Raw genomic sequence first — 144,179 nt, 5'->3', positions numbered from 1 at the left:
TCATCTTCCTGAACCAGTGCAGATCTTACACTGATGATAACAAATTCCACATTTTTCGCCAGCAAGGTCATAGAAATGGTGCACTACGGGTATAAGTCAGGCTGGCGTGTAACCCATAGCGATGATAGTGCTACCATAATATTGCCGTCAAACTGTTGGGGAATTCTGAAGGGGAAACCTTATTTCATTTAGTGATTCACCACACTTATGATCTCGGGGACAAATGGAACTGCAAATGCTGGTTTACCAGAAAATAAAAGACACTAAGTGCTGGAGTAACTCAGTAGGTCAGGCAGCATGTCTGTAGAACATGGCTGGGTGACGTTTCACGTCGAGCTCCTTTTTAATCACAGAGCCTGCCTGACTCGCTGAGTTACTCCAGCACTTTGTATCTTTTTTTTGCACTTAGTGAAATTTTTACACCATTTCACACTACTTTATTTTGCTTATCTGGCTTCTGTCAGATACAGAGGTAATATTGTGGTAAGAGGTGATTGTGGATGATCAGCCATGATCACATTGAATGGCGGTGCTGGCTCAAAGGGCCAAATGACCTACTCCTGCACCTATTGTCTGTTGCCTATTGTCTAATACTGGTAACACTCATACTGGATAACGTGCTTTAATTTTATATGCCACAACCTCCAAGCTTCTGCTTAAGGTCACCCAAACTTTGCACACATAACCTAACTCAAACCAAAGAAGGGTCTCGACCCGAAACATCACCTCTTCCTTCTCTCCAGAGATGCTACCTGTCCTGCTGAGTTGCTCCAGCATTTAGTGTCTATCTTCGGTGTAAACCAGCATCTGCAGTTCCTTCCTTCATACCAAATCCAATTTGTCTTTCACCCTGGGGGCACTGCTTCCAAGTCCAGCAGCCATGCCCCAGCTTTGAAATTGCTTCATAGCCTCTTGATGAATCAGCTAACAATGAGGTTGAAGCAAGAATCCTCACTTTAGCCTTCTTTTATCAAATGGTACAAGACAAGGGACTGATAACTGATCCAGGTGATGAAGAACTCAAGATGGAGTGGGATCATCTGTTCTGTGGGTTCAGCCGAGCACACAAGAGCACATGAGAGTATTCAAAGGTTCAAAGATTCAAAGGTTCAAAGGTCAGTTTATTGTCACATGTACCAATTAAGGTACAGTGAAACTCAAATTACCGTTCAGCTATACTAAAGAAAGCAACAAGACACACAACTACATAAAAATTAACTTAAACATTCACCACAGTGGACTGCCCACATTCCTCATCATGATGGAAGGCAATAAAGTACAATCTTCGAACACTTTTTATTCTCCTGCAGTCAGGGCAGTCGAACCATCTGCAGTCAGGGCGATCGAAACTCCCGCAGCCGGCGCTCGAAGCTCCTGCGTTGGGGCGATCGAAGCCTCCGCGTCGGGGCGATCGAAGCTCCAGAAGTCGGTCTCTAGCCAGGGACCGCGAGCTCCACGATGTTACAGTCCGCAAGCTCCCGTGGTTGAAGCTCCAAAGTCGATCCCCAGCAGGGATCGCGAGCTCCACGATGGTAAGTCCTGCAGGCTCCCGAAGTCGGTCTCCAGCAGAGGCCGCCAGTTCCCCGATGTTAGGCCGCAGTGCGGGCGGACATACGATACGGTAAAAAATCGCATCTCCATTGAGGTAAGAGATTTTAAAAAGTTTCCCCCCACCCCACCCCACATAAAACAAGCTGAAGAACACTACAACATATATTTAACACATACTAAAATAACAACAAAGTTGGAAGGGACAAGACAGACTGTTGGCGAGGCAACCATTGCTGGCGCCACCTGGTGGTTATAAAGAAGCATGGGGGATCAGGGGCAGTACAATACTCTCTTGGTCATTTCTACATCTTTTTGAGAAATCTTAGCAAACGGACGTTACGACGCGCAAAGTCACACTCTCTCAGCACTGTCCAACTCAGCAGTGTGTTCCAACTTTTGTGTTCAAGACTCAGGAGAGAAATTTGATCACATAACCATAACTCTGAGAAAAGAGAGGTGCCAACTGAGCCACAGTAGGCAACCGCTCTGATCCTCCGCAGATGATACTTGTGAACATTCCAGTTTGGGATCAAAGGGAAACAGGCCTCCCTTTCCATATTTCCATATTAACACAATGCAGAAACACCCAGGGGAACTATGCTGTAACAATAAATTCTCACCGGATACTTTAGTGTTAAAAGCAGCTGAAACCTTTGGCTTCCTTCCACATTCTGAGCAGGAAACTATCAGCCATCTGAAATAACGCCTCATATGTTTATTAATCGAGGCAGTCGCTGCCTATTTTAATGCTGTAGGTCAAATGAGAGCATTGATTTACACTATTGACAACATGCCAGAGAATCATAGATTCATGGAATGGAAGAGAGCCATTTGGCCCATCAAGTCTATGTTGACTCCCGGTACAGTAATCCCATCATTCACATTCCCCTGCTCTTTCTCCATGGTCCTACACATTCATCATTCTCAAGTAGGGTTGCTCAGTGGCGCATCAGTAGAATTGCTAGCTTACAGCACCAGAGACCTGGGTGCGATCCTGACTACGGGTGCTGTCTGTACTGAGTTTGCACGTTCTCCCCGTGACTGTGTCCGGTGCTCCAGTTTCCTCCCACACTCCAGAGACATACAGGTTTGCAGGTTAATTGGCTTTGCTAAAATTGTAAATTGACCCTAGTATGTACGATAGTGCTGGTGAACGAGGTGATCGCTGGTTGCGCCAAAGGGCTTGTTTCAGCACTGTATCTCTAGAGTCTGAGGTCTAAATGTGGCCTGAATTGGACCCCAGTACTCCAGTTGATGCTTCGTAAAAGTTCAATATAAAGGGCCTGTCACACCGCTGCGACCTAATCCGTGAGTTCAGAAGAGTTTGCCCTCGACTCAAACTCGCGGCATGGTCGACACGTGGTCCTAGGGGGTCCTATGAGGTCACTGGAACTCTCCTTCATGCTCGAGAGAAGTTCCCGCACGCTCGCGGCCTCAGCTAGGTCCCGGAAAAATTTTCAGCACGTTGAAAGATTTTCCGCGAGTAAAATTTGGTCGGCATGGTTCTTTTTAACTCGTAGTGCAGTGGAGTGGGGTCACTATTTAGTTACAGGCAGTCCAGGGCAGCCGTAGGCAATCTCCTTCGCCGACTGGGCATTTTGATTGGCTCATTGAAGTTTTCAGGACCAAGGAAAACCGACCGGTAGGTAAAATGTCCGCTAAACTTTATTATACTTCTTAAAAGAGTCTCCACTCCTACTCTCCCCCTTCTCTCCCCTTCTCTCCATTTCTCTCCCCTTCTCTCCCCTTCTCTCCCCTTCTCTCCCCTTCTCTCCCCTTCTCCCCCCCTCTCTTGCCCCCTCTCCCCTTCTCTCCTCCCCATGCCCCTCCGCGCTCTCTAAAGGACTTACCGTACACTGTGCAGCCGACTTTTACCTTCCTCTTCATCGCGGGTGTGAATTTCAGACAGCACTCCCCCGCTTTCCCTGTCCCCCACCTTTGCGATGTGTTTGTGTGTGTGTGTGTGTGTGTGTGTGCGGTCGGTCGATCCAGTTTGAGGTTTTCCAAGCGAGTGCCCTCGAGCTTGAGGTCCGAAGACACTCTTCTTAACTCGTGGATTAGGTCGCCACAGTGGGTAGCCCCTTTATTCTCCTGGTTTTACACTCTCAACCTCAAGCATGGACTTCAGTAAGGCGTTCGACAAGGATCCGCATGGTAGGCTGCTCTGGAAGGTTAGATCGTATTGGATCCAATGAGAGATAGCTGAATGGATAGCAAATTGGCTCCATGGAAGGAAGCAGACGGTGGAAGGTTGCTTCTCAGACTGGAGGCCTGTGACTAGTGGTGTGCCTCAGGGTTCAGTGCTGGGCCCATTGCTGTTTGCCATCTACATCAATGATTTGGATGAGAACATACAGGGCAAGATTGGCAAGTTTGCTGATGATACAAAAGTTAGTGGTTTTGCAGATAGTGAAGATGGTTATGAACGATTGCAGCAGGATGTTGATCGATTGGCCAGGTGGGCGGAGGAATGGTTGATGGAATTTAATACAGAAAAGTGTGAGATGTTGCATTTTGGGACATCGAACAAGGGCAGGACCTAAACAGTAAATGGTAGGCCTCTGTGTAGTGTTGTAGAGCAGAGGGATCTTGGGGAACAGTTGCATGGTTCCTTGAAGGTCGAGTCGCAGGTAGATAAGGTGATCAAAAAGGCCTTTTGCACTTTGGCCTTCATCAGTCAGTATTGAGTATAGAAGTTGGGAGGTCATGTTGCAGGTGTATAAGATGTTGGTGAGACCGTATTTGGAATATTGTGTTCAGTTCTGGGCACCATGTTATAGGAAAGATATTGTCAAGCTTGAAAGGGTTCAGAAAAGATTTACAAGGATGTTGCCAGGACTAGAGGGTGTGAGCTACAGGGAGAGGTTGAGTAGGTTGGGTCTCTATTCCATGGAGTGCAGGAGGATGAGGGGAGATATTATAGAAGTATACAAAATCATGAGAGGAATAGATTGGGTAGATGCACAGAACCTTTTGCCCAGAGTAGGGGAATCGAGGACCAGAGGACACACAGTAGGTTCAAGGTGAAGGAGAAAAGATTTAATAGGAATCCAAGGGCTAACTTTTTCACACAAAGGGTACAAGCTGCCAGAGGAGGTAGTTGAGGCTGGTACTATCCCATTGTTTAATTAGACAGGTACATGGATAGGACAGGTTTGGAGGGGTATGGACCAAGCGCAGGCAAGTTGGACTAGTGTAGCTGGGATATTGCTGACCGGTGTGGGTGAGTTGGGCCGAAGGGCCTGTTTCCACACTATATCACTCTATGACTCGTTTTCAACCAGAAACATCAACACTATTGATGCCATTTGATCTGTGAATGTTCCAGCATTCTCGGTTTTTCTTTCAGAATTCCAGTATTTCCAGCAGTTTTTTCTAATTCCATATTGGTTTCTAATTATAAACATACCTGTTATTATTGTTAGGATTTATGCACATTTACACTCAAGTCCCTTAGTTTCCACACACCTGACTATAACATTCATTTAATATTTCCTCTCCTCATCCAGCACTTCATGTTTTGACAAATAAATCAGCTCATAGAGCATAATAGTACAGTGCAGGAACGGGTCCTTTAGCCCACAATGTTTGTGCCAAACGAGATGCCAACGTGTCTGTTTTCAGTTTCAATTTCAGTTTCAGCTTAGTTTATTGTCACGTGTACCGAGGTACAGTGAAAAGCTTTTGTCTGTACATGATCCCTATACACCTGTCCCACTTAGGAGACCTAAACAGCAACCTCTGGTGACTTTGCCCCCGCCACCCAAGGTTTCCATGAGGTCACCGGAGGTTTTGGTCACTCTCCCTAATGATCGAAAGTGGTTTCCGCGTGGTCGAGGCTTCATCTAGGTTGTTGCTATTTTTTCATCATGATTAAAACCGGCCTCGACTAAAAATAGGTTGCCGTTTTAAAAAACGATCATTTTTTTGTCGCAGGTCTAGTCGAAGCCGGTTTTCTTCATAGTTGACGAAGGTTTTCAACATATGCGTGGGAGATGGTAGGAGGTTGCAGGTCACCTCGACCTTGATTTTTTTTTGGGTGGCGGGCAAGGTCACCAGAGGTTGTTGTTTAGGTCTCCTAAGTGGGACAGGGGCTTGACACTCTATTCCTTGCACTTCCATGCGCCCATTCAAAAGCTTCTTAATCACCACCATTGTATCTGCCTCCACCACCACCACCATCCCTTCAAGGCGTTTCAGGCCCCCGCCACTCTCTGTGTAAAAAACTTGCCCCGCACATCTCCATTATAGCCTCGTCTCTAGTGTTGGCCATTTTCAACCCTGGAAAAAAGGTTTTGACTGTCTACCCTATCTATGCCTCTCATCATTTTATATACTTCTATCAAGTCTCCCCTCAGCCTCCAACATTCCAGAGAAAACAATCCAAGTCTAAATGAGTACCAGCTCTTTATTTAGTACAAAGTCAGGGAACGCAAGATTAGTGCTTAAGAAGGAACTGCAGATGCTGGAAAATTGAAGGTACACAAAAATGCTGGAGAAACTCAGCGGGTGCAGCAGCATCTATGGAGAGAAGGATATAGGCAACGTTTCGGGCCGAAACCCTTCTTCAGACTGATGGGGGGTGGGAGGGGTGGGGGGGGGGGGGGGCGGGGAGAAGAAAGGAAAAAGGAGGAGGAGCCCGAGGGCAGAGGGAGAGATAGGAAGGGGAGGAGACAGCAAGGGCTAACAAAATTGGGAGAACTCAATGTTCATGCCCCCAAGATGCAGACTCCCCAAGCGGAATATGAGGTGCTGTTAATGGCTGGTTGTTTTGTGATAAATGTTTGCTTTTCAGACCATTTTCATTGTGTGTGGTATTTTCATGTTATCCATACTGCTTTGAAGTCTTCCTACTCGAAATGCAAGCACCAGATTTCACATCGGCAGGGGCCAAAGTAATCAAACTTTCTATACGAAGTGGCACAGGATAATGTAAACAGCCAAGTCACTTTTCAAAGGCAATCATTTTAAAATATTGTGGTTACCGTGGTTTTTTCTAAGGTGTAATTCAATTCAAGCCCCTAAGTTCAATGTACAATCGGTACTGATTTTAACTAGAGTGCTGGCTTCTGTACATCTAGGCAAAGAAGAGAAAATAATGCTCACAATTGAAACAACTTCACAGAGAATATTGAGTAATACTCTTAGTCATTCGAAGATGACCAATTCCCATAGAATGAAATGGCATTAACATTTTTTCTGCTTTTGATTGTAGACAAAATTGCTGGAGAAACTCAGCGGGTGAGGCAGCATCGATGGAGTGAAGGAATAGGCGATGAGGTCGAGACCCTTCGATTTTGTCTACCTACGATTTTTCCAGCATCTGCAGTTCTTTTTTAAACATTTCGTCAGAAGGGTCTCGATCCGAAAGGTCGGCTTTTTCCTTCGCTCCATAGATGCTGCCTCACTCGCTGAGTTTCTCCAGCAATATTGTCTACCTTTGATTTTTCCTGCATCTGCAGTTCTTTCTTAAACATTCTGCTTTCGATTATTCATTCCCAAGATGATATGATGGCATTTGAGCATGTTTAGTTTAGTTTAGAGATACAGCGCGGAAACAAGCCCATCGGCCCACTGACCAGCGATCCCCGCACACTAACACTATCCTACACACACTAGGGACATTTGTTTTACGTTTATACCAAGCCATTTAACCTACAGACCTGTACATCTTTGGATTGTGAGGAAACCGAGGATCTCGGAGAAAACCCACGCAGGTCATGGAGAGAACGTACAAACTCCGTACAGACAGCACCCATAATCAGGATCGAACCCAGATCTCTGACGCTGTAAGGCAGCATCTCTCCTGCTGAGTCACTCAAACGAAGAAATTTGCAAAAATTGGTGAACACTGCCCAGTCCATCACAGGTACCTCCACACACTTGAAGGTATCCACAGGAGTTTAGTTTAGAGATACAGCCCCTTCGGACCACCGAGTCTTTACCGACCAGCGACCCCCGCACATTATCATTATCCTACACACGCTAGGGACAATTTACACATACACCAAGCCAATTGACCTACATACCTGTACGTCTTTGGAGTGTGGGAGGAAACCAAAGATCTCGGAGAAAACCCGCGCGGTCTCGGGGAGAACGTACAAACTTCGTACAGACAGCACCCGTAGTCGTGATCAAACCCTACTGGCGTTGCGAGCACTGTAAGGCAGTAACTCTACCGCTGCACCACCGTGGCGGCCCTCATAAAGGCAGCCAGCATCATCAGAGACCCACACCGCACTAACCACGCTTTCATTTTGCCCCTGACATCAGGATGAAGGGATTGGAGCCTGAAAGATATAACATCCAGTTTAAGGAGCAGTTTCGTCCCTACAGCCATCAGGCTATTAAACCCTACAACCTCCAAATAAGCTCCATACTATATAAACTTGGGGGCATTGGTTTTGCCTTTGCACTGTTTGATTTTTATTATATGTACATACACATACACACACACACACACACACACACACACACACACACACACACACACACACACACACACATATATATATATATATGTCACCCATTCCTTCTCTCCAGAGTTGCTGCCTGTCCTGCTGAATTACTCCAGCTTTTTGTGTCTATCTTTGGTTTAAACCTTCCTACACACACACATACTCATATATATATATATGTCAGCACTTCAAGCCAGCTCCGCCATTTGATAAGGTCATGGCCGATCTGATTGTGTTTGGGATTGGGCAGAGAATGAGTTCACTGGTTATCGCAGAGTGCAGTTTAGTATATTCTCACGTGTACCGAGGTACAGTGAAAAACTTTTGTTGCGTGCCAACCAGTCAGCAGAAAGGCAATACATGATTACAATCGATCCATTTACAGTGTGTAGATACGGCATGATAAGGCGCATCATAAGAGCAGAGGCTTCCAAGTAATTTTTTTCTGCACCTTTATAATTCTGCATTCTAATTGTAAACACCGAATAAAACTATCATTTTTAGTACTTATGTAACTATTTCATCTGGGAGAGTCTCGGACCAGAGACCCCAGCCTCAGAATAAAAGGACGTACCTTTAGAAAGGAGGTGGGGAGGAATTTTTTGAGTCAGAGGGTGGTGAATCAATGGAATTTGTTGCCACAGATGGCTGTGGAGGCCAAGTCAGTGGATATTTTTAAGGTGGAGATTGATAGATTTTTGATTTTAGTACGGGTGTCAGGGGTTGTGGGGAGAAGGCAGGAAAATGGGGGTTGAAAGGGAAAGATAGATCAGCCATCATTGAAAGGCAGAGTAGACTTGATGGGCCGAATGACCTAATTTCTGCTCTTATAACTTATTACCTTTAACACATGCAGTTGTCCATTCTCCTCCTTTAATCGCCCACCGCAGTTTGAACAGGTTAGGATATAAAGGATTGTTCAAGATCTGCTACTTCAGCCCATCAGGCTAATTGACCACTTTTAATACCAAGTCCCTGGGCCCAGATTTTATACTTACTGCTAACGTAACTCTGTATTTGAACGTAACATTAAAGCCTTGCATTAAAATAATGTCCATCGATAAATCTAGACTCATAAGATATGAAGATAGACACAAAATGCTGTAGTAACTTAGTGGGTCAGGTAGCATCTCTGGAGAAAGGAGATGCTGCCTCACCCGCTGAGGTCCTCCAGCATTTTGTGCATATCTTCGGTGTAAACCAGCATCTGCAGTTCCTTCCACACATATGATGTGATGATTTGCTATTTCTTATGACTAATATCTTCCGATTGCATTATACTGTAAGTAGTGGAATTTATCTGCTCATCGCCAACAGTTAAAGGTTCCTTACTCTACACCAAGAGCTGTTTGCAAACAATTTCAAACACTTCAACTAAAGAAATGGTTCATCCTTTATACAGTAGTCTTGTTTCTGAGCTTTCTAACATCCAAACCTGAGACCTGCCACACAAAGATCAAACTTACAAACATAAAGTTAAAACAATTTTATGTTGCGGTGGATGTTTGAATAAATTTACTTCCTGCTTCATTCGCACGCTGGGATTTCCCTGGAGCGCTGCCATCTCAAATTGCTATTAGCACATCTGCTGCAACAAATGAATATAACAAGATTGTGCGTGATAGGATTTACAATTGTAACCGCAGCTGGTGAAAATACAGGAGATGGATGAATCCAGACCACATATTGCATCAGAGTCTCACGTAAGGGCTCATGTTCCCACAACTTTCCCCATCGTCTTAAGGAAGATGGGGCCCAAGCATACGCCCAAGACTATATGCATGCGAGCCACAGAAGCAGGTCTACAATCACATATTACAATCGCTCTACACTCTTAAATCTCTACTCCTACTGCAACATTTTTTACCGGACTTTGCTGGCTTTACCTTGCACGTTATTCCCTCATCATGCATCTGCACACTGTAAATGGCTCGCTTGTCGTCGTGGCTACCCCTCGAGGTCGAAGATGATGGTCTATGTTCTGTTGGTTTTATGGACTCTCAGGTGGCTTATGAGTCCAATCCTGGCTCTGAAAGTTCTTTGACATTCAGGACACGTAATTCCAGGTGGCAGATCGGGATTTGGTTGTTGCTGCCCCTCTTTCCGTTTTCTTCTCTTTTCTTCTAATTCTGCGCATCTCTTGGCTTCGAAGATCGCTGCTCCTCCTTGGATGATGGTTCGCCAGAGTTTCCTGTCCTTGGCGTTGGTTTCCCAATTGTCGATGTCGATTTCACATTTCTTCATGCTGGCTTTTAAGGCGTCTTTGAATCTCTTCTTTTGTCCCCCTCTTTCCCGTTTGCCTTCTTTAAGCTGGGAGTAGAAGGTTTGCTTTGGTAGACTCTCGTCTTCCATCCGAACAACATGACCGACCCATCTTGGTTGGATCTTGATGACGAAGACTTCGACGCTAGATGTTTTTTGTAATCATTGCAATCATGTTTTGTCTTTCCGCTGACTAGATAGCACGCAAACAAAAGCTTTTCACTGCACCTCGGTTCACGTGACAATAAACCAAACTGTAAAGTGTAAGGGAGGATTTTATAAGAATTCATATTCATATTCATTCAATTTCATAAAAGTTCAATGTCTCAATTGAAGCTCACCGATTAGGGACAATACCGAGGTGCAGTGGTAGAGTTGCTGCCTTCAAGCACCAGTGACCCGGGCGATTAACAGTGACCAATTTACATGGAATGTGGGAAGAAACCTTTATGGTCACAGCGAGAACATGCAAACTCCACATCGGAGGTCAGGATTGAACCCAGGTCAGCTGTGCCACTGTGCGCCCCCCGGATGTGACACTGTACGGGTTTATTATTGTCAAGTGTACTGGAATACATAGGGCAGTGGGCAGGTGCTATAGACCTGCACGGGAAGGTAGACGCTCCCGCCCCCATGAGTCTCGGGCACTTGGGGCTCGTCAGCCTAGGAAGGCAGTCCATCTAGGAGAGGGAAAACTCTGATTTAAAACCTCCACTGCCTTGTGGCCGTATCCAGTCATGGAAAAGGCTCCTGGAGTAAACCTCAAGAAAAGCCGGAGTTGGAGCCCCTAAGGCAGTTTGTTGTTGTCTACAACCTCGCTCTGGCAGCTCCTGCGATGGCGCTGGTGCCAAACTGTAACGTCCCTGCTGTTCCTTTGGATTGATCAGCGACGTGGAGATGGGGGATGTGCTGCATGGGCAACAGCCTGTCCTCCATATGACATCGCCCAGGCTTGCATCCGACCACACATCGCCTGCAAACTAGGATGCATCATCCATGGTCATTCATGACCGAGGGTGACCTACTACTGAAATACAGAGTAAGACTTTGTTTTGTGTGTTATTCAGGCAAATCATACCATACATGCTGTACAATCAAAGCAAACATGTGTACAACTGTTGTGCAAAAGGGAAAGAAAGCTGTGCAAATGTATGGTAGGAGAATCAGGGTGAATTGCTGAGCACATGGGAGAGTTACTGGGAAATGAAGGGGGAAAGTGGGATCAAGGAATGATTCTGAGAAGTAGCAGAAACCCAATGAGTTACATGGTCTCCTTCTATATCATGGGGAATTATGAGAAATATGGAACAGTTTGATTCAGATTGGAGTGTGTTCTAAAATTCTGCTCCTCAGCTCCTCAGCTCCTCAGCTCCTCAGCTCCTCAGCTCCTCAGCTCCGGTGTCACAGTTTTAGAGTTGCTGCCTTACAGTGCTGGAAAACCAGGTTTGATCCTGACTGTGGGTGCTATCTGTACGGAATGTGTATGTTCTCCCTGTGACAGCATGGGTTTCCTCTGGATGCTCCAGTTTCTTCCCACACTCCAAAGACGTACAGATTTGTTGTTAATTGGCTTGGTAAAATTGTAAATTGTCCCTATTGTGTGCCGGATAGTGTCAATATACGGGGTTCGCTGGTCACGACGGACTCAATGGGCCGAAGGTCCTGTTTCTGTCCTGTATCTCCAAACTAAAGTAAACTCTGCAGCGGGACAGTGTCTGTTCCTGCACCTTTTGCTGCATCTAGTGCTCTCAGCTATGTCTTGATATCATGTGGAGCGAATTCAATTGGCAAGAGCTTCTGGAGAAGGGTCTCGACCCGAGTCGTTGCCTATCCATGTTCTCCAGAGATGCTGCCTGAGTTACTTCAGCACTCAGAAACATAGAAACATAGAAAATAGGTGGAGCTTGGCTTCGATGATGATGGTGATCGCAGGAGGAAGCTGAGATGAATCACCAATTCGCCACTTTAGATGCGCCAAGTCATAAGGTTACAGATGGTGGTGATGTACAGTTGTGGCGCTACTGACAACCACACACGTCACATCTGCCCTTTCTGGCGAGCCACGTCTGCTCTCTCCCATTTAGTCAGTTTGTAAAGCGTGATTGCAGATCCACATCAGTGACCAGCACGCAAAGAGTCTCCTGGCTTGGACGCCATCTTGGATCATTTAGCACAATTGTGGTGCCACGCAACAAAAGGGTTTGTGCAGAAAGGAACTGCAGGTGCTGGTTCACTCTGAAGATAGACACAAAATGCTGGAGTAACTCAGCAGGCCAGGCTGCGTCTCTGGAGAAAAGGAACAGGTCACATTTCGGGTTGAGAAGAGAATCCTTGGTTTGAAGGTGATATTCTGTTTCGACAAGGACTGTGCGGTGATCATTTCTACCAATGCTTTCATCAACAGATGCATCTGCCAAAGGGAAATTGCTGAGAGAAATGCCAAATGCACTGTAGGTTACCCTGTGGATTTATATTAGTTTTTAGTTTAGAGATAGAAACATAGAAACATGGAAAATGGGTGCAGGAGGAGGCCATTCGGCCCTTCAAGCCAGCACCGCCATTCATTGTGATCATGGCTGATTGTCCCCTATCAATAACCCGTGCCTGCCTTCTCCCCATATCCCTTAGCCCCTAGAGCACTATCTAACTCTCTCTTAAATCCATCCAATGACTTGGCCTCCACTTCCCTCTGTGGCAGGGAATTCCATAAATTCACAACTCTCTGCGTGAAAAAGTTTTTTCTCATCTCAGTCTTAAATGACCTCCCCTTTATTCTAAGACTGTGGCCCCTGGTTCTGGACTCGCCCAACATTGGGAACATTTTTCCTGCATCTAGCTTGTCCAGTCCTTTTATAATTTTTTATATGTTTCTATAAGATCCCTCCTCATCCTTCTAAACTCCAGTGAATACAAGCCTAGTCTTTTCAATCTTTCCTCATACGACAGTCCCGCCATCCCAGGGATCAATTTCGTGAACCTACGCTGCACTGCCTCAATCACAAGGATGTCCTTCCTTAGATTAGGAGACCAGAACTGTACACAATACTCCAGATGTGGTCTCACCAGAGCCCTATACAACTGCAGAAGAAACAACAGGGAAACAGGCTGCTACCTCGGAGATACACAAAATTGCTGGGGAAACTCAGCGGGTGCAGCAGCATCTATGGAGCGAAGGAAATAGACGACGTTTCGCCCCGAAACGTCGCCTATTTCCTTCGCTCCATAGATGCTGCTGCACCCGCTGAGTTTCCCCAGCAATTTTGTGTACCTTCGATATTCCAGCATTTGCAGTTCCCTTTTGAACACTGCTACCTCGGAGAAGCAGTTTCCTGCAGATTCAGTGCCTTCTCTACCGACTGACATCGAGCCGACTGTGAGTTGCTTTGTGATTGAGTACAAGGACCAGGGTCAGGAGTAGATCATCGGAATCTCTCCAGCTTTCATTACCAGGCTTTAGACTTTTACACTTTAGAGATACAGCATGGAAGCTGGCCCTTTGACCCACCGAGTCCGCGCCGACCAGCGATGTACGCCTTTGGAGAGTGGAAGGAAACTGGAGCACTGGAGAAAGCCCAAGCAGGTCACGGGAAGAATGAATAGACTCCGTACAGACAGCACCCGTAGCCAAGATCGAACCCCAGGTCTTTGACGTTGTAAGGCAGCAACTCTACCGTTGCGCCAACATGCCACCCTGTTTCAATCACATCCTGCCACAGTCCCGGTGTGGCAATTATGCTCTTGTCACAGTCAGTGGTGGTCCTACAAAGCCGGTCTCGGCGATGGACCCTGAACCCCTTCCTTCCCAACCAGAGGGTGTTCTGTGTCCTTGCTGCACAAACGTAGGGCTTGGAGGGTCATGCTCGAAGTTTATAAAACTCAAATGGAAGTATAAAACACATAGGATGACGCTTGAGTACCGTGTTTAGTTTAGTTTAGTTTATTTATTGTCACAGGTACCAAGGTACAGTAAAAAGCTTTTGTTGCATGCTAACCAGTCAGCGGAAAGACAATACATGATTACAATCGAGCCATTCACAGTGTACAGGTACATGATAAAGGAATAACGTTTAGTGCAAGGTAAAGCCAGCAAAGTCCGATCAAGGATAGTCCGAGGTTCTCCAATGAGGTAGATAGTAGTTCAGGTCAGCTCTCCAGTTGTGGTAGGATGGTTCAGTTGCCCGATAACAGCTGGAAAGAAACTGTCCCTGAATCTGGAGGTGTGCGTTTTCACACTTCTATACCTTTTGCCCAACGAGAGAGGGGAGAAGAGGGAGTGGCCAGTGTGCGACACGTCTTTGATTATGCTGGTGGCCTTGCCGAGGCAGCGTGAGGTGTAAATGGGGTCAATTGGAGGGAGGTTGGTTCGTGTGATGTTCTTGGCTGCATCCACAATTCTCTGTAAAGTTCTAGCCACTATTTCTGGATGTGATACACCTCCTCTGACCACAGAAGCAGTATGAAGGTTTTTCAGAGGCTGAAAATGATAGGTTTGAGAAAAGACTGTCTAGACTGGAGGTTACGTTCCTTAGACCTGGAGGGAGATTTAACTAAGCTGTTTAATATCATGGGAGGGTTTTATCGGATGGATAGGAAAATCCTATTTCCTTACCAGAAAACTGAGACATTTAAGATGACTGTTTGTTTGGATCAGTGTGCTGAGGGTAATAAAAACTCTCCCGGAGAGATGAGAATCTGGAACTCAGCCTGAAAGAGCGATTGGAAAATGAAACCCTCATCATATTTTACAATTATTACAGTATTACTTCAAGAACTTGTGTCAAAAAATTACTGCAACAGGGTGGTGCAGCGGTAGAGTTGCTGCCTTACAGCGCCAGAGACCCGGGTTCAATCCTGACCACGCGCGCCGTCTGTAGGGAGTTTGTACGTTCTCCCTGTGACCGCGTGGGTTTTCTCCGGGTGCTCCGGTTTCCTCCCACATTCCAAATACGTGCAGGTTTGTAGGTTAATTGGCTTTTGTAAATTGTTCCTAGTGTGTAGGATAGATTTAATTTACGTGCGATCTCTGGTCGGCGTGGACTCAGAGGGCCGAAGGGCCTGTTTCCACACTGTATCTCTAAACTAATCTAAATCATAATAATAATAATAATAATAAATTTTATTTATGGGCGCCTTTCAAGAGTCTCAAGGACACCTTACAAAAATTGAGCATGTAGAGGAAAAACATGTAAGGGGAATGAAATAAATAGTAGAGACATGACTAGTACACAAAGTAAAGACAGAATTCAATACAAAACACAGTATGAGGCAATTAATGCACAGATGAAAAGGGACGGGGACGTGGGACTAAGGATAGGCAGTGGTGAAGAGATGGGTCTTGAGGCGGGACTGGAGGATGGTGAGGGACACGGAATTGCGGATCAGTTGGGGGAGGGAGTTCCAGAGCCTGGGAGCTGCCCTGGAGAAGGCTCTGTCCCCAAAACTGCAGAGGTTGGACATGGATGGAGAGGAGACCGGCTGATGTGGATCTGAGGGACCGTGAGGGTTGGTAGGGGGAGAGGAGGTCAGTGAGATATGGGGGGGCCAGATGGTGGAGGGCTTTGTAGGTGAGGACCAGGATCTACAACAACATGAATCGAAGGCAAGCAAGGGGGAACAATTCCACTTGGGCCAGCTTGGATACAGTGGACAGAATGACCTCTTTCTATACATTAATCTCTATGGTCTTCAAATCCAATGAATCATTTTGACGTGCTTAGTGAAACAAACTTATCCCCATGTAATTTTATGACTTGTTTTAACCATAAATAAATATTTCCAATGCACAGGTCATCAAACACATAATGTTTACTAAATTATTATCTACACAAAACTTTCTCAAAGTCAACTTCTATTTCTTGGACTTCGTGCCATCTGAAGGGCTGCCAGTTTCCATGAATCAGATAGCGACCTTTCTCACAGTTTATAATCATTTGTTGCTCTTGCTCCCTCTGTTCACAGTCAAGACCAATGTTGGTGATAAAAGACTGCACGTACTCTTTCCACCGATTTAGTTAAGACTCAAGGGCCTGTCCCACGAGCATGCGAATGCATGCGGCAAAGGCGACCTAACGTGGTCGCTTGAGCCGTACGGCCTCGCGGGGCCGGTCCCACTTCGATCGCCGGAGCCGTATGGAGTTGTGCGGAGCTGGTCCCGACATCATGCGGAGCTCTGGAAAACTGACCGTGTTCAAAAATTCCACGCGGCAACGGCCTGCCGGCCCGCAGCCGCATTGAGGCCGTACGCACCGCCTCGACGGGCATACGCAGCGTCTTGCCGTACGCAGCGTCTTGATGCCGTACGTCACGCGCGGACTTCCCGCGGACTTCGCTCGGACTTCACGTCACTCACTCGACCTCCGCGCTGCCCCCGCTTCTGGTTTGGTCGCGCTTGCCGCATGCAGTCGCATGCTCGTGGGACAGGCCCTTTAAGATCGACACAAAATGCTGAGGTAACCCAGCGGGTCAGGCATCATGTCTGGAGAAAAGGAATAGGTGACGTTTCGGGTCGAGACCCTTCATCAGACGAGGAGTCAGGGAGGGGGCCACTGGAGGTTTGGGAAGGTGCATAACAAATCTGAGCCTGCATCAATGAGCCTGCATCAATGATTCATAGCAAAAGGATTTGAGTATAGGAGCAGGGACGTTCTACTGCAGTTGTACAGGGTCTTGGTGAGACCACACCTGGAGTATTGCGTACAGTTTTGGTCTCCAAATCTGAGGAAGGACATTATTGCCATAGAGGGACTGCAGAGAAGGTTCACCAGACTGATTCCTGGGATGTCAGGACTGTCTTATGAAGAAAGACTGGATAGACTTGGTTTATACTCTCTAGAATTTAGGAGATTGAGAGGGGATCTTATAGAAACTTATAAAATTCTTAAGGGGTTGCAGGAAGATTGCTCCCGATGTTGGGGAAGTCCAGGACAAGGGGTCACAGCTTAAGGATAAGGGGGAAATCCTTTAAAACCGAGATGAGAAGAACTTTTTTCACACAGAGAGTGGTGAATCTCTGGCACTCTCTGCCACAGAGGGTAGTCGAGGCCAGATCATTGGCTATATTTAAGAGGGAGTTAGATGTGGCCCTTGTGGCTAAGGGGATCAGAGGGTATGGAGAGAAGGCAGGTACGGGATACTGAGTTGGATGATCAGCCATGATCATATTGAATGGTGGTGCAGGCTCGAAGGGCCGAATGGCCTACTCCTGCACCTAATTTCTATGTTTCTATGTTTCTATGTTTCTATCATCGATTAAGACTTATTTAATTTTATTTTTAATTCAGCTTGAATTGTGAGGATTTTCAATTTTGTTCCATGAGACACAGTGGGCTAGTTCTATAGATTACAAGGTTAATGGGCCATTTGCCTAACATCATTTCTGGGACTGATAAACATTCTGTGGTAACACAAATTAAATGTTGCTGAACTTTGGTAACGTCACAAAATGTTGAATGAGGTGTACTCCATAATATTCAAAATAACATAATCTCTTGTTTCTGCCCTCATGGAAAGGTATAGCCTTATCAAAGCTATCATTCCACAGCTTATGAAGTATGGGTGTCAACTGAAACTTTAGACTTTACTTTAGTTTAGAGATACAGCATGGAGACAGGCCCTTCGGCCCACCGAGTCTGCGCCGACCAGCGAACACCTCGTACACTAGCATTATCTTACACACTAAGGACAATTTACAATTTTTACCAAAGCCAATTAAACTACAAACCTGTACTTCTTTAGAGTGTGGGAGGAAACTGGAGCACCCGAGAAAACCCACATGGTCACAGGGAAAACTCCATACAGACAGCTCCCATAGTCAGGATCGAACCCGGGACTCTGGTGCTGCAAGGCAGCAACTCTAACACTGCGCCACCGTGCCGCCCCACATGTTCCATCATATTGAATTTGGCTGATTGTTAGTCAGGATGGCAGAGAGAAACATAAAAACATAGAAACATATGTGGTGGCCATTTGGCTTGTTTAGAGTGTCATTGGTGATGTCATGTGTCTTTACATTTTAGACTGCCCGTTATATTGTGGGTGGGTTTTATGATGTATTTTAGGGCGTGTTTGGAGTTAAATTCTTGTGCAGAAGCTTAGTTTTTTGACCAGTTTACCCTTCAACCATGCGAAGTGTAACGGAGATACGAGGAGTTTTCTAACGTTTAAAGCGATAAGCTGGAGTTCGATGAAGATTATAGTAACGAGTCGGAAGAAGTTTGGATGTATCTTATTGGTTTTCATCAACACTAAAGAATTTATTCATCAAAAGACTGTGTTTTGGAAGGTTTGTCTGCGAAGACGCTCTGAAGGTCTCTGACGGTCAGCTCGTCTGCGTATAAAGACATTCCCCTTAATCATGTAGTGGTTAGAGGGAGTAATCTCTTGAACGATATAAAAATCTGCCGCTGCAACAGCAAAAATAGATGCAGGAGTAGGCCATTCGGCCCTTCGAGCCAGCACGGCCATTCAATATGATCATGGCTGATCATCCAAAATCAGTACCCCATCCTGGCTTTTTCCTCATATCTCTTGATTCCCTTAGCCCTAAAAGCTAAATCTAATGCCCCTGTCCCACTTAGGAAACCTGAACGGAATCCTCTGGAGACTTTGCGCCCCACCCAAGGTTTCCGTGCGGTTCCCGGAGGTTGCAGGTGGTTGCCGGAGGTTGCAGGTAGTGGAAGCAGGTAGGGAGACTGACAAAAACCTCCGGGAATTGCACGGAAACCTTGGGTGGGGCACAAAGTCTCCAGAGGTTTCCGTTCAGGTTTCCTAAGTGGAACAGGGGCATAACTCTCTCTTGAAAACATCCAGCGAATTGGCCTCCAGTGCCTTCCTCCCACACTAGCCTTTGAAGTGTTGCTATGAGTTATTTTGAATCCACCATTGTGACTCAGTCTAACTCACCTGAATTACTCACCCAGCGGTATGAACGTTGAATTCTCTTATTTTAAGTAACTTCTGCAAACATTCCCCTTTCTCCCTCCTTGCCCCCCTTCCTCCACCCTGGTTGTTTAACCAGTTCCACAGTTCACAACCATGTATCCCTCTTGAGATCACACCTTCCCTAGCCACAAAATGGCCTATCAGGGAATTACCCTCAACGAGATCATCTGTCGTGTAGAAAGGAACTGCAGATGCATGTTTATACCGATGATAAGTACAAAGTGCTGGAGTAACTCAGCGGGGTCAGGTAGCATCACTGGAGAAAAAGGATGGGTGACATTTCGGATAGGGACCCTTCTTCTAACTGGAGCTCATCCGTTGCCGGCCTTGATATATTCTGATCTTTCCTTGCCTCCAGTTCTTCCCTACCTACCCTCTCCTCCCCCCCCCCCCACTTTAGTCTGAAGAAGGGCCCCGACCCAAAACATCACCTATCCATTTTCTCCAGAGATGCTGCTTGACCCGCTGAGTTACTCCAGCACTTTGTACTTATCTTCGGCATAAACCAGCAGCTGCAGTTCCTTTCTACACAACCTGATTGAAGAATTAGCCTTAAATGAAATAAACTGTAAAAAGTACCTCCAATGAAAACAATTGCCCTCTCACGCAGGCTCATCAAACAACGTTTGCATATCATAATATTAAATAAGCTTCGTTTTTCAAAGTACATCATCTGGAGGAAAGGTTTGGTATAACAACTGCTTAGGAAAATGGTGTTCTAAATGCTGGCAGTTTATACCGAAATTGGATGTGCTTTTATTTTATTAAGGTTGATGGTTAATCATTAAATATTTGCTGGGGTAGGTCAGATAGTGAATTCAACAGGTCGGCATTTAGGATTTGGCAACATTATTGTGTTAATAAGTCATGATAAAACTACCAGTCAATGAATGTGTTGTTCCCACTTGTGTTACTGCCCCAGCCCATTGTTGTTCGCCTTGGTTACCACCAACTTTGGGAAATTCCGGAAATAATGGAAGTCTCGCTCATGTTGCCAAGTATTCAACGTGACAGGTCTCAGCACGAAACCAGTCGCCAACAAGCCCGATTATCGAAATAGCTTGGTGCGCTTCAATGACTTTTGCTCTGCTTAGATCCAATTTAATCTGCTTTCCCTTGACATAATCATACTATAATTTGATCCTTCAAAGTGGACAGTCTGGCATCCGACGGGGTGTATTGTATTGGTGTATAAGACCTGGAAAAGATGATCCAATGTAGCATAACCTTCGTGGCAATACAGGAAGAGCTATAATAAGCTCTCTTGAATTAACCACTGAAGTGCTTTCAGGGTGCTTTTCCTGGGGAAGTCCCCACAGGGATAGAAGATGACCACGATGTGGTATTCATAGAAACATAGAAACATAGAAAGTAGGTGCAGGAGTAGACCATTCGGCCCTATAAGGCAGCACCACCATTCAATATGATCATGGCTAATCATCTAGAATCAGTACCCTGTTCCTGCTTTTCCCCCATAATCCCTTGATTCTGTTAAGCTCCGTAAAATCCATCTGAAATTTGGCCAAAAGTCTAGGAATTAAAACCTTAGATATTTCATCCAAATCTTACCTAGCTTGTGCAAGCTACTTAGTTTAATTTAGTTAAGTTTGGAGATACTGTGCGGAAACAGGCCCTTTGGCCCACCGAGTAAGTGCCGCCCAGCGATCCCTGCACACTAACACTATCCTACATACACTAAGAGTCTAGAGTGTTTTACCTGCTTCTTTTCTCTTCATTTTCTCTCTTTTCTCATTTTCTCTCTTTTCTCACTTTCTGATGTCACACACTTTTCTATATCTTTTCTATTCTTTTTCTGTCTTCTTTTTATTGTTAAAATAAAAATAATAAGAAGCTGTACATGAATTGTAACATGCCAATATATACTAGGTACCTATGGTACCATACTTCTAATAAAAATTAAAATTTTTAATTTAAAATTTAAATTTAAAAAAAGAGTGTTTTATTGTCATGTGTCCAAGATAGGACAATGACATTCTTGCTTGCTGCAGCAATTTACAATTTTACCAAGCCGATTAAGGTTCAAAGGTTCAAAGGTTGTATTTATTGTCACATACACCTAGGTGTAGTGAAATTCTTTTTGCCAATGCAGCACATAAAAAAGAATACAAACATAGCAATAATAAATAGCTTCAACATAAAAACATAAAAACATCCCCCCACAATGGTTCCCATTATGGGGGAAGGCACAAAGTCCAGTCCCATCCCCAATGTTCACCCATAGTCGGGCCTATTGAGGCCTCCACAGTTGCCTTCACGGAGGCCCGATGTTCCAGGCAGTCCTCGCCGGGTGATGATGTTCCGGCGTCGGGAGAGTCCTCTCAGCGGCTTGGGAACCCTGGAACGGCCGCCTCCCTACTCGAGACCGTGGCTTCCGGAGCCGACAAGGCCGCGCCGAATGGAGCTCAACTGGCGATCTCGTCGCGAGATCCCAGGCTCCCGATGGAAAGTTTCAGCGCCGCCGCCCGCAGCTCCGCGATGTTTTTAACGCCGGTCCCAGCTCACCGGAGTTCCAGCGCGGCGACTCAGGCAAGGCACTGCCCGCCCCACAATGGCGCTCCAGCGCTGCACCGCCATCCTCACACCCGCAGCTCTGCCGCCGCCGATGCCGGTGCCGCCGCCGCCGCCGCCGATGCCGGTGCCGCCGCCGCCGATGCCGAGGCTCAGGGCGGTCCCCTCGCTCCTCGGACCCGCAGCTCCGCAGCCGCCACCGATGCCCCGGGCGATCCCCTCAGGAAACGCCGCTCCAGGCCCGCTGGTAGGCCGCGAGGACAGGTCGAAAGTGCAGCCCGGAGAAAAGCTGCATCTCCGACCAGGTAGGGACCCTGAAAATTAGTTTCCCCCTTTCCCCCCCCCCCTCCCCCACACATAAAAAAGCTAGAACTCCTCAAAAACAAAACACTAAACTAACTAAAAATAAGAAAAAAGATGAAAAAACAAACAGCTGCAGGCTAGGCAGCCATACCCCCTACAGGTCGGCGCCTGGACGTCCTTGGAGTGTGGGAGGAAACCGGAGATCGTGGAGAAAACCCACACAGGTCGCGGGGAGAACGTACAAACTCCGTACAGACAGCACCCCTAGTCAGGATGAAACCCACGCCTCTGGAGCTGTAAGGCAGCTGTACTACAACTGCGGCACTGTGCCGCCCGTAGTTAATGCGTTATTCCCACTTAGTTTCTGAAAACTGAAAAGAGTAGATTTTCAATGATACTAGATTAGGCTAGCTATTATCATATACACCCATGTACATGAGGTGTCCATGTACCTGAGGGTGTACAGTGCCGACACAGTGGTGCAGAGGTAGAGGTAGAGGTCGAGTTGCTGCCTTACAGCGCCAGAGACCCGGATTTAATCCTGACTGCGGGCGCTGTCTGTACGGAGTTTGTACGTTCTCGCTGTGACCGAGTGGGTTTTCTCCGGGTGCTCCGGTTTCCTCCCACACTCCAAAGGCGTACAGGTTTGTAGGTTAATTAGCCTTGGTAAAGTTGTCCCTAATGTGTAGGATAGTGTTAGTGGACGGGTGATCATTGGTCAGTTTGGACCCGGTGGGCCGAAGGGCCTGTCTCCACCCTGTATCTCTAAAAGTCTAAAAGTTAAAAAAAAGAAGTCCAGATGCCAGTTGCAAGTGGAGACCCCAAGGCCACGGTGCAGGAGTTTAGGAATGTGCGTATTCCGTTGTATGGTGTTGAAGGCTAAGCTGCCGTCAATAAGTAGCATCCTAACACTGGTGATCTTATTATCAACTTGATCCAAGCACAATGTATTGCAAGAAAATGGCAACCTCCCATAGACCTATTAGTCCTGTGCCCAAATTTCAGGGGATTTCTGATAACTTTTCAAAGACTAGCCCAGATATGGGCCATTATCAATCTTTCAAAGTATTTCATTTTAGTCAGTTAGACTACTGACTACAGAGTGGTAGTGAGTGAGAGAGGTCACATGTTTTTTCTTGGGGATTGAAATGATGCAGACTTCCTTCAGACTCGGCTTGTACTCGCTAGAATTTAGAAGACTGAGGGGGGATCTTATAGAAACGTACAAAATTCTTAAGGGGTTGGACAGGCTAGATGCAGGAAGATTATTCCCGATGTTGGGGAAGTCCAGAACAAGGGGTCACAGTTTAAGGATAAGAGGGAAATCTTTTAGGACCGAGATGAGGAAATCATTTTTTACACAGAGTGTGGTGAATCTATGACTTCTCTGCCACAGAAGGTAGTTGAGGCCAGTTCATTGGCTATATTTAAGAGGGAGTTAGATGCGGCCCTTGTAACTAAAGGGATCAGGGGGTATGGAGAGAAGGCAGGTATGGTATATTGATTTGGATGATCAGCCATGATCATCACATTGAATGGCGGTGCAGGCTCGAAGGGCCGAATGGCCTACTCCTGCACCTATTTTCTATGTTTCTATGTTTCAACTGTTGAAGTGAAAGGCTGAAGATGTCAGTGAAAACTGTGCCCACATGATTTCAGAGCCCATCCAGATATTCCATCCGGGCTGGCTGCTCCCCAAGAGTTTTACCTCCGGGAAGCAGGTCCGACTTCTGCCCTGGGACCGAGCCAGTGGAGATGGAGGCGACAGGCCAAGGTGAAGCTTTGCCTGTTCAAAATGGGCATAAAAGGCATGAGCTGATCGGAGAGAGATGTATCACTGCCAGAGATCGCCCCTGATTCCAGCTTGTAGCTTTGATGGTATTCAGGCCCTGCCACGTTCACCTGGCATCCACTTGATAGAACTGAGCCTCCAGCTTGGCTTGGAAGTCTTTCTTGGCGTCTCTTGTTGACCATACTTGGCTTTCATGTACGCTGCGGGCTTGAAAGCTTCGGAAAATGCCTGAAAGATTTTCCTTCAGTTCCTGTCACTGCTTATTTCACCGCTCTGTAATGACCGTAAACAAACCGCTCGATATAACACGGCGGATTCCAACAGAATTTGAGACGGAATTTCCATAGGAATGTGGTCAGAACTAATTGCAACCTTCAACTGAGGTCCGGGGGACTCAATAGAACAGAGTAAGAGGCAGCATTACATTGCACTGAATATTTGTTATCACTTTGTGACTGTGGTTCCCAAATTGTCCTCATTAGCTACCCCAGAACCCACAAAATCAGAGTGGAAATAAGTCATCCTGATCTGACAGAAGTGTCTAAGAAGAGGAAGTGGAACAAATGCATTGTTATCTCTCTCAATAATGTTTTACATGTTAAAAAACCTCATTACGTATTAGAACATAGAACAGTATAGCACAGGAAGAGGCCCTTCGGCCCACAATGTCCATTGCCGAACATGTAGCCAAGTTAAGCTAATATTCCGTGTTTGCACATGATCCATATCCCTCCATTCCCTGCACATGCATGGGGCCTATCCAAAAGCCTGTTAAATGCCACTATCATATTAGTCTCCATTACCACCCCATTCCAAGCACCCACCACTCTCTGTGTAAAAGACCTGCCCCATACATCTCCCCCTAACCTTGCCCCTCTCATCTTAAAGCTACGCCGTGTAGTCTATGACATTTCCGTGGTGGGAAAAAGATTCTGGCCGTCTACACTGTCTATGCCTCTCATAATTGTATATACTTCTATCCCTACCCTCCACTGCTCCAAAGAAAATAATCAATGCTTGTCCAACTTTTCGTTATGGCTGGTATACTCTAATTCATTCAGAATTTTGGTAAACATCTTCTGTACCTTCTGCAAAGTCTCTATATTCTTCCTATAATGAGGCAACCAGAACTTCTTACAAATATGGCCTGGCCTAAGTCCCATACAACCGCAAGATGACTTCCTGACTAATGCTGAAAGCCATGATCAATGACAACAAGCAAACCATGTCCCTTCTTCACCACTCTATCTATTGGGAAATACTCCATACCATATGCCTTCTCTACCACTATCACTTTCATGGAGCTATGGACATAGACCCTAAGAACCCTCTGTACTAATGGTGCTAAGGGTGTTGCCATTAAGTATATACTCTCCCCTTACACTCAACCTCCCAAAGTGCAACATCTTACACGTGCTTGGGTTAAACTCTATTTGCCATTTCTCTGCCCATTTCTGTAACTGAACTACATCCCGCCATACACCTTGACAGCCTACCTCACTGTCCGCAATTCTGCCAATTCTGGTAAAGCCTGCTTAGTTACTAACCAATCTATCTGCATATATATCCCAATCAATTATATATCACCAACATCAGAAGTCACAACAGGTCCCTGCGGAACTCCAATAGCCACTGTGCTCCGTCCAGAATGCCACCCTTCCACCACAACCCTCTACCTTCTAAACGTAAGCCAGTTCTAAAACCTAACAACCAAGTCACCTAACAACCTGGATCTTCTGGATCACGACCATGATGAGGGTCATCAAATGCCTTATTCAAATCTATGTAGACATCTTCTAGTGCCCTACCCTCATCGATCACCTTCATCACCTCCTCTAAAAACTCAATCAAATTCGTAAAGGGCCTGTCTCACGAGCATGTGACTCCATGCGGCAAGCGCGACCTAACGTGGTCGCTTGAGCCGTACGGCCTCGCGGGGCCAGTCCCACTTCGATCGCCGGAGCCGTATGGAGTTGTGCGGAGCTGGTCCCGACATCTCGCGGGGCTCTGAAAAACTGACACTGTCCAAAAATTCCGCGCGGCAACGGCCTGACGGCCCGCAGCCGCATTGAGGCCGCACGCACCGCCTCAACGAGCGTGCGCAGCGTCTCGACGCCGTACGTCACGTGCGAACCTCCCGCGGACTTCGCTCGAACTTCACGTCCACTCGTACGGGATAACTCGGCCTCCGCGCGGCCCCCGCTTCCGGTTTGGTCGCGCTTGTCGCATGCAGTCGCATGCTCGTGGGACAGGCCCTTTAGACATGACCTGCCACAGACAAATATAAGTTGACTGTCCCTAATTAGCCCATTCTCTTCCAAATGATAGTAAATCCTATCCCCAAACGTCTGCTCCAATAACTTCCTAACCCCTGACGTGAGGCTCACCGGCATTCTTCCTGGATTATCTCTACTTCCTTACTTATACAAAGGAACAGCATTGACTACTCTAGTGTAGATGGTAAACAGTGACCATTCCAAGCATAAACCTTATGAAGGGAGACACAGTGCCAGAGACCCGGGCTCGAACCTGACTACGGGTGCTGTCTGTGCGGAGTTTTATGTTCTCCCTGTGACTGCGAGGAGTTGCTCCAGTTTTCTCCCACAGTCTAAAGGCATGTAGTTGGCTTCTCTAAATTGCCCCATATTGTGCAGCATTGTGGGATAACATAGAACTAGTGTACGGGTGATTGCTGGTCAGTGCGGATTCGGTCGGCCAAAAGGCCTGCTTCCACGCTGTATCTCTAAACTAAACTAAACTAAACTAAACTGTACATATTGCATTCCCTCTCTCTCTCCGTCCCTCCCCCACCCTAATTGTCTTGCAAGTTTTATTGTCCATATCCCTTCGTCATCACCTCTTTCACAGCCAACAATGCACCATTGTGGGCTCCACCTTTCCTTGGTCATCTCTGATTTGTACTGTACCTTTTTCATACCTCTAGCTTCCCTCTCCCCAGACTCTCAGTCTGAAGAAGGGTCTCCATCCGAAACGTCACCTATTCCTTTATCTCCAGAGATGCTGCCTGGCCCGCTGAGGTACTCCAGCATCTTGTGCCTGTACAAACAAGTACTTGGTTTTGCCTTTTGACCTTTACAATATTTATCATTGAACCACAATCCCTAAAATGGCATTAGAACAGCATTGTGTCACCCAACAAAGTATTTATTTGCAAGATTCCCAGACTTAGTTGTCGCATATTCTTGAGTAATGCATGCTGTTCAGACCTACTGAACCCAATTAATTTTTGCAAGATATCACAGTCGCTGGTATTTAGCCCTGCAGCTGTGACATTAGCAGACAGTCCTTGAAAAGAGAAACACATGATAGAAGCAGAACCCTTTAGGATACTGGCAGCACGGTGGCGCACAGTAGAGCCGCTGCCTTACAATGCCAGAGACCCCGGTTCGATCCTGACTACCGGTGCTGCCTGTACGGAGTTTGTACATTCTCCCCGTGACCTACGTGGGTTTTCTTCGGGTGCTCCGGTTTCCTCCCACACTCCAAAGACGTACAGATCTGTAGGCTAATTGGGTTTGTTAAAATTGTAAATTTTGCATAGTGTGTGTACGATCTGCGGGGATTGTTGGTCAGCGCAGTCTCGGTGGGCCGAAGGGCCTGTTTCCGCACTGCATCTGTAAACTAAACTTAACTAAACAAAAATAAAACTAAACTAAACTAACCTAAACTACTGAAGAACTTGGCTGCTTGAAGTGGACTGCGGTGATAGAGGGGGTGTATGAAGCGGGGGGAGGCAAACACTTGCTGGAAGAGCCCGGCTGCAGCCTCAAGGGGGGTCCGGGGTGGGCAGCAAGCATTGGTCTCTAAGGTCAGGGGATCCTGGAGAGGCTCGTTGCAGAAAAGTACCGACAGGAGAAATGTTCTTTGTGCTAGAAGGCCTCGGAGACCTTGCGGGCAACTGAAGTTAATACTACAAAAGTAAATTTCATGAACACTTGCTCTTTGGGGATGTCGGCAGATGCATTGTGCCCAATCTACTGGAATCTATGCAACTGATGCACTGTAATACTGAGAACTATATTCAGCACTTATATATCTTCCTACTTGAATTTGACTTGATTGTATTTATGTAAAGTATTATCTGATTATGGATAGCACGCAGAACAAAGCCTTTCACTTGTACCTCAGACAATAATAAATAATGCTAAAGCTAAAGCTAAACCTAAACCTATCTTGAGTCAAAGAAAAAGTGCTGGAGTGACTCAGCAGGTCAGGCAGCATCTGTGGAGGAAATGGATAGGTGATATTTTGGGCCGGGACCCTTCTTCAGACGATGTCGAGCTTTGAGCTCCAATTTATGCTGTAAAAGGCATGACGTGAATAATTATATCATCTTGAGCGGCCTGTCATCCAAAACCTGTCGCCTTATGACACATTTTTAGTTTAAAGTCTTCCTTTCATTATTTATTTATATTTACAACATTGGAGCATATTATGACCCGAATATAAAAATGAATGAATATTGCAAAATTGTCTGAATATTAAACTGCTTTGCAGTTTGTGTATCCTGTGTGTCTGTATTTCCTTGCAGATATGTTTAATGTTTTATGTGTCATTCCTAACTGTCATTGTATTGCCATGTTGTCACTTGCGTGCGGAGCACCAAGGCAAATTTCTTGTATGTGAATACTTGGCCAATAATTCATTCATTCATATGTAAGGATTGCTTGGGAATCTCATTGCATCTCAATGCAGGGCTCCAAATCTTCATTGATTGGCAATTGTACAATTTAGTTTAGTTTAGTTTAGAGATACAGCACGGAAACAGGCCCTTTGGCCGACCGAGTCTGCACCGACCAGCGATCCCCGCACATTAACACTACCCTACACACACTAAGGACAATTTACATGTAGCCAATTAACCTACAAACCGAAAATCTCGGAAAAAATCCCACACGCTCCTGGGGACTGTACAAACTCCTTGCAGCCGTAGTCGTGATCGATTCTGCCTACCTGGTGCTGAAAGCGCTGTAAGTTAGCAACTCTACCGCTGCACCATTGTGCCGCCCTTGTGATTATGGTTAACCTTCTTGCACACCCTCTGAATTAAATTTCTTCTTAATTTACTTTGTACCATCCAAGAATTGTTTAACGAGCGGCTGGTTCCTGAGTGCAGTGTGTGAAACTACTCAGATTTAACATTTCTGTGTGTAAGAACGAACTGCAGACGCTGGATAAAACCGAAGGTAGACGCAAAACGCTGGAGTAACTCAGCGGGTGGGACAGCATCTATGGAGAGAAGTAATGGGTGACGTTTCGGGTCGAGACCCTCCTGCAGACTGATCTCGACCCGAAACGTCACACATTGCTTCTCTCCATAGATGCTTCCTCACCCGCTGAGTTACTTCAGCATTTTGTGTCTACCTAACATTTCTGTGTGTCAGCCGAGGATTTCAATTCACATTTGAATAATGATGGCAAAGATAAACGTGTAATGACATGGTATCAGGGTTTGTTTCACTAAAATTCACAATCAAGAGCAATAAGGCGTGACTCTTGATCATCGGACAGGAAACCTGGTCTATTTTTACATATTTCCTGAATTCATTTCGGGTACTTGCAGCAGGCAGATAAGGAAAATTAGAAGTGAGTGTAAAAACATGTTACCAAAAGGAGCAGCACAGCGGCGCAGTGGTAGAGCTGCTGCCTTACAGCGCCAGAGATCCGGGTTCAATCCTGTATGGCGCCTCCACCTTCTCCCTGGGTTTTCTCCGAGTGCTCCTGCATTCCACAGACATACAGGTTTACAGGCAAAATTGGCTTGGATAAAATTGTAAATTGTCACTGATGTGTAGGATAATCATAAGGTCATAAGGTCACAGGTCTACTCCTCCATTCTGTCATGGCTGATCTATGTCTCCCATAGAAACATAGAAATTAGGTGCAGGAGTAGGCCATTCGGCCCTTCGAGCCTGCATCGCCATTCAATATGATCATGGCTCCCATCTAACCATATTCTCCTGCCTTCTCCCCACAACCTCTGACACCCGTACTAATCAAGGATCTATTTATCTCTGCCTTAAAAATATCCACTGACTTGGCCTCCACAGCCTTCTGTAGCAAAGAATTCCACAGATTCACCACCCTCTGACTAAAGACATTTCTCCCCATCTCCTTCCTAAAAGGACGTCCTTTAATTCTGAGGCTGTGACCTTTGGTCCTTGACACTTGCACTAGTGGAAACATCCTCTCCACATCCACATCCACATCCACTTTCACTATTCTGTATGTTTCAATGAGGTCCCCCCTCATTCTTCTAAATTCCTCGAGTGCAGGCCCAGTGCCGACAAACGCTCATCATAGGTTAATCTACTCATGCCTGGGATCATTCTTGTAAACCTTCTCTGGACCCTCTCTAGAACCAGCACAGCCTTCTTTAGACATGGTGCCCAAAATTGCTCACGATATTCCAAATGCGGCCTTATCAGCGTCTTATAGAGCCTCAACATAACATTCCTGTTTATGTATACAAGCCATCTTAAAATAAATGCTAGTGTTGAGTTTGCTTTCTTTACTACTGATTCGACTTGCAGATTCACTTTTTGGGAATCCTGCATCAGCACTCCCATATCCTTTTGCACCTCCGATATCTGGATGCTCTCCCCATTTAGAAAACAGTCTACGCCTTTATTCCTACTACTAAATTGCCTGACTCCACACTTTGTGGAGGCAGGTGGGACTGGTGTAGACGGGGCATGCTGGTCGGCATGGGCAATTTGGGCCGAAGGGTCTGTTTCCACACTGCATGACTCTATGAACAAATTGGGCAGAAGGGCTCTTTCTGTGCTGCATAGCTCTGTAACTCTATGACTCCATGACATCGAGCATCAACATTTCCCAATCTTCCAGACTGGAAAGTTACTGAATTGGTTTAGGGGTGTCTCCGGAAGATGCACAAAACACAATGTAAATCCCAACGTGCGTTTTATCCCTTTCTAAGAGAGTGGTAAAGTTGGGACACTGAGCCAGACAAGTCCCTGCGTTCTGCAGAGTAAACCTGGAAATGCTCATCATTAGACTGGGATCAAGTCAGACTATTTATGAGGAAAGATTACATGGAGCAAAATTGTTATTATCTTCCAGTTTTAAATAATTGTTGAGCTGGCATTCTGGCCAAGGACATACATGAATGAAATTCAAATGCTACTTGGATTTGATCAATTGAAGACACATAAGAATTTCCACAGTTTAGTGTAGTTTAGTTTAGTTTGCTATTATTGTCGTATGTACCGACATACAGTAAAAGCTTTTAGTTGCATGTTAGCCAGTCAGCGAAAATACTATACATGATTACAATCAAGCCGTCCACAGTACACAAATACAGGGTAAAGTGTATAACATTTAGTGCAAGAGAAAGTCCAGTAAAGTCCGATTAAAGACGGTTCGAAGGTCTCCAATGAGGTAGATGAGAGGTCAGGACCGCTCTTTAGTTGGCGAGAGGGCTGTTCAGTTGCCTGATTGCAGCTGGGAAGAAATTGTCCCTGAATCTGGATGAATGAATGAACAGACTGGTTATCTTTAATAACGGATAATCTGCGAGGAACTCAGCTGGTCGAGCAGCATCCGTGGGTGAAAATGGTTGTCTTTGATAAGTTCTCTTAACCATCGACCCAAAGTGTTGTGAATTCAGTAAAACTAGCTTGGAGTGCAGTTCAGCAGCATCATTAACATTGGCCTAAAATCCTATCGAACCTTTGATCTTTTTGGATCATTGCAGAGTTTCATAAAACTTGAACGACACATGAGGGAAAAAATATCCATCCGTTCATTTGGGCACAATCTTCTTCTTGCAATTTTTAAATTAACAGTGTTTATTTGTTCTTTGTCTGAATCTCATTCAGATTTAAATGCTGTGTGTTATAATGACAATAATATCATGGCTGGGACCTACAGTAATTACATAGATTACAGGAGCTGAACTCTGCTCCACTAGCTCCCAAAGAGACCTGAGGTTTTTAGTCCCCCAAGTCAGACTAAATGAAAACCACATTCTAAAGCCTCCAGACGTCGAATATCAGCTTGGCTGTGGGCCTGTTACTAATTATTAGATACAATCTACTTCAGAACTAACCTTCTGTGCAATAAAAAGGTATTGAATTCGCCCATGAAATGTGACAGTGTTGGCACTATTTGATTTTCACGGCAAAACTTGTCTCAGGAAGAGACTAACGGGCCTTGCAGCTAAAATATAATAATTATCCCTTGTGTAAAAAGTGGAAGAACAAAAGGAAAAAGGGAAAATGAGTAAAAAACGTTTTCATCCATAGTCATAATTTTTTTAATGTTATTAGTCATTAAATAGTGTGTTAGTGTTGCTGCACTTGTTGAATAGTTTGTCAACTTGGACTATTGCGCCACCTTGTGGAAGTACATAGATTTGCTGCTGTGTCTTTTGTCCACAGTTTGTTCCTTTACTATAATCGAGTCTGTGATAAAGTACACCATTGAGGCATGGAGAGTTAAATTCTCCCTCAAACACACTTGTACCTCGTCAGGCAGCCATTATTTATCCGTTCTACCCTTTCAGATGCATGTTTACCTTTCCAAAGGAAATGCTGTAAAAGACAAAGTAAAGGTTTGATCCTTACCACAGGTGCTGCTTGTGCGGAGTTTGCACGTTCTCCCTGTGACCGCGTGGGTTTTCTCTGGGTGCTCCCGTTTCCTCCCACGTCCCGAAGACGTGCAGGTTTGTAGGTTAATTGGCCTCTGTAAATTGCCCCTATTTGTGTACGACCGAAAGTGGGATAACATAGAACTAGTGTGCGGATGATCAATGATTGGCATGGACTTGATGGGCCGAAGGGCCTGTTTCCCCGCTGTTTCGTTAAACTAAACTAACAGCTAAAAACTTCAGTTTCATTATCATTCTCCTTGTTTTTAATGCGTGTGGGTTTTATTCTTGTCCCTAACCCCTGCTTCCTGAACTGAGAGAGGGTGCTGACAATGGAATCAATGCTTCACCATCAATAATAAGGGGCGGCACGGTGGCACAGCAGTAGAGTTGCCGCCTTACAGCGCTTACAGCGCCAGCGACCCAGGTTCGATCCCGACTACGGATGCTGCTTGCAAGGAGTTTGTACGTTCTCCCCGTGACCGCATGGGGTTTCTCCGAGATCTTCGGGTTTCCTCCCACCCTTCAAAGACGTACAGGTTTGTCGGTTAATTGGCTTGGTGTATGTGCAAATTGTCCCTAGTGTGCGTCGGATAGTGTTAATGTGCGGGGATCGCTGGTCGGCGCGGACTCAGTGGGCCAAAAGCGCCTGTTTCCGCGCTGTATCTATTCAATGAATTAAATTAAATAAACATTAGCTTTGAAAATACTAAAGGCATTTGGGCAATGACAGGGTTAACATTGAAATCTGCCTGATCAGCCTTCCATCTACAGGACAGGAATCAGATCTGGATCCTATTTTGTTGGCACAGATTTCTTTCTTCTCGCTGTTCACTACGCTAATAGAGCCAAGGGCAAAGGGAAACATTTACATCAGAAAGTGTACAAAACCTCAGAGGGTCAAGAGTCAGTGACTCCAGGAAACGTGGCCAAGAGCATTGTGCAGAGTTAGGGGAGTGAAGGGCAGAAGGTTTCTATTCCAGGCCACAGGAAGCAAGATATTAACAAGTGAGAATGGAACAATGTAAATCTTTGGTGAAACTAAACCTTCGTTCACCTTTGACCCGGACATAAATATTGCAGCTATCGCTTTTAAAAAATAACAGTTTAGTTATTGTTTAAAAGACCACCCATCACCAATGTATAAATACCATTGATTCCACTTCAATTAATGCAGTTTGAAAAGCGTTCACTGCGTTTAACCAAATAAATTTTGCTGTAAATTAAGGGAGTAGTTTTGTGGTTAGATTATGTATTGTACCCACTTTACAGCCCAGACTACACATGGTCGCCATCTGTACATGTTGTATAATCTCCATTAGCGTAACATAAGAAGTCAAAATAGAAGAAATCCCTTTTACCATTGCAAGCTCAGTGGTTTATTTAAGCCTCCTCTCCTGCCCCCCTGTGTGGCATCAGGCAATGCAGGTCAGAAAGGTCTCCAGTCCATGCTAAAGTTGGATGCATGGTCTGTACTGAGTTAGCTGAACTCATCTATATAATGACAGCTATAGACAGGCTTCAGTGGAGATCAGCACCCTGGGGCCAAATGGCTGATTGCCACTGAGTGAGCGTGGTTGGTAAAATCACACAAGCTGGCTCTGGGGGAGAAAGAGGATTAGATTGTGATCGCTCCTGTAGTCAAATAATGCCAATCTTCATTGTTCAGGGCCATGGTCCAGAATTGCCACTCGAGTAAACATTTGGAGGACACGTACAGTATCATCCAAGGACTGAGGAGTCAAGAGTGTTTAATTGTCATGTGTACCAAAACACAGAACAATGAGATTTTTACTTTCAGCGACACAACAGGTCTGTAATCATAGATAACGGTGGTGCAGCAGTACAGCGCCAGAGACCCGGGTTCGATCCTGACTATGGGTGCTTGTCTGTACGGAGTTTGTACGTTCTCTTTAAGAGAGAGTTAGATAGAGAGAGTTAGATAGAGCTCCAGGGGCTAGTGGAGTCAAGGGATATGGGGAGAAGGCAGGCACGGGTTATTGATAGGGGACGATCAGCCACGATCACAACGAATGGCGGTGCCGGCTCGAAGGGCCGAATGGCCTCCTCCTGCACCTATTTTCTATGTTTCGATGTTTCTATGTTCTCCCCGTGACCTGCATGGGTTTTCCTAGAGATCGGTTTCCTCCTACACTCCAAAGGCGTACAGGTTTGTAGGCTAATTGCCTTGGTATAAGTGTAAATTGTCCCTTGTGTCTGTAGGATAGTGCTAACGTGCGGGATCACTGGTCGGCGTGGGCTCGGTGGGCCGAAGGGCCTGTTTCCACGCTGTATCTCTAAACTAAACATAGTAAACAAAAAAAGTTAAATAAATTAAAAATAAATCCAATATTAGTGCACAAAATGCCCAAACAAGACAAGTCCGGAGTTTGGAGTTTAGTTGGTGTTCAAAAGCCCGCTGGTTGTCGTAACTTAAGTATTTTCAGGGGAGAAAAGGGAACAATGTCTATTTTGTGGGAAACGATGGCTGCACTTGGAGTGGCTGTGCTGCAAATAATTTGTACTCTGATGTTTCATCCTATTTTAATTCATCTTGTGGGACATTATTTCCTTAGATAGGACTGCAGCCCCATCTAGTGGCCAGCACTGAACTTTCCTGCTGGCCGTGATACTACGCCCTGGCTGGAACGCAGAAACAGAGAGCACAGCAAAACACCCTCCCATAAATGGCGGCACGGTGGCGCAGCGGAAGAGTTGCAGCACCGTAGACCCGGGTTCGATCCCGACTACGGGTTCTGTCTGTACGGAGTTTGTATGCTCTCCCTGTGACCGCGTGGGTTTTCTCTGAGATCATCGGTTTCCTCCCACACTCCACTGTGTCTGTGTAAATTGTCCCTGGTGTGCATAGGATAGTGTTAATATGCGGGGATTGCTGTTTGTGTGGACTCAGTGGGCCAGAGGGCCTGTTTCCGTGCTGTATCTCTAAACTAAGAAAAAATAAACTAAACTAAATCTTCTGTTGATCAGGCTCAAGACCTGCATATTAATTTCTGATTATTCTTCTGCTCTCTTGCAGCTCAGCAGCGAATGAATCCATCCCCAGACATCACTCTCATTAACCCTGATGGTCCAGTGGTCTGCCCGTATCTGTAACTGAAACCCTTCTTCAGACAGTTTCGGCCCGAAACGTTGCCTATTTCCTTCGCTCCATAGATGCTGCCGCACCCGCTGAGTTTCTCCAGCACTTTTGTCTACCTTCGATTTTCCAGCATCTGCAGTTCCTTCTTGAACATCTTGTAAATTGTCCATAGTGTGTATGATAGATAGTGCTAGTGTACGGGGATCGTTGGCCGCCGCGGACTTGGTGGGCCAAAGGGCCTGTTTCCATGCTATATCTCTAAACTAAATTATAAAATAAACAACTCCACCAATTCTTTGTCATCTGCAAATTTACTAATCACCCCATTTACAGTTGCGTCCAAATTATTTATATATACATACATCACAAAAAACAGCTGCCTCTGCATGCATTTCTTAAGAACATCAATGGTCACAAAGCTGTCAGAATAACACCCCTCCACCACCTCTCTGTCCAAGTCAATTTTGTATCAATCTACCAAGTCACTATAGATCCCATGTGCCTTAATGTTTTTGGATCAGCCTTCCACAAGGGACTTTTCATCACTTGTCCATGTGTACCACATCCACTGCCTTACCTTCATCAATCACCTTTGTCACCTCCTTAAAAAACTTGATCAGTTTCTAAGATGTGACCTCCCACACACAAAGCAATGCTAACCATCCCTAAAAAGTCTATGTTTTTTTTAGAAGCTAGTAGGATTTTAGAGAAACAGCGTGAAACAGGCCCTTCAGCCCACTGCACCAGCGATTTCTGCACATTGACACTATCCTACACACACTAGGGAAATTTACACTTATACCAAACCAATTAATCTACAAACCTGTACAACGTCTTTGAAGTGTGGGAGGAAACCGAAGATCTCGGAGAAAACCCACGCAGTCACGGGGAGAACGTACAAACTTCGTACAGACAGCAACCGTTGTCGGGATTGAACCCGGGTCTCTGACGCTGCAAGCGCTGTAAGGCAGCAACTCTACCGCTGCGCCATCGTGCCGCCCTCCAATAATCTTTTACCGCTGATGTAAGGCTCACTGGTTTGTTCCTCTTGCCCTTCCTGCTTTGTCCTATTGCCGGGTGTCAGGGGTTACGGGAAGAAGGCAGGAGAATGGGTTTAGGAGGGAGAGATAGATTAGCCATAATTGAATGGCGAAGTAGGCCTGATGGGCCGAATAGCCTAATTCTGCTACTATTACTTAATGTTCTTCAAGAGATCCAGCATCTCCTCCTTCCAGATATCAGCATTCCCTGGAATATCAGCTCAGCCCTTCCTGATCTCACCAGGCTCCATGTCCTTCTACTTGATGAATGTCAATGTAAGGTACGCGTTTAGTTCCTCACCAACTTCCATTGGATCCAGACATAAAATCGCACCTCTGCCCTTGAGTAGTTCTACCCTCTCCTTAGTTATCCTCTTTTATGTAGAAAATGACCTGCTGGACTGAGCACCATCATGTCCCACCTCATGAGTCAAAAACTTCAAATTCCTGGCCGTGCATATTTCCAAAGATCTTTCCTGGACCCAGCACAATGATGCAATTATAAAGCATATCAACGTCTCTACGTCCTGAGAAGATTACAGAGATTCAGTATGTCTGAGAGGATTCTCTTGGACTTCTTCAGGTGTACAGTAGAGAGCATACTGACTGGTTGCATCACGGCTTGGTTCAGCAACTTGAACACCCAGGAGCGGAAAAGACTGCAAAAAGTTGTGAACACTGCCCAGTCCATCACGGGTTCTGACCTCCCCACCATCGAAGGGATTTATTAGAGTTGCTGCCTCAAAAAAGGCAGCCAGCATCATCAGAGACCCACACCACCCTGGCCACACGTTCATTTCACCCCTGCCATTGGGAAGAAGATACAGGAGCCTGAAAACTGTAACGTAGGTTCAGGAACAGCTTCTTCCATACAGCCATCAGGCTATTAAACACTACAACCTCAAATAAGCTGCTGAACTTCAATAGACTATTATTATTATTATTATTATTACTATTATTACTATTATTACTATTCTACTATTGTGTGTGTGTGTGTGTGTGCGTGCGTGCGTGCATGCGTGCGTGCGTGTGTGTGTGCGTGCGTGTGCGTGTGCGTGCGTGCGTGTGTGTGTGTGTATGTGTGCCTGCGTGCGTGTGTGCGTGTGTGTATATCCTTGTGGGTATGTGTATATATGCACACTGAACTTTTATTTTCTCTCTCATTTATCACATTGTTTACAGTGTACTATGTTTACATATTCTGTTGTGCTGCAGCAAGTAAGAATGTCATTGTTCTATCTGGGACATAATGACAATAAAACACTCTTGACCTCCCACCAGCCCAGCATTGGGATTCTGCATTGGGATTCAACAGTACTCTGGACTGAAGGAAGGATGTGACCAGATGATACATTTTACAACCACTGACTGGAGACAGATGATGGGCAGAGAGAGGCTTGTGCTTAGCCATTTGGCTGATGGTCTTTTGTTTCTACTGTGCAAGCAGTACTAGTTAGTTTGGTTTAGTTGAGTTGAGTTTGTTGTCACGTGTACTGAGGTACAGTGAACAGCTTTTGTGGCGTGCTAACCAGTCGGCAGAAAGACAATACATGATGACAATCAAACCACCCACAGTACAGATACATGTTAAAGGGAATAACCTGAATAACATTTAGTCCAAGATAAAGTCCAGTAAAGACAGATTAAAGATAGTCCGAGAGTCTCTAATGAGGTAGATAATAGTTCATGAATGCTCTCTAGTTGTTGGTAGGATGGTTCAGTTGCCTGATAACAGCTGGGAAGGAACTGTCCCTGAATCTGGAGGTGTGCGTTTTCACACTTCTGTAGCTTTTACCTGATGGGAGAGGGGAGAAGAGGGAGTGCCCGGGGAGGGACTCATCCTTGATTATGCTGCTGGCCTTGCCGAGGCAGCGTGAGGTATAAATGGAGTCAATAGAAGGGAGGTTGGTTTGTGTGATGGTCTGGGCTGCGTCCACGATTCGCTGCAATTTCTTGACGATCTTGGATGGAGCTGTTCCCCAACCATGCCGTGATGCATCTGTTGTCTAACCAGACAAAAAGGCTATTGAAAGCTGCGGGAATAATGATGTTGGAGAGAATATGCCAACCGGTCTCCCGACCCTTCCATCAACTGGCACCACCAGGACTGGGGCCGGGGAGGGGGGGGGGGGCGCAATGGAGGGGCAGCAGGAGCCATCTATCAAAGGGTGGGTGTATCTGTGTTGGACCAAAGCATTGGCATTGTGTTGCAGGGATAGAACATTCCAGCGCACTGCAATTCTATATTTAGACGTTGCTTAAAAGCCCTGTCCCACGGTACAAGTTCATTCCAAGAGCTCTCACAAGTTAAAAAAAATCAAACTCGTGGTAAGCACGGAGAATGAACGTAGCGGGTACGTCGGAGCTCGGGGACGTCTCCTAGCGGCTCGTAACGCTAATGACAGGTACTCGGGAAGACTCGCTAACGGCAGGTAAGCACGGGAAGACTCGTGAAGATTTTTCAACATGTTGAAAAATGTCCACGAGAGCCCCGGGTACCGACGAGTGGCCATTACCGTAAATCTCCAAGTTCGAATCAGGGCAAACTCTTGGAATGAACTCGTACCGTGGGACAGGGCTTTAAGACTTTACTACATTTACATCTACAGAAGAATTTAGTGGTCTTAACCTTATTCACTCGGTACAATCGAGACCAAGATCAATAAATGCTTAGACGTTGAGGAAGGACTCATTTGGCAACAATTGTTTAAAATGTTTCCACCTGGGTAAGGCCCATGAGAAGCCGGGTTGTCGGCGCTGCAAGCGCTGTAAGCGCTGTAAGGCAGCAACTCTGCCGCTGCGCCACCGTGCCGCCCCCTTGTAGACCTTGGAGACCCGGGTTCTAACCCGACCGCGGGTGCTGTCTGTACGGAGTTTGTACCACGTGACCGCGTGGGTTTTCTCTGGGATCTTCGGTTTCCTCCCGCACTCCAAAGACGTACAGGTATGCAGGTAAATTGGCTTGGCATAAGTGTAAAATTGTCCCTAGTGTGTGTGTAGCATAACGATAACGTGCAAGGATCGGTGGTCTTTGCGGTCTCGGTGGGTCGAAGGTCCTGTTTCCGCACTGTATCTCTAAACTAAACTAAAGTGTCCAAATGTTGCTTAAACGTTGCAATAGTACCTGCCTAAATTACCTCCTCCGGCAGCTCATTCCATACACCCATGACCCTTTGTGTGAAAAGGTTACCCCTCAGGTTCCAAATAAAGATTTCCCCAATAGGGGAAGGGGGGTGGGGGGGATGTTGTGAGGGGTTACCCATATGATTAGCAAAACACAAGCCTCTCTCCTTCCATCAACATTCTCCAGTCACTGACAACACAAAAGGGCATCTCTGCAGAAACAGTTGGATTGAGTAAATAAACCTTCTGGATTTTCCAGAAAGCTGCGCAGGTTGCTCTCTCCCCCATCTGGCCTGCACATGCACTTGTTATTATTCCCCTTGGTAACTCAGCACTTCCACCCTGCTTCATATAAATCGTCTGTTATATTTCCTTTTGAACTGCAGCAGGCCTTTTGAACTCGGTAATATTTCAGAACAAGCTAAATCCAGTCTGAATGAATATCCTCAGACTTTTTCTGAAGTTTCAATTAAATTTTTTGGTGCAGTGGTCTCTCGATAGTCTGAAGGCCGCATTTTGAGACAAAAATGTAGCGTTCGGCTTTTTTAAGGTCTTTTGTTACTGATCCCTCAACATTTTTTCCGCCAGCACTACAGGAATGTGAAGTAGTCAGCCAGGATTCTCTGCCCTGTTTGCTCTACAATTGCCCCCGTTGAAAGTGGATCCAGTTACGGAGTTTATTCACCCATCGAACCTGTGACACTGGTCCTTTCCCAAGAGTCTTTCCTTTAGACTTTAGAGATACAGTGCGGAAACAAGCCCTTCGACCCACTGAGCCCGCGCCGACCAGCGATCACCCCCGTATGCCAGCACTATCTTACACACACTAGGGACAATTTACAATTTATTACAGAAGCTGATTCACCTACAAACCTGTATGCCTTTGGAGTGCGGGAGGAAACCGGAGCACCCGGCGAAAACCCACACTGTCACAGGGAGGTCGTACAAACTCTTTACAGACAGCACCCATCGTCAGGATTAAACCCGGGTCTCTGGTGCTGTAAGGCAGCAACTCTACCGCTGCGCCACTGTGCCAACCTGTGCCAACCTAGCCCTTCCCGCAAAGCACTGTTGTTATTTTTTTTCCTCATTTTCAAATACAACTTTTTTGTGTCATTATTAAATCTGCTTTCACGCAGTGCATTACAGGTCATGGATTCGTGCTAGTTCAGGCAAGAACATAGAACAGTACAGCACAACAACAGGCCCTTCAGCCCACAATGTCTGTGCGGCACATGATGCCAAGACTGAATCTTATCTGCCTGCACCTAATCCATATCCCTCCTTTCCCTGCATGTCTACATGCCTATCCAAATGTCACTATGGTATCTGCCACCACTACCAGTTCCAGCAGTGTATTCCAGGCACACACGGCGGGATGCTCCGCGGAGTCTCTATGTCCCCATGCGATCTCGTGAGTTTTCCCCAGGTCCCCAGTATCTCTAAACTCTAAAAACTCCAAAAGATTCACAAGGATGTTATCGGGACAGGAGGGCATGACTTATAAGTTGATGCTGGGGCTTTCTTCACTGGATCATGATACTGAATGACGACCTCATAGAGTCATACAAAATCATGAGGGGCACAGATAGAGTGAATGGGACATTGATTGGAAAGGTTTAGAGGAATATGGGACATTTGCCCTTGCAATCACACTGGTGCAATTATAAAGTAAGCACATCAGCGCCTCTACTTCCTGAGAAGATTACGGAGAGTCGGTATGTCGAGGAGGAACTCTCGAACTTCTACAGGTGCACAGTAGAGAGCATGCTGACCGGTTGCATCGTGGCTTCGTTCGGCAACTTGTGCGCCCAGGAGCGGAAAAGACTGCAAAAAGTTGTAAACACTTCCCAGTCCATCATCGGCTCTGACCTCCCTACCATCGAGGGGATCTACCACAGTTGCTGCCTAAAAAAGACTGGCAGCATCATCAAGGACCCACACCATCCTGACCCCACACTCATCTCTCCGCTGCCTTCATGTATAAGGTACAGGAGCCTGAAATCTGCAACATCCAGGTTCAGGAACAGCTACTTCCCCACAGCCCTCAGACTACTAAACTCAACTCAAACAAAAATCTGAACTATAATAGCCTTTTGCACTTTATATGCTTAGTTATGTGTGTATATATATATTCAATGGTAAATGGACACACTGATCCGATTCTGTATTTATTTATGCCTACAATATTCTGTTGTGCTGAAGCAAAGCAAGAATTTCATTGTCCTATCTGGGACACATGACAATAAACTCTCTTGAACTTGAACACAGATAAATGGGACAGGCTCAAGTGTGCAACATGGGCTGCATGGACAAGTTTAATTTAGAGATACAGCATGGAAACAGGCCCTTCGGCCCACCGAGTGTGTGCCAACCAACCAACCCGTACACTAGTTCTATCCAACACACTAGGGACAGATTTTCAGGGGCCAATTATCTACAAACTGAATAAGGGGGGTGGGGTGTCGAATGGGCTAGTGGAGGATGGAGTTAAAGGGAAAGGGTTTCTTAAATGTGTGAGCGTAGAGACAGAGGGGTGTAAAATGAGGGTAGAAGCAATAGGTAGCAAGGTGAAAAGTAAAAGTGGCAGGCCGGAAAATCCAGGGCAAAAATCAAAAAGGGCCACTTTTCAACAAAATTGTATAAGGGGTAAGAGTGTTGTAAAAACAAGCCTGAAGGCTTTGTGTCTCAATGCAAGGAGCATTCGTAATAAGGTGGATGAGTTGAATGTGCAGATAGCTATTAATGACTATGATATAGTTGGGATCACGGAGACATGGCTCCAGGGTGACCAAGGCTGGTAGCTGAACATCCAGGGATATTCAATATTCAGGAGGGATAGAGAGAAAGGAAAAGGAGGTGGGGTAGCGTTGCTGATTAGAGAGGAGATTAACGCAATGGAAAGGAAGGACATTAGTTTGCAGGATGTGGAATCGGTATGGGTAGAGCTGCGAAACACTAAGGGGCAGAAAACGCTGGTAGGTGTTGTGTACAGGCCACCTAACAGTAGTAGTGAAGTTGGAGATGGTATCAAACAGGAACTTAGAAATGCGTGCGACAAAGACAAAACCGTTATAATGGGTGACTTCAATCTACATATAGATTGGGTGAATCAAATTGGCAGGGGTGCTGAGGAAGAGGATTTTTTGGAATGTATGCGGGATAGTTATCTAAATCAACATGTAGAGGAACCAACGAGAGAGCAGGCTATTTTAGACTGGGTATTGAGTAATGAGGAAGGGTTAGTTAGCAGTCTTGTTGTACGTGCCCCCTTGGGCAAGAGTGACCATAATATGGTTGAGTTCTTCATTAGGATGGAGAGTGACATTGTTAATTCAGAAACAATGGTTCTGAACTTAAAGAAAGGTAACTTTGAGGGTATGAGACGTGAATTGGCCAAGATTGACTGGCAATTAATTCTAAAAGGGTTGACGGTGGATATGCAATGGAAGACATTTAAAGACTGCATGGATGAACTACAAAAATTGTTCATCCCAGTTTGGCAAAAGAATAAATCAGGGAAGGTAGTGCATCCGTGGATAACAAGGGAAATCAGGGATAGTATCAAAGCGAAGGATGATGCGTACAAATTAGCCAGAAAAAGCAGCATACCGGAGGACTGGGAGAAATTCAGAGACCAGCAGAGGAGGACAAAGGGCTTAATTAGGAAAGGAAAAATAGATTATGAAAGAAAACTGGCAGGGAACATAAAAACTGACTGCAAAAGTTTTTATAGATATGTGAAAAGAAAGAGATTAGTTAAAACAAATGTAGGTCCCTTGCAGTCAGAAACGGGTGAGTTGATCATGGGGAACAAGGATATGGCGGACCAATTGAATAACTACTTTGGTTCCGTCTTCACTAAGGAAAACATAAATAATCTGCCGGAAATAGCAGGGGACCGCGGGTCAAATGAGTTGGAGGAATTGAGTGAAATCCAGGTTAGCCGGGAAGTGGTGTTGGGTAAATTAAATGGATTAAAGGCCGATAAATCCCCAGGGCCAGATAGGCTGCATCCCAGAGTACTTAAGGAAGTAGCTCCAGAAATAGTGGATGCATTAGTAATAATCTTTCAAAACTCTTTAGATTCTGGAGTAGTTCCTGAGGATTGGCGGGTAGCAAACGTAACCCCACTTTTTAAGAAGGGAGGGAGAGAGAAAACGGGGAATTACAGACCAGTTAGTCTAACATCGGTAGTGGGGAAACTGCTAGTTATTAAAGATGGGATAGCAGCACATTTGGAAAGTGGTGAAATCATTGGACAAAGTCAGCATGGATTTACAAAAGGTAAATCATGTCTGACGAATCTTATAGAATTATTCGAGGATGTAACTAGTAGCGTGGATAGGGGAGAACCAGTGGATGTGGTGTATCTGGACTTCCAGAAGGCTTTCGACAAGGTCCCACATAAGAGATTAGTTTACAAACTTAAAGCACACGGCATTGGGGGTTCAGTATTGATGTGGATAGAGAACTGGCTGGCAAACAGGAAGCAAAGAGTAGGAGTAAACGGGTCCTTTTCACAATGGCAGGCAGTGACTAGTGGGGTACCGCAAGGCTCAGTGCAGGGACCCCAGCTATTTACAATATATATTAATGATCTGGATGAGGGAATTGAAGGCAATATCTCCAAGTTTGCGGATGACACTAAGCTGGGGGGCAGTGTTAGCTGTGAGGAGGATGCTAGGAGACTGCAAGGTGACTTGGATAGGCTGGGTGAGTGGGCAAATGTTTGGCAGATGCAGTATAATGTAGATAAATGTGAGGTTATCCATTTTGGTGGCAAAAACAGGAAAGCAGACTATTATCTAAATGGTGGCCGACTAGGAAAAGGGGAGATGCAGCGAGACCTGGGTGTCATGGTACACCAGTCATTGAAAGTGGGCATGCAGGTGCAGCAGGCAGTGAAGAAAGCGAATGGTATGTTAGCTTTCATAGCAAAAGGATTTGAGTATAGGAGCAGGGAGGTTCTACTGCAGTTGTTCAGGGTCTTGGTGAGACCACACCTGGAGTATTGCGTACAGTTTTGGTCTCCAAATCTGAGGAAGGACATTATTGCCATAGAGGGAGTGCAGAGAAGGTTCACCAGACTGATTCCTGGGATGTCAGGACTGTCTTATGAAGAAAGACTGGATAGACTTGGTTTATACTCTCTAGAATTTAGGAGATTGAGAGGGGATCTTATAGAAACTTACAAAATTCTTAAGGGGTTGGACAGGCTAGATGCAGGAAGATTACTCCCGATGTTGGGGAAGTCCAGGACAAGGGGTCACAGCTTAAGGATAAGGGGGAAATCCTTTAAAACCGAGATGAGAAGAACTTTTTTCACACAGAGAGTGGTGAATCTCTGGAACTCCCTGCCACAGAGGGTAGTCGAGGCCAGTTCATTGGTTATATTTAAGAGGGAGTTAGATGTGGCCCTTGTGGCTAAGGGGATCAGAGGGTATGGAGAGAAGGCAGGTACGGGATACTGAGTTGGATGATCAGCCATGATCATATTGAATGGCGGTGCAGGCTCGAAGGGCCGAATGGCCTACTCCTGCACCTAATTTCTATGTTTCTATGTTTCTATCCTTGGAATGTGGGAGGAAACTGAAGCACCCGGAGAAAACCCTTGCGGTTAAAACAGGGAGAACATAAAAGCTTTGTAGAGACAGCACCAGTGGTCAGGATTGAGCCCAGGTCTTAGATGCTGTAAGGCAGCAACTCTGCTGCTGCGCCACTGTGTCGACAAGTTGAGTCAAAGGGCATGTTCCTGTGCGGTGTAACTCTATGATAATCAACAAAGTGCTTTTTAACTGTTCACCGCACTCATTAGCAAACAGCAGGCTCACAAAACAGCAGTGAAATTGGTTAAGGCTGAAGGTGTCCCCTCCAAAAATAGTCCATCAGGTGCGTTCAAGTCTGTGGCTAGCACCAGGAGACCCTGCTGACTCAGAATGTGAAGTTCAACCCAGGAGATACGATTGGTACAACATTGATAGCAATGTTCAGACATCCCTGAGAAATTGTGTAGGAAGGAACTGCAGATGTTAGTTTACACCAAAAATAGACACAAAATGCTGGAGTAACTCAGTGGGTCGGGCAACATCTCTGATGCTGCTGCTGATGATGAGATGATGATGAGATGCTGCCTGACCCACTGAGTTACTCCAGCATTTTGTGTCTCCCCCCAGGGAAAATATTGCCATACACAAACTATCTGAGGACATGCATTCCCTCCTTCACTGAGTCTTCACAGAAGATTCACTGATAGCTTCCTCTCCTTTTGCTATCAATTTATTTCCAGTGATGCAATACTCCTTCCTCCCCACCTTTAGCACCAAAGGAATGTTTCATCAGTTTTTGGAATTAGGTTCCTGACTTAAAACCGCTTTTGCAGACAAAAGTGGGAGTGGGAGGATGAGATAATATTCTGTTCAGCCACTGGTAGTTTAAAGGCGAGGATGTGCTCTGCGGAAGCAATTCAAATACAGAGTATTTCCTCCCAAATACTTCAAACAGAAAGAATCCCAGATACTGTACTAAACATATCATTTATTGGTGCCACGCTGCACCAATAATCATTGTGTATCCACAATGATCTTAGTTTAGTTTAAATTACAGATACAGGCCCTTCGGCCCACCGAGTCCGCACCGACCAGCGATCCCCGCACATTAACACAATGCCTACACACACTAGGGAAAATTTACACTTATACCAAGTATACAAACCCAAGTCAATTAACTTACAAACCTGTACATCTTTGGAGTGTGGGAGGAAACCGAAGATCTCGGAGAAAACCCACGCGGTCACGGGGAGAACGTACAAACTCCGTACAGACAGCACCCGTAGTCGGGATCGAACCCGAGTCTCTGGCGCTGCAAGGGAGCAACTCTACCGCTGCTCCACCGTGCCGCATCAAACCTAAGCAAAGTGGAAATTCTCATACAGGTTTAATCATCAGTCCAGTGTTCATGCAGACATAGAATTATCTCTCTGTTGTTGCTGGATGCCTGCCCCGAAGCAGCTAGTTTTTAAATTCATTCTGATAAATGGCCAGTGCCCCAAGCATCTTTACCCTTTACAATCATCAAGGGAGCAGCAGTAAATTTTCAGTATTTTATTTCTAATATCCAGCCGTTTTATCTTTCATCTTCAAATAACTTGCGTGGGTACAGCTGTGTAATCATTTGATGGCGCACGGAAGATTTTTGGTTTAATCAACAGCAGATCCAAGGCTGAAAGTTAACAAGGTCAAATCTTTCAGCACTGTAAATGTCGGTGATTTTTTTCTTAATTTTTGGGATATGTGACAGTGGTCTGACCCTTTCTCTCACCACTCTTGAAAATAACAGGCAAATGACCTTTAAAAGGCACTATTTAAGAGAGAGTTAGATAGAGCTCTAGAGGCTAGTGGAGTCAAGGGCTGTGGGGAGAAGGCAGGCACGGGTTATTGATAGGGGACGATCAGCCATGATCACAATGAATGGCAGTGCTGGCTCGAAGGGCAGAGTGGCCTCCTCCTGCACCTAGTTTCTATGTTTCTATGGACAGGTACATGGAGCTTTGAGAGGGTGCACAGGAGTTTTACCAGAATGCTGCCTGAAGTCGAGGGTTTCAGCTACAAGGTTGGATAGACTTGGATTGTTTTATCTGGAACGTCAGAGTTTAAGGGGACTTTTAGGGAGTAACTAGACCAAGTGGGACCAGTTGGGCCCCATCCCCCAACGCTGGGGGGTGGGGGGTGCGGCGGCGACGTTCACCCCAGGGTACCCCCCCTCCCCGATCGGCCTCCCCACTCCCTGCCTTGTGGCCAATCACCAGGATCGTGGGGCAGCAACCTCATTACCGTTGGCAACGTCCCATTGGGATGTCATTGTGGCAGTCGGCAGCTTGAGAGCCCACTGTGATTGATGCAGTGTGAATGGCATTGTGACATCATCACTGGAAGCTCCTGGAAAAAGGGCCGTCTGTGAGAAAGGCGGTTGTGGCTACTTTAAAACTTTAATCATGAATAACTTTTGAAATATAGCATGAAATCTGAAGTGAACCTGATTACGACGTGGTGGGGAATTAGAAGTTGAGGAGCAGCAACCGCGTTACCATTGGCAACATCCCATTGTGATGTCATTTGTAAATGAGATCCATTGTGGTTGAACGTCTGTGAGATCACCACTGGAAGGTGCTGCAAAAGTCTGCCACTGGAAAGCAGATAATTTTTTTCAAATTTGGCTTTTTTTTAAACTTTATTCATGAATAACTTTTGAAATATAGCATGAAATCTTAAGTGAAGCTGAGTACAGTGCGGGACCAAAATGCAACCAGAACTTGAGGAGCAGCCCCTTCAGATATTGGTAGAGGGGCAGCAACCTCGTTACCGTTGGCAACGTCCCATTGTGATGTCATTTTGGCAGTAGGCAGCCAGCTTGAGAGCCCATTGTGATTGGTGCACTGTGTGAGGCATTGTGACATCATCACTTTGAGAAGGCTGGAAGCTGTCTGTGAGAAGGCGGTTTTGAAAATTTTAACGATGAATAACTTCGGAAATATAGGTGGGAAGATGTTTATCGCCACCACGGGAAAAAACGTGAGTAGGATGTGTGAAAATATGAAGGCTGTGGCCTAGCGTTTGGAAGAAGGTAGGAATTAACCATTGACAAAGAGACACATCGTGGGCACAAACCGAAGACTTTTAGTTATATAGAGATAATAGGTAGACAATCAGAACCTTTTTCCCCAGGGTGGAAATGTCCAACTGTACAAGGCATAGCTACTGTGTAAGTTGAGGGGGAAAATATAATTGGAGATGTGCAAGGTAAATCTTTTTACACAGAAGGTGGTGAGGGCCTAGAACGCATTGCCAGGAGTGGTAGTGGAGGCAGATACGATAGCGGCGTTTAGAAGATTTTAGATAAGACACATGGATTTGCAGGGAATGGAGGGGTATGTGCAAGCAGATGAGATCAGTTCAGCTGGGTATTATGTTCGACACATTGTGGGCCGATTGGCCTATTCCTGTGCTATACTGTTCTATATCCTATGAAAAGTGTAGAGGGATACGAACGAAATGAAGGCAAATGAAATCTTAGATGGGGCATCTTAGTCGGTATGGATGAGTTGGGCCGAAGGGCCTGTATCCGTGCTGTATGACTCCATGACCTGCAAGAGAAACTGAGGCACCTGTTTTGTTGCTTCTCTTAACAATTGCCCAACATAAAGAGCCAGTTAGCAAAATGATCAGTTTGGATTTTGGGGCTTAGAAATGATTACTGCTATGAAATAAAAATTTACAGAAAAAAATAAAAGTAATCAAGCTACAGTACTTGTCACGGTTTATTAAAATACTTCAAATCATTGTTGAACAAAACTGCTGTGATTTATTATTTCCACTGAATAAAACATCGCTAAATCTAGGTAACAACTCCTTCTGGAAACCACTCAGGCATTCATTTACAAACTAATTAGAAATTGTTCGGCTCATGTATACAGGTTGCTTTGGATTTTGTTTGCATCAACTAGCTGTTGTAATATTTCCGCACTTTGTATAGTCACCTGCAAAGAAACAAAGAAACTATTCAAAAATATTTCTAAGTGTCAATGGTTTCTAACCTCTAAGGATTCATGGGCTGGAAATTGTAGTGTAGAGTTGGGAAGGAGGGGGAACAGAGAGGGTGAAGGGAAGAGGAAATAGTCATCATTCCACACTGCTGTTCATTTAGCCTGGCTGTAAAATTACGGCTGTGTTATATCCCATAGGTTCCAATTTGCCAACATTCCTGGCCTCGCATTAAAACTGTAGATCAAACAGCATCCATAGCGAGAAGAAACAGAATTAATATTTCAGGTTGAAAACCGTTCAAGAACAGGAATGTGATAAAAAAAAGGTTAAGAGTGGCATATGTTTCAATTGGATTTAAGAGAGAGTTAGATAGAGCTCTAGGGCCTGGTGGAATCAAGGGATATGGGGAGGGGGCAGGCACGGGTTATTGATTGGAGACGATCAGCCATGATCACAATGAATAGTGGTGCTGGCTCGAATGGCCTCCTCCTGCACCTATTTTCTATGATTCTAGTTGGCATTCCCGGGAAGGTTAATTCCTGGGATGGCGGGACTGACATATGCTGAGAGAATGGAACAGCTGGGCATGTACACTCTCGAGTTTAGAAGGATGAGAGGATATCTCATTGAAACATATAAGATTGTTAAGGGCTTGGACACGCTAGAGGCAGGAAACATGTTCCCGATGTTGGGGGAGTCCAGAACCAGGGGCCATTTAAGAATAAGGAGTAAGCCATTTAGAACGGAGACGAGGAAACACTTTTTCTCAGAGAGTGGTGAGTCTGTAGAATTATCTGCCTCAGTGGTGGTGGCAGGTTCTCTGGATGCTTTCGAGAGCTAGATAGGGCTCTTAAAAATAGTGGAGTCAGGGAATATGGGGAGAAGGCAAGAACGGGGTATTGATTGTGGATGATCAGCCATGATCACATTGAATTGCAGTGCTAGCTCGAAGGGCCAAATGGCCTACTCCTGTGTCTATTGTCCATTGACATTCGGCATGCTTGCCTTCATCAGTCGGGGCATTGAATATAATTAGGACGTCATGTTGCAGCTTTATAAAACTATGTTTCTATGTTTACAGAAAGGATGTGGAGTCTTCGGAGAGGGTGCAGAAGAGGTTTACCAGATGTTGTGTAGATTAGAGGGTATTAGTCATGAGTAGGGGTTGAACAAACTTGAATTGTTTTCTCGGGAGCATCGGAGGCTGAGGGGAGACTTGATAGATGTTTATAAAATCATGGGGTACATAGACAAGGTAAACAGTCGGAATCTTTTTCCAAGGATGGAAGGACCAAAGACAAGAGGGCACAGCATTAAGGTCAGAGGGGGAAAGTTTAAAGGAGATGTGCGGGGCAGGTTTTTTGTTTTATACAGAGAATGGTGGGTGGTGAAAGCAAAAACGATAGTGGCGTTTAAGTGCCATGGATATGCAGCGAATGGAAAGATAATGATCACGTGCAGACAGAGGAGATTAGTTTAACGGCATCATGTTCAGCACAGACACTGTCAGCTGAAAGGCCTTTTGCTGTTATCTTCTATGTTACTTTATCAAGTAGTTCACTGCTTTAAATCTAATGCCAAGGTAGTTGGTTTTCAATTCATGTACAACTTGCAAACAAATGTTACCTTTCCTGACTCTTGCCTTTAATGTATACTTCAACAGCATAAAATATTGCAACCATATGTCCAGATACGATAGTGGCATTTATAAGACCTTTGGATAGGCACATGGATATCCAGGGATGGAGGGATATGGGTAATGTGCAGGTGGACGTGATGGTCTTGGCATCATGATCGGCATAGACATTGTGGGCCGAAGGGCCTGTTCCTGTACTGTTCTATGTTCTATAACTATGAAGGGTGAATTGTCCTTACCTTTACAAAAGATTTCAAGCTCCTACTTGCAAGCACTGGCTTGAAGGCTTCCACTGTCAAAGTGTCCAGTGCTGCAACGTCACTGTAGCAGTGGTAGAGCACGGCGGGTATCTGTTGAATCTGACAGTGGGTCAGGACTGGGAACAAAGAAGAAGAAAACACAACTTTCAGTTCTTGATCTTCCCCACACACCAACCCTCCAGAAACCTCAAAAAGCAACTGCGTGCGTCCGAATGGCAAACGAGCCATGTATAACAATTATACTCAGGTCTGAATTATTCTGGTTGATCCCTTTTAGTTAGTTAGTTTAGTTTAGTTAGTTTATTGTCATGTGTACCGAGGTACAGTAAAAAGCTTTTCTTGCGTGCTAACCAGTCAGTGGAAAGACAATACATGATTACAATCGAGCCATCCAGTGTACAGATCATAATTAAAGTAAGAAATGTTGCCATAGGACAAGGGTTCCTAACCTAGGGTAAATTTAGCCCCAAGGAGTATATTTCACCTACCCAGGGGGTAGATTTGTTGATTCAGGATTTGTATTTTTTTTTCCTCATTGACTGACTGTGTTCGGTTCTGATATACCGGTAGCTGTTCATCATTAGTCGTTCATAAATAAGTGAAATAACATTGTTACGTGCTATTAAAGTTGCCAGGGGTAAACGGGACGAAAAAGGTTGGGAACCCCTGCTGTAGGTGAAGAGATTTTAAAAGTGTGGAGCAATTGTAATGTGTGATGACAGATCAGCTTCTGTGACTAGCACACAAAGAGCCCCCTGGGTTCGGCAGTATGTTGGATTTAGGACGGCAGCAAGGATCTCATTATGGGCCTCAGTGCCATTCACGGCTGGGAACATCCATAAGAAATGGCCACTTGGCTGTGGGAATGAGAACTGCTCATGAGTCCAAATCCCACCAGTTACTGTGTAGGAAGGGGATGCAGATGCCGGTTTACACCGAAGATAGACGCAAAATGCCGTAGGGACTCAGCGGGTCAGGCAGCCTCTCTGAACATTCAGAGTCTGATGAAGGGTTTTGACCCGAAACGTCACCTGTTATTTTTCTCCAGAGATGCTGCACTGAGTTACTCCAGCATTTTGTTTATCATGAGTTACTGCTCTTCGTGTGAGAAGGCATGGGAAGGACAACACCAAAGCCAGGCCAAGGCATTGAACGCCGCCAGGACAATAAACCTTCATGACCAGGTCAAAATCCTTGCACTTACAACAATGGGACTTGAAAGTGGCACCAAACTGGGGACTCTGTATACTGTCTCAGCGCACTACTGATACACACTCGTACTGTTTCTGAGATGCTTATCTAATCTAAGTGTATATGCATAGTGTAGGAAGGAGCTACAAATGCAGGTTCAAACTGAAGATAGACACAAAATGCTGGTATAACTCAGCGGGTCAAGCACATCTCTGGAGGGAAGGAATGGAAACATTTCGGATCAAGACCCTTCTTCAGAGGGTCTGACGAAGGGTCTCGAACCGAAACGTCACCCGTTCCTTCTCTCCAGAGATGCTGCCTGTCCCGCTGAGTTACTCCAGTATTTTGTGTCTATCTTCTGCTTACTTGCACTGACCTCGGTACATGTGACAGATAAAGTACCATAGCACTTAAGGAAAGGTAACTTTGAGGGTATGAGACGTGAATTGGCCAAGATTGACTGGCAATTAATTCTAAAAGGGTTGACGGTGGATATGCAATGGAAGACATTTAAAGACTGCATGGATGAACTACAAAAATTGTTCATCCCAGTTTGGCAAAAGAATAAATCAGGGAAGGTAGTGCATCCGTGGATAACAAGGGAAATCAGGGATAGTATCAAAGCGAAGGATGATGCGTACAAATTAGCCAGAAAAGGCAGCATACCGGAGGACTGGGAGAAATTCAGAGACCAGCAGAGGAGGACAAAGGGCTTAATTAGGAAAGGAAAAATAGATTATGAAAGAAAACTGGCAGGGAACATAAAAACTGACTGCAAAAGTTTTTATAGATATGTGAAAAGAAAGAGATTAGTTCAAACAAATGTAGGTCCCTTGCAGTCAGAAACAGGTGAGTTGATCATGGGGAACAAGGATATGGCGGACCAATTGAATAACTACTTTGGTTCCGTCTTCACTAAGGAAGACATAAATAATCTGCCGGAAATAGCAGGGGACTGCGGGTCAAAGGAGTTGGAGGAATTGAGTGAAATCCAGGTTAGCCGGGAAGTGGTGTTGGGTAAATTAAATGGATTAAAGGCCGATAAATCCCCAGGGCCAGATAGGCTGCATCCCAGAGTACTTAAGGAAGTAGCTCCAGAAATAGTGGATGCATTAGTAATAATCTTTCAAAACTCTTTAGATTCTGGAGTAGTTCCTGAGGATTGGCGGGTAGCAAACGTAACCCCACTTTTTAAGAAGGGAGGGAGAGAGAAAACGGGGAATTACAGACCAGTTAGTCTAACATCGGTAGTGGGGAAACTGCTAGAGTCAGTTATTAAAGATGAGATAGCAGCACATTTGGAAAGTGGTGAAATCATTGGACAAAGTCAGCATGGATTTACAAAAGGTAAATCATGTCTGACGAATCTTATAGAATTTTTCGAGGATGTAACTAGTAGCGTGGATAGGGGAGAACCAGTGGATGTGGTGTATCTGGACTTCCAGAAGGCTTTCGACAAGGTCCCACATAAGAGATTAGTTTACAAACTTAAAGCACACGGCATTGGGGGTTCAGTATTGATGTGGATAGAGAACTGGCTGGCAAACAGGAAGCAAAGAGTAGGAGTAAACGGGTCCTTTTCACAATGGCAGGCAGTGACTAGTGGGGTACCGCAAGGCTCAGTGCTGGGACCCCAGCTATTTACAATATATATTAATGATCTGGATGAGGGAATTGAAGGCAATATCTCCAAGTTTGCGGATGACACTAAGCTGGGGGGCAGTGTTAGCTGTGAGGAGGATGCTAGGAGACTGCAAGGTGACTTGGATAGGCTGGGTGAGTGGGCAAATGTTTGGCAGATGCAGTATAATGTGGATAAATGTGAGGTTCTCCATTTTGGTGGCAAAAACAGGAAAGCAGACTATTATCTAAATGGTGGCCGACTAGGAAAAGGGGAGATGCAGCGAGACCTGGGTGTCATGGTACACCAGTCATTGAAAGTGGGCATGCAGGTGCAGCAGGCAGTGAAGAAAGCGAATGGTATGTTAGCTTTCATAGCAAAAGGATTTGAGTATAGGAGCAGGGAGGTTCTACTGCAGTTGTACAGGGTCTTGGTGAGACCACACCTGGAGTATTGCGTACAGTTTTGGTCTCCAAATCTGAGGAAGGACATTATTGCCATAGAGGGAGTGCAGAGAAGGTTCACCAGACTGATTCCTGGGATGTCAGGACTGTCTTATGAAGAAAGACTGGATAGACTTGGTTTATACTCTCTAGAATTTAGGAGATTGAGAGGGGATCTTATAGAAACTTACAAAATTCTTAAGGGGTTGGACAGGCTAGATGCAGGAAGATTGCTCCCGATGTTGGGGAAGTCCAGGACAAGGGGTCACAGCTTAAGGATAAGGGGGAAATCCTTTAAAACCGAGATGAGAAGAACTTTTTTCACACAGAGAGTGGTGAATCTCTGGAACTCCCTGCCACAGAGGGTAGTCGAGGCCAGTTCATTGGCTATATTTAAGAGGGAGTTAGATGTGGCCCTTGTGGCTAAGGGGATCAGAGGGTATGGAGAGAAGGCAGGTACGGGATACTGAGTTGGATGATCAGCCATGATCATATTGAATGGCCGAATGGCCTACTCTTGCACCTAATTTCTATGTTTCTATGTTTCTATGTTTCTATACCAGACTATAAAGTACCACACCATACCACCAAAATAGCAAGTTTAACTTACTACAAAAAAACCCAACCGCCTATATTTCACAGGGTCATATCCAATACCTGCATTTCACTTCAAAGTAGTTTGTCTGGTAAGCTTTTGAAGCACAACTTTCAGTATATTTTAACGCAAATTATTAGGCATGCTTACAGAAGTAATTGTCCAATTGAGTAAGATTATCATTATGCATGAGAATGCAGGTGTACTGTTTGAGAATCATTCTGAGAATGCAGAATTGTAGGATTTAGTCCACAATAGGAATGGTTGGGCCGACATGGACTTTATTGTTTGGAGCTCAGGAGACTGAGGTATGGTCTTCTATAAAATTATGAGGGGTGAATGTACACACAGTGTTTTTACTAGGATTTGGGAAATCCAGAAATAGAGGCAGAAGTTTTAAAGTGAGAGGTGAATGATTTACTGGGAACCTGAGGGACAACTTTTTCACACAGTATGGGTGTTCTAAATGAAACGAGTTGCCAGAGGAAGTGGTTGTAGCAAGTACAATAACATTAAAAATATACCTGGAAAGGTATATGGATAGGAAAGGTTTAGAGGGATATGAGTCAAGCATGGGAAAATGGGACTAGTGTATATGGGCATCTTAGTCTTTATGGGCAAGTTAAGCCAAAGTGCCTTTCTCTGTGCTGTATGACTCTGACCATGAGAAACTTCTTTAGCAAGAGGATGGTGATTTTGTGGAATTCATTGCCATGTCAATGGGAATTTTTAAAGCAGAAATCGATAGTCTTAATCAGTAAGGACGTCAAAGGTTATGGGGAGAAGGCAGGAAAATGGGGTTGAGAGGGAGAAATATGTGGAGTAGACTCGATGGGCTGAACGGCTTAATTCTGCTCCGATGTCTTATGGAGTATTTGGTTATTTATATAAACATCATGTCAAGAGAAGGAAAAGTAAAAGAAAATTAAAAAACGGGAAAATCTCTACTGGTTCAATGCAAGGAATACCAGTTTGCAAACTGGAAATTCAAACTTGCAAAGTGGGGGCAGCGGTAGAGTTGCTGCCTTACAGCGCCGGAGACCCAGGATCGATCCTGTCTACGGGTGCTTGTTTTGTACGGAGTTTGCACGTTCTCCCGTGGGTTTTCTCCGAGATCTTCGGTTTCCTCCCAAACTCCAAAGACGTGCAGGTTTACAGGTTGATTGACTTGGTATAAATGTAAATTGTCCCGTGTGTGTGTAGGATCGTGTTAGTGTGCGGAGATTGCTGGTTGGCACGCACTCAGCAGGCCGAAGGGCCCGTTTCTGCGCTGTATCTCTAAACTAAACTTAGTCCCTGCAGTCTCGCATGCCGCGATGGCATGATAAAGGGTTTCGTTATCACTGGAGCGATGAACCACCCTGACACAAAAATAGAAAGAAATCCTGTCAATAGTTCGGTCCTCTGCCCTGTACTACAGAACCCATACCTGCTGCAGGTAGTCCTGAGATGACGTTGGGCTGCTCCAGTAACTGGCATTGGGGAAGCTCCTGCAGTGTATTTGTCTTCAGTGCTCGAAGGAAAGGGACAGGGATGCTGGGAATAGACCGGGATGATTTATATTCAGTAACAGAAGAACTCGACAGGACTATGACACCTAGGTTCCTTTTCTGGATATTTTCAAAAACCTGCAACGCAAAGAAAAGTCATTAATATTGTCAAATGTGTCTTCCCCTTGGTTGCAGAATACAAGTGCATCCTCAGACACCAGTCGCTCACACTTGGTCCACTTTATTGTTGACTGGACCTGACAGGGAAGCAAGAGGTTGAAAAGCTGCACAGCCTGGACACTATTCCCACAATCTAGCGCTGGAGAGGCTCCGGTTTACAAGAATGATCCCAGGAATGATTGGGTTAGCGTATGATGAGTGTTTGAAGGCACTGGGCCTGTACTCGCTGGATCTTAGAAGGATGAGGGGGCACCTAATTTAAACTTACCGAATAGTGAAAAGACAGGATAGAATGAATGTGGAGAGGACGTTTCCACTCGTGGGAGTCTAGGACCAGTGGCCATTATCTCAGAATAAAATGATGTACCTTTAGAATGGAGATGAGGAGGAATTTTTTTAGTCCGAGGGTGGTGAATCTGTGGAATTCATTGCCACAGACGGCTGTGGAGTACAGGTCAATCGATATTTATATGGCGGAGATTGACAGATTCTTGATTAGTAAAGGTGTCAGAGGTTATGAAGAGAAGGCAGGAGAATGGGGTTGAGAGGGAAAGATAGATCAGCCATGATTGAATGGCGGAGTAGACTTGATGGGGCGAATGGCCTATTTCTGCTCCTGTCGCATATGAACTAAAAGTACGCACTTTCCTGCCTTTGTGTAATGAACCACAATCCTCATTATAGAGGTGTGGCAGTATTATGCTGTTAGTTTATGGTTGTGGGTATCCAGGAAATGCTGGTTTTTACTACCATCTGAATGCCTGGAGGATAGGAAAGTCTGACAACTGGGTGGAAGATACTGGGCATCGACAAGTACACAGAGGCTGAAAGCCAGGGAAGTGGCAGGGTTCCTCTCCCACCTACATCAGTGAAGACCAGTTGGGTTCGCAAAGCAATCCATTGTCTGTGTGATCATTCTACTAACATCATCTTTCTTTCTTTCTTTCAGATTCCTTTCAAGTGGTGCTCAAGTCCTCAGCTGCTCACAGCTGGATCTGAACACACCTTCTCCGGGTCTAAGATGGCGAATCCAGTATAGTAATCGCTGAAAGTCAACATCTTTACATCCATATGGACAGCACAGCTGGTAGAGCTGCTGCCTCACAGTGCCACAGACCCGGCTTTGAACCTGACCTCGGCTGCTGTCTGTGTGGAGTTTATACGTTCTCCCTGTGACCGGATAGGTATCCTCCGGGTACTATGGTTTCCTCCCGCATCCCAAAGACGTGAAGGTGTGTGGGTCAATTGGCCCTCTGTAAAATTGCCTCTGGTGGGTAGGGAGTGGATGGGAATAGACAATAGACACAGGAGTAGGCCATTTGGCCCTTCGAGCCAGCACCGCCATTCAATGTGATCATGGCTGATCATCCACAATCAGTACTCCGTTCCTGTCTTCTCCCCATATCCCGACTCCGCTATTTTTAAGAGCCCTATCTAGCTCTCTCTTGAAAGCATCCGGAGAACCTGCCTCCACCGCCCTCTGAGGCAGAGAATTCCACAGACTCACCACTCTCTGGGAGAAAAAGTGTTTACACGTCTCCGTTCTAAATGGCTTACTCCTTATTCTTAAACTGTGGCCCCTGGTTCTGGACTCGCCCAACATCGGGAACATGTTTCCTGCCTCTAGTGTGTCCAAGCCCTTAACAATTTTATATGTTTCAATGAGATCCCCTCTGATCCTTCTAAACTCCAGAGTGTACTCACCTCTCATCCTTCTAAACTCCAGAGTGTACAAGCCCAGCTGCTCCATTCTCTCAGCATATGACAGTCCCGCCATCCCGGGAATTAACCTTGTAAACCATGCTGTATCTCTAAACAAAACTAAATCTGGGCAAAGAGAATATTTTTTACATGAAATGATAACCACTGGCCCTTAGCCCACTAACGGCACTCAAGAGCTTCAAGGCAACACAGACTGAAGAGACTGATGGAAGACCACCTACCTTCTCAGCCCAGTGGAAGAGCTGATCCTCAGCTACGTGACAAGTGCAGTGGCAGCTCAGAATCTGCGGGCACACAAAGAGAGTGGATGAAGGCAAACCCAGCACATGTGGGGAAACAACGTCCATCAATACAGAGCATTTAACACATCAGAGGGTCCTGCACCAATTTGCTACTCATGAAGTATCTTTCATGGCATATTATTGCTGTAACTGTGTGAAAATCTACAACATGACCACAACACAGTGGCGCAGCTGGTAAAGCTGCTGCCTCACAACGCCAGAGATCTGGGTTCGATCCCGACTATGGGTGCTGTCTGTACGGAGTTTGTACGTTCTCCTTGTGACCCCTTGGGGTTTCTCCAGGTGCTCCAGCTTCCTCCCACACTCCAAAAACGTACGGGTTTGTAGGTTGATTGGCTTCTGAAAATTGTAAATCGTCTCAGTGTGTAGGATAGTGCGAGTGTACGGGGTGATTGCTGATCGGTGCGGACTCGGTGGGCCGAAGGGCCTGTTTCCACGTTGTATCCCTAAAGTCTAAAGCCTGGCAATGAAGAGATTCCAATGATCTACTCCTCACCCTGGTCCCTGTACTCAATCATAAAGCAACTCACAGTTGGGTCGGATGTCAGTCGGTAGAGAAGGCACGATGAATCTGCAGGAAACTGCTTCTCCGAGGTATGTTGTCTCTGGACTCGTTCATTGCCCAGTGTAACAGCTCCAACAACTTCCCAACTCCCACAGCATTGTACAAAGGATTTTAGAAACCCTGTTAAACAAACACAAAGGCTACACGATCAACAATGTCATTAATCCAGCAGGCTCAGATCAGAGATGGGGAAAAACTTCTTCACTCAGAGAGTTGTGAATCTGTGGAATTCTCTGCCTCAGAAGGCAGTGAAGTCTGATTCTCTGGATGCTTTCAAAGAGTTAGATAGAGCTCATAAAGATAGCGGAGACAAGGGATATGGGGAGAAGGCAGGAATGGGGCGCTGATTGTGGTTGGTCAGCCACGATTACATTCAATGGCGGTGCTGGCTCGAAGGGCCGAATGGCCTATTCCTGCACCTATTGTATATTGTCCTGGCTGAGGAGGTTTACGAGATCGATCCCAGGAACGATTGGGTTAACATATTAGGAGTATTGAGCAGTGTTGGGCCCCATATCTGAGGAAAGATCTTCTGGCCTTTGGAGAGGGTCCAGAGGAGGTTTATGAGAATAAGGAGTGTTTGACGGCACTGGGCCTTTAATCACTGGAGTTTAGAAAACTACCAAATAATGAAAGGCCTAGATAGAGTGGATGTGGAGAGGATGTTTCCAGTCATGGGAGAGTCTAGGACCAGAGAACACAGCCTCAGAATAAAAGATGTATCTACAAAAGGAGATAAGGAGCATCCATATCCCCCCAAACCTGTCCTATCCATGTCTAACCTCTTCTTAAATGTTGGGATAGTCCTGCCTCAACTACCTCCAAGCCTACTCAACCTCTGCCTATAGCTCAGAACCTCTAGTCCTGGCAACATCCTTGTAAGTCTTCTCCATACCCTTTATAGCTTGACAGCATCTTTCCTAGAAACATAGAAACATTGAAAATAGGTGCAGGAGTAGGCCATTCGGCCCTTCGAGCCTGCACCGCCATTCAATATGATCATGGCTGATCATCCTACTCAGTATCCTGTACCTGCCTTCTCCCCATACCCCCTGATCCCTTTAGCCACAAGGGCCACATCTAACTCCCTCTTAAATATAGCCAATGAACTGGCCTCCATTACCTTCTGTGGCAGAGAGTTCCAGAGATTCACCACTCTCTGTGTGAAAAATATTTTTCTCATCTCGGTCCTAAAGGATTTCCCCTTTATCCTTAAACTGTGACCCCTTGTCTTGGACTTCCCCAACATCGGGAACAATCTTCCTGCATCTAGCCTGTCCAACCCACTAAGAATTGTGTAAGTTTTGTAAGTTTCTATAAGTCCTTTGACACTATGCCCAGAACTGAACACAATACTCTAAAATGTGGCCTCGCTAACGTCTTATACAACTGTAACGTGACCTCCCAACTTCTATACTCAATACTCTGGCCGATGAGGGCCAATGTGCCAAACCCTTTCAAGAGAGAGCTAGATAGGGCTCTTAAAAATAGCAGAGTCAGGGGATATGGGGAGAAGGCAGGAATGGGGTACTGATTGGGGATGATCAGCCATGATCACATTGAATGGCGGTGCTGGCTCGAAGGGCCGAATGGTCTACTCCTGCACCTGCTGTCTATTGTCTATTGACCACCCGATCCACCTTCGAGGAACTATGCACCTGCACTCCTAGATCTACAACACTACCCAGAGCCCTACAATTCACTGTGTAGTTCCTGTCCATGTTGGACTTCCCAAAATACAACACCTCACATTTTTCTGCCACTTTTCACTGGGTCCCTGTGAGTTGAGAGTGAGCTGAGGGCCCTGCGAGTTGTATGGGAGTGTGGCAAACATTATTAGGTCTGCCAGGGTCAGGTAATGGTCCATCCACATGGTCAAATCGTGGATTATTGTTACTGTGATTATTTTACTGTGATTCCACAATTGCCTGGCATCAAATTATTGGTACACAACAGCCAAAGTTAATCAGGAGATGGAAATCACTAACTCCGTGTCTGGGTTTCAATCAGCCACAGTGTGTTCCTGACCTCCAATCTACCTCATTGGAGACCTTTGAACTATCTTGAATTGGACTTTACCAGACATCAATGTTATCTCATGCACTGAACGTTAGTTTTAGTTCCGTTTTAGAGATACAGCGAGGAAACAGGCCCTTCGGCCCACCGGGTCCATGCCGACCGGTGATACTAGTTCTATCCTACACAGTGTGATCCTCAGCTTTTTAGCGACCAAACTTCAACTCATCTTTAATTCTTCAAGTGACATCCCTTCACTGTTGGGGATGATCAGCCCCAAACCATCAATTTGCTTATTTTGACCCATCTTCAGCAGCCGAGGTATTAAGGGCGTCCACCTGCAATATTAACTCCGTTCCTCTCTTCGCAGATGCTGCCTGACCCGTTGGATATTTCCAACATGTTATCTGATGTTTAATCATGTTTGGCATTGGGAAGAATGAGTATTGAAGGCGTAGCGAGAGTGGTGAGGAGCGCGGAGATCAAACGGACAGCAACACGGTGGGCAGCGCTGTGAGGGTGGCACGGTGGCGCAGCGGTAGAGTTGCTGCCTTGCAGCGCCAGAGACCCGGGTTCGATCCTGTCCACAGGTGCTGTCTGTACGGAGTTTGTACGTTCTCCCCGTGACCTGCCTGGGTTTCCTCCGAGATCTTCGGTTTCCTCCCACACTCCAAAGACGTACAGGTTTGTAGATTAATTGGCTTGGTATAAATGTTATAAATTGCCCCCAATGCGTTGGGATCACTGGTCGGTGCGGATTCGATGGGCCGAAGGGCCTGTTTCCGCGCTGTATCTCTAAACTAAACTAAATACTATAACACCTCCTTTACTCACCTGCAGCATTCTCTCCGACGGCGATGAGAAATGTGGAGCAGGGGAGCAGGCTGGCCGAGTGGTCCGTCGATGATCTACTCTCTGAGCTCCACTGGAAAGTAACATCTCTGATGGGAAAGACATGAGATTCAACTAAAGAAATTCTTCACCCGAGCGCAAAGTGGAAAAACAACCGTGGCACGCTGCGTCTATCAGTTCCAATGAACTTCAAGAATATAAACAGAAACTGCTAGGTTGCTCAAGTCTGCTCCACCATTTAGTAAGATCACTACTGGTCTTGGTCAAATTCCTAGAAAACTTGATTCGTCTCTGACCAAAGATGTGGCTACCTTAGCTTAGTTTAGATACAGCGTGGAAGCAGGCCCTTCGGCCCACCGGGTCCGTGCCAACCAACAATCACCCGATACACTAGCACTATCCTACACACCAGGGACAATTTATAATTCTTACCGAAGCCAATTAGCCTTCAAACCTGTACGTCTTTGGAATGTGGGAGGAAACCGGAGCACCCGGAGAAAACCCACGTGATCATACAAGAGAACATACAAACTCCGTACAGACAGATCGAGCCCAGGTCTCTCACACGATCGATCTCTGCAGACTATTTAATCCCAGCAGACCTGGAAATAATCCTACTGGACACATCTCAATCCATGTGGACCAGGAGTTAATCCCAGCAGTAAAATGTAGACACAAGTCACTGTCGATGAAGGATCCTGACCCAAATCATCACCCATTTGTGTTCTCCGCAGTTGCTGCCTGATCCACTAGGTTTACAGCACGTTGTTAATCTCAGCAGCAGGCAGGGTCCATCCTAACAAACCTGGAGTTAATTCCCACAGGCCTGGTCCATCAGGCCACCAGCATAATCAAGGGCAAGTCTCACCCCAGTCACTCCCAAAGATCAGAGAAGGCAGTATCTTTGGTCACTCCCTCTTCTCCCCTCTCCCATCAGGCAAGAGGTACAGAAGTGTGAAAACGCACACCTCCAGATTCAGGGACAGTTTCTTCCCAGCTGTTATCAGGCAACTGAACCATCCCATCACCAACTAGAGAGCAGTCCTGAACTACTGTAATCTACCTCATCGGAGACCCTTGGACTATCGTGAATCAGACTTTGCTGGACTTTATCTTGCATTAACTGTAATTCTCTTTATCATGTGTCTGTACACTGTGGACGGCTCAATTGTAATCATGTGTTGTCTTTCCGCTGACTGGTTAGCATGCAACAAAAAAGCTTTTCACCTTAATACACATGACAATAAACAACACTAAACTTAGACCAGTTACTCTCAGCAGAGCCAAATCAATCTTTGCAGCCTACATGATCCTAGCAGTTCTGAGTCTAATGTGTAGGAAGGAACTGCAGGTGCTGGTTAATTCCAAAGATAGACACAAAGTGCCGGAGTAACTCAGCTGTTCTGGCCGCATCTCTGGAGAAAAAGGATAGGTAACATTTTGGGTAGACATTCTAGTCTGAAGAAGGGTTTCCGCCTCGAAACGTTGCCTATTTCCTTCACTCCATATATGCTGCATCCACTGAGTTTCTCCAGCATTTTTGTGTACATTCTAATCTGAGGGACCTGTTAATCCCAGCAGGGCAGGGCAGGGATATTCCCAGTAGATCAGTAGTCAAACCCAGTTGGTGTGGGTCAATCGCTACAGACCATGAATTAACTCCAGCAGCCCTGCATCTACCTCAATAGACATGGGGAAAATAAACCATCAAACCAGTGAATGCCAACAGCTTCAGGCCGATCCCAGGGTCTCGACCCGAAACATCACCCATTCCTTCTTTCCAGAGATGCTGCCTGTCCCACTGAGTTACTCCTGCAATTTGTGTCTATCTTCAATTTAAACCAGCATCTGCAGTTCTTTCCTACACAGGAGTCAAACCTAGTTGGTAAACAGACCACGAGTAAACAACCCCTGCAACCCTGCATCTACCTCAATAGACCATGGGGAAACCATCAAATCAATGAATCCCAACAGCTACAGGCTGATCCCAGCCAGGCAAGGAAATTTCCAGTAGATCAGGTGATAAACCCAGTATACCAACAGACCATGAGTTAAGCCCAGCAGCCCTGCATCTACCTAAATAGACCACTAAAAAAACCTTCAAACCAAGCAATCCCAACAGACCAGGCAATCCCAGCAGCTTCAGGCCGATCCCAGCAAACCAGGGTCAATACCAGCAGATCAGTCAACCCAAGCGTATCAGGGTCAATACCAACAGACCAGGGGCAACCCCAGCAGGGCAGGTTCAAGACCAGCAGACCAGAGTTAATACCAGCAGGGCAGGGTCCACCACAGCAGACCAGGGTTAATCCCACCAGACCAGGGTCCACCCCAGCAGACCAGGGTTAATACCAGCAGACCAGGGTCAACCCCAGCAGGGCAGGGTCAAGACCAGCAGACCAGAGTTAATACCAGCAGGGCAGGGTCCACCAAAGCAGACCAGGGTTAATCCCACCAGACCAGGGTCAACTCCAGCAGACCAGGGTCAATCCCAACAGGGCAGGGTCAATACCAGCAGACCAGGGTCAACTCCAGCAGACCAGGGTCAATCCCAACAGACCAGCAATCCTGGCAGAGTCAACGCCAATGGGCCGCTGGTCCCAGCAGCTGCTGGTCAGACCCCATCCCAGCCCAGCAGCGGCCCGGCCTCGGCCAACAGTCTCACCTGCGCCCCGCCAACTCCCTTCTGATCTCCTCATCCTCCTCGTCCTCTTCCTCCTCGTCCACCGCCCGGGAGAAAGCAGAGACGACCTCCCCGAAAAACGTGGCCATTTGCCGGCTTGGTTTCGCCTCTGCCTCACAGGCAGCAAAACTCCCGGCCGGGAGAGGGCGCGTCTGAGGCGGCCCGGGGAACGTCGGTCACCACGGCCGCCGCCGCCAGAGGGCGGGCTCCCCCACCCCATACACTCTAATCAGTGGTTCGCCGCCAGAGGGCGGGCTCCCTCATACCAGACACTGTAAGAAGGGTTTCGGCCCGAAACGTCGCCTATTTCCTCCGCTCCATAGATGCTGCTGCACCCGCTGAGTTCCTCCAGCAATTTTGTGTACCTTCGATATTCCAGCATCTGCAGTTCCCTTTTGAACACTGTAATTACAGCGATCCGCCGCCAGAGGGCGGGCTCCCCCACCCCCACACACTCTAATCACAGTGGTTCGCCACCAGAGGGCGGGCTCCATCATCCCAGACACTGTATTTACAGCGATCCGCCGCCAGAGGGCGGGCTCCATCATCCCAGACACTGTATTTACAGCGATCCGCCGCCAGAGGGCGGGCTCTCCCGCGCCAGACAGCATAATTACAGCAATCCGCCGCCAGAGGGCGGACCCCCCATCCCAGACACTGTATTTACAGCGATCCGCCGCCAGAGGGCGGGCTCCTTCATCCCAGACACTGTATTTACAGCGATCCGCCGCCAGAGGGCGGGCTCTCCCGCGCCAGACAGCATAATTACAGCAATCCGCCGCCAGAGGGCGGACCCCCCATCCCAGACACTGTATTTACAGGGTTCACCGACAGAGGTCGGGCTTCTCGCCTTCACTGGAGTAAATTGGAAAGGGAGAGAATTGAAATAACTGGAAAGAACCTCAAGAGAGTCAAGAGTGTTTTATTGTCATTGTCCCTAAACAGAACAATCAAATACTTACTCTGTAGTTTGGAACTGCAGATGCTGGTTGACACCAAAAATATAAACAAGATGCTGGAGTAACTCAGCAGGTCAGGCAGCATCTCTGGAGAGAAGGAATGTGGCATTTCGGGTTTGGACCAAAGTTTGAAGGGTCTCGACGTGAAATGTCCTCCATTCCTCCTCTCCAGAGATGCTGCCGGTCCCGCTGAGTTACTCCAGCATTTTGCGTCTATCTTCAATTAAATACTTACTTTGTCTCCCTTAAACAATCTTTAGTCATCACAAAAAAAGTGCTTGGCAAACTAAATACCAGTGTGGTAGAGTTGCTGCCTTATAACATAGAAACATAGAAATTAGGTGCAAGAGTAGGCCATTCCGCCCTTCGAGCCTGCACCGCCATTCAATATGATCATGGCTGATCATCCAACTCAGTATCCTGTACCTGCCTTCTCTCCATACCCTCTGATCCCCTTAGCCACAAGGGCCACATCTAACTCCCTAAATATAGCTAATGAACTGGCCTCGACTACCCTCTGTGGCAGAGAGTTCCAGAGATTCACCACTCTCTGTGTGAAAAAAGTTCTTCTCATCTTGGTTTTAAAGGATTTCCCCCTTATCCTTAAGCTGTGACCCCTTGTCCTGGACTTCCCCAACATCGGGAGCAATCTTCCTGCATCTAGCCTGTCCAACCCCTTAAGAATTTTATAAGTTTCTATAAGATCCCCTCTCAATCTCCTAAATTCTAGAGAGTATAAACCAAGTCTATCCAGCCTTTCTTCATAAGACAGTCCTGACATCCCAGGAATAAGTCTGGTGAACCTTCTCTGCACTCCCTCTATGGCAATAATGTCCTTCCTCAGATTTGGAGACCAAAACTGTACGCAATACTCCAGGTACGCAATAACGCCAAAGACCTAGGATCGATCCTGACCACTGGTTCTCCCTGTGTTTTTTGGGTGCTCCGGTTTCTTCTCACACACCAGGAGCATACAGGTTTGTAGGTTAGTTGGCTTCGGTAAATTTGTAAAGAACCGCTGGTGCGTAGGATAGCATTAGTGTACGGGGTGATCACTGGTCGTTGCAGATTCGGTGAGCCGATGGGCCTGTTTCCACGCTCTATCTCAAAAGTCCAATGAGGCTAATATGTTACAGATCACCTAACCTGACAAATTCAGGTCATAAAAGAAGTGGGTGCAGAGTTTATTGATTGATGAATGGCTGGACGAGTAGGGCACAAGAGGATGTTAGAACTATTTTCAAGGTGGAATGTAAACAAATTGGCAGGTTTCATCTCAGGATGATTGAAAACAATATCCTAGCAAGGATGTTAGATGGGCCAGGTTTAAACAAGCTTATGTGGGTGGGATAACGAGAAAAGGTGAGCAAACAGAATCTGCAGCAAGGTAATTGTTTTGTTCTTTCCAAATTTCAGTTGTGAATTTCTGTTTATCCAGAACTAAAAATTTTAAAGGCTAAAGGTAGAGATAGTTATGAGCAGCAATTTTGGAAAACTTCAGCTTCCTGATGACACCTCTGATTGCCAGAATGTGAATGAGAAATGAGCAGGACTTAGAGGCAACGAAGTGAAGATGTTTGCTAGTTATTCTCTTGTAGGTCTGGGTGGATAATATAATCCTGGTCAAAAACAACTTTGCAAATGCTTTTTATTTTTAAAGAATTTTATTTTTACAAGGGGAAATCAGTTTTTCTGCATAAAACCTATAAAGTAGCATAACCACAGCCACATACACTATTAATATATACAATATGCTACGCTGCCAAGGCAAAAAATGCTGTTTTTCTAAATATGTACAATTTACAATAAACTGCCATAAATGATGAAATAAACTGCTAATGTATTTCCCTTTCATATAAAAGAAAACTGAAGTTTACCATTTTGGTAAACACCTCTCCCTGAATAACGATTCGTCAGTTTATACGTATAAAGGCTCCTGAGATCAAAATACAAACAATTTGGCAAAAGCAATTTCGCAGGAAAGTGTTTTACTATTATTTTTTAAGGTGGAGACTTGAGCAAATCTGTGCTAGCAACATGATAAAACGATCAAAATTCAATTTTAAACTCATTTATTTCTCATGCACACTTTGGAGCTTTTGTCAAAAGTCACAAGGTGGCCTAATCCTTGAAACAGTCTGTAATTGTGGCATTTTCATGCTGTTTTTCTCTCTCTTTCCAGAATCAGACATCTAACCTGGATGGTCAGCCATTCCTTCATAAACTTGTTCATGCAGCAGTAAAGACTAAAGTCTGTTTCAGGCACTCGAATTTGGCACTGCAGTATTGTGTTTCTAAGACTATGGAAATGCTGCTCTTCTCCCCAAATAAAACATCATGCCATAATCACTGGGACATTGCACTTTATCACACCTACTAGCCTCCAAGATGCCAAGTATAGGGAAACATTACCCACCACATTGCAAAGGAAACAACACAGCAAATAATGGGTCATTTGTGAAAACCACAATTTTAGTTCACTGCTTGTAATAAATTAGGTCAACCATTCACCTGTCATTATTCGATATTTTAAACAATCATACAAAATTCTTAAGCGTTTCCTTTGTTCAATACTCTACTCCTAACTGGAAACCAAAATGCATAGTCAAATATGGTAATTTCTATAACATGATAATTAATGTTTATATTAACATCGGAAATGTTTAGTGTCAATTCCAAAGAAATGGTTTATTAATTGCAAAGAATTGAGATTAAACTAGAGCTAGTGAATCAATTCAGCCTGATGTCAGTCGTGCCGGGAAATTATGCTTTGATTACATTATTGAGCATGTTCATATATTGAATTACCCTTTATAATTTTTGCAACAATTGGCACGATTTTTCTTTAAATATAAAAATGAAGAAAAGTGTGACTGAAGAAAGGAAAGTTGATTTATTTGTGGCAGTCTTTTCAAAGGCCATTTGCTCTGGATACTAAACCTCTCTCTTTATAAAAGAGACAGAATATCCCAAATCAGCTACAAATGGAATATAAAATGCAATTGGAAATTATTATTCTTGGCTATCATTCTTTTATACATCATGCTCAAGGACAAAAATATCAAGCATACACATCCAAATAATTAATTCACTTAAACTATTTCATCGTCATCTGACATGTGTGATAATTAATAATTACAGTTTCTGGTCAAATCCATTGTTTCCCTGAGCATAATATAACGCACAATATCCATGAAACAACGTTTATAATTCATCAAGAAAGGGAACTATTTTTGTAATGTGCATTCCGATAAGGTGACAAAAAAAACGTGGGTTGTTTCAAGTCAGCATGTCTTGAACATGCAACAATTCAAACCAAAATAAAAAGATCTCAGCTCTGCGACAGAATGGTATGCAATTGTGCCAATGCTTCTGTTACTAATTACAACTTCAACCACAGTTCTACATTGCCATCTGATAGCAGGAGGAGGATAGAGTTTGTAAACTAGTGTCTGCAGTTCCTCATTTCTACAGATGGAGGTGGTTATGTCAACACACTTTGTTTTTGCATCTCTCAGTTGGTGGTGAGGAAGGGGGAAAGGTAAAGAGAAAAAAAACTGGGAGAATAAATAGGGTTCCTATTTCAGATTACAATCCATCTCTTTCCAATGAGGTCTCCGCACAAAACACCTTCCTGACATTAATCTCCTGGACACATTTTGTAGCAGCTCAGTTAAATCTTTTACTCGGGTAGAGTTAACTGAATCAGACATGATTCCACTCAATCTGCTTATATTACAGTAAGACTAAAAATTAGTGGAATATGCCAAATCCTATGAAGTTCTACCCTTGCAACTTGAGAACCATAATTATATTTTGTTGCAGATATTAACTTGGCTTTTTAATTAAAATATTAATGTACCTTGAGTGGTGTTAGATGTTAACATCTCTTGATCTAACATGATTTTATTCTGGCAGTGGACTGACTGGCTGAATAGGGGAACAAAGAATTACCTTTAGTTACTAAGCTTTTATCTGTCATTGGTAATAAAAATAAACTCGGCCGTTTATGTTACTAATTTTACATTCATATAAACATTTTAAATGGCAGGATAGAGCCGTAACACGATGGATAGGTTATGGAATCACATGATGCAGGGAGGGATACAGAGAGGTGTTGGGAAAATAATCAAAATCTGTTAAAAGGTTACCTTTCTCCACAGAAGCTGAATATATGCACCATTTTCTGTTGTAAATTAGGAAAACAAATGAACATCAAAATTGATTTTATGCAGCTTCTAAATATTAGAGCACATTAGGAGTAAGTCAACTGCAAAGTGCATTTTTATTTCATTTAGGAATCCAACAATATTTCACAGGGAAAATAGGATTTAGCAATGAGGGCTTGTAATAGGCGTGGGATATGTATTGGTGGAAAAAAGTACATTATGAGGCAAATTTTCCTTCCAGTTAAGGTTAGAATGCATATGTTGGGTATATATTTCCTTAGTTTACAACCATTTCTTTGTATTTCGTTGCTCAAGTTGTTGGAATGGGCAGGAGAAAATATTGAAATAAATAAAATTACAGGTGAACTCTAAATCATGATACAAGCAGTTACTGATGACTTCAATGCGAGAATTGTATGATAATCGAAGCCTGTCAAAATTAATTCAGCTCTACCAGTTTAAAAACTGCCTTCTTTACAGCCAATTAAATATAGTTGGGATAAGAAGCTCAGTTTCCACTGGTGATTATTGCTCCATTACAAACATAAATTATAGCTAATTAATACCAATGAAATGTTAGTATCTGTACAAATTATCCATTTCTCTATGATCAAACATAATTTTCTAACTGAACCAGTGACGCAGAATTTATCTTTTTTTCTTAAGTCGAAATATTTAAGGAATGTTTCACTTGCAATAGGATTGTTCAGAAGATGACAGTTCATAAGTTTTTATTCAAGCAAATGCAAGCAAATTAAAAAAATAGAAACGACAGCAGGGGAGGGGAGGAGAAATTTTACCCTAATGTTCACACATAACTCTGTTGCCAATGCTGTGTTGTTCTTGCTAATTTTACTCAATATTGAACGCAATGCATTGATGTAATATCCAGAATAATCAAGCATTCCACCCGATTCCATGCGTTCGTCCCCTACATGTCAGGTTAAAATTACCCGTTGTTTCTTACATACAAACAATAACCACTTCAAACATTTCCCTCCATTTTGAAAACTAGTGGTGGTACAATATTCTGTAACATTCAAGTATGGAAATGGATCATGTGGTTTGCTGGGGCAAAAAATAAAATGTTCCTGAGGACATATAACAGCAAAAAATAATGAATATCATTTAGCATCTTTGTAGGCACAGACAAAACTGAAGGCACCAAATGTCTTTTTATAAAGCACAACTCCACATCAGTAAACTGTGGATGGGCCAAAAGGTCACTTGCTGTTACAGGCGGTTTAACAGTTTTTTTTAAAAAACACATCAAATGGAGCAAACTTGGCTGCCACCATAAATCATACAAAATCTCAGAAATCACATACTCTCATAAGAGTTCAACTATTTCCTCTTTTTCCCCGAGGTGATCTGGCATTCGAAGAACATTTTGCATATGAGAAATATAAAATTCACGTGCATTTTTTGAAAAGTAATTCTATTTTTTAAATTGATCAGTATAAAAGAGTTTTTTGTTTTTTTTAAATGGCCTCATTGTTTTCACCCTACTCTTTCACCCTTGGAAAAATGATATATGTGGTAAATGGGAACAGATGTAGGCAATAGGTCAACATAGCCGAAGATGATGGCTACTGGTCCCACACTGCAAAATAAACTAACATTGCAAATGCAGAAATTTATGTCCTCCACACACTTTAAAAAAAAAAAGCTAATTGTGCAACAAGTAGAGTTTCAATTTAAACTGTTATCTATCTTACTTTTTTTTTGCAAGGACTAAATGTGTAGGCATGAAAAGTAATTTGGAAAGAAGTTACCTGACCAACTACTGGTTTAAGTACAAATTAAATATATCCTTAAATAAATGGCTCATCATAAAGTAAATTTTACACATTTTTTGTTTAAAAAAAGCTGCAAAAATACAAGAGTTTTGCATTGATCTTCATATTCAATGATACTTTTTTAGAATATAGTATAATTAGCAGTGGGTCAATATCTTCAGAAAACAAATCAATTGTATATCATGTGTAAGAAATAGGGAGCAGATGCTGGTTTACATCGAAGGTAGACACAAAATGCTGGCATAACTCAGCGGGTGAGGCAGCATCTCTGGAGAGATGGAATGGGCAACGTTTTGGGTTGAGACCCTTCTCTCTAGAGATGCTGCCTCACCTGCTGAGTTACTCCAGCATTTTGTTTCTACCCCAAATCATGTTGGGTACATTATAGATTAGAACAATTATAAATAGGCAGAAGAATCCCAGGCTGTTAGTAATTTGGAAGATTTATTTTGATGCATTGCATTCCTGACATTACAAAATAATGGAATCTGTTTTCTTATGGCATTCCTGCGAAGTTTTGTGATCTATAAAATGTAACCAAGTTGAAGAGATTATGAAGGAAGATATTATCTACCAACATTTGGGCAAAAATAATTTGTTGCACACTCAAGTCAAAATTTGTGTCCCGCCTCAGCTGAAGAACTTAGCAAATAACTTGGAATTTAAAGACACACAAAGGACACTTTAGTGTAGCATTGTGCCAACAAATACATATAAGCAAAACTCCCATTATTTGTTGCAAGCTATCTCCGTCTGAGCACTGATAAGTTCACCATACTGGGATGGAAAAATATACACACCAATTTGCTGAATGATGTCTAGATCATGCCTGGATCAAAAGCACCTGAATCTCTTCAACCCTTTAGTTGATAAGTGTGAATGTTCACCAGCAAGACTCACATGGACATTGCCAACAGAATTGCAGGTCAGAATGAGTCACTACATTTAAATTGGAGAGCAGGATAGATTGTCTAATTAATTGCAGGTCAGAATGAGTCACTACATTTAAATTGGAGAGCAGGATAGATTGTCTAATTTTACAAACTCTGAAAACGGTTAAAGCATCAGTCGATAGCACAGAGTGAAATGATGTGAAGGTACTGCAACATTTGGGAAAATAGCATCATTTTGGAATAAACACACAATTTATTACAGCGAGAATGCACCATATTCACTCCAGAGTTACTAGGTTAATGCATGCCAGGATTTCACTCCGATCACCTTTTGTTTATTGAAATATTTTGAAATTGCCTTTAATGTAGGCCTCCATTTAATACTACCCTTCTGTCTAGCATTGAATATTTGCATAGATGTTGAGACACGAACAAGTTTAATTAAAGAAAGCAGGCTGGATTATTTTTTTAACAAAAAGGTTACCAGGAAAACAGGCAAAATTAATTTTGAACCATAGTACATCCAAGTAGGTTTTTCTCCTGCATTTTCTAATCTATCTGCTTATAACAACTTTTTTCCCTGAATTTAATTCCAAGCCATCCCTCATATTCCAAATAAATTTGCTCAGATTCTGCAAATCTGCATAAGATTGGCACAGTATAAATATTTATCTTCTCTTTGCTCTCAACCTCACTAATTTCAAAATATGTTATATGGTCTACGCATTAAGGCCAGCAGTAAACATTGGTTTATTCTGTCCTTTAGCCAAGCACAGGAATTTGAAAATTAAACAGGCAATTACTCTGTCCGCTGACCAGACAGAACTCAAAGAATAAAAAAATACCAACAGATGAATCTATCAATCATTCAAATAAGGTAAATTGTGATCAAGATAATGTTATAGTCTTTTGTCCAATTTTGCATACCTACTTCAAAGAAACTCATCTTTTCACTCTTTCCACAGTGCAATGCTATTTCCTTCCTTTGAACTCATCTCCTTCCAAAAATAAGTCTAAGTCGGTATTAAAGTACACATTTTAGACAAAAATATTTGACTTGAATATAAATTCAATTAATTAAGTCATTATAATAAACCTTGAGATGAATGCAAAACGCCCTTTCCTGATTAATAATCGAGTACCCTAATGCAAAAAAAATAACCGCTTTGTCTACTGAAGAGACAAATATGCTCTCAGTTGGCTTAAAATACATGCAAGTAAAAATAAATAATTTTTGTTGTAGTGCTTAATAGGAGACAAAGCCAAGTTGCAGAGTCGTTTCTAGCATGGTCCACAGACATTATTGGAGTTGCCTGGTGTCCTGTTGCAGTATCCTGTGCTGTTTAATGCTTGCAGTGTCAACCATGATTTTGTGTCCATGAACAGCCAGCTTTCCCCCTCCCCCACAAAATAAATCCAGAAAAATATAAATATAATCCCTGAAATTCTAGAGAAAAAAATTCACAGTGGTTCAGTGCCAAATAAATGGCTGCTTCTCAGTCTCTCACTCTCATGGGTACCCGCCGTACCCGTCCAGACCTGGATATTCCATGGTTAGCAACCTCATTGTGTAAGACACCATCTGTATCGGAATCACAATCATCATATCTTACAGTCCTTCTGCCTTGGTTTCTGGTCCTTATTGCTGATGGTCTACAATAACAATCCTTTTTGACGTAATCAGAGTCATCATCATCATCTTCTCCCTCTTCGCTGTCCAAAATATTTTTCTGTTTCTTGTATTCTAATCTGCTGGTGCCTTTTTTCATAACAGCTTTGTTTTTTCCTCTCCCTATAACTCTTCTGGGTCTCCCTTTCTTCAGTTTTACCTTTGCTTTAACTTTTGACTTTGCTTTCATATTGTAATCACTATCCAAATCAGAAATAGATCCAGATTCAGAGTCCGTCTTTGATTTTGATTCAGAACTGGAGCTCGAGCTGCCTTCAGATCTAGAACCAGTTCCGCTACTAGAGCTACATTTGCTGCGAACCATTTCCTGCTGTTGCTGGCTGTCAGGCAGCGAGTCATCATCTTCCAAAATATTGACATTTTTTCTTCTCTTAACACCACCGAATAACGCATGATCCCTCTCTGGCTCTGTGTCTTCTTCCTCTGAATCACTCAAGATCTTGCGTTTCTTAGCTGCAGTGGTCTGCCGAACCAATTTTCTGCTGTGTCCATTTATCCGAGTACCACCAGCGTCTGTTTCTGTAATAGAAAAGTCTTTATTTAGAAGAGAGATATAAACTATCAAAAATTATAAAGAGATGAAACAGCATACCTGGTCGTCATGTTAAAGAAATATAATCCAGTTCACTTTGCCATCAGGAGGGTGAGAATGGTGGTGAAGGATGAGTTATTGGATCAAATCTGTCAGGGACAAAGCAGCATTTGCCGATATAAATGTTGGCAACTTCAAGCCTTGAGTGCGCAAGCAGTATGCATTGTGTTTGAGAACGCATACATCCAGATTCAGGAATAGTTTCTTCCCAGCTGCTATCAATGGTTCATGAATGGTTCATTCATCAGTTAAAGTGTGGTCCTGACCTCTTATCAACCTCGTTGGAGACCTTTGAAAATCTTTAATCAGACTTTATCTTCATGTTGTACCCTTTATCTGTGCACTATGGATAGCTTGGTTGTATTCATGCACAGTCTTCCCTTGGACTGGATAACACCCAAACAAAAGCTTCTCACTGTACCTTAGTACACGCGGAATAAACAAAACAAAGGAAATCCCCAAGCTGTGTTTAGCCATCCAGTGCAGCTTTTCCAAATGTTCTCCAACATTGACTGATGTATAGAATTCTGGCAATTCCTCACCACACAAAACATAGAATCTGCACACAACATTCCGCACCAAGGAAAATTGTGATTTGAGCAGAAGGGAGTAACTGAAAGAGATTTAGATGGAGAGAAATAATTTTTTAAACATCATATTGTTTGCCAAATCAAGTGACGTGGAAAGAACATTTCAGCTAGGCAGCTGACCAACTGTTTTGTGAGCAGCTCTTGTTCCGAGCGCCATGGGATCCCACAGAAGAACCTGTCTGCACATAATGCCTCTCACTCTGGGGGAACTGCACCAGATTCTTGGATGATATGTGCCAAGCATCACTGAAAACTCCAAGCCAAAATTGAACAATAAGAATTCAAATATATTTCAGAGGAAAATGGCATATTTGCAACATACAAGCGTTTAAATTGTGATCAGGGAGCGACACAATACTGAATCAATTTGTGTCTTTTTTCAATATGATTTTTCGATGAGATCCATCATCCATCTGAAAGCACAGCACCAGATTCTGCCAAGTTAAAACATATAATTCCCCAAAAAATAGAACTGCTGTAGGAATCAAAATGTCAACATAGGTCATTTTTGGAAAAATCGCACATGAGAACTTAAAGTTACAATCCTTTGATTTGACTGAGCATGAGAAGAATGTCTTCATGCCGACTCTCAAAATGATAGGAGAATTAAGTTATCTGATAACTGAAGTAAACAATTATCATTCAACTTTCCGCAGTTATTGAATCTAAACAATTCAACAACAAATGCAGCACATGCAGTTTCATCTGAATTACTGTGCATGTTAAGCAAACTTGAATTATATTTTGAGATTTCTAAGTCCTGAAGTTATCTAAATAAAATAGTTCATCCAGTTCATATTGTATATACATTAATCAGTAGTTCCATCAGTAGTTCAACTGTACTCACCTATTGTGTCTTTAGGTAAGGTGCACTTTCTTACGGTCCTGCTGCCGCCTGCCTCACTTTCTGTCCAAGTATCATTTGGAGAAGAGGTTGAAGATTTCTGAGTACAATTATTCGCTTCAGTAGAACTTTCACTGGAGTCTCCACTTCCTAATACAATGAAATACAGTATTGTAGAGGCTGCTCTTATCTTTCCTTAGTTTACTTAGGTACATAAATCTTTTCCGATTCATTGTTTTCATATAATCACAATAATTTACATCACAAAGGCAATAGGTTCAGGAGTAGGCCATTCAGCCCTTCGAGCCAGCACCACCATTCACTGTGATCATGGCTGATCATCCACAATCAGTACCCCGTTCCTGCCTTCTCCCCATATCCCTTGACTCCACTATCTTTAAGAGCTCCATCTAACTCGTGCTTGAAAGCATCCAGAGAATTTGAGGCAGAGAATTCCACAGATTCACAACTCTCTGGGTGAAAAAGTTTTTCCTCATCTCCGTTCTAAATGGCCTACCCCTTATTCTTAAACTGTGGCCCCTGGTTTTGCACTGCCCCAACATCGGGAACATGTCTCCTGCCTCTAGCTTGTAAAATCCCTTAATAATCTTATATCGTTTTAATAATATAACTTCTCATCCTAAATTCCAGTTTATACAAGCCCAGTTGCTCCATTCTTTCAACATACGACAGTCCAGCCACCTGGGAATTTACCTCGTGAACCTACGCTGCACTCCCTCAGTACCAAGAATGTCCTTCCTCAAATTTCAGACAAAAACTGCACACATTACACCAGGTGTGGTCTCACCAGTGTAAAACTGCAGAAGGACTTCTTTGCTCCTGTACTCAACTCCTCTTGTTATGAAGGCCAACATGCCATTAGCTTTCTTCACTGCCTGCTGTACCTGCATGTTTACTTTCAATATCCATCGCATCCATGGTAGCCAACAAAATAAAATTACGAGTCCTATTCCCAGGTGTATGTCATTGCCTTGCATGGCACTTCAAATGCACAATTGAACAGTTTAAAAAAATATATAAATGCACTAAGCTTTCAAGCCCCAGGATGATTTAAATCATATGAACTGGGTCTTCAATTCCAAACTAAATTCAATTTGACTGCCCTTTTAACCAATCGTTTTAAAGTTGTGCCAGCTGGTTCTTGACTTCAGTGCTAAATAACAATGGGCCACATTCACACAACTGAACCCCTAAATAATTTTATAGTCCTCAATCATGTCTAACTTTAGCCTCCAATGTTCCAAGAAAACTAAAACAAAGTGTTGAAGGACCACATCTCGTCAGGCAGGAGAGAATGGACAGGCAATGCCGAGTTCCTCCAGCACTTCATGCTTGGCTCAAGATTCCAGCATCTACAGTTTGGCACAACTATTCCTCGCATCATAAAACATCCTTCCATAATCAGAATCAGCATAACAAACTTTCTCTTAACTACTCCCATCGATTTCTTTCATAGAATTACAAACTCATAACAACATGGAAACAGACCATTTGGCTCTCCACGTTGAAACAGCCAATGTTTAAAACCAGCAAGTGAACACCGGGAACTGATATTTTGTACACAATCTATTAAATTCAAGCAATCTATTTCTATAGCTTCATTTGGAACGGGCTTGATCTTTTATAATCCCAGTCTTCTACTATGCAATAATAGAAACCTAAGAGAGAGAAAAGAAGCGTGACATCCAGTCCTCAATGGCCAAGAAAATAAGCATAGAACCTAGTATAAGAGTATCTCGATCGCAGATTCACCATGACGTATAGCAATTACTTCCAATTATATATTATCTTTATTGTAGTTAAACATTCCGTATGAGCTAAACACTATTCAGTTTCTTTACTCACCTGTCGTTGATCCAACTGACCCATTGGGTAAATCCTTTTTATCTCTTTTTACAGTTAGGGCAGGTGCCCTGGCCCTTGTGTTCCTCACTCTGGATGATGTAGAAGAATGATCAGAAGCATCACTGGAGCTACTATCACCTGTGCTACTTGTACTGTTGTGAGATGAACTTAATGAGGTAGACCTTTTGCAAAGATATTCGACTTTTGCTTGAGGCTTCATTGGTTTCCGTTTTCGCTCTGGACTAAAGATTGGACAGAAACAAATAAACGCTTGAGTACATTCAGTACTTTAGCAATGCCAGGCCAGCAAATTTCCCAGACGATTAAATGTTATTGCTATTAATACCCAAAAACATTTTTTAGTTTAGTTTAGTGATACTGCATGGAAACAGGCCCACCGAGCCATTGAACTTTGATCACTCGTCCACACTAGTTCGATGCTTTCGCACTTTCTCAATCACTCCCTACACACAAGGGACACGTTACAGAATTAACCTCCATACCCGCAAGTCTTTGGGATGTGGGACGAAACCTGAGCACCTGGGAGAACGTGCAAACTCCACGCAAACTGCACCCGAAGTCAGAATCAAACCAGGTCTCTCGTGCTGTGAGGGAGTAACTCTACCATCTGTGCCACTGTGCTGCCTCTAAGTTCACTTTTTAAAAGTTTCACTGTATGTCAATAAATTTTCTCAACCATTGCAGGCGAGTTGAAAGGATGCACAGGATCTGGGGCCCTGATGAACAAGTAGTGTAGGAACCGGTACCACAGTGAAAGGAAAGGGACATGGCAATCTTTGATGCTGAATGAGCAAAATTCTCAGAATTTGCTTCTCGGAATGGAGGTCTGTGACTAGTGATGTGCCACCGGGTTCGGTGCTGGGCCTGTTACTGTTTGTCATCTATATCAATGATTTGGATGAGAACATGCAGGCCAAGAATAGCAAGATTGCTGATGATACAAACGTTAGTGGTTTTGCAGATAGTGAAGAAGGTTGTGAACAGTTGCAGCAGAATCTGGATCGATTGGCCACGTGGGCGGAGGAATGGTTGATGGAATTTAATACAGAGAAGTGTGAGGTGTTGCATTTTGGGACGTCGAACAAGGGCAGGACCTACACAGTAAATGGCAGGCCTCTGGGTAGTGTTGTACAGCAGAGGGATCTAGGAGTGCAAGTGCATGGTTCCTTGAAGGTCGAGTCGCAGGTAGAGAAGGTGGTCAAAAAGGCTTTAGGCACTTAGCCATCATCAGTCAGAGTATTGAGTATAGAAGTTGGGAGGTCATGTTGCAGTTGTATAAGACGTTGGTGAGTGCATTTAGAATATTGTGTTCAGTTCTGGGAATAGGAAATATTATTCCAGTTATAGGAAATATATTGTCAAGCTTGAAACGGTTCAGAAGAGATTTACAAGAATGTTGCCAGGACTAGAGGGTGTGAGCTATCGGGAGAGGTTAAGTAGACTGGGTCTCTATTCCATGGAGTGTAGAAGGATGAAGGGAGATCTTATAGAGATATATAAAATCATGAGAGGATAGATCGGGTAGATGCACAGTCTTTAACCCGGAGTAGGGGAATCGAGGACCGGAGGAAATAGGTTCAAGGTGAAGGGGAAAAGATTTAATAGGAATCTGAGGAGTAACTTTTTCAAACAGAGAGTGGTGGGTGTAAGGAACAAGCTGCCAGGGGGGTGTAGTTGAGGCTGGGACTAACCCTTCGTTTAAGAAACAGTTGGACAGATACATGGATAGGACAGGTTGAGGGTTATGGACCAAGCACAGGCAAGTGGGATGAGGACATTGTTGGCCGGTGTGGGTGTTGGGCCGAAGGGCCTGTTTCCACACTGTATCACTCTATGACTATGACTCTAATTCATCTGACTGCAGATGTGCTTTTATGTAATTGGTATAGTAATTTCTCACAAAGCTGCATGGAATTAAAATGAAATATTTGAAAAATCCCACATTTCTGAAAGACTTAAAAAAAATTCAGTTCAACATCAACATTTTTTTTTTAAATGACAAGCTTAACCTATAAAATATGTTCAAATAAAATATTGGACTGTAAATATCATACCTGGAGGTTCTGCTGCTTGACCTGGAGGCATCGGAACTGTGTATACGTTTCTTGCATCTCCATTTGTGCTGATTCCTTTTATTGTAGTTTTGAGCAGTTTTATAATCAGAGATGATGTTTCGAATTTGGTTCTCAAAAAATGCAGACAATCTCAGAGTCATGCTATATATCTATTTGTTGGGAGAAGAAGATTGCTCTCTTAAAAAGTTATGAAACAAAGCTCAGCAATTTCATAATCAAATCAATCATTACATCATTCTTTCAAAATTTAATATGAAATGTTTTTTCTTCCTCTCACTCTTAGAGGTACCAATTCATAACAAATATATGGCTCATATAATTACGGGCTTCATCTTAAAAGTATTCTATACATATTGACCAAAATGGGAAGAGGAAATTTCAAAAAGGAAGAATCAATATCAATGTTGCTACAGCCTTACAATTCCAAATACCCGGCTTTGATCTAACCCCAGGTGCTGTATTTTTTTGTACATTTTCTCTATAATCAGGTTAATTCCCTCCAAAACTCCTAGATTAGCACCTTGCAAGATTAGCTCTTTGACGTGTAATTAATTAACGAGTGGCAATGATGCCTTTTACAACTGCTGGATTTTATCTTAAGTATTTTTTTAAATGCATGCAAATAACAATGTTTATTCCGCTTACCTTAGACTTTTTGTTTGGGGAATAAGCCTTAGCATTGCTGAAGATTAATCGCACATCTTTGGAAAGATCTGCAGGACTTTCGTAAGTTTCTAATGCTTCTTTTACAGTTTCCAAGTCCATTGGAGTGTGTATAATACTCCTGTAATCCTAAATATAATTCAGATAATCAAAATTTAAAAGCCAAATACTAAAAAGTCTATAATTTCTCCTACCTTACAATACAATATATTGTAAAAAATATTGCCCGTTCCTATTGGTAACGTGACTTTGACATGGCATAGTACGTCAACAAATATCGTGCAATCAAGTCTAGAGTCAAGAGTGTTTTATTGCACAGAATATGTAATCATAATTAATAACAAAACTAAAAAAAACATTAACAGTGCAATAAAAATAGTAATAATAGTCCATCGGTAAAGAGTATGAAAATTGCCATAACTTTGTTAATACTGAAGATATGAAAGTGAATTAGGTGTCAAATTAAACTTCTTGTTATGCTTTATCTGATGGGATAAATTGCAGACTTGATTTTTAAAATCTCAAAAAGTTGTAACATTGCTAATCAACACTGTCGATTGAGCAGCCTCTTGATTTCGCCTTGGAGGTGATAGAAACATAGAAACATAGAAAGTAGGTGCGAGAGTAGACCACCAGGTCCGTCGAGCCCGCACCGCCATTCGCTCATGGCTGAACACTAAACAGACACACTTACCCACAAACAGTAGACACAAGACACAGAACACAAGACACTACCCTCCCCTTTATACCGCTATCACCCCTCTCCACCCCAAGAACCGCGTGATCTCCTGGGGGAGGCAAAAAAACGGATAAAAACCCAGGTCCAATTCGGGAAAAAAAATCCGGGAAATTCCTCTCCGACCCCAATCCAGGCGATCGACACTTGTCCAGGAGATCACTCAGGTCTCACTATACTAACCATACCTAGGTCCATATCCCTGCCCTCTCCCCGTAGCCCCTTATCCCCTTGGCAGCTAAAAAACCATCTATTTTAGACTTAAATATATTTAACGTTTCTGCTTCCACTGCTCCCTGGGGCAGTGAATTCCATAAATTAACCACCCTCTGGGTGAAGAAATTCTTCCTCATCTCAGTTTTAAAAGAGCCCCCCCTTATTCTGCAACTATGTCCCCTAGTTCTAGTTTCCCCGATCATTGGGAACATCCTCGGTGCATCCACCCGATCAAGGCCCCTCACGATCTTATATGTTTCAATGAGATCGCCTCTCATTCTTCTAAACTCCAAAGAGTAGAGTTCCAGCCTACTTAACCTTTCCTCATATGTCAATCCCCTCATTGCAGGAATTAATCTTGTAAACCTTCGCTGCACTGCCTCCAGGGCTAGTACATCCTTTCTTAAGTATGGACCCCAGAACTGTACACAGTATTCCAAATGTGGTCTCACTAATACTGTGTACAGCTGCAGCATGTGATGGCATTTGAGCCCTGCCACAGTTGCCGAACAGCTTGGATGATGTTGAAAATTTGACCCTTTATGCAACTTTGATATCTTGGTGTGGTTGTTAAGTAATGCCAAGTGTGGAAGGATGAAGTGAAATATGTTTTTGATATAAGACCTGACTGTTGGCGATTAAAGAGGAATCATGAGATGTGGTTTATTCAGTAGTATGCAGATAATAGTACAGTTGGTAGGATATTTGAAGATACTTTCACCGACTGAAAGCTCACAACTAAATTTTGATCCTAACATTTACAGTGCCCCCCATAATATTTGGGTCAGAGCCATCATTTATTTATTTGCCTCTGTACTCCACAATTTGAGATTTGTAATAGAAAAGAATCACATGTGGTTAAAGTGCACATTGTCAGATTTTAATAAAGGCCATTTTTATACATTTTGGTTTCACCATGTAGAAATTACAGCAGTGTTTATACATAGTCGTCGTCCCCCCCCCCATACAAAAGTATGTTTGGGATCATTATCTTGCTGCTGGCCAATGAGCTTTGAGGCATTTGTTTGAACTTGAGCAGATAGGATGTGTCTATACACTTCAGAATTCATTATGCTACCACTATCAGCAGTTGTATCATCAATGAAGATAAGCGAGCCAGTACCTTCAGCAGCCAGACATGCCCAGGCCATAATAACCCCACCACAGTGTTTCACATGAAGTGGTATGCTTTGTAACTTGGGCAGTTCCTTCTTTCCTCCATACTTTGCTCTTGCCCTCACTCTGATATGTTAATCTTCATCTCATCTGTCCACAAGATATTTTTCAAAAACTGTGATTGCTCTTTTAAGTACTTCTTGGCAAACTGTAACCTGGCCATTCTATTTTTGCGGCTAACAAGTAGTTTGCATCTTGCAGTGTAGCCTCTGTATTTCTGTTCATGAAGACTTCTGCGGACAGTGGCCAATGACAAATCCACACCTGACTCCTGAAGAGTGTTTCTGATCTGCCAGACAGGTGTTTTCTTTATTATAACGAGAATTCTTCAGTCATCAGCTGTGGAGGTCTTCCTTGGCCTGCAAGTCCCTTGCGATTAGTAAGCGCACCAGTGCTCTCATTCTTCTTAATGATGTTCCAAACAGTTGAGTTTGGTAAGCCTAAGGTTTGGCTGATGTATCTAACAGTTTTATTCTTTTCTCAGTCTCATAATGGCTTCTTTGAGTTTCATTTGCACAACTTTGGTCCTCATGTTGATAAACAGCAATAAAAGTTTCCAATGGTGATGCAAAGACTGGAGGAAAGACTAGGTGCTGAATGCTCTCTTATATCTTATAAGGAGGCAATTAAACACACCTGAGCATTTACAAACAACTGTGAAGCTATGAGTCCCAAACTTAAGGTGCCCAGAAATTGGGGGACTATGTATAAACACAGCTGTAATTTCTACTTGGTGAAACTAAAATTTGTAAAAATGGCCTTTAATAAAATCTGACAATGTGCACTTTAACCAATGTGATTTTTTTCTATTACAAATCTCAAATTGTGGAGTACAGAGGCAAATTTTAAAAAATGTGTCGTCGTACCAAACATTATGGAGGGCACTGTATCTTCATGACCATTTGCTCCAAATATCTTGAGGATATGTCCAGATGGGCTGCAAGGTTACTCTACATCAACTTTCACTTCTTCCTGCAAGTCTTTCACTGCAGAGTCCGAAGGCAATGATGATATCCCCTCTCTCCTGCTATACTTTACTGTACTTCATGTCACTTCTTACCTAAATACCAGCATCTGTTCTTCCCACAGAGCACATAGCCCACTTCCAGAACGTGCAGGCTAAATTATACTCTCTAGAATTTAGGAGATTGAGAGGGGATCTTATAGAAACTTACAAAATTCTTAAGGGGTTGGACAGGCTAGATGCAGGAAGATTGCTCCCGATGTTGGGGAAGTCCAGGACAAGGGGTCACAGCTTAAGGATAAGGGGGAAATCCTTTAAAACCGAGATGAGAAGAACTTTTTTCACACAGAGAGTGGTGAATCTCTGGAACTCCCTGCCACAAAGGGTAGTCGAGGCCAGTTCATTGGCTATATTTAAGAGGGAGTTAGATGTGGCCCTTGTGGCTAAGGGGATCAGAGGGTATGGAGAGAAGGCAGGTACGGGATACTGAGTTGGATGATCAGCCATGATCATATTGAATGGCGGTGCAGGCTCGAAGGGCCGAATGGCCTACTCCTGCACCTAATTTCTATGTTTCTATGTTTCTATGTTTCTATGTTTATGAATTTGGGTCTCTTGATGATGCAAGCAACTAATCGAGAGCATGATTTTGTTTTGCTAGTTACATGGCAAACTCATTGTCATAGTCAATTCACCCACTCTGAATCAATGGGTGCAGATTAATCTCACATCATGATATGTGTTTATTTTAGGGGATTTTCCGATCTTCATCACCTTCCTCAATTTCATCTCTAAATGGTGTATGGACACCTCAAATCTAGAAGAAATCTTTGCAGTTAACCAAAATTAACATGTCTATCAGTTCAGGTGTTCTGAAAAATATCCAATAATTGGATCTCTTGAATAATTTGCATTGCTATTTCCTTTAGGGTAAAGTTGGCTTCCCTTGTTAAACTTGTATTCAATAAATAAAACAACTAATATTATAATAATATTATAATAATAATAATAATAATAATAATAATACATTTTATTTATGGGCACCTTTCAAGAGTCTCAAGGACACCTGATAAATCTTAAGAGTTTCAGTCAGATAAAACATATCCAAATCCCAAGGTTATTCTGGTGCTCAAACCCATCTTCTTATTGCAGCAGGCCCACAATGGCTTTTTGACAAAATTTGCATTTTTGAAAAAGTTTACTATGATGCAGCGATAAGTCTTCAATTAGCATGCATATTGGAGTCTGAATTGACCTACTGGATAGACACAAAATGCTGGAGTAACTCAGCAGGACAGGCAACATCTCTGGATAGAATGAATGGGTGACATTTCGGGTCTAGACCCTTCTTCAGACTGATGGACCCCGACCCGAAACGTCACTCATTCCTTCTCTCCAGAGATGCTGCCAGTCCTGCTGTGTTAATCCACATTTTGTGTCTATCTTCGATTTAAACCAGCATCTGCAGTTCCTTCCTACACACTTGACCTACTGGATATTCAGCGAGGTCCACAGGCTGCCTGAATGGTTCGGAATCTTCACACTGAAACAGGACTTCCACCAGCTCTCTGCACTGAGCTTTCCATGCATTGACATCACAGATCATGTTCCCATCTAATTCATGCCTTGGGTGATTCTTAAGGGAATAAAACAGATCAAAGTAATCAATGCATCAATAATAAAATACAATCAACACAGCAATTTTTATATCATAAGCTTCAGAAAGAAAAAACTTACAACTCTTGACTGACCTTATAGAATCATGAAGCCCAGAGCTAACTTACAAAATATATTGCTGCAATTAACCCTGCTTTATTTAATTGGAAGCAAAATCATCCACATTTAAAAAAAATGAAAATATATCCTTGAACAACAATTAGCATCTAGGAACTGTTAATAATAATAATAATAATAACTTTATTTATAAAGCACTTTAAACAACTGCAGTTGCCACAAAGTGCTGTACATGAGAACTCATGGACAAAAAGCTATTACAAACCATTAAAAACCATTAAAAACCGTAAAACGAAGGACTATAAAAAACACACTAAACATTAAAAGACATTAAAAGCACTAAGAACAGGAGCAATGCCTCAGCCAGTGTCGAAAGCCAAAGAATAAAAATGTGTTTTTAGGGAGGATTTGAAGATGGACAGTGAGGGGGCCTGTCTGATGTGCAGCGACAAGGTGTTCCAGAGTGCCGGAGCAGCAACAGAAAAGGCTCTATCCCCTCTGAGCTTCCGCTTAGACCTTGGTACCTCAAGGAGCAGCTGATCAGCTGACCTGAGGCACCGGGCAGGAGCATATAGGTGGAGCAGCTCAGAGAGGTAAGGCGGGCCGAGCCCATTCAACGATTTAAAAACAAATAAAAGAATTTTGAAATGAACTCGAAAGTGCACTGGGAGCCAGTGAAGGGAGGCCAAAATTGGCGTAATGTGCTCCCTCTTTCGAGTTCCGGTCAAAAGGCGAGCGGCAGCATTTTGAACAAGCTGGAGACGAGCCAATGAAGCTCGTGCGACTCCAGAGTAGAGTGCGTTACAGTAATCCAGCCTAGATGTAATAAAGGCATGGATTACTGTTTCAAAATGCTGCCGCTCGAGAATGGGCTTCACCTTTGCCAGCTTCCTTAGGTGAAAGAAGCTGGACTTAACCACCGCGCCTATTTGTTTATCTAGTTTAAAATCACCGTCCATCCTAAAACCCAGGTTCAAAACGGTTGGCTTTACAGACAATGCCAGTGGACCCAAGTCCCCAACAAAGGGAGGTTCACGGCAGCCATTGGGGCCAAACAAAATCACCTCTGTCTTCTCTTCATTAAGTCCCAGAAAGTTTAAGGCCATCCAGGACTTAATGTTAAATAAATTATGTTTAATATAGTCAATTTACAATTTTTAAACATGATTTATTGATTGATGGTGTGGCCAGCTAAGTCAGTATTTACTATTCAGCTCCTGAACAGTGGCATTTTAGAATGGAATTACAATTCAACCAAACTGATGCAGAACATGATGCCAAGCTTAACTACTCTCATCTGTCTGCATATGATTCATGCCCTTCCATTCCCAGCATTTTCATGTGCCTATCCAAAAGCTTTTTAAATGACACTATCGCATCTGTGTCCACCATCGCTGCAGCATGATCCAGGCATGCGCCACTCTCACACATCTCCTTTCAACTTTTCTCTTCTCACTTTAAAACCCTCTAGTCTTTGACATTCCCACCTTGGGAAAAAGGTCCTGACCGTCTACCTACCCTATCTATGTCTTTCATAATTTTATATACTTTTACCAGGTCACCCATCCGTCTCCAATGCTCCAGAAAAAACAGGCTTGTCTAACCTCTCCTTATATCCAATACCCTCGAATCCAGATCAACCTCTTCTGCATGCCACCACATCCTTCCTATAATTGGGCGAACAGAACTGTACACAATACTCCAAATGTGACCTGACCATAGTCCTATAAAACTATCATGACTTCCCGAAACTTATCGCAAAGGTCGGTGGGGGCGCTGCGAGACGGCTGCCCTGCCAGCAGCGTGTTAGTCATTTCTACTTTTTTTGGTTTCTTTAGTATGTCCAAATGTGTATTTTAATGTCTCTTGGTGTGTCTTGCGTGGAGGGTGGTGTGGGGGGTATGGAAAAAAACGCTTTTGGTCGCCTCCTCCATGGAGAGGTGACTTTTTCCATGTCGCCTCCCTCGCAGCCTAACACCAAGGTGCGGCCTTTCCCAGAGTCGGGCCCGGAGCTTCAGCAGCGGGCGCAGCGTGAACTTTTTCCAATCGCTGGTCCACGGACTGTTCAGTCTGAAGCCGCAGTCTGTGGAGCTTCTAGCCACAGGCTTGGCGTCCGTAGCCTGGGATCCCTCATTGGGGACCCCCGGAGAAGAGCTCCGACTCGCCGATCCGCGGCCTACAACACCTTGAAGCCGCGGACTGTGGAGCTCCTAGCCACGCGCGTGGCGTTCAGAGCCTGGGATCCCTCGTTGGGGACTCCCGGAGAAGAAGAGCTCCGACCCGCGGCCTTCAACATCTTGAAGTCGCGGTCTGTGGAGCTTCTAGCCACGGGCGTGGTGGACACTTACTTACCATCCGGAACGGGATCCCTTGCCGGGAATCCCTGGAGAAGAGCTCCGACCGCCGGCCTGCGGCCTTGCTCATCCTGAAGCCGCGGTCTCCAGTAGGGAAGCACAGATTCGGGACTTGCCTTCCAGACGAGAGGGCCTGTCATCTGGCCTCCCGCAGCAGCAAATGCGGAGGTTATGGCCCCGACCACGGGCGAAAATGGAGGAGGACTGACTATACTTTGTGCCTTCCACCACAGTGAAGAATACTGTGGTGGATATTTTGTGTTAAATTTTTATAGTGTATTGTGTGTTCTTTTTTATTGTACCGCTGCTGGCAAGTTAATTTCACTGCACTTTATTGTGTATGTGATGAATAAATCTGATTGTTTAAATGATTGCCCTAACAAATGAAAGCAAGCATACCATACCGAGATAAGAACGTTAAACTTCTTTCTTTCAAGCATTTTTTTTAAAAGATAATTCAGTAGTTGCGCTGTCAACACTGATAGTCCTTTTTCTAGATATTTGATTGGCATCAATACTGATAGTTTTCATTCTAAATATATATTATTTTTAATTTAAAATCCCCCGGTTGTAGTGAGAATCAAACACCCGAATCCAGATCAATAGTTCAGACCTCTAGATACTAACTGAGTAACTTAACCACTACACCATGGCACTGTTTTGTTCCCCATGCAGTTCAAAGTCCACTTGCACAGCAAATACTGCTACCTGATTAACTATGGCAAGTGTTCTCCATGTCCTCTCAATACCCAGATATAAAATAGAAAACTGCTGCCACAGCACAATAAAAATTAGGAAATTCTGTTCCCCATGGGAAGAATAGCCCAAAAGCCAAATAGTGATATTTTCAGGAATCCACTGGAAAAGCATACTCCTCCAAACCTGTCAGATTTATAGTTAAATACTTAGCAGCAGAATCAGTATTTATGTTACTCACTCTCGGAATAGATGTTCCTGCAACAATGGCTGTATTATCACCCTGAAAATCAGATGACAATAGAACATCAGTAATATCTTCAAGAATGTCTTTTTCATTTTGGAATATACATTGAAAAATTATATTTTAACAGGATAAACCAAAATCAGTTACAAATATTATGATTAAAAATTCTTATTCTGTACCTCATCCTCTTCCTCAGAGTCCAGTGAACAGTTCTCCATAGTATGCCAAATCTCAAAAATATCATAACAATCTTTATCCCTGAAATAAAAAAAGTGCCACATTTTAAACATATTAGCTAGAGATGATTCGAGAACACAATGTTATATCCGCAGCTGGGGTATTGTTTGCTCCTCTGACTTCTCTACAACCAGCATCATTATTTCTTGATATCCTGTATTTCACATCTGGTGGCTCTGTCTTGCCAAAGGGACAAGAATTGCAATGGAAGAATCTTCCATGTTGTCTCTCTGGTATGATTTTGTGATTCCATCATGTTGGGGTATTGTCTGCTCCTCTGACTTCTCTACAACCAGCATCATTATTTCTTGATATCCTGTATTTCACATCTGGTGGCTCTGTCTTGCCAAAGGGACAAGAATTGCAATGGAAGAATCTTCCATGTTGTCTCTCTGGTATGATTTTGTGATTCCATCATGTTTGTTTGACTGGCAGCAGAATAGCTCTCCCCACTGATACATCATGAATGGTCTTTGGACATCAACTGGGACTGGGAGCAAATTTGCTTCATCCGAATACGATGCTTGGTTTCATGCATCTGGTTTAATCCTATTTCTAAATTGCCATAGCAGTCACGACACAACCATGTGCTTTGCAATTTCATTTCAGAGGGCAGTTAGGAGTATCTACATTCCCCTCTGTCTGGAGTCATGGTCATAGTTTAATCACTGATTGGCCATACACGGCTCAATGGACAATTCCCTGTACAGACACCCCCCGACTTACATAATAGCAAGTTACATATACTCGCACATACGTAAACAATTCACAATAGGTGGTCTTGTTTCCTGAATGACCTGTTTTATTGCAACGGGAGGATGGCGAGGGTTTCCCGTCCTCTTAACAGATATAAAAGTGTCGTCCATTGGAAAGGCAAGCGAGAATGAGGGAGGCGAGGGAGTGCTCCTCCCGACCGAGTCGCCGACATCTTCCATAATGTGCACCACAGCAAGCCCTTCTTCACCTGCTGCCGAAGTGTCTGGTTGACGCGGCTGTTTCTGCGGCTCATATTTATACCCCCTGGCCGACAGCGCTTTCTTCAAGCCGCCACCACCAACAGGAAGGGCACAGCCACTGTGGGGCTCCCTCCCCTCTCACCAGCTGCCACATCTTCCTGTCGGCCATCGCTTTGTCCACTCCCCCCTCCACCACCTTGGAAGAGCTCAGCAACACTGGGGGAGAGGAAGGCTGCGGCAGTAGAGGGTGAGCGGCGGAGTGGACTTAGCGACGGGAGGTGGCGGCGGTGGATCCCGGCTGGCAACGTCACCTATCCACGTTTTCCAGAGGTGCTGCCAAACGTGCTGAGCTACTCCAGTACTGTGTGTCATTTGTGTAGTAGTGAGCATCTGGAGTTCTTTGTTTCTACATAGTTTTAAGGTGATGCCGACGCACAAAATATGACTTACATAAGGGTTTACAGAATGTAGCCCTTACCCAAGTCGGGGAGCACCTGTACCATAAAAGAGTTCCTCTTTTGATGTGAGTGATACAGGTAATCCTGATTTCTGAACAGAGCAACTTACTTGCTCTTTTCAATAGTAGCCAAGTATTGCACAAACTTTAAGACATAACATAACACAATATAACCCAATGCAAGGTTTCTTTTCTTGAAAAATGTTTGTGAACTAGTTTCATTCCAATTGACAATTCTGCTGTGTAAATAATTTACAAATTATTCATTTAGTATTTTATGGTATAATTTGAATCTTATCTAAATATTGTTTATGGAAAAAAGCAGCATACTCACTCAATGAACTTAAGGAGTAGATCAGTGATTCTTCTGGCTGATTTAACAATAGGGCTGTCTGGTTCATTGAAAGTTTGTGCATTGTGCTCTACGTATCTCACCTCCCACACAAGAGCAGTGATCCTCCTACAAATTATACAAGCCAGAAATAACAGATTCAAAATCTTCATCATTATTCAAGAACATAATAAATGTCGGACATTAAATATATTTCTTCAACACACGTACCAAAACAGCTATCATTGAATGATCTATAGTGATTATTTTATCACTTTAAATCAAGTGTGTTTTTAAAAGACGATAAACAGCATTAAATTTCAGCCACCCTATTCCCTTACTTTTATAGCAAATGAAATCTTAGCACGTTGAAGGAGTCCAATAAATAGTTCAATGTTTATTGTCTATGATTCTAAATAGTGATTAATCCAAAAAAAAAAAAAGAAAATATCTTCCAAAGTTACCCTAGTATAAAAGGCCCCCAATATAAAAGGCCATTCGGCTCGAAGGGCCGAATGGCCTCCTCCTGCACCTGTTTTCTATGTTTCTAGTATAACCATATCATATATTTCAGCACAACAATGAGAAATAATTTTCATCCAGCTAAAACGCTGGTATATTTCCCACCCCCCACATACGCAAGACAATCTGTCAAAATCTGGAGGAAAAAAATCACTTTCTCATGGATACTCAATTTATCAATCAAGACCAGTATTTCAATTCAAGTTTTTCTTTATTGTTTTTTTGCTGGACAAATAAGTTTAGATACTTCTTATCAACCTGTGTTTTTAACACTTTTGGTCTTCTATCTCTCTGCTCCTCCTTCCACATATCATTCCATTAATTGGGCATTTAAACAATTATAGTTTTTCCTAATTTTATATCTTTCGTCTTTGCTTCATGCCTCAAAAAGATTACCAAGTATTTTTATATCATAGTAGTGCAATTAAGATGGGCAATACTACTGGGCAATACTACCCAAAAGGAACAGAAAGCCTGGTAAATAAACCTTTGATATTGCTGCTAAAGACCTGAACATCAGTTCTCTAACGTCTGCATAATAAAAAAACGTTTGTAACATTAGATTTACTCATCTTCCTTTCATTAATTATTTTAATTTATAATGCCATATTAAAAATTTCATGAATGCTAAAAATATAATTTTAAAATCAAATTGATGTTTATATCAAAAAATGGAACAAAATTTATGGTCATATCTGAAATTCCACCCATGGCAATAACATGAAATACATCCATTTAACAGCATGACATAATTAATGGAGCCATTGCCTTCGTTATTTTTTTTTAAATCCTAACCTATTGACAATTATTTATTTTGGGGGGCTGTGAAGGGAGACGTGGAATTCACATACCTGTAAAACCTATTTTCCAATCTCATTCTGATAGTGTTGAGGTCAGTGAGGTAAGAAACCACCATACAGTATGCAGGATATTCACGAAGGTCCACAGGATCCTTAAAGGGAGTTGCTATATCTGTTAAATGAAATATTTCCAAGTTAGATCATTAAGTGTGGAAATGAATCATGTGAGCAATATCACATTAAACGATGCAATGCTTTGTGTCAATGATGATATTGGTCCAAAACACAAATGCTTTAGTGAACATACCAAGGGTCAGAACGTCTTCAATGCCCCTAACAATACGATCGCATTCTTCATCTCTTGTTCTTTCACCCCACACCCCTTCTTGAGGTTTGTAGAGCAGAGCTTCTAGCTCACCTGTTGTAACAGAAACACCAGCACTTGGGTCTTCAGGAAATTGGGCTACAAATTGAACAGAGACACAAAATGGTGCATAAAAAACTAGAGCAAAAAACTGAAGATGCTAGAAACACAAAACAGGAACTCAAAATGCTGCAAGCACTCAGCCAGTCAAGCAACAAGGTGGAGAAGGGCAGAGTCAATGTCCTGAATAAACATGTCCTGAATTACAGAGGATGAGAGGAGAAGAAATGTTTATGACAAAGTACAGATCAAAGTTGTCAATACAAGACTTATTTTTCACTCATCATTTGGAAACAGAAAAGGTAAAATGGACAGATACATGGATAGGAAAGATTTAATGGATATGAGCCTAACGCGGGCAGGTGAGACTAGTGTAGATAGAGCATCTTGGTTAGCATGGGCAAGTTGGGCCAAAGGGCCTGTTTCTGTGCTGTATGACTAACTCTAGAACCTTTCATCAGAACTAGGAAACAGTTCACTATTCAGAGGAAGTCCCAGACCTGAAACATTAATGGTATTTTTTTTTCACAGATGCTTTCTGACTTGCTGAGTGTTGTAAGTATTTTCGATTTTGATTGCTATACAATTCAAGTTGCCGTCAAAACAACAATAAACATTTATGTTACAGTTTTGTTAGCCTAAATCCAAGGTCATCATTCTTTTAAGACTTACAATATTATACCAGTAAAATAACATAACTTTGAATGGATTAACATATATGTGTAAACTTTAATAGAGCATTCCAGCTGATTACCATTTTCAGAAATGGGTTCCATATCCCAAGGACTCAGTCTCTCAATTTCGTTATTCTCCCAGCTTTAGAGACAAAATCAAACACGTTAGTAATCATAAATACTGTTGAAGTAAGCGTGTGTGTGTGTGTGTGTGTGTGTGTGCGTGTGTGTGTGTGTGTGTGTGTGTGTGTGTGTGTGTGTGTGTGTGTGTGTGTGTGTGTGTGTGTATGTGTGTGTGTGTTTAAGTTTCGTTCAGACTGATGGTATATTTAACAAGTTATTCACATTTTAAACTTTACAAAACGTTGACAAAAATCACTTCCACGTGCTCTGCCCGTTACCACCGTATGACGTCACAATGGGATCCCGAATCTCATTTACATTAAAAAATTGCGATTTTCAAAAAACTCAGTTTCTAATCAAATTCTTGGGCAACAGTTTCATTTATAATTTTTTTTTTAATTATGTGGGGGGGGGGGGGGGGGGGGGGGAGGGGGGTGAGAGATAGGGGAGAAGTTTCATTTACAAAAAATGAGATCTGCACAAAGCTTATTTCAGATTCATTTTCAGAATTTCACTACCCCTGTTAATATAGATTTATATTTTGAGTTGTACACTTAGAAGCAATTTACTTTGATTCAGATATTGTTTCTTCCAACTTACCAAACAGTGTAACACTGAAAATGGCTATCTGGATATGCTGCCTGGAATGGCTCCTGAGTCAATGCTGTCCCAAACCACCAAACATCATCTATTATAGATCGGAATTTGTCATCTGTGAAAAAAAAATAATGAATCATTGACAGCCTTAAGACATTTACTTTCAAGACTGCTTAACATCAAATGCTAACTAATGCATTTAAATTTTCAACATGGTTGAGGGGGTATTACATTGACGACTGCTTTGGTGCCACCTCCTGCACCCACACACAACTGACTGACTTCATCCACTTCACCACCAACTTCCATCCGGCACTCCAATACACCTGGACGATTTCCGACACTTCCCTACCATTCCTTGACCTCACCATCTCCATCGCAGGGGACAGACTCCTGACCGACATACATTACAAACCCACTGACTCACATGGCTATCTGGACTACACGTCTTCCCACCCTGCCCCCTGTAAAGACTCCATCCCCTACTCCCAATTCCTCCGCCTACGCCGCATCTGTTCCCAGGATGAGACATTTCATACCAGGGCATCGGAAATGTCCTCGTTCTTCAGGGAACGGGGATTCCCCGCCGCCACCATAGATGAGGCTCACACCAGGGTCTCATCCATACCCCGTAACACTGCTCTCTCTCCCCATCCCCGCACACGCAACAAGGGCAGAGTCCCTCTGGTCCTCACCTTTCACCCCACCAGCCGGCAAATACAACACATAATCCTCCGCCATTTCCGCCACCTCCAACGTGACCCCACCACTCGCCACATCTTCCCATCTCCCCCCATGTCTGCCTTCCGCAAAGACCGCTCCCTCCGCAACTCCCTCGTCAATTCTTCCCTTCCCTCCCGCACCACCCCCTCCCCGGGCACTTTCCGTTGCAACCGCAAGAAATGCAACACCTGTCCCTTCACCTCCCCCCTCGACTCCATTCAAGGTCCCAAGCAGTCGTTCCAGGTGCGACAAAGGTTCACCTGTATCTCCTCCAACCTCATCTACTGCATCCGCTGCTCTAGATGTCAGCTGATTTACATCGGTGAGACCAAGCGTAGGTTGGGCGACCGTTTCGCCGAACACCTCCGCTCAGTCCGCAATAACCTACCTGACCTCCCGGTGGCTCAGCACTTCAACTCCCCCTCCCATTCCCAATCCGACCTCTCTGTCCTGGGTCTCCTCCATTGCCAGAGTGAGCAACAGCGGAAATTGGAGGAACAGCACCTCATATTCCGTCTGGGGTCCTTGCGTCCTTATGGCATCAACATTGAATTCTCCCAATTTGGCTAGCCCGTGCTGTCTCCTCCCCTTCCTTCACCCTCTAGCTGTCTCCTCCCACCCACCCATCCGCCCGCCCTCGGGCTCCTCCTCCTCCTCCCTTTTTCCTTCTTTCTTTCCCCACCCCCCATCAGTCTGAAGAAGGGTTTCGGCCGGAAACGTCGCCTATTTCCTTCGCTCCATAGATGCTGCTGCACCCGCTGAGTTTCCCCAGCAATTTTGTGTACCTAAGGTTTTCCTTAATGTTGATTACCGAACTACAATAACAAAAAAAAGTTTGCCGTCAGCTTTTTATTGAGCAAAGAACCCTGCAAAGGCATACTCAAGGTCAGTGATGGGAAAATGGGAGGGAGGGGTGGTGTAATTTAGACTTCAATATCACGGTTTGATGGTTCAAGTCAAAAATTAAAAACAGTAAGAGGAATTAATAAAATCTGGAAATAAATTGAAAATGTTGGAAACACTCAACCAGTCAATTAGTATCCAAGGAGAAAAACAGAATTAATGTTACAACTTTATTGTATTAATAAATTAGACTTACTAGCTTTCCAATTCCTATTTCTGGCCTCGTCATAAAATTGACGTAAAATAAGAAAATCAATCACATCCGGCATGTCATGATACCTGGAATATAAAACATTTGATCACTAATTTCCATTATTTAAACTCACTGCAAGATTAATAGACAATTCTGCACATACTGAGACAATGAAATGAAGTGGTACAGTTAATGCTCCTGGAGGATAGAATATGTTATGAGCACAAAGTGAAGAAAGCTTTTTGCTACATCTGACAAAGGAAAAGCTCAATGCACATCATTCCTGAATAGCAATTTTGCATCACTAAAATAAACTTTTTTGGTTTTTAAAAATCCATATTTTACCTTGAAATGTATCAAAATTTATAGAAGATATTGCTTTAAAGAGAAACGCTAGTCAAAAATTATTTATCGTCATCAAATCTGACTCAGAAGAATAGTTTGGCAGAGCATACAGGATAGCATGCTCAAAAATAAATTAAAGCTTAAATTAAATGTCAAGATATTTCAATAATCACCGAAAACTTACAGGAATATAGAAAACTTAAAGGAGAGATTGGACAGAAATTTGAAAGGCAAAGAAACTATACGAGGAAAAATATTGACATGTAAAATTGAGAGCCAGAGAAAGGGAGGGAAGTGCACACAGTCAGAGAGGCAGTGACTGTGGCAGCACTTCGACTCAGGCCCAAGCCACGAAATTGCAGTGGGGCCTAGAATTGTAGACTTCTACAACATTTCTAGTTAAGCCTTTATTTGTAATTTTATTCTTAAGTTTAAGAGTACATTTTAAAAACATATTCATGCATAATAATGTCAAACTAAGGCAATTAATCAGGAACATTAAACATGGGTAACTTACTTTACTGAAAATGACTTATTCATGATTTTGCCTGTATCATGATCGATGAAGGCAAGCTTGAGGCAGCACAGTGTAGGAGGGCCAACTTCATATTTTAGACCAACTATTTTTAAAAATTCTTGGTCCTAGGTAAAACAAAAGTAACAGAAAAACAAGTCGATTCAGATCCTAAAAAGGACACAGTAATAGGTTCAAGACATTCCAACACTATTCAATGCGTGCAAACTAAAATTTTGTTTGAACTGTATAAACCCTGCCATTAAACACTCTTCAAAACTTAGAAATTCTTCATTCTTCAAAACTTCATCAAATATAATAAAGGAAGACATTATACATCATTATATATTCTTTCAATGGCCTTAACAATAAGCATATTTTTAAATGATCAGGAATTGAAGCCTAGGTCTTATCTTTGATTTCTGTGGTGTTTATAATTTTATCTGTGAGAGGAAAGGGTGTAATGGCTGTTGTTGGTGTGAAAGAGAAAAAGTTAAATCATTTCTCACTACTTGTCACTATCCTGCTACAAATCAATAGGACCATGTTCCAAAATTGAAATGCACCTGGCCTCATTGTTCAGAACTCAGTGCCATGTCCACTAATGGAGTGAATGATCAGATGTGCCAGATAGTTTCCGATGATAAACGAACCTGCAGGAACCTCACCAACAATTCTCTTTAGAACCACTGGTATCTAAAGGTTTATTTTAGCAGAAATTAAAAGGAATTGGAGGGTGAATGGCAATAAACATGAACAGAACAAGAAACAAGATTGCCTTATAAGTTAAAATCACAATAGAAAATGCTGGATGCCTCAACAGCTCAGACAGCATATGTGGAAAAATAAATAGAATTAATATTTCAAGGCTAAAGGGTCTTTGATTTGAAATGTTTACTGTTTCTCTCTCCAGAGGCACAAGAGACTGCAGATGTTGGAATCCTGAGCAAAAAATCAAACTGCTGGAGGAATTCAAGAGCATCAGACAGCATCTGTGGAGGGAAATAGACAGACGAGAGAGGGGGAATAGTGAGAGGGTTTCACAGAACTCATGTTGGTTGAGAAATTCTTTAAAGTGGGCATACTTTGACAATATTTTGCAATGGAACAACTAAATGGAGACACAAGATACTGCAAATGCTAGGATCTTGACCAAAAAACTGCAGGAGGAATTCAGCATATCAGGCAGCATCTGTCGATGTAAATGGACACGCAAGGTTTTAGGTTGGGGTCCATCAGTCTGAAGAAGGGTCCCGACCTGAAACAGCATCTGTTAATTTCCTTCCGCAGATGCTGCCTGACCTGCTGCTTGTTTCTAGGCCATTTCTAGTTTATTTTAGATTTACAGATTTTCAATTATCTTTGAATATAATCACAATAAAGAGCAGATCTTGAGCAGATAGGCTGGCCATAAATACAGAGAGTGATATTTAGAGTGGAAAGTAGCACAATTAAATCAAAGGTGATCTAGCAAGAACAGTTGAGATTAAAATTGAAATTACCAACAGTGAAAACTTTCTAATCAAGGGAAGTGGAAAAGAAATCTCATTTAAACAGAACAAGGATTTTAAATCAGAGACATGATGGATGAAACTGGAAGATGCTTGAAAGTATAAATTTCAAAGCTGGAAGAACAAGGTGATGGGATAAAAACAAAGTCTTAAGTTAGTTATACAGGCAGAGTAATAACACCACTTCTGACAATGTAATATCCTCAATGATAAGAAAGTCTATTGTGACACTTTGCTCATGTCAAAATGGTCACCAGAAACAAATGCATGCCTCTGTATCTCAACCCTTCCAGTTGGGGAAAATCAATGCAAAAATATATGAAAATACAAGTAGTAATCACTGAGGCTACTCAAAGTAGATTGCATACTAATGGAGCAAAAAATTGACTCTGGATTTATAACTTTATTATTTATTATTACCCTAAGTTCCATCTTGCGCCATGGCTGCTTGAGTTTACTAATGGTGTATATTTTGGCCTTTTTAACAGCTTCAACATAAGCTTCATGGCCTTGCCGGAAGTAAACAACCTGTGGAAACAAATCCATCCAACAATGTAAAGTATTGCTCAATTTCCATTTCATGAGAATCATTGTATTTTAGAAACTGGAACACACCAATTTTTCAAAAAACAGAAAACTTTCAATAACAAAATCTATTAATTCATGGAAGTTTTTTTAATAGTATTCTGGTAAAATACCATGTAGCAGCTTCATGTTTAAGGTCAAAATCGGTGGAGTCAGATTACAAATTAAGGGATGCAACATGGCTAAAAAAAACAACAAAGGAAGGGCAAGGGTTTAAACTAAGTTAATAACATTGGTACCTGATGAGAAGTGGTTTTCCACAGCAACTGTTGCTGGGCCAATTGTATAAATGATTTAAACTCAGAATTACGAGTCTAGTATTTTGATGGTGTATGAGATCAATACAGAAAACTTAAATGTGAAATACAATGCACATCACAAAATTTGAACAGAATTTAGAAAGTCTGAAAATAGATTAGCGGTACGAACAAATCTGGCCAATACATGAAGGTGCTGATGTCAGTAAAATAAGTCACAAAGTACTACCATGGAAAGATAAATTTCAGAATACTTCTAGTGCCAGAATTTGTATGATAGATAAGAATCGGTTCTAAACAGTTCTCCATAAAACTCCCATAAACATGCAGTCTTTCACCATTTCGCACAGTGATCTGTGTCAAAATAAAACCTAAGTTTTGTTTATAAGTGGATGCAACCATCCTTACCTCATCACCCATTTGTGGAACATAAGGTGACCTGCGTGGCACAGTGTCAGTAATCCATTTTGGCGGTTGCCATTCCTCCAACATTGAACTATCACCAGTTGGAAGGTTTGGCTTCTGCATTGTGAGGAGAAACAAATCAAATTATTGAAAATATATTTAATTTGCAAAATAAATGTGCCTTCTTCTTTAAGTCCAAGCATGTTTATTATTAAAAGTCATACCTTATTAACATAATCTCTGAATTGCCATGTCCATAATAAATGTGACCTTACATAGTCATTAATTAATGCTGAGCAATGTCAGAAAGATAGATTCAGTTTGAAGCCCTCATCAGTATTTGCATTTTTGGTTTCTTCAAAATATTGTAGGAAGATCTCTTGGTAACACACAAAAATGCAAAGATACAAATTAGGAGTAAGAGTAGTTTACTTGGCCCATCAAATCTGCTCCTCCATTCAATAAGATCAAGGCTGATCTAGTTATATTCAATTTGCATTCCTTTCTATGCTGGGTAGCATTGTTTGTTATCCTATTTCTTCAAAATTGCCTCTCACACGTGAAAGATTGAAAATATTACAGTTGAAATACAATCGTCTACAATGGCTATCTTCTATTACATTGCTTCAACAATGTAAGTCAATTGGCACGATGCCCTTAGAAATGTTAACCAAGTGACTACAGGTCACATTAAATATTATATAGGAAGCATCAAGCTATTTGACCACAATGAACAGCTGTCATATATTGCTAATTTAGAATCAGGGAAGTTTATTAATTCATTAAACAACTAGGGGGATTTTTAAACTCACGAGGAGGTTACAGCTACCTTTCGTGGTCTTCCTTTGGGTTTCTTTAGCTTTTCATTCCAAGGTTTTTTACTTTTATCATCGTGTTCATCTTCTGAGCTGCTCAGTATGCGTGGAGCCCGTCTGCTTGGTCTTTTGGGTGGTTGAAGATTATTTCCTGCGTTTGCTGTCCAGTCTGAATAATCACTTGAAGAATCACTAAACACAAATGAGCAGATTTAATTCATTTTCATCGGGCAAGTCTGGTAGTTAAACATTTTATATGAACATAAATTACATTTATAAGTTTATTGTGTTTCTTTTTATGAAAGTGGATAAGTTTGTGTGTTTTTTTCCATGTCTTCCAAATCTTGAAGATGTAGAGCTAAATGTATAACTTCTGGATAATCATGTACTGAGTATAGAAAGTCTGATATAATATTGCAAATTTATGGTACTCCACAGCAGATAAACTCAAGATTTGCACCATTCTGCTAGTTTGGTTTACTGTGAATATAATCACGAAGGCGTTCAGGGCCTTTTGGCTTCTCCACTTTGATCTCTAACCTTGGTTACTATCTCCACTCTTTTCTCTCCCACCGGATTCATCTGTCAAACCACCTCTCACCTGGATCCTCCCATTAATTGTTAGCTCTTGCCCTATCTCTTACCCTCACCTTCTCCCAGCTACCTCCCCTTTACTCCTGACCCGAAATGTCGTCTGTCCATTTCGCTTGACAGATACAGCCTAGCCCACTACGTTTCTCCAACAGATTGTTTTTGATTCAAGGTTTTAGCATCTGCAGTCTCTTTTGCCTTAAAGGCATCTTTCTGTTACAGGATTATTAAGATTTCAAAAGAGAATTATAAAGAAATGGTTTTGTGTGAAAGGTAAACATTTGAAGAATAACTGCTTAATTATCTATTAATATGTTCAACAAAACATATTTGTACCAGAAAGAAACAAGTAACTGCAGATGATGGTATACAAAAAAAGACAAAGTGCTGGAATAATTTAACAAGCCCCCACCTCAGCAATGCTGGAGCTTTAAAATGCTCAAACTGATTTTCAAATTTCTTCATGCTTCACCCTTTCTTATTTCTAAATTTCCACCAAAACCACAAACCCTTAAAATCTCTCCACTCTCCAATTCTGGCCTCGACTTCACCACCAATATTAAAATTGCTCCACTACACAGAGCCAAACCATCAGCATTTAATGTTCCAAACTCAAATTCTCTCAACTGTACCGCCTCTCTATCATTTAAGTGCTCCTTAAAATCCTACTGCTATAGCCAAACATTTGGTCATGAATCCCATCATCACAATGTGGATCCGTATAAAATGCAGTTCGAAAATGCTGGTGTACAAGTACCTTTAAGGTGCTCCACGGCAAGTTTAAAAAAATCTGCAACAATGGGTTTGACCACCGGGTGGCACCAGCAATGGCCGCCTTACCAACAGTCTGTCTGTTCCATCCTTCTTTGTTGTGTTAATAGTATGTTTTAAATGTATGTTTTTAGTGTTCTTTAGCTTGTTTTATGTGTGGGGGAGGGGGGGGGGGCTGGGGAAGACTTTTTTTAATCTCTTACCTCGACAGAGATGCCATTTTTTTCCGTATCATATCTCCATCCGCAATGCGGCCTAACATAGAGGGGTTGGCGGCCTCTGCTGGAGATCGACCGGGAGCTCCAACCGCAGGAGCTTATGGACTTACCATCGTGGACCTCATGATCCTTTTGCCAGGGATTGACCTTGGAGCTCCGACCGCAGGAGCCAGCGGACTTTAACAACGTGGAGCTCGCGTTCGCTAGTTAGAGACTGATTTCGGGAGCTCCAAGCCGCAGGAGCTTCGACCGCCCCGACGCGGGAGCTTCGATCACCCCAACTGCGGATGGTTCGACTGCCCCGACCGCGGGAGAATAAAGAGGAAGATTATTTTATCGCCTTCCATCAGTGAGGAATGTGGGGAATCCACTGTGGTGGATGTTTATGTTAACGTTTATGTAGTTGTGTCTTGTTGCTTTTTTTATTTAGTATAGCTGTATGATAAATCGAATTTCACTGTACCTTAATCGGTACATGTGACAAACCTTGAAACAATGTAAATATATTTTAAAATACATATTAAATTATTTGCCATGTTACCTTGCGCTGTTACCTTCGCTCTGCCACTCCTCTGAAGAGCCTCCACTACCCTCTAGTGAATTACTTTCCTAAAAGGTAATCAATATTTTATTGTTATTTCATTTGTTGACCTTGAATTTGAATAAAGTACATTGCTGGAAACAACAAACTGCAGATGCTGGTTTACAAAGAAGGGCACAAAGTATGGGGCAACTCAATGGGTCAGGCAGCATCCCTGGAGAACATGGATGAGTGATGTTTTGGGTTGGGACCTTTGAGGAAAGAGATGCTCTCCAGAGATGCTGCCTGACCTGCTGAGTTATTTTGGCAATTTGTGTCTTTTTTGTAAACCAGCATCTGCAGTACCTTGTGTCCCAAATTTAGCTAACAAATAGCAGTAGTTTGCACGTCAGGTTCCTTCTGCCTAAAAATAGAGTGTCTGAGATGCAGATATTTAATTAATGCTAATTTCATGATTTTTATCTTGTACTTGATTTCCATTTGGTCTTTACTCGGATCCAACTATTTGATCTGTCAGACTTGCATGCAAACTTAAGTTTTCAACTGAGTACAAAATAAAACCACTTCATCGTTATACAAATTAAATTAAATTTCTACACCAAGGATTAAGACTAAAATCACTAACCTCTTCTGAGCTAACCACTTCTGCTTCTTCATGGAAAAACTGAGCCAATTCTTCAACGGCAGCCCGTGTTCGATATTTACGCGGCCCACAACGGCGTCCCCTCATTTTTCTTTTCATATGTTCAGATGAATCCAAGGAATCATTCTAAAATGATGATAAGAAAACAAATTTTCATTGCAAACTTTTTAACCTAATGTACAATACAGGGTGATCAAAGAACCCAACATTGCAGGAGAGGTCTCGTATGGATATGTTAAAAAAGCAGCTTGCGGAAAACGCCCACATAATGAATGTGATCTGTACAGTAGCAACATTGACTGCATGCAGGAATAGTGTGCCATGCCCAAGCTCAAGGTTTATAAGCTATTAGACAGTACAGTAGTCTACCTCAAAATACAAAAAACGTTTTAAGGCTACTTCATAATTTAGTATTGAAAGCATCTTTAAAAATAGAAAAAACATGAAATTTGATTGAAGAATATAAAAAAAAAGAACAGTTCTGTATTCGGGCTTCAGTTTTTCATCATTTAGCAATAATTTGATTGTGACAATAGTGAACTATATCAGAATCTGTAGATGACATTGGGAAAGATATAGAATGTTATTGCTCGATTGAAGAGGAAGAATATACTGAATATCTTATCAAATTCAATGATCTAATTTAAATGTGGTATAGCCTATATCTAGTCCTAAATTCAATAAATTTAATCCATAAAATATAATTTTGAGATTAGGTGTAGTTGAGTTTGTCTCAACGAGACATGTAATACAGAAGATTTCCAGTGGCTCTTTAGTTTGTACCCAGTAATTTAATAGTTAAACCATTTACCCTTTGTGCAGAGTACATTGGTCGCCTTTTCTTCTCTCTTGCATACAAGGCAATTTCCTCTTCACTTTTGGCAATCCTAAAATCTTCCTGCAAACTGAATACATGATTTCCATTAGTGCATAATGATCAAAGAAAAACTCATGCAACAAATTTCATGATTGGATTATCAAATTATATATTTTTTTGTAACGTATGTTGAAGAGCAAGATAGGTTACAGTTCTCATCTGTGGAGAAGGATGAGCGGTTGTACTGGGAGAGATCAGAACATACAGTGAAAACATAATTGGATAGATGAAGTCAGAAGAAAGTGAAGGTGAAGAACAAACCAGAAGAACCAAAGTTTGCTATCTTTTCCACCTGAAAGAAACGTAAAAGTATTTTGTTCAAGAAACCAGCATGTTGAAGTATGTGAGGGAACTAACCAGAACAACTTTGAGACAAAGTGAATCAATCCAATTCAAGGTTATTAGCAAGACTCAATATTGAATATAACAATTTAGATAGCCATTCCTCCCAGTTTGTATCAGAGTTGGTTATCAGCAACCTGTAATGTTAAACCCATTTTTCTCTCCATGAATGTTGACTCGCTTACTGAGCATTTCTAGCATTGTCTGCCATTTTTTACTGCTGTACATACCACGTTCTGCTCTGTTGGAGTAAATGTAGGACTACCATCTATGTTCAATACCCAAAACTGGAGAATTGTGTAAACTGAACTTGTCAACCATTTTTTTTTACAATGTGAGATGCAAAGTTTGTTAAACTATTTGTTTGTGCACCTACTGTATATGTAAATATAATGGAAGGCAAAAAACTGTCAGATAGAATCCCATTCGCCATTTGATATTTCCAAAGTTGTATTATGATAGGTCCCCATGAAAAAATTTGCAACTCAATGGTCAGTTGTAACGGAGAAGCAAATGGAATTTCGTTGCTCAGTTGTGCAATGACAATAAACATATTCAATTCAATTCAATTCAATTCAGAATTGGCTGCATATTCCAGCAATTTTGCAAAGCAAAAGCCAGATGGAAATTCCTAAAAAATCTGCTAGAGCATCTTCTCCAACATCTTGGCCCAGGTGAAAACTGGAATATGTTGCAAGAGCCCACTCGTGTGAATGGAGTTACAAAGTGGGAAAGAATTGAGTAAGTTAGGTTTTTTTATTTTTTTCATCTTGAAATTTTAAGTTTCATCATATACTTGACTTGTAAAACGTTATTTTTCAACTGTTTGTTTCAATTTTAAGTTTTGAAGAGGCATTCAGAATAATTAATGTTGATAGTTTTTTCGATTATAAAGCTGCAAGCGTGGTTTTGCCAATCAGGTTTTCTAGAGGGATTATGCATGCAGAATATTTTCTGGTCCTCTCACAGGTCTGTTACATTATACAAAACCTTGACATATTGGATTATCACAGCTCCAGGGCGATTTGTGGATACATTTCTCTCTCTAGACTTGACAAAATAAGTATACAATATCAAGAGCTTTTCCTTGATTTACATTACATACAGATGTATTCTTGGAATTTTCCGTTCAGCGAAAGCCAGTGCCAAATACATTATTTTGAGGAAAATAAAATTCTCCATTATACAAGGCAAACCAATAAATCACTTTGTGGACAATTTTGGATACTTCCATACCTGTACACACAAGATGGAATTTCTGGTACCACCACTCTTCGTTTCCAGGCCATGATGTCTCTTTCTGTAGCTATTTGACTACGGGGAGCATTGTGATGCATCTGACGAACACCTTCAATCTGCCCACTGCGACGTAATCCCACATTTGGTGATGATAAAATATCAGTGCTCGGATTCCTTACAGCTTGAAAAAAAAAAAAAAAGGAAATAAAAGCTAAATGATTTGATAATCAGGCCTAGTCTGCAAATAGCAGCACATTTTGCAAGTTAACTGAAAATTCACTGAATACAAAGTACTTTCTATAATTTGACAGGCACAACTCCACCAAAATAACTCGTACTGCTTGAAATAAATCATTTACTGCTATTGTTTTGAAATGAACGCAGAATCATTTACTGCTATTGTTTTGAAATAAACCTCAGAACGCAGAATACTTTTTGCTAACCAAAGTTAATACATGAAAATAACCTACCTGATTTTGCACTATTCATATAGAAACAAATCTCAACTTAATCTCCACTTTGAAGTCTTACCAATGTGCAATGCAATAATGATTTGTGTACTGGTCAGCATTATTCCTCCCCTACCCTACTGCATCTGCATACTTTGCCCCAGCATCCAAGAAAAAGCAATAAATATTAATGAGACTGAGGTACTTTAAATAGCACGTGACTTTAATGTTTCAAATTTGAGCCTGCAGAAAAGTCTGCAATAGAATAAATTTGGTAAAGGAATGGTGTTTAATGACAAATACGCAGATGACACAACCATCATAGGTCTCATCTCGAACAATAATGAAACAGAATACCGCACTCAAACACACAAAGCAGTCACTTGGTGCACAGATAATAACCTCTTACTCAACACATCAAAAACACACGAACTCATCATTGATTTCAGATGTAAGGCACAACCCAAGACCCCCCTACTCATCTCAGGCGAACCCATATCCACCACTGACTCATTCAAATTTCTTGGCACTCACATAAGCAATAACCTCAAATGGAAAATCAATTCAAATCACATCTACAAAAAAGCCAACCAAAGACTCTTCTTCCTCTGCCAGCTCAAGAAGTTTAGAGTAAGGAAACACCTCCTAATCAAATTCTACACAGCCATCATCCAAAGCATGCTCACTTCATCAATTACAGTCTGGTTCAGCAGTTTAGACACTCACTCCCGTAATAAATTACAACGCATAGTTAACAAAGCATCCAAAATCATCAGCACTCCCCTTCCATCAATAGAATCACTCCATCACAAACGGTCTGTCAAGGGTGAAGAAAATCATCTCTGATCCCTCCCACCCAGCTCACCACATCTTCCACCTGCTGCCATCAGGAAGGCGCTACAGCTCACTGTCCGCCAAGACATCTCGATTTAAAAACAGTTTTTACCCACACGCAATCCGAATTCTGAACACACTATGATAACAGCACATATCCTCCCCATGCGTGTACTGTATATTGTATGATGTTGTGTTTTATGTTATGTTTGACGGGAATCAGCCTACCTTGTAACATCCTGTACTGAACCTGAATTCCACCAGCTTGACTGTGTGGTCATTAAATAATCTAATCTAATCTAATGTTATGGCAAAGTACATCCATGTTGGTGGGTTCATTTTTGTTAAAATCTGAAAACGATAATCAATGAGTCGAAGACTTGATAAACTTGGCATAACCTGTGGAGACAAGTATTCCTGGCAATTGGCATGGGGCTGAAGAGATTTTTTTTTTCAATAAAAAGCCGTGAGCAAAGGAAAATGATAAAATGGCAAAAGCTCGACATCTCCAAAGTTTTGATGGCATTATTTTTCCCCCAAATAGGCAAGGATATGTCATGCAGATAAGATTCAGCAGGATTTTATTTACATTTAAGAAAGGTGTGACTTGTTCTTCATTTTGGAATATTATATGAAGACAAATTAAGGCTTATTATTCTCTTTTGCACCCAAGGAGTTTATAAAATTGTGTTCAAAAATCATTACATTCCTTTTTACTGTGTTGCAGAGAAACATAGTAATTTTGATGTTTAAAATTAAAATTCTCTATCACAAGGCAATTTAACTTCTGATGTTCTTTTGTACTTACAACACCTTTTGGAGATAATTTACTTTAGAAATAAAATCTGTACCTCTTGCAGGTATGCTAATTCTGTGGTGTGGACTATTCAATCCACTTTGCTCAGATCCCAACCGCTGGTCTTGCTCCTGTTGCAAATTTTGAATCATGCCATCCAGAATACTGAGCTCCATGTTCTGTTCATCTTGTTCATTTGTCTGCTGCCCAATCACTTGCTCAACAACACCACCATCACCTATCAGAACATCAACATTCAACAAATTAGGGCGGCACGTCAGCGCAGCGGTAGTGTTGCTGCCTTACAGTGCCAGAGACCCGGGTTCGATCCTGATTACAGGTGCTGTCAGAACGAAGTTTGTACGTTCTCCCCGTGACCTGCGTGGGTTTCTCGGGATCTCCATTTTCCTCCCACATTCCAAAGACGGCGAGGTTTTATAGGCTTTTTGGCTTTGTATAACTGTAAAAATTGTCCCTAGTGTGTGCAAGAAAGTACTAGTGTACTAGTCGCTGGTCGGCACGGACTCAGTGAAGGGCCTGTTTTCCCATTGTAACTCGAAAGTAAACTAAACTAAAAAACGGGAAGCACCATGTTCAAAACTACGGCTAAATGTTTAGAAAATGCAACAAAAGCAATGTCGTGTTTTTTATTATTTGATTTACAAAAGTGGTACTGAATTATTTTACTTTGATAACAAACTAACCCACTTACTTGTTGCCACGTATCCTAACTGCGGTATGAGCTGTTCATCTTGACAGTTCTCACGACCTGGCACTAATCGCTGATTTTCTGTTCGATGAGGATTCCCATCCACATCCACAAGAAATGGTGGTGGCATGAGATGGGGAGCTTGTTGAGTCTGTTCATCCAAGACAAAATTGTTCCCATCTCGAATTAAAGGCCGATAATCAGTATGGAAAAACATCTGTTCCGGAATCTGCAAAACAAATTATTTTTTCTTTACTTATATCCAATTCTATCCACATCAAGAAGCGTAAAAGATGCCTTGGTAAAAACAAACCTACCATATCAAGTAGTGCAATTTTATCACAAGATCGAAATAATCAATTTTAATTTGACTACTCTTCATTCAATTTCCTCTGATAACCTTTGCCAATAGCTACCTAAGTTGTCATCCCACTAGTGCAAATCCAACAAACCAAATGTGCAGGCAGGTGGGACTGGCATAAATGGGACATCTTGGTCGGCATGGACAAATTGGGCCATCAGGCCTATTTTCATTCTGTATGAAATTTTGACCTCCTGCATCAGAGAGTGGTAAGTACATCGTAAGCATGCCTGTGACTATGGTTGAAGCAAAGTCAATGAGATCATTTAAGAATTGTCCAAGGGAGCACTTGAATTGCTACAATGTAGAAAGTTATGGAGCAGTGCTGGGTGAAGGATGGTCATTGGTTGGCATGGTCAAATTGGACCAAATGGCCTGCTTCCATGACTCTATTACATCTTTTGATTCCACTGGTAAATACAACGGCAGGAGTAAAATTAACACATTTTTGGAAGATCACAAAATAAATACAAATGCTTACCCTTTCATACAATTTACTGCATCCAAACCCAAATATAAGCAAATGTCCATGTGAGTCAGTGCAAGCAAAATGCTGGCCATCTGGAGAAAACTTGCAGTCAAATACAGCACCATGACCTTGGCCTTCAATCTGTAATTGGATCATACATTTTAGCTATTCCAATATGCCAAATATATTGCATCCAAAGCAAAGCGCCCACAACGTTGCACAGAAGATGCCTTAAACATAGTGTACAATGTAAAATCTTGAACAAAGAACAATCAAATACAAATCAGCAAAACTTAGTTAACATTTTTCAAGATTACTGCATTAAAGTAAACTGATGAAAGAGACATTTCCTACTTTCCAGATTCAATGCTTGTTGTAGTGAAAACAAGTTATTTGGTTCACTCTAGAAATATTAAGATAAGGATTCCAAGCAAAGACGATCTGACTAATTCACAGTGATAAATAAATGAACAACCATGATTAGAAGCTAAAAATAATAAAATCTGCACATATGGCAAAACAAAGTAAATTAACTATTTTTACTAGTAAAACATGAAAGTCAGTTGTGAGAAAGAATGAAATCAGGTGTTAAGTGGGTACTGTATACAAAAGATCTGCATGTTCGAAAGTCTAGTTTTAGTCCAGAATTTACAGACAAATTGATTAAGATCATGGAGATCATCAGATAGAAGAAATAGGTGTATGCCAGTCAGTCTCCCAATCAGCTTGCACCCCCATTCACTAAGATGTGACAGAAAATTGGAGATACAAGAGACGACAGATACTATGATCTGATGCAAAACAAATTGTGATGCAAGGACTCTAGCTGAAACGCTGACAATCATTTTGCCTCCTCGGATGCTGCTTGATCCACTGTTTACCCCCAGCAATTTTTTTTAATCTACATCCCAGTAAATCTCCTCTGAAATTTCTGCAGCACAATCGTATCCTTGCTATAGTGTGATGATCAAAACTGCATAAAATACTCCAAGTGAGTCTAATCATTGTCAAATATATCACACATGTAAATTCATTCTAAATTCACTGGTGGCTGCATGGCTTAATTTGACCTGGGATCTTTGACTTTGCTGCGAGTCAACATCTAGGCCCCAAGAAAAGACCCCTTAAGTTTCCTGAAGAACATGAATATCCAATGAGCAAGAAAAAGTTCAAATAAATATTTCTCTTACGACATACAATGGCACAAATGTAAATTTTCCAATGACTGATACTTGTATATTTATCAGTTTTATTGCTTTCCCCTCTACTTTCTAACCCTTGCAGGTCGGAAAAATGCTGAAAAGCAGGACCTCCAGGGTTGTTATCTCCGGTTTGCTTCCAGTTCCTTGTGCTGGCGAAAGCAGGAACAGGGAGATACGGGACCTGAATGTGTGGCTGAGGAACTGGTGCACGGGGTAGGGATTTAGATTCTTAGATCACTGGGATCTGTTTTGGAGTAAGGGGGAACTGTACAAAAGGGACGGATTGCATCTTAACAGGTGGGAGACCAGCATTCTGGCAGGCAGGTTTGCCACTGCTACACGGGTGGTTTTAAACCGAATAAGGGGGGTGGGGTGTCAAATGGGATAGTTGAGGATGGAGTTAAAGGAAAAGGGTTTCTTAAATGTGTGAACGGAGAGACAGAGGAGTGTAAAATGAGGGTAGAAGCAATAGGTAGCAAGGTGAAAAGTAAAAGTGGCAGGCAGACAAATCCAGGGCAAAAATCAAAAAGGGCCACTTTTCAACATAATTGTATAAGGGGTAAGAGTGTTGTAAAAACAAGCCTGAAGGCTTTGTGTCTCAATGCAAGGAGCATTCGTAATAAGGTGGATGAGTTGAATGTGCAGATAGCTATTAATGACTATGATATAGTTGGGATCACGGAGACATGGCTCCAGGGTGACCAAGGCTGGGAGCTGAACATCCAGGGATATTCAATATTCAGGAGGGATAGACAGAAAAGAAAGGAGGTGGGGTAGCATTGCTGGTTAGAGAGCAGATTAACGCAAAAGAAAGGAAGGACATTAGCTTGGAGGATGTGGAATCGATATGGGTAGAGCTGCGAAACACTAAGGGGCAGAAAACGCTAGTGGGAGTTGTGTACAGGCCACCTAACAGTAGTAGCGGAGTTGGGGATGGCATAAAACAGGAAATTAGAAATGCGTGCAACAAAGGTAAAACAGTTATAATGGGTGACTTCAATCTACATATAGATTGGGTGAATCAAATTGGCACGGGTGCGGAGGAAGAGGATTTCTTGGAATGTATGCGGGATAGTTTTCTAGACCAACATGTAGAGGAACCAACGAGAGAGCAGGCTATTCTAGATTGGGTATTGAGTAATAATACATTTTATTTATTTATTTTTTTAAATTTTTTTTTTTTTTTTTGAGTAATGAGGAAGGGTTAGTTAGCAGTCTTGTTGTGCGTGGCCCCTTGGGCAAGAGTGGTTGATTTTTCTGGCTAATTTGGTTGAGTTCTTCATTAGGATGGAGAGTGACATTGTTAATTCAGAAACAAGGGTCCTGAACTTAAAGAAAGGTAACTTTGAGGGTATGAGACGTGAATTGGCCAAGATAGACTGGCAATTAATTCTTAATGGGTTGATGATGGATATGCAATGGAAGGCACTTAAAGACTGCATGGATGAACTACAACAATTGTTCATCCCAGTTTGGCAAAAAAATAAATCAGGGAAGGTAGTGCATCCGTGGATAACAAGGGAAATCAGGGATTGTATCAAAACAAAAGATGAAGCGTACAAATTAGCCAGAAAAAGCAGCCTACCAGAGGACTGGGAGAAATTCAGTCCAGCAGAGGAGGACAAAGGGCTTAATTAGGAAAGGGAAAATAGATTATGAAAGAAAACTGGCAGAGAGCATAAAAACGGACTGCAAAAGCTTTTATAGATATGTGAAGAGAAAATGATTAGTTAAAACAAATGTAGGTCCCTTGCAGTCAGAAACAGGTGAATTGATCATGGGGAACAAGGACATGGCAGACCAATTGAATAACTACTTTGGTTCTGTCTTCACTAAGGAAGACATAAATAATCTGCCGGAAATAGCAGGGGACCAGGGGTCAAATGAGATGGAGGAACTGAGTGAAATCCAGGTTAGCCGGGAAGTGGTGTTAGGTAAATTGAATGGATTAAAGGCCGATAAATCCCCAGGGCCAGATAGGCTGCATCCCAGAGTACTTAAGGAAGTAGCCCCAGAAATAGTGGATGCATTAGTGATAATTTTTCAAAACTCTTTAGATTCTGGAGTAGTTCCTAAGGATTGGAGGGTAGCTAATGTAACCCCACTTTTTAAAAAGGGAGGGAGAGAGAAAACGGGGAATTACAGACCAGTTAGTCTAACGTCGGTAGTGGGGAAACTGCTAGAATCAGTTATTAAAGATGGGATAGCAGCACATTTGGAAAGTGGTGAAATCATTGGATGTCAGCATGGATTTATGAAAGGTAAATCATGTCTGTCGAATCTTATAGAATTTTTCGAGGATGTAACTAGTAGAGTGGATAAGGGAGAACCATTGGATGTGTTATATCTGGACTTTCAGAAGGCTTTCGACAAGGTCCCACATAAGAGATTAGTATACAAACTTAAAGCACATGGTATTGGGGGTTCAGTATTGATGTGGATAGAGAACTGGCTGGCAGACAGGAAGCAAAGAGTAGGAGTAAACGGGTCCTTTTCACAATGGCAGGCAGTGACTAGTGGAGTACCGCAAGGCTCAGTGCTGGGACCCCAGCTATTTACGATATATATTAATGATTTGGACGAGGGAATTGAATGCAACATCTCCAAATTTGCGAATGACACGAAGCTGGGGGGCAGTGTTAGCTGTGTGGAGGATGCTAGGAGGCTGCAAGGTGACTTGGATAGGCTGGGTGAGTGGGCAAATGCATGGCAGGTGCAGTATAATGTGGATAAATGTGAGGTTATCCACTTTGGTGGCAAAAATAGGAAAGTAGACTGTTATCTGAATGGTGGCCGATTAGGAAAGGGGGAGATGCAACGAGACCTGGGTGTCATGGTACACCAGTCATTAAAAGTAGGCATGTACATGCAGCAGGCAGTGAAGAAGGCGAATGGTATGTTAGCATTCATAGCAAAAGGATTTGAGTATAGGAGCAGGGAGGTTCTACTGCAGTTATACAGGGTCTTGGTGAGACCACACCTGGAATATTGCGTACAGTTTTGGTCTCCTAATCTGAGGAAGGACATTCTTGCCATAGAGGGAGTACAGAGAAGGTTCACCACACTGATTCCTGGGATGTTAGGACTTTCATATGAAGAAAGACTGGATAGACGGTTTGTACTCGCTAGAATTTAGAAGATTGAGGGGGGATCTTATAGAAACTTACAAAATTCTTAAGGGGTTGGACAGGCTAGATGCAGGAAGATTGTTCCCGATGTTGGGGAAGTCCAGAACAAGGGGTCACAGTTTAAGGATAAGGGAGAAATCTTTTAGGACCGAGATGAGGAAAACATTTTTCACACAGAGAGTGGTGAATCTCTGGAATTCTCTTCCACAGAAGGTAGTTGAGGCCAGTTCATTGGCTATATTTAAGAGGGAGTTAGATGTGGCCCTTGTGGCTAAAGGGATCAGGGGGTATGGAGAGAAGGCAGGTACAGGATACTGAGTTGGATGATCAGCCATGATCATATTGAATGGCGGTGAAGGCTCGAAGGGCCGTGATGAAGCTGAATTTTAGTTAAAATATAAGAAGATATTAAAATAGGTTTCTGGGCTAGCTTACAGCTTATATTTAGTCTCAAATTAGGCTTGCCTCAGGTTGCGGGTGTGTGGGATAATAAATCCTATAACATTGTCTCCCAAGGGACAAGCAGAGAGAAAGAGCTAGTCACATCTTTGAAGTAAGATGCCATAAACCAAATGGCCAATGTTTATGAGGGACCAAATGACAGCGAGAAAGCAGCGAAAGAGCTAGGGTGATCTCTGTGAAGATAAAATGGCATTATCCAAATAGCCAATGTTTATGAAGGACGAGAGAGGAACAGGGAAGTGGAAAGATAAAATGTCGTAAACCAAATGGCCAATGTTATCTTGTAACATGTAAACAAAAGGCCTTTGATGTGATGCATTCTGTGGAAACCTTTTCCTGTACCTCTGACCATGACTAATGTCTGTGAAATGTGCTAAGGGGTCAAAAAAACCCTATTTAAGACAATGTAATTCTGTTGTTCAGTGAGGTGAACGGAGGACGGTCAAGTGTCTGTAATGGTCACTTGACTGGAGTTCTCCCTCCCTTCCATCGGCCGATAATAAGTAAAGTTGTGAACTGGTCTACCAAACAGTTTGTGTGGTGTCTGTTTATTAAGAAGCGAACCTGGTTTAGTAGTTAAGAAAGTAGCTTTTTCAGCCGAATGGCCTACTCCTGCACCTATTTTCTATGTTTTCATTTGTTCTTCCCATTTGTTCTGCTTTGGCTTCATGCATATTACGTTTTTGCTATTTAACCAATAGCAAATGTTGTTCATATCAACTTATCAGTTTAGAGCACTTACCATGTTAAAGTAATGGTGAGATTTTGTTCCTTTTGTAATATCCCAAATAAAGATATTTCCATCATGGCCAGCAGACAAAATTATTCTCGAGTCAAACGGATGTGGTTCCAAAACGAACACTTCGTCTTCATGACCCTAAAGAATAATGAACGAGAAATAACAAATACCGCAGGTGCTCAAACTCTAAAATAGAACAGAAAATACCGGAAATGAGTATAGAAAAGAGAGTAAAGTTTAAGAGCTGGGTAAGGCAAAATAATGTTAGTTAAGTTGCATGAAAGATAGGGACATGGATAAACAAATATATCAGTGATAGTGTGAGGGGAGGATTGCTGCGGGGGCCAGCTGTAGAGGTCCTCTGGTCAAATGTCTCTGGGTGAAAAAGTTTTACGTCATCTCAGTTCTAAATGGCCTACCCCTTATTCTTAAACTATGGCCCATGGTTCTGGACTCCCCCAACATCGGGAGCATGTTTCCTGCATCTAGCGTGTCCAATCCCTTAAAAAATGTATATGTTGCTATAAGATCCCCTCTCGCCCTTCTAAATTCCAGTGAATACAAGCCCAGTCGCTCCATTCTTTCATCATATGACAGTCCCGCCATCACGGGAATTAACCTCGTGAACCTACGCTGCTCTCTCTCAATTTAAGAATGTCCTTCCAAGACTGGAAGCAACAGGATTTCAGCCCGTATTCAACTTAGGCTCCAGATTTTCATCATGTCAAATACCGTCGAGATGCCGCATGTTAAAAATAGAGTCAGCAAATTCTGACTTGCTGCAGCTTTACAGATACATTAATACAATAAATCACCAATAATGCTCAGTAGCCAGACCAAAATGTATTTCAACCAAACCAAAGTCCATACTAGATCGTTGTTGAAGTAAGGCTGATCAGAATGCTTTAGGATCCTGGTGGTTGATGGGAGACTGTTCTTGAATGTGGAGGTCAGTTCTCAAACTCGTGTGCCTTCTTCCCAGTGGTAGCAGTGAGTTTAGAGTGCTGTCAGGGTGGTGTGGATCTTCTTGATATTAGCTATCTTTTTGTGGCAGGGCTTTTAGTTGATCCCTTTGAAAGGCAGGGAGATCAACACCCATGTTAGACCGGATGATGTCCACTACTTTCTGCATCCTCCTAGGTTCCTGAGCATTCAAGTTACTGAACCAGGTCATGATAAAACCAGTTAGCATGTTCTCCTCTGTACACTTGAAGAAGCTCAATAGATTATTTAACAACATATCAAATCTCCCCAATCTTCTAAGGAAGTTGTTGCAATGAACATTTTTCTGGACCCAAGAGAGATCTTCAGTTTGCACACCACAGAGCCTGAAGTTGTTGGTTCTCTCCACCACCAACCAGTTGATGAAGAGGTTGAAGGATCCTTGACTTTCCTCTCCTGGTCAACAATTAGCTTTTTGGCCTTGCAAATGTTGAAAACAAGATTGTTGTTCCAGCATTATTCAATCAGATTATCAATCTCCCTCCTGCACTCCACCTCGTCTTTACCCTTTACAGAATCGCACAGGAAAGTCGCATCAAAATATCCTGAAGTTACATGTAAAGCACCAAATTGTATTTAACAAATTTAAAATCAACCCTGGCACACATAGAAATTGTGTGGTATTTCCTCAGAATTGAAAGCAAGCCTTACAGTCAGCACAGTCCTCAACTGTCACAAAAAAGGCTGGAACCCTCAAAATTCTGAATCAAAAAAGTACAATCTCTCAGCTGTTGCTGAAACAGTTCAGATGAAATGTAATATTTTGTACTGTGTTCAATTTGGCAGCTCCATGAATAATGGGCAGAGCACCAAGGCAAATTCCTTGTATGTGAATACTTGGCCAATAAACTTACTTACTTAATTGTGGTACAGGTATTAATATAAAGGAGGATAAGCATTGCGAAAATCATGCTCCAAAGTGATATTAGCGCAACTGAATCAACACGTAGATTTCTAAGTAATTAAAAAACAAGCATACAATCTTGCTTGCATCAGAATTTGTTATGCGTCTCACACTGCTAAACAGTATGTTGAGGTCCTAGAATCCAGGAAGGGAATTGAATTTAGGAATTAAGTGAGCAAAAGAAACAAGCAAAGAGACAGTATGTATAAAAAAATCCTTACCATTTCATTTATAGTATACGATGAAACACATTTCATGCAAACTATGACAGCATTCAATTGGGCTTTATCAATGGAAGTTTGGATAAATGTTCCCACATCATTTATTAAGATATTCAAGTTTTCATGGGTAATACAACCTAGATCTATGTATTATACTTATTGACAATCTGCCAATCAGCAGACTTTGTATTTGTATTTTTACTCAATGTACCAGAATTTAAACTCAAATGCAAAACTTGAGATAGAGCAATCTATGAAAAACAATTTAATTGCTAGTCTTTCACAACAATCAAAATACAGCAATTCATGCACAATAGCATTAAATTATTTGCACTGGTCAACTTTGCAACGTGTTAATCTTTAAATATAATCTGGCTAGCACTTACCATTAGGATATGCAGTAATTGCCCAGTATAGGAATTCCACACCTTTAAAGTATGGTTGTTCACAGCAGTGATTACAGTATTGTCGTGACGGTCCCATGCTACCATTGTTACTTTAAGTTTTGTGATCTTATCATCTCCTGGACTAGTGTCACTGTTAAAAAGACAATAATTACACAGAGAAAGTGTTTTGTACTGGCAAGAAACAAATGACTGAAAAAGCAAGAAAAAATTACAATGTAAAACTATGACATTCAGGGGAAAGAAGAATTTTCTCCAACTACACTCTTTTCAGTTTCTGATCACCATTATCCATTTCCTAAACTTCCTTAAGGTGCACACAATAGATTTGCAAGCACGGAGAAGAAGCGCTAACTCCAGCTCAACTCTGCCTGTCCTGCTGGGTTAACCGACAGCCCTGGACTAACGAACCACGCTGGCTGTGCGCCTGGGGCCGCCACTGCTCTGGGCCGGTATCCCGTCAGTCCAGGGCTGTCAGTTAACCCGGCGGGACAGGCAGTTGAGCTGGAGTTAGTGCTTCTTCTCCGCGCTGGCTGTAAGCCTGGGGCCGGTGACCCGTGAGTCCAGGGTCACGCCGGACATCTCCGGCTGCCTCCGGACAGGGATGGGACACTCGGGAGGGGACGGTCCAGTGGCAATTCAACAGCGCTTGCAGCGCCAGAGACCCGGGATTTAGATTGCTCATTTGTCAGAAAAATAATTTGAATGTGTTTCTTTCAGTCTATGCATATTTATATTTGTGCAGCATCGAATGTCAAATATTAAACCCCTTCAAACCTTCATCAACAGTATCAGTGAAATGCCCCTGTGCGGGGATAAAAGAACATTCACAACATAGCTGTGGAAAACAAAGTTGCACAAAAAGTGCACAACCACTCTGAATCTTAATACACCTGCAGTCAAGTCCTTTACAGCCAATTGTAGAGATGCTCACGTACGACAACACAAGACTAAGATATCTGAGAATCCTAAATCTTACCCTGGCAATTTGGCACTCATATCCAGCAAGATACTTTTCCACTCCTGGTACTGGTAACGCCAGATCCGTGCTGTTCCATCTCTGCTACCACTGACCAATCTAATTAATAAAAAATAAACATTACCAACAGATTCATCCTGTAGGTGTTGATGCTCTAGAGATTAGATTTCTGCTTTTAAAAAGTTTAATAAAATCCGTCGAAAGTTAAACTAATTTGGACTACTAATTACAGAGAGTAAACAAAATCCAAACAAAGGAAGAACATGTTTTGTAGAAAACTGAAGAGAAATAGTTACTTTTTAAAAATTTCCTGTAGAATGTTTCTTGCCTGTAGCTGCAGCAAGTAAGAATTTTATTGTTCCGTTTCATATCCAGTGCACATGACAAATTAACATTTGAACTGAGATATGAAGAATGGTGGAATTAATGTCCAAGTTAATAAATGATTTATTTAATGGTGAAATATATACTTTAGGTAAAAATCATGTTAATTAATTTTGAATAATACAGGTGCACAACCTTTTATCCGAAGTTCCAAATAACGAAAAGCTCCGAATAGCGGACATTTTTTCGGTCCTTGAAGAAAGGTCCTTGAAGACGTTCACCGAGGGCGGCCCACAGAGGTGACAGCGGAACCTCCGGTCGGTCCTCGAAGAAAGGGGAACTAAATCCCCATTCATAAAAGAGAAGGTGAGGGTATATTGCGCGGGAGGGTTAATAATTGACAATCTGCTGCTGCCTGCCCGCTGAGTTAAAAAGTTCCCACAGTAGACTTACGATACACAGTGTATCGTGAGTCTTGCGTGGGAACTTTTTAACTCAGCGGGCAGGCAGCAGCAGATTGTCGCTCCCTTCAGTTTCACCCCACCTACACCCCTCTGCTTCCCGGCCATGTGTGTGACCCCTTCCCTCCCCTCTCCAGCTCCCCGCCCATTGCACCGGCGCGGGGGCTTTGCACTGTCTTCACGTCGGCGATGCCAGCAGGTCAGTGCCAGTCACCGGAGACGTCAGGACCAACGGGACACCGACCCCCAGGCCCACTGCAAGCACGGATATCACAGAGACCCACAGCCAGCAGCAGCCCAGCCCCGTTCCAACTCCATGGAACACGCTCCCCGTAGGGACAGAAGCTGATGGTGTACAAGGTACGTCTTGGTCTTGGGGTTGCGGATGAGGGGGCGCAGCTCGGGCTGTGACGTCTCCGACCACCCCTCTGTACAGGAGCTGAGACTGGGAACTGTGGGGTTGTTTGCAGTTGCAGAGGGAGGGGGCAAGGGCGGTACAGTTCCCAGTCTCAGCTCCAGTCCAGGGGGGTGACCGGAGACGTCAGGACCAACGGGACACCGACTGCAAGCACGGAGATCCCAGAGACTCACAGCCAGCAGCAACTCTAGCCCAGCCCCGCTCCAACTCCAGAGGAACCCGGGTTGCGGATGAGGGGGCGCAGCTCGGGCTGTGGGCGAACTGCCACTTGTCGCTGTAGCGGCCCATCGGGGAGCGGGTTCATGTTGGTCCTGACGTCTCCGGCCACCCCCCTGGACAGGAGCTGAGAGACGTCAGGACCACCAGAAGCCGCTCCCCGATGGGCCGCTACGGCGACAAGTGGCAGTTCGCCCACAGCCCGAGCTGCGCCCCCTCATCGGGACACCGACCCCCAGGCCCACTGCAAGCACGGAGATCAGTGCCGGATTTAGATGAAGAGAGGCCCTAAGCTGTTCCACTTGTGAGGCCCCCAACGACCGGACAGCCATGGCGGCCAAATCTCCCACAATTCAAAGCGAGGGAGAAAGTGCCCAGCACCGACCAGTTGCCGTTGCAGTGCGCATGCGCAGGGCGGCCGATGATGTGCTGGCCGTAGTTGTGCGCATGTGCAAGGCGGCCTGCTGTGCCGGCGGATGAGGAGCGAGCGGAGCCCGGCGGCCCGGACACGGATAGCGGGGGGAGATGGAGAGAGAGAGATAGAGAGGGGGTCCGCCCAGAGTTGAACGGTAGGTGTTCTGCCTTGGCCGGAGGCCCCCCTAGACCTCGAGGCCCATCAATTTTTTCGGGGGGCCCCCTAGAAAGTGGGGGCCCTAAGCTATAGCTTGTTTAGCTTATACGTAAATCCGGCACTGGCGGAGATCCCAGATCAGCAACTCCAGCCCAGCCCCGCTCCAACTCCAGAGGAACACGCTCCCCGTATGGGCAGAAGCTGATGGTGTGCAAGGTACGTCTTGTTCTTGGGGTGGCGCAGCTCGGGCTGTGGGCGAACTGCCACTTGTCGCCGTAGCGGCCCATCGGGGAGCGGATTCCTCTGGAGTTGGAGGGACAGGGAGACACAGCGGCTTTTGAGAATGGTGGGCAATCACTTCCAAAGTTCTGCCCACACAGTCAGTACACCTCTCCTACACTTGTCTCGCGCACTAAGATCATCTCGCAGAGAATGATCCCAGCCTAACCCTCCCTATTCTCTCCTATTCTGCAAGAAAAAACTACATTGAAGACTCAAACTCGCGATCGAGTAACTGCCGGGATCGAGGCGCAAACTCGCGACCTTGCGGATATGAGCCGAGCACTCTACCACTGAGCCTGCCGTTAAAATCTACGCTAAAAATCTTCCATTCCGAAAGCCGAAAAATTCTGAATTACGAAAAGTGTCTGGTCCCAAGGCTTTCGGATAAAAGGTTGTGCACCTGTAGTACATTATATAACTGTGGAGTTAGTGCCTGTTTGAATTGCACCTTAAATCAAGAGTACAATTACTTTAAAAGTTATTAATTTGTTTACAATATACCATTTTATGCACAAAGGATTTTCTTAAATTGTATATATCCATTCTATTAAAAAGTGATACAAAATAAATCTTAAGGCCTTTACAGGGACTACTTCACCTTTAGCTTGCATTGTTTCAAGATTACATAGGATAAATAACCAGATTTGGAAAATAAAATTTGCCTTCATAAAACTACTTGAATTTACAAAGGTAAAATTATCTTATTAAAACAATCAAGAACTAGCTGGACATAGTTAGGTAGCAGATATGGTGTATTATTTTAAAACAATTTTGTAACGGTAATCTAACTTAATAAGCAATACATCAAATGTCTGGCTATCACCAGGCAGCATTATAAAAAGTTAAATAATAAAACTGTAAAGTTACTACATTATTGATAACAATTTACAATAACAGTATATAAAATATTTACCTATCACCATTGTTGGAGAACTGAATACTGTCTACTTTATCCTGAAATTGTGAAAATAAATGTAAATATTTAATAAATCAAACACAAAATATTTGATGGCTTATTCATAACTAATATTTGCTCTGGAAGCAATCTCACCATTTTTGAATACTAGTAGATAAATACATTTATTTTAAATGAATCATAAACAATAATCAGAAGTTCAATTAAATGTTTCAAAGTTCCAAGAACTTGTTTACCATGTGAGATTCTAATTCTGAAATCTTCTCAGGGGTTCCAGATCCCAGATAATATATACGGATCACATGATCACTGCTGCCTGCTGCTAGAAACATGCCACCTTTTGACAAAAAAAAATGTTATTAGAACAACAAACTACAAACAAAAACATATTTCTGATTATAAACCACAATTGTAAATCAGAACTATAGACACTATTTAGAAGCACTGAAAATCCAGGTACAATAAATCTTAAACTTTCAGTAATTCAGTTTCTCAAATTTGTGGTCAAAGCCCTGGGATGCAGTATTCCGTTACCATTAACCACATTACTGCCTTCATAGCCCACATTATGATGAGAATTTTAAACTATTATAACTCATTCAACCCCACCATCTTGACTCTGATAATCCAGGGAAGTTTCCCCCTTATTTTCAAAAGGGTGAAAATGTTGAATGAACTGGTTAAAAAGATATAGCCCATCCCACTAAGCTATTCCACTACCAGTAAAGGATTGAATATCCCAAAGTGCAGGGTTGGTGTCTCTGTGTGTACCAATACATCTTATCATCTTGAAGACAAAAAATCTCGAAGTAAATCAAATTCTTATTCAACTCCGAAAACCCCACACGTCTCCTGGAGTCAGCAAGGAATAAATGGTATTTGCAGTTTTGGGGTTTCGTGACCACTTCTGGGTCCATCACTGCCACTGAACTCTATAACTCTCACTTATCAAGATCATGAGGTAAATCCATGCAAACCAACTGCCCCACATTAAATTAAATCACATTCAGGATTCTTCCACAAATTAAATTCTCACATTCCAAGCCCTATTTTAATGGACTAGTGATGACAAAAAGCCGCCTGATAAAACCTGCAATCTTAGCCACAAATGTGCTTGCATGACGCAGCAGTTAAATGGTTGTCAAACACATAGAATCATAGGTCCAGCTTCAGAGGAGCCGCCACAGCGTAGAGCTGTATTTTTCAGGATCCCCTCTGCTTACCCTGCATTGGAAAAGAGCTAGAACGGATGCTCTTCAGCGACATTGTCTTACCCGTTTCTAGTTGGATTGCCTCATCCATTGCAATCTCTACTTCCACAGACGAAACCACAAAAAGAGAGCAGTTCTAATGGACAAAAGATAGTATACAACTAGGAAAAAAACACCCAAAGCGAGAAGCTGCAGCACTGACGAATCACCCCGAAATGTAAACTACATCTCTCTCCACACAGGTCGCCAGACCCAAGCATTTCCAGCATATTTTTCTTTACAAATGTTATCAATCTTTAGTAGTCCAATGACAATTCGCACAGACTGACAATGACTTGCAAAAGATATTCGGCAAAGGATCCAGTGTCGAAGTACTATTTTCCAAAAAACTGCTGCTCCTATTCATTTTCATCAATCATAAGTAAAGGACATCAATATCCAGGGCTACAATGTAATATTCAAGTCATCACATCCCTGTGGATATAAAACTGGGTAACCTAACAGCTATACGACAAGAGTTTGACCCTTTACATCAAATGTAAAGATCCACACACTGATGTCAGCATACTCCTTGAAAGCAATGTCATCAACAATAAGGCAATGAATTTCATGCAATAACTCCATTAGACACAACATTGTGTGGGAAGCCAGTTTCTCATCATTTCAAATACTGCAACCACTGTGGCGCACCGGTAGAGTTGCTGCCTTACAGCACTTGCAGTGCCGGAGAACCAGGTTCGATCCCGACTACGGGTGCTGTCTGTATGGAGTTTGTACGTTCTCCGCGTGACCGTGTGTGTTTCTCCGAGATCTTCGGTTTCCTCCCACACTCCAAAGACGTACAAGTATGTAGGTTGATTGGCTTGGTGTATGTGTAAATTGTCCCTAGTGTGTGTAGGATAGAGTTAATGTGCAGGGATCGCTGGCCGGTGCGGACTCGGTGGACCGAAGGACCTGTTTCCGCACTGTATCTCTAAAACTAAATCAAAAAATAAAACTGTAAGCCTTTATTCCCAGCTCACCCACAGTGATTCTGTGATGGTTGGAAGAAATATGAAGACACACTGGATGCACATGTCAAGAAAACAGATATAGTTATTGCGTGGCACCAGCAAGTCATGAATCTGTCTCAATTATGCTGTATCAGCCATCAAACAGGACCCACATTGAGAAGACAAAATTCTGCCGTTTAACCCAAAGAAGAGTGTTGGTTAATAAACATGCTAGCAAAATTATCTGCAACTTCTGTGTAGATGTATAGATCCAGGATTGAATGCCCAAGTCATCTCAGTTCACTATATATATTTTGAATCAAGAAATTATTAACTTTATAATAAAAGATCCTGGACTTAAACTACTTTTTGTGTATTATCAGAGTCTATGTGCATGTGATGCGGCCACAAGCAATATTTTCATTGTCCTTCTGCATGACAATAAATTGAACTTGACTTGAAAAATCACACTACCAAAACATTAACTGAAATTTAATTAAAATGTAAAATTATTAATGCTACTAAAAACGCATCACGCAAAAAGTAAAACACACATTTAACTTAATTATTTTTATTGCATATTTCCTAAAATGTATCCATCCCCCTCAGACATTCCTTTCTCCAGAAGTTTTCTGGGCTATTAATTGGCTCTCCAAGAAATCTGCATTACCTAAAACAACCTTCGCAGGACTCCTAATCAGTAACTCCAAATCTGCAGACCCATTTTACCATCATAGAACTGAACAATAGTTAAAAAAAAAAAAAATGTCCTCTGTATGAATGTAACTAACTTCTATTCCCACAGTTCAAATAGAATCATAGAATGAGGCAACAAGGTCATTTTGCCTTTGTGCCAACTGTAACACCTACATACGTTAGTACCATTTGTGCAGAGTTTGTATGTTCTCCCTGTGACCGCGTGGGTTTCCTACGAATGCTCTAATTTCCTCCCTCATTCCAAAGACATTCGGGTTTGTAGGTTAATTGGCTACTGTAAATTGCCCCTAATGTGTAGGATGCAAAAGTGGAATAACGAAGACTAGTGTGTCAGGTGATCGATAGTCGTTGCGACCTCGATGGGCAAAAGGGCCTGTTTCAACGATGTATTGTACTCGTTAGAATTTAGAAGATTGAGGGGGGATCTTATAGAAACTTACAAAATTCTTAAGGGGTTGGACAGGCTAGATGCAGGAGGATTGTTCCCGATGTTGGGGAAGTCCCGAACAAGGGGTCACAGTTTAAGGATAAGGGGGAAATCTTTTAGGACCGAGATGAGAAAAACATTTTTCACACAGAGAGTGGTGAATCTCTGGAATTCTCTGCCACAGAAGGTAGTTGAGGCCAGTTCATTAGCTATATTTAAGAGGGAGTTAGATGTGGCCCTTGTGGCTAAAAGGATCAGGGGGTATGGAGAGAAGGGAGGTATGGGATACTGAGTTGGATGATCAGCCATGATCATATTGAATGGTGGTGCAGGCTCAAAGGGCTGAATGGCCTACTCCTGCACCTAATTTCTATGTTTCTATGTATCTCTATATCTAAAACTAACTGCATTAGGCTCATATCCCTCTTTGTACTTCCAGTCCAAGTATCCAATGCCTTAACAATTTAATTGTATCTACCTCTACCATCTCCTCTGGTAGCTCATTCCAGATAACCCACCACACTATGTGTAAAAGAAAACTTACTTCAGACCTCCTTTAAAGTTCTCCCCTCTCACCTTAAACTGTGCCCTCAAATCTAGATTTCCATGCCATCTATCCTATCAACTGCATAAACCTTTATAGAGTCAATATCCTATGTTCCAGTGAACACAGCCTATCCAAATTCTCCTGATAACTACAGATCTACATTCCAGGCAATATCTGGTGTCAGTAGCATCTCTATTTTCAAACTTAACAAAAATTAAATATGAAGACTGTTTCAATCACTTACCAACACTAAATGAGGAACAAATCATTGGAGAACCTGGTCTGGACCGCTCAGTAAACTTCAATGGCTGATTCCTTATTAAAAGGGGATAATCGTAAATATACGCAAGATTAAAAAAGATTTTCATTTAAACTACTCATTGACCATTCTTTCTTTATTTTTCAGATAATAGGTAAATTACATGCATTATAACATAATCAAGACCTAAATTATTAGTCTTATCTATTGCTTTAACTCTAGTGCCTTCTTAGGAATTTACATTTCAGCCATTTAATCTTATTTTTTGAGTGCGCTAGCTAAGTCCAAGTAAGAACATCAAAACTTGCACTATTATCACAATCTTGGATATTTATAGTGCTAGTGGTGCTCAAATAAGACAAGTTTTGAATAGAACACATATTGGAAAATCAGGTAGATGTGGCGATTGATGACTTATCATCCGTCTCAGGCACTACAGCAAAATAACAGCCCCATACATCTTCAGCTACATCATAATCATAATCATACTTTATTAGCCAAATATGTTTTGCAATGTACGAGGAATTTGATTTGCCATACAGTCATACCAATAAAAAGCCAAAGAACACACAGAATACATTTTAACAGAGATGGCAACGGAGAGATGAGTGTGTGGCCAGGATGGTGTGGGTCTTTGATGATGTTGGCAGCCTTTTTGAGGCAGCGACTGCGATAGATCCCTTCGAAGGTGGGGAGGTCAGAGCTGATGATGGACGTTCAAGTTGCCGAACTAAGCCACGATGCAGCCAGTCAATATGCTCTCTGCTGTGCACCTGTAGAAGTTTGAGAGAGCCCTCCTTGACATACAGACTCCCCGTAATCTTCTCTGTAATCTTCTCAGTGTTTTCTCCTGCTGGGACCAGGAAAGATCTTCGGAAATATGCACGCCCAGGAAATTTAAGTTTCTGATCCTTTCCACCATCCACCACGTTGATATAAACGGGATTGTGGATCCCTATCCTACCCCTTCCAAAGTCCACAATCAGTTCCTTGGTTTTGCTGGTGTTGAGAGCCAGGTTGTTGTGCTGGCACCATTTGGTCAATCAGTCGATCTCACTTCTATACTTTGACTCATCACCATCAGTGATTCGTCCCACAACAGTAGTGTCGTCGGCGAACTTGATGATGGAGTTTGCACAGTCATGAGTATAGAGTGAGATGCTGGTTTATACCAAAGAAAGACAAAGTGCTGGAATAACTCAGCAGGTCAAGCAGCATCTCTGGAGAAAGAGCATGGATGACGTTTCAGGTCGGGACCCTTCTTCACTAAAATGTCACTATGTCACTTTACCAGCAAATATGCAATACTTTGGTTCTGCAACGTAACCAATTCAGAAAATAATTTTGCACTAAATCGAATCTCAAATAATCATATCCATTGACAGTACATATTCCCACATACATCCTTTTATCGTCCCTATTGTTAGGCTTCCAAACATACGGCACAATAATATTTCACACTTATTATTTGGGAAGAAAATAACATTTACTCCATGTACCAGCTGCAACTCCAAAGCTGCCAGCTGGCAAGTATGCTATCATTTTCAAAATGGAATTACACAAACTGTTCATCATCTTAGTTTCCTTTATCTATTCACAATCGTTATTCTGATTGACAGATTTTACTGTAGCTTTTAAATAGTTCTGCCGTCACTGCATTCTTTTAAAAAAATATTACACGCGGCAATAAATATGAATGGCAAACAAAGATGGGGGGGGGGGGGGTTTCCACAAAATGTAGTTAAAAATCACAACTGAGTCTTTCAAATTCTGACAAGACATAAAAGTATTGAAAGCACATTTCCCACTATGAAAAATGCATTGTTTTTAAGTTAATAATGCAATATAATCATTTTAAATGTATATTTATCCAATCTTTTAATCAGATCAGAATTCTGATGCCAACACATTGCAAATTTACTTTTTGTATATATACCTAATTATCAAACAAAAATTATGATCGTCTCAGTTACAAAATAGCCTACTTGGGTATTCAACTAATATTTATTAAAACTTACTTGAACTTCAGCGTATCTGGATCCCACTGCCAAAAGCAAACGCTCCCATCAGACCCGGTAGAAGCCATGTATCGAACTGAACCTTTACTCATTGGACCAAACTGGAAAATTGACAAGAGCAGCATCAATATATATATTTACATCAGATTCTGATGAACATTTGAGAAAATAATTTCTGAAATTAACCATTAAGGTAAAGATAAAAGAAATACAGGTATGTATTTACATACCGATTTTTACAAATTATTCTAATCATACCTATACATTAGGCTCAAACAAAACATCAACCATATTTATTTGGTTTAATATAGCTACAACAAATAAATACTTAATTTTAAATGCCAACTTCTTCTGGTCTTAAAAATAATTTTGATTACCTATTTATCTGCTTATGTAGTATTCATTCACCCATTTACGCTAAGTTAGATGGTGGCCATGAATGAACTTTCAAAAAAAATAATGGAAATACTCAATTAATTCCACCTAACCGCACCCAATGCCCATATCCATACAATGAAAAACCTTCTCTCCAGAGATGCTGCCTGTCCCGATAAGTTACTCCAGCATTTGTGTCTACCTTCAATGAAAAACAACCTTCCCAATTGGATTACTAATGCTAAATTCTGAATTCTCAAAACCTTGTATCACACCATCGATTTTATATAGCAAAACGGCCATATCTTAATAGAAATAATCAAACATTGAAAGATACAATGATCCATTAGCAGATCGTAAAGTAACTTTCAGATTTGTCACTAGTTTTTCTGACAAGAATCTTCAGCCCTTACATATTTTATACATCAAGGCATTTGAAAATCACATCTTTACTACGACCAGTTTACATTATGAAGGGGAAAGTGTGTGACATACCTACTTTCAATTACAGAATGCAATTTTAGACTCCTTTGCTGTCAATTATTTTTCTGAACTGACTTATTTGAAAAAAAAAATGGAGGCAGAATAAACCAGAGTTTTAAACATGCATAAACATGGTTCTGTTTTGTGTAAACTCAAGGCAAATTTTTTCAGTGTTCACTTATTGAAATCAGCTTTTAAAAATTCAGGGTATTGCAGGAGCATTTTGTGTAATTTTGCTATAGGCTTAATGAAAACTTCAGGACATTAAAAGAATTATGGCAGAATAAAGAAGAGAGCAAAAGCAATTTGAAAACATGCTCATCAAAAATTTAAACAAGAGTTTTCAAGACTTTATAAGTTTTATACTTTTTTCAGGTTACCTGCAAGGAGGTAATGGATCCTGTGTGACCTTGTAGCACAGCCACTGGGGCGCAGGTTCTCAAGCACCAAACACGAATAAGTTTGTCACAACTGCCAGCAGCTAACATAGAGTTCTCGTAATTCACAGCCATATCAGAAATTTCAGTGGAGTGGCCACGCAAGGTGGAGAGTAATCGGCCAGTGTGTGTGGCCCAAATCTTCACGAGACAATCGTCAGAGCCCTGGAAGGTAATCATCAATTAAGGTGTTGCCATATAATTTCCTGAAGATTATAGCCTTCCATTTACTATTTACCTCAATTAATTTTCCACTCTTCAATTTAACCTAAAGAAATTCAGTAATTCTGACCAACTATATCCAACAATCTGGAATTTGCAATACCAAAATCAATTATTTGGGACAGATTCAAAATTAATTTTGATAAACTTGTTTTTGGCTATGATGGCACCAGAGACTGGTGCCATTTATGAAGCTCGTATTTTAAACAGTTAAAATAACCTTATGAGAGTTTTTCCTTATTAACTATCTGTCCCCGACAAAGTCTCTCGACAATCATAGCGAACAAAAGAAACTCTCAGAACTACTAATTTTTATTAGACACGATGCACCTGGCACAGCTCTGAATACAGACAAGAGTGAAACATGAAGCACTTAAGAAAAGAGAATGCACAAGTAATTTGAGGAGGCCAAGGACCTTTTTCAGGACTGTCTTCAGTCGGTGCGGCATAATGGTGCAGCGGTAAAACTGCTGCCTCACAGCACCAGAGACCTGTCATGCGGAGTTTGTATGTTCTCCCTGTGACCTTGTGCGCTTTCTCCGGGTGCTGCGGGTAGTGGTACAAAATATTCAATGCAGTCCAAAATATTATTTTCCTTTGGTCTGATAACATCTGGCATCAAAGCTGTAAACACTGCTCACTAAAATGTCATTCCATTTGATATGTACTCAATATTTCCAATTATTAAGAGAACAAAATTTAAAGCGATGCACAACATAAATTGGATCACACAAAGCTGCACTTACTGTAAAGATCCTGTGACCTGTGCGATCAAAAGCAACACAATATACAGAAGACAGATGTCCAAGTATCCTGCGATGCATCTTTATATGCTGATATGTGCTGGTTGGAAAAACTGAACCAAAACGTCCACTTCCTGTCATCTGTCTGCCACGGACATTTTCCACTGAAATAATAATTTTGCACCAGGATGAATATTTTAAGAAATCTCTGGTCACATATAGTTTCAAAGCAGCACAATACTGATCCCACACTTACCAACGCTAGGTGGATTCCCATAACGAATGGGCATTTCTGGTGGTCTCCCTCTGTGAAGAGTTGCAAAAGCTGAGCCTCTCCATACTATCTGTTTACAATCTTAAACAAGACAAAGAGTGAAATTATTCATAAATTAATCCAAAAGTAAGAGCACTTTGAACATTTGATTAAGGCTGACATTTATCAGGGTCAAAAGTATGCTGGCACAAGCAGGTACAACACTGCTGTAGGAAAATGGCTGAAGCAATCAGTACAAATGGATTACATTAGTAAATTCAGTAATACAACCATACCAGTCAGAAATTTTGAAATACTTACACCTCCATTTACATAATTGTAAACCCAATCAATCCGTTTTATTCATCATTTGCACATAAAGTGCAAGTGAGATGAATTTGCTTTACTTTACTTTCTTTTTAAAGTAACATTTACTTTACACCATACATTTACAAATGTGTTCCCAAATTCTGCTCCAATTCCACTTGCAAGTTTGCTGATGACACCACCATAGTGGGTTGGATCACAAACAATGGTGAGATGGATAGCAATATGGAGATAGGAAATACAGATGCACCATAGAAAACATTATATCACGATGCATTGCAGCTTGGTATGGCAAGCCCAAGATGACAAAGAATTGCAGACAGCTGTAGACACAACCTAGTCCATCGTGGAAACCAGCTATTTTCACAATTAATTTTGCAAAATGTTCTATTTTTTACAACCTTATCCTGCACTTCAAAGGTTTTCTGCAATTCAAATGTGCCACATCCACTGGCTAACGTTGTCTGTTCTGCTAGTTAAAGCCTCACAATAAAATCAATAGATATCAAAGTTGATTTATCTTTCATTCATCCATGTTGACTGCACAACCTAACTTTTATTTTTTTTTCCAGATACCACTTCTTGAATAATATGCCAGTTTTTCTTCCCCATTACTAATATCAGACTAATAGGTCTATATTTTGAATTTCCCTTTCTCTCCTATCATAAACACTGGATTTGTGTTCAAATCTGTGGCAACAATTCTAGAAAATAGAATTAAAGCATTAAAAATTCCAGTAATACATTAGAAAACCATTAAAGATAATTCATCATTTCAAAATGAAAAGAAAGTACCTGAACATCCTAACACTAGACATTTATTGCAAGATATCATGGTTGATGTCATGAAGTCACAGAAAAAAAACCGACCAATATGCCCAGTGGTAAATAAATTGCAGTGTGACACTTTTAAACTAATGGCCTGGATTTTGCAGTCAGCTGAAGGTAACAATGTGCAGTTAATCTTGGGGAAAAGATATCCACAAATCTCAGTAATCACTGCCACAGACTCCACTTTTCCCAATGTCTATTGGAAATGGCAAAAGAAATTCTGAGTACTCAAGCTGGCTAAGCAAGAAGATCATAGAAACATAGAAAATAGGTGCAAGAGGCCACCATTTGGCCCTTTGAGCCAGTACCGCCATTCATTGTGATCATGGCTGATCATCCACAACAGACAGATGATCAGCCTGCCTTCTCCCCATATCCCTTGATTCTGCTAGCCACGAGAGCTCTATCTAACTCTCTTTTAAATTCATCCAGTGAATTGGCCTCTACTGCCTTCTGTGGCAGAGAATTCCACAAATTCACAACTCTCTGGGTGAAAACGTTTTTTCTCATCTCAGTTTTAAATGTTTTCCCCTATATTCTTAGACTGTGGCCCCTGGTTCTGGACTCCCTCAACATTGGGAACATTATTCCTGCATCTAGCTTGTCCAGTCCTTATATAATTCTATACGTTTCTATAAGATCCCCTTCTCATCCTTCTAAATTCCAGCCCAGTCTTTTCAATCTTTCCTCATATGACAGTCCCGTCATCCCAGGGATTAACCTCGTGAACCTACGCTGCACTGCCTCAAGAGCAAGGAAGTCCTTCCTCAAATTAGGAGACCCAAACTGCACACAATACTCCAGATGTGGTCTCACCAAGACCCTGTACAACTGCAGAAAGACCTATTTACTCCTTTACTCAAATCCTCTCGTTATGAAGACCAACATGCCATTAGCTTTCTTCACTGCCTGCTGTACCTGTATGTTTACATTCAGTCTTCTTCTTCTTGCGAATGAAACATAAACCAAAGGAATAGTTAGATCTCAAGCCGGGTGTTGAGCAGCTAGGTTGTCTCTGCGTCAATGTCTGCCAGGTCCTGAGCTCCATTTGGTGGGTGGTAGAGCTGGCACCAAGAGATGACATGGTTGGCTGTCTGTTGTTCTGCTCTGCTTTCACAGGCTGGGCTCTGGCAGAGTCTCCATCTCCACATGCAGGCATTGAAACGCCCAACTCCAGTACAAAGTCTTTTGAGCTTCACCCATGCTCCTCTGGGGAGGTCAGACCATGGACAGCTTTTATCTGGTGAAGAGATGTAGCTGTGTAATGGAGATGAGATTGCCTTCCACTCCTGTGACCACTTGGTGGCTATCCAGTGTGCTATCACAGTTGGCTGGATGGATGCTAGGAGTTGTTTTCCATGTGGAGCAAAGGGGTGACGGGACTTCAGTCGGGGTGGCCTCTGCTCTCTGCTGATAGCCTGATGGAGGAGGTGATCTGGGTCCATGGCACGACGAGATAGTGCCAGAGTTGTTGCTTGCCTTCGGATCCTTACAGGCGGAATGCCTGCAAGTATAGGGAGCTGCTCGACTGGAGTAGGTTGAAGGCACCCAGCGATGGTTCGCAAGGTGCTGTTCAGGCTTGTATCTGTCTCGTGTCTGGCGAGTATGTCTACCTCTACTCCATACTGGGGCACAGTATTCAAGAGCCAAGGCAGGGGTGCGAAGAGTTGATGGACTGGCTCCCCAACTTGTTCCTGACAGGCGTCGGATGAGGCCACTATGTGCCATGACCTTGTCGCGGAGACCAGCCAGGTGTTGACGAAATGTAACGACCTGTCCAGCTTTACGCCGAGGTAAGTGGGTGTTTGTTGGAAGTCCAAGCGCCTGTTGTTAACGGAGACAGCTAGCTCTCGCTTAGCTTCCCTGTTGTTTAGATGGAATGCTGTTGACACTGTTTTGCCTCTGCTCAGCTTGACACTTTACTTTTAACTTTTACTTTCAGTGACTGATGTACAAGGACAGACACCCAGGTCTCGTTGCACTTTCCCTTTTCCTAATCTAATAATTTCCTGATCAAAGGACTTTCACCAACGGCAAGCCTTCATAACGTAATATTTTTAAGCTTTTGTTTTGCCACTATCTACCCAAATAAATTTGTGTTGTTCCATATCTTAAGATGCTATAAGACTTTAAGATATAGTTATGAAATAAATCATTATCTACTTAATTTATTGCACACACATCTCAAATCAGTTTTAAAAAACACGGAACTGGTTAAGCAATCATTTTGCTAGTAAAAACACAATGGACAAAAGCATTACATTTTTTCAATTGCTTTATAGAATAATAAATCAAAAATACCTTGTCAAGATTATCTGGAATTATGCTGGAGGATGATACAAAATAAACAGCATGTGGAATATGGGGCAAATATTGACAGAAACCTAGATTTCTTAATTAAACTGCATTTCTATAAACTCAGTGTTGTTTTGTAAAAAACTAACTGCAAAATCTGGACCATAGCTTCCCTAATATCACACTAGTGTGTCCCTTGTGGAAGGACAAAATATAAAACTATACTGCAAATTCTGAAGGATACACAGTAAAGCTCATTATTTAAAAAAATTATCTACTTTTCCAGATGAGCAAAACAAGGTAAATAAAATGCAGAATTTTATTTGTCGAGACAATTTATTTTAGAAAATCTACAATGCTGCACAATTGCTAACATGTTCTGAAACGTGATCTAAAAATTGTTTCATGGAAAAGATATTATCTTCATGCAATAACATAGGTTATGATAAATTAGATAGCTTTAAAAAAAATCCAAAACCATAAATTGCTCTAAATGCCCAATAATTATAGCTCTGGTGAAAATAAGAAACAGCAATGAGACAGACAGAACTTGAGACAGTCAGCCATTTCACTGAATAGTGGAATATTCTTGAGGGGTTGCAAGCTCCCCAACTATTTCTAATTCCTGTTAGTCAGTTTAAAACAACCATCAAATTCTAGTGACAAGCAGACAAAAGAAATGTAGCTTTTCGAAAAATTGCAGGATAGTCAAACATACAAAGGGTGTAAAACTCCCTAATTTTTAAAGTGACAGGGGAGTGAAAAAAATGTCATTATTAAAATTGTGATTTGTTCAGTTCTACGCGTACATAAATAATTACACATTTATCCCCCGGTGGATTGTGTGCCCTCCATCACATTCGTGACAAAGACCCACCATTTATTTATTTGCCTCTGTACAACGCAATAGGATAAAAAAAAATCACATGTGGTTAAAGTGCACATAGTCAGATTTTATTAAAGGCCATTTTTATACATTTTGGTTTCACCATGTACAAATTACAGCTGCATTTATCCAGTCCCCAAATTTCAGGGCATCATAATGTTTGGGACATATGGCTTCACAGGCATTTGTAATTGCTCAGGTGTGTTTAAATGCTTCCTTAATTCAGGGGTAAGAGAACTTTCAGCACCTCGTCTTTCCTCCAGTCTTTCTGTCACCTTTGGAAACTTTTATTGCTGTTTATCAACATGAGGACCAAAGTTGTGCCAATGAAACTCAAAGAAGCCATTATTAGACTGAGAAACAAGAATGAAACTGTTGGAAACGTCAGCCAAACTTTAGGCTTACTAAAATCAACTGTTTGGAACATAATTAAGAAGAAAGGGAGCACTGGTGAGCTTACTAATCGCAAGGAAGCTAATAACCAAGGAAGACCTCCACAGGTGATGACAGAAGAATTTTCTCTGTAATAAATAGAAATCCCCAAACAACTCTCCGACAGATCAGAAACACTCTTCAGGAGTCAGGTGCGGATTTGTCAATGACCACTGTCCGCTAGAAGACTTCATGAACAGAAATACAGAGCAGGGGCCGCAGAGCGTTTTTGAAAGTGGGGGGGCTGAGCGATCATTGATCACCGGCCTCGGGGGGAGGGTGTGAGAGGGGAAATTTGATGTATTAGTGATTTAGTGCATTGAGGAATTTTGATTTCAATGTTTTTTGTTTGAAGTATTTTTAACATAATGTAGAGCCTACATGAGAGATAGGAGCAGGTGATTATTATTTTTGTTATTGCTCGACCTCCAAAAACTGGGGGATAATAATACAGGCAATGCCGCACCTCAAAAAATGGGGGGGGAGGGGGGGAAGATAGATATATCCCCCCCAAATGTGGGGGCATATATCCCCCACCTACCTGGGACACCGGTCGCCGGGTACCAGCTGTCAAGGGAATCAGTTACCGGGGGGTCCAGGCGACAGTCCACTGAGGTACTGGTTACCGGGCACCCACGCCCGCTCCGTTTATCGCTGAAGATTAACTTATATCAGAGTGATGGCAAGAGCAAAGTATAGAGGAGAGAAGGAACTGCCCAAGATCCAAAGCATACCACTTCGTCTGTGAAAAACGGTGGTGGGGGTGTTATGGCCTGGGATGTATGGCTGCTGAATGTACTGGCTCACTTATCATCATTGATGATACAACTGCTGATGGTAGTAGCATAATGAATTCTGAAGTGTATAGACACATCCTATCAGCTCAAATGCCTCAAAACTCATTGGCCGGCAAGATTCCATGGTGCATTCTACTGCAAGACAATGATCCCAAACATATAGTGCTAAAGCAACAAAGGAGTTTTTCAAAGCTAAAAAATGGTCAATTCTTGAGTGGCCAAGTCAATCACCCGATCTGAACCCAATTGAGCATGGCTTTTATATGCTGAAGAGAAAACTGAAGAGGACTAGCCCCGAAAATAAGCGTGCTAAAGAGGACTGCAATACAGGCCTGGCAGAGCATCAGCAGAGAAGACACCCAGCAACTGGTGATGTCCATGAATCGCAGACTTTAACCAGTCATTGAATGCAAAGGATATGCAACAAAATACTAAACATGACTACTTCGATTTACATGGCATTGCCATGTCCCAAACATTATGGTGCCCTGAAATGGGGGGGGAGGACTATGTATAAATTGTTGTAATTTCCACGATTAAACCAAAATGTATCAAAATACCCTTTATTAAAATCTGACAATGTGCACTTTAACCACATGTGATTTGTTCCATTATAAATCTGAAATTGTGGAGTACAGAGGCAAATAAATAAATTATGGGTCTTTGTCCAAAACATTATGGAGGGCACTGTAAATATTGTAGGCCTGTTCTAGGAATGGAACAATGCTTTCTCAAATCAACACCCTGAGGTGTTAATATAGATTACTCTATGAGACAGTCCCATGAGAGGAATGTTAGAAAACCTCAAGGACCACGACTTTAATTATTGTGAATCAGTTCTACCATTTGAAAATTCCATGATCATATGGTCACTAAACAATGCTCGGCAAGAAAATGGAACTAAAACATCCTGATAAAAATATATATTTTAAATAACTTCCCCCCTAATCAGGCATCCAACAATGTAACTTTCAATTTTCTCTCCAGAAGACTTGTGAAAATAATGAAGTTAGACAAACCAGTTAAGCATCATGCAACATATTCAAGCAGACATGGCAGCCGAATATTGCGAGCGGGAGTGGTTGGACCTGAAATGGAAGCATGGGCGGAAATCCTGGGGGGGGGGGGGGGCAATCTCCCCCATGTTTTGTGAAACATGTTGCAGAAAACCGCCACCACAGCCTCCGAATTCAGCCACCACAGCCTCCGAAGATGGTAAGTCCACAGGCTCTGCGCCCGGAGCTCTCAAGATCAATTCCAGTTGGAGGCCGCCAGCTCCTAGAATCTAGCAGCCCGGGACTAGCTGCAGTTCCCAGGGCGGCTCGTCTGCCCCAGGACTGGCTGTAGTGCCCAGGTCGGCTCGCCTGCCCCACACTCCAAAGACGTGCAGGTTTATAGGTTAAGTGCTTCGGTAAAGTGTAAATTGTCCCTAGTGTGTCGGATGGTGCTAGTGTACGGGGTGATTGCTGGTCGGCGCGCAAACGGTAGGCCAAAGGACCTGCAGTTCCCAGGTCGTCTGCGCGCCCAGGTCGGCTCGCCTGCCCCGGGAATGGCCGCAGTTCCTAGGTCGCGAAAACTAAAAGGAAAAAAAAAAACACCTGCAGGCTACGGACTGGATCCAGCCCGTGGGCCGTAGGTCGCCGATCCCTGTCCGAGATGTCAGGCCTCATTGTGTCCCCCCTCCCCATGTTTTAAAAGCGATTTCTGCCTATGATTTATGGAAGTACACAAGAGAACCATAACTTCCATTTCAATTGTTGGGTGGATGCAGCAGTGGGAAAATAGATAAAAATAAACAATTACAATTTCTACTCCAGATCATGATTTCATGTTAGAAATAAACAAACTTCAAGAACCATGAAGTGACAAAGTGGCATAGGCAACAGTTTGGCCTATCTTGCCTCTGCTGGATTCTCTACTTTTTCCTCACAAGCCAGTATTTACTTTCCCATCAAAAATTATTATATCAGGATGTTTAAATTAATTTCCTCTTTTGGTCTGTGCTGAAAAATACAGTCAAACTTACATTCTTCCACTGAAAGCATCTCCATTGAAGCTAATTTTACCTGTTTCCTCTGCAGTCCAAGTCTTAACACAATTTAATATTATGTCCATACGTTGAATTTGGCCATTTTAAGCAATTATTCTAAACCTGCATACTGTGGTAATAGTGTAGACACAAGGAACTGCAGACGCTGACTTCCAAAAACTAGACACAAACTGCTGGAGTAACTTAGAGGGTCAGGCAGCATGCCTGGAGAATATGGATAGGTGACATGACGTGTCGGGACCCTACTTGAGTCTGAACAAAGTTCCCAACCTCAAAGGTCACCTAACCATGTTCTCCAGGGATGCTGCCTGACCCGCTGAGTTACTCTAGCACTTTGTGTCTTACTCTGGTAATAGATCAGGCTGACACTGAGACCAGGTTCTTTTTAGCTGAATTAAAGTCCTTCATGATCTTTAATCCCTATATTTATATCTTCCCTGTGGCTTCACAGCTTTAAGAATTAAAAACTCCAGCTTCTCTGGTCTCTCCATCAGCATCCATAGTATCATTTGCAGAAATCTTTCTGTACCTCATCAATTCTTGGCACAGTGCAATGCCAAGAATTGCCCAAATTACCTCTGAAGTTTAACATCAGTGTTTGTAAACATGATAACTTCCTCGATTTTGCACACAATAGAGTAATTTATCCATTGTCCAAGGAAGGATTGGCATCTATGGCCAATGGACAAATGGAAGCATGGTTGTATGTTACTGAATGTGGCACAGTAAAGTAGCCAATTGATCCTCAGCTAGAATTTAACTAATTTTAAACAAATTTGCAGCCTATTATGGGCGACCCCAAGTTACAGCTCTTCGGTTAGACAAGTGGATGTTCACCCTTACACAATTCACAAATAACTAACAAAAATTTGAGATACAAAATATATTCCACAATCACCAAATCTGTGAAAAGACTAAGGAACAAACAATAATTTTCAACTTGCATTCTTTGATTCATCCATAGATTTTGCAACTTTGTATTACAGTAAATTGCGATGTGGACCATTTTCCAAGAATGCAGCACCACCACTGCCACCCCCCCCCTGTAAATTTGGGGTCACCTGTATTATTCATTTTTCCTCAGCAACTGAACTATCCAAAAACCCATCATGAACAGTTCATTGGGTCCATTACCTTTTGCAGTTCGAAGTAGCGATTGTCGCCCAGCTCCAAGAAGGGACTGTACTCCAGACACACTTGGAGGAATTTCCTTATCCAGCAATGTGCCAATTCGTTGGCATATCCGCAACAGATAATCAGGGGGCACATGGCGATTTGATAAAACCTGTAATAACACAAAATAATTGTCTCCAGTTTCATTCTTTCATTAAAGGTTGCGTAGGAAAACCTCAGTAGAACACAATTTTAGTGTAGCTGCTAGTTTACACAAAGGGTAACAGGAACATACAGCAGACAAGAAGAAAATAATCAACTCTAAAATCCCTGTCAGCATTCAGCAACATGATCTGAAAAAATCTTATTTTTGACTGTTCAGCTGAAACTTCAGTGTAAATTTTCATACGACATTGGAGATCTTTGAGTTCGTTTGAAGCTGTAGAAGCGAATCTCACCTCAGCCCTAGATGAGCTACACCTCTACTACGAGCGCAACCACCTACACGCAAACCCTGCGAAGACCCAAGCCTGCTCGTTCCATCTCAGGAACCGGGAAGCAAACAGACCCCTTAACATCACATGGTCTGGAACACCTCTTGGGCACTGCACCAACCCTGTCTACCTCGGTGTAACACTGGATCGCACTCTCTCCTATAAGGAACACGTCAAAAACACCAAACTGAAAGTTAACTCCCGAAATAACATCCTCCGGAAGCTGACCAACTCCAAATGGGGAGCCACAGCACACACAGTAAGATCTACTGCTCTGGCCCTGTGCTACTCCTCTGCGGAGTATGCGTGTCCTGTTTGGGAGAGATCATCCCATGCCAAGAAATTAGACCCAGCGTTGAATAACACCTGCCGCTCAATCACTGGCTGCTTGAAGCCCACCAACATAAACAACCTGCACCTCCTCACTGGCATTGCCCCTGCTGATGTGAGACGGGAAGTCGCCAGCCGAGTAGAGATGACCAAGGCCACCAGTGATGAACGCCACCTCCTCTATGGACGTGTACCCCCGGCCCAACGGCTGAAGTCCAGGAGAAGCTTTCTCAGCCATGTCCAGCCCGTAATAACATCACGGGAAGAAACCAGACTCCAACTATGGACAAAAAGGCTTGAGGACGACCCCCCTCCTACTGACATGGGTATCCCTCCTTCTGAAGCCCTCCCTCCGGGCTCAGAAGCACCATGGGTCCAGTGGAAGACGCTCAACCGCCTGAGAACAGGAACAGGGCGATCAAAAGCTGCCATGGCCAGATGGGGCTTTGAAACTGGCCAAACCACCTGTGAATGTGGAGAAGAGGACCATACAATGCAGCACTGCCTTGTCTGCCCCCTACTACCCAACCAGTGCAGCTCAAAGGATCTTGCAGTGTTCAACAAAAACGCAAAGGACTGTGTAAAGGAATGGGAAACTGTCATATAGTCAACCAGCTTCAAAGACTCGAAAAGAAGAAGATCAACTCCATCTCAATCGTCTAAAATCCCATCTACATTAGGTGATTTACAGCAACCAACTAACCTACCAATCATCAATTGGGATGCAAGAAAAACTGGAGCATCCAGGGGAAACCTAATCAATCACAGGGAGGATGTGTAAACTCCACACAGCCAGCCCTGCACATCAGGATTAAACCCAGGGCTGGTGAGGCTGCAACACTAAACCACGTAGAAAAAATATATATTCAAAATGTAAAATTCTCACTTTAAAATGTTAGCGTTTTATTTACCATACATTAGCTTTGTACATTCAACATTTCAGAGAAAATGTAAGCAAGGGAGATCAGAAATATTCAGAGGAAGAGGACTTAACTTTCTGTTGCCTTTCCCCACAGTGGACATTTTTGATTCTGTTGTGGGGGGATGTTTGTGTTGAACTCTATAATGTGTTGTGTCCATTTTCTTTCTTTATTTATTGTTAACCTTTTTCTATGGTTTGTATGTAAATTTATTATTTAATTTATGTAAAGCACTTTGGTGTCAATGCAAGTTGACTTAAAATGTGCTATATAAATAAAGCAATAATAATAATAAATAATAATGACCCAGTACAGTAATAAAGAGAATTTGGGAAAATGAAAACATTGGTTCATGTTATTATCTGATGGATAATTGTAAGTATCGGTTTAAAATCAAGACACTGCTTCCAAATTAAGACCATAGCAATTGAACAACATATCAACATTTAGATGGAAAGGCAGGTTGACATTAATGTCCTTGACCTTCATTCCAAGGATCATTTAAATCAAACCAAAATGCTGGGAAAAAGGAGCACTAAAGACAGCATTGCTGGAGAACTTCAGGTTAAAAAAAAAAGACAAAGTGTTGGAGTAACTTAGTGGGTCAGTCAGCATCCTTGGAGAACATGAATAGGTGATGCTTCGGGACAGAACCCTTCTTCAGACTGTGCTCTCCAGGGATGTTGCCTGACCCGCTGAGTTACTCGAGCACCTAATATCTTTTTTTGTAAACGTGCATACATGGTTTCTTGTTTCTAATTTTTCAAGTCCATACCTTACATCAGAAACCTTTTTGTTAAGTTCTGATGAAAGATTGTGGGCACATTAGCTTTTCCCATTCCAGAGATGCTACCTGTTTTACCCTTTCCAGCATTTTTTAATCTTTCCAACTTTAGCATCTGTCGAATCAGGAAAATAGGCCCCTTGGACGAACTTGCCCATGCCAACCAAGATGCCCCATTAACAGTAGTCCCACCTGCCTGCGTTTGGCCCATATCCTTCTAAACCTTACAGTATCTCTCGATAAAATGGACAGGTAACGTTTTGGGTCATGACCCTTCTCCAGACTGCTTTTAGTTGGGAGAATGGGGAGGGGAAAAAAAACTTCTCTCCCTTACTAATCAGTCCGAAGGGTCCCAACCCGAAACGTCACCTATCCATTTTCTCCAGAGTATCTGCATGAGTTGCTTTGGGATAAACCAGCATCTGCAGATCTTTTTATTAGATCCTTCTAAACCTTTCCTATCTGTATTTTCCCACCCTTCGAAACGTATCTGCCAGCAATGAATAACTATGTAATTTTATTTAAACGTGTCATTTTGCTGCCTCGCGAGAAACTCTGCCCACAATATTAAAAGGTGCCGAAATTTTGACGCATGCGTAGCCTAAGGGACCAATTTTTTTCTCGTCGGCCAATCGGAGAGCTTGGCTCACCAAACAGAACAGACATTCTGTTGTTAAAGAAAGCGAACCTGCCATTGGTCCTGGCTTATAATGTAGTGCTGACGCCTGAAGAATGATGTGTACTAAACCACTCCCACTTTGAGAAAAGTGTAATAAATTTAGTTTCAATCATTTATCAGTTTTAACACCTTTTACCCCAAAATAACCCCCCAAAGTAAAAAAAAGAGGCAAACAGTTGCCTAATATCTCACACCTATGCAAATACCACTCACAAATATTAAATTATGAAAATAAAACATTTCAGCTTTTTATAATATCAATTATACAATATTAAAATTAAAAATCACTTACAAAGTTTTCATAGCTTCTGTGGTGCTCGTTACCTTCCCAGTCAAGACGCTTTGGGAGCAGCTGGAAGGGGGAAGGGAAAAATTATAAGGAGGAAAAAAGTAAAATGTCAAGTCTTTAAATATCCATCTCAGGTGATTTTTTTTTTTAAACGAGAGAGGGGGGAAGAAAGAACCGTCAAATCAGATAGCATTGGAGTGACATAAGAGGCCGAACAGGAGCAGCAAACGGAGTAAAGCACAGAGAAGACGAGCTGAGCGGTCGCTGCCACCATCTCTCCGTCTACCCACCTCTTTTTCCTCCAGCTCTCGCACCAAGACCTGCCAAAAGAGACGGAGAATATTTTATCCGTCGGCATACATCAACTGAAGGTGGCTGTCCTGTTGTTGAAGTTATGAAATTGAAAGGAAAATCCACTCACCTCCGCCGACTTTCGGCAAGGACCGGCCGAGAGAAAGCGAGCGATTAGGAAGTAGAGCTCTGAGAGGAGGAGGGGGGGAAAGACAAGAGGTTCTTTATTCTTCAACAGCGTTGCTTTTTAAAAGAAACAAAAAACAATTGAAGTGTTTTAAGCTTCTTTTTGTAGTGTAACTTACCTGATTCTAATGGAGAGACTTTAGTAGAGGTAGCGGTTGTCTCGGCCATGTTTCCTTGTTTTTTAAAATATGTACTTGAATTTCAAAGATGGATTTTAATACGTGAGTCTTTGTTTGTAATTGTGTATATTTTTTGGATTTTTTTTCTCGCATATGTGTGCTTTTATATACAAAAAAAGTGTCCCGCCGGTGTCTTGCTCAGCCCTGGGCCCGGCCGCCTCCAGTCTCTTTAATCAAGATTTTCGGACGCCATTGAGGGAGTGCTGAGGCCGCCCTCAGTCGGCCGTACACATGCGCGGGAGGGGAAAAGAGTCCCAGGCATCAGTGACGGGGTTGGGGGAGGGTGTAAGTTAAAATGTGTAATACGTCAACCCCAGCAGCGTCTGCAGAGGAAACGGGTGCCACTTTTGTTTTTGGGGTGATAGTAAGCACTAAAGACGAGAACAATCGCAGCCTCCGTGTTGATGCAGGAAACACACTGCTTTTGTTCGGGCAGGTTTAGTGAGGAAGGGTGAATAAAATGGAGTCGAGCGGCTTATATCGATCCGCTGCCGCCTTCCTGTCACGTCATCGCAAGATGGCGGCGCCGGGCCAACGGCGGTTAGAATTCACCTTTTCAAAAGGCTCTTCGCTGGCCTTGGTCATCATCCATTCTATTTGATCTCTACAAGTAAGAAACTAAACTAAATGAAGGCCCCGATGCATTGGATAGGAGCAGAAAAAACGCTGAATTACAGTCGTTAAATTATATTCTATTAACAGTGGAGTTAAGTTCCTTGCGATCTTCTCCGACCTGTCGCATTTCAAATTACAAAACATTTCCTAGGTGTGTAATTGAATGAAAGAAAATGTATTGTGTACTGCATAATATTATTTTCTATCCAAATAGCGAGGAACTTTTCAGATCCAACTTGTACTTCTGCTCCTATCCAAAGCATCGGGGCCTTCATTGTTTGACAATGTCACTCGTAATCAAAGGTCTTCCTGTTCCATCCTAACCTTCCCTGCTAGCTAGCTCGGGTCTCTATAAGGCACCGAAGTGATCAAAAAATAATCCTCCTCCAAGGATATGTTTTAGTTTGTAATCGAGATTATAATTATCATTTACAAAATAACAAG

At 42.7% G+C, this 144,179-nt stretch overlaps 2 protein-coding genes across 4 annotated transcripts; both read right to left on the bottom strand.

The window, feature by feature from the left end:
* Positions 1-49,013: 49,013 nt before the first annotated feature.
* psmg1 (proteasome assembly chaperone 1) lies at positions 49,014-64,985 on the bottom strand. The gene is made up of 7 exons (XM_033032470.1): positions 64,811-64,985; positions 62,128-62,234; positions 59,243-59,397; positions 58,632-58,694; positions 56,448-56,646; positions 51,148-51,284; positions 49,014-49,265 (listed from the first exon to the last, which is right to left on the bottom strand). Exons 1-7 carry the CDS (start codon positions 64,915-64,917, stop codon positions 49,191-49,193), a joined length of 843 nt encoding a protein of 280 aa, XP_032888361.1. The 5' UTR covers positions 64,918-64,985; the 3' UTR covers positions 49,014-49,190.
* A 7,982-nt stretch (positions 64,986-72,967) lies between these two features.
* Positions 72,968-143,979, bottom strand: brwd1 (bromodomain and WD repeat domain containing 1). Of its 3 annotated transcripts, XM_033032467.1 has the most exons (40): positions 143,061-143,979; positions 142,886-142,944; positions 142,755-142,784; positions 142,468-142,527; positions 138,990-139,140; positions 130,241-130,339; positions 129,988-130,148; positions 128,963-129,184; positions 127,725-127,825; positions 125,692-125,762; positions 121,790-121,890; positions 121,551-121,591; positions 118,366-118,464; positions 117,369-117,519; positions 114,859-114,993; positions 109,337-109,465; positions 108,498-108,723; positions 107,841-108,023; positions 105,704-105,887; positions 104,060-104,153; positions 103,231-103,374; positions 102,606-102,673; positions 100,499-100,676; positions 99,673-99,786; positions 98,843-98,950; positions 96,915-97,039; positions 96,056-96,138; positions 94,237-94,348; positions 93,594-93,655; positions 92,723-92,878; positions 92,467-92,587; positions 91,097-91,222; positions 89,292-89,370; positions 89,107-89,148; positions 85,574-85,717; positions 80,972-81,118; positions 80,306-80,475; positions 78,231-78,472; positions 76,368-76,514; positions 72,968-74,857 (listed from the first exon to the last, which is right to left on the bottom strand). In XM_033032467.1, exons 1-40 carry the CDS (start codon positions 143,107-143,109, stop codon positions 74,145-74,147), a joined length of 5,427 nt encoding a protein of 1,808 aa, XP_032888358.1. In that variant the 5' UTR covers positions 143,110-143,979; the 3' UTR covers positions 72,968-74,144. The 3 variants fall into 3 exon arrangements, with proteins under 3 accessions (XP_032888358.1, XP_032888359.1, XP_032888360.1); XM_033032468.1 differs by lacking the exon at positions 89,107-89,148; XM_033032469.1 differs by lacking the exons at positions 142,755-142,784; positions 142,886-142,944.
* Between the last annotated feature and the right edge of the window lie 200 nt (positions 143,980-144,179).

This window comes from Amblyraja radiata, chromosome 14, assembly GCF_010909765.2.
Source record: "Amblyraja radiata isolate CabotCenter1 chromosome 14, sAmbRad1.1.pri, whole genome shotgun sequence".
Classification (NCBI taxonomy): domain Eukaryota; kingdom Metazoa; phylum Chordata; class Chondrichthyes; order Rajiformes; family Rajidae; genus Amblyraja; species Amblyraja radiata.
Note: the sequence above shows the minus strand (reverse complement) of the source record. Positions and strands in the feature narration are given on the sequence as shown.

Bases quoted from the DNA above. Each gene is read 5' to 3' on its own strand.
- psmg1 (XM_033032470.1), bottom strand. From the start codon at position 64,917: ATGGCCACGTTTTTCGGGGAGGTCGTCTCTGCTTTCTCCCGGGCGGTG. The intron at 62,235-64,810 runs GTGAGACTGTTG...CTTTCCCATCAG, and splicing joins AGGGAGTTGGCGGGGCGCAG to AGATGTTACTTTCCAGTGGA. The intron at 51,285-56,447 runs GTATGGGTTCTG...CTTTGTTCCCAG, and splicing joins CTCAGGACTACCTGCAGCAG to TCCTGACCCACTGTCAGATT.
- brwd1 (XM_033032467.1), bottom strand. From the start codon at position 143,109: ATGGCCGAGACAACCGCTACCTCTACTAAAGTCTCTCCATTAGAATCA. The intron at 89,371-91,096 runs GTGAGTATGCTG...TTTTTATTTCAG, and splicing joins CTACTCCTTAAGTTCATTGA to GGATAAAGATTGTTATGATA. The intron at 80,476-80,971 runs GTAAGCGGAATA...CCCAACAAATAG, and splicing joins CCCCAAACAAAAAGTCTAAG to ATATATAGCATGACTCTGAG.